At 38.8% G+C, this 144,179-nt stretch overlaps 1 protein-coding gene and 2 long non-coding RNA genes across 10 annotated transcripts; 1 reads left to right on the top strand and 2 right to left on the bottom strand.

Moving 5' to 3' along the window:
- Nucleotides 1–38,068: 38,068 nt before the first annotated feature.
- LOC129784759 (uncharacterized) lies at nucleotides 38,069–44,352 on the bottom strand. The gene is made up of 2 exons (XR_008747833.1): nucleotides 44,299–44,352; nucleotides 38,069–43,342 (listed from the first exon to the last, which is right to left on the bottom strand). It is a non-coding gene; the product is annotated as an uncharacterized LOC129784759 (long non-coding RNA).
- On the top strand, nucleotides 43,882–137,117 carry LGR5 (leucine rich repeat containing G protein-coupled receptor 5). Of its 3 annotated transcripts, XM_055808527.1 has the most exons (18): nucleotides 43,883–44,300; nucleotides 82,379–82,450; nucleotides 95,851–95,922; nucleotides 97,515–97,586; nucleotides 108,356–108,571; nucleotides 111,328–111,399; nucleotides 114,002–114,070; nucleotides 117,348–117,419; nucleotides 118,202–118,273; nucleotides 118,382–118,450; nucleotides 118,595–118,666; nucleotides 121,563–121,628; nucleotides 121,840–121,911; nucleotides 122,547–122,618; nucleotides 125,132–125,257; nucleotides 130,080–130,225; nucleotides 131,226–131,309; nucleotides 133,128–137,117. In XM_055808527.1, the coding sequence occupies exons 1-18, from the start codon at nucleotides 44,080–44,082 to the stop codon at nucleotides 134,216–134,218; spliced, it is 2,736 nt and encodes a 911-aa protein (XP_055664502.1). In that variant the 5' UTR covers nucleotides 43,883–44,079; the 3' UTR covers nucleotides 134,219–137,117. The 3 variants fall into 3 exon arrangements, with proteins under 3 accessions (XP_055664504.1, XP_055664503.1, XP_055664502.1); XM_055808529.1 differs by lacking the exon at nucleotides 108,356–108,571 and having other exon boundaries at nucleotides 43,882–44,300; XM_055808528.1 differs by lacking the exon at nucleotides 117,348–117,419 and having other exon boundaries at nucleotides 43,882–44,300.
- LOC129784758 (uncharacterized) lies at nucleotides 125,268–143,151 on the bottom strand. 6 transcript variants are annotated; one of them, XR_008747828.1, is made up of 6 exons: nucleotides 142,728–143,151; nucleotides 140,856–140,983; nucleotides 140,663–140,762; nucleotides 137,165–137,234; nucleotides 129,439–129,681; nucleotides 125,268–127,563 (listed from the first exon to the last, which is right to left on the bottom strand). It is a non-coding gene; the product is annotated as an uncharacterized LOC129784758 (long non-coding RNA). The 6 variants fall into 6 exon arrangements; XR_008747832.1 differs by having other exon boundaries at nucleotides 129,471–129,681; XR_008747830.1 differs by lacking the exon at nucleotides 125,268–127,563 and having other exon boundaries at nucleotides 127,580–129,681; nucleotides 140,549–140,762.
- Nucleotides 143,152–144,179: the final 1,028 nt, after the last annotated feature.

Raw genomic sequence — 144,179 nt, 5'->3', positions numbered from 1 at the left:
CCATGGATGTTGTAGTCTTTTCCTCATGATCCTGCTCTAGATTTCCCTTGACCAGACAAAGGTAACAATGCTAAATTGAGACAAACAACATTATACTAAACACGTTATGACTAACAGTTACGATGCTAAGAAGCAGTGACATTTTCAGGAGAAGGTTAACTGAGTATTGGAACACCTACCTTCAGGAGTGCCCAAAGCAATCTACAGAATGGAACTGGGAAGGAACCTGTGCCAGAAACCTCATAAACACCATGATACAATGGTGAGATGTCTACACTGGATAAAGAATGCATCCTATCAGGAAAGGAGGATGAGCTTTGCCACATAGGTATACAGATACCGTATTTTTATCATGGCTGGAAGTCCCAAGGAAGTAAGTGGAAATTTCCAGCCAATAAGAAATGTTCCAGGCTCCTTTTCCCAAAGAAAACTCCAGAATTATTTGGTAATGGGTAAATGTTATTAAAATATTCATTCTTAGTATTATTTTCTTTCCCCTAGTAAAGTAAAAATTATAATAACTTGGTGAAAAACCATAGCTGTGAATTGCTAGTTATTGCTGGCATCATACCCAAGTAGCACAACATTTTTCCTGCCTGCTGTGCAGTATAGCTGGCAAGTTCCTGCAAATTAATGACCTACTCAGAAACAGATATTTGGACAATATTTTGTGAAGGCTGGAACAGTCTTTATTGCTAATATTGAGGGATAAGCAGCTACGCAGAATCAAGAGAACTACAGGAAAGACTATGCAAGTGTAAGAATCAATCCTCTCCATCTTTCCTCATCCCCAACACAGAAGAGTTGGTCATTGACTCCTGATTTCTAATGTGAGCTGCTAAATTTCAGTCTAAAGCTAGTGCTCTAGTAAAATGAAACACACTTAAAACCAAACTTCTGGTGAAAGGGGGTGAAAAAGAAGTTTAAAGCGTCTTTTTTATTTTGTTTGCCTGCCTTTTTGCCTTTTTCTCCTAATATATCCCGAACCTTCACACACACACACACACACATGCACACACACACCAGATTCTGAGAGTAGCAAATGCTACTCAAGAAGGCATCGAGAATTTCTTCTTCTGGCAGAACCATGTTCAGGGACGCATGCTGATTATAGCACACTACATGAATATTGCACAACAGTATTAACCTGTCTGTCATTGTGTTGTGTGAATAGAATAACTGTACTCTCTCAGTTAAAGCACTCCCCACAGGAACTGCAGTGACATAGGAACTGAGCAGACAGCTCTCTCTAAAAAGAGACTGGCACAAAGAAGTTTCCTTTTTTTTCCAGAGAAATTATTACTATTTACATCACTGCATTGAACATTTACTAAAAAACTACTTTAGACAGTACTGATCATGGAAAAGGACTTCATCAGAAATTAAAGTATGCAGGTCTCATATTCTGTTAAAATCCTTCAGATTCAGCGTAATGGAGGGCCTATGCAAATCAGAATCTGTTTACTTATTATACCCTCCTACAGCTGCAAAGCTGTAAATTACTACATTGGTTACTAGGAAGAGAAGACCCAGGCCCAAAATTTAAATATAAGGGCATGTGGGAGGGTATGCACAATCTGAAATGTTTTCATATTTTCTGAAATCTAATGAGTTCAGATAATTACAGAATTGAGAAAAAAAAAATCAGTCTGTTTTGTATCAAGAAGACAATTGCATCAAGAAGACACACTTGGAGCCCAATGCTGAGTAATAAACCACCCGTGCAGTTTCCATTTTTGACTTCTTGCTTTTGGGGGATGTGTGAAATAAGCTGCAGATGACAGTCAAATGCACAGACTTTGGTAGCTTCTTTCCAATGAATGTATTTTCCTGGACATTTGCTGTTCTGAATTTTTACAGTGTGAAAGTAAAAAGAAACAGTTGTGCAGTTAAACTGAGGTTTCATTTAAAGGAATTGCATGATGGATTCATTACTGAGATGGCAAGTACAGCTCAATCTAGTCAATATGGAATTTCCTTTTTCCATTCTCTAGATATAACAGGACACAACAGGCAGTGAAATAGGCACTTAGTCACTGTTTTTTTACAAATCTTAATTCCTTTATTGCCCAATCTTGCAGTTGTGAACTTGCCAACATTTCTCTTGCCATAATTCCTGCAAAAGCAGGCCCTTAAATGTGAAACGTAATTAAGATGACCTTTAGCTGCCTTCCATAGTTCGCCATCCATAAGACTAGCAATCAAAAAAGAAGTATTAATAAAATAATGTGACATTTGTTTAAAGACACCATATAATAGGCTAACTACATGTGCTAACTATGGGACTGATTCACAACACCATTACATCATTTTATTCCCCACAAGAGTTACCACAGCAAGAAACTGCCATTAACAGAACGGGCTTTCCTATATCCAACACATGCCTTAAGCACTGCAGGAACTACATTTTGGGTACTTACTGAACGGTATTCAGAATTCAGGTCTAAGTTCCCAAGAAAACCTAGAGGCAATGAGATTTGCAGTAAGAGGCTTAACTCTGGCTGCATAGAGATAATTATACCAAACTGGATTCAGAGCCTTGGAGTTATATTTTTACTGACTGAGCATCTACTGTATAAAGTCAGATTCACACCCCTGTCCCCTAGGCATGGATATCTGTCTCACCTTTTCCCCACTCTGAAGAAACCCCACGTTTTTTATTTGGCCTTTTTCTGTATGTTGCTCTATGAGAGTTTCATGGATGACCAGTATGTCCTCTAACTTTATACTGTCCCCCAAGTGAGTTTTCATGCCTTTATATTTCAGACACATGCTTCTTCATTCACACCCTCTCTCCAGAGCTAAGACTACAGAGATTTTTGTCTTACAAAAGCCTACCTTATGTAACTATGCATTTAGATGATGTCCAAGTACTCTTACACAATAATACACAGTGATGATGAATAATAAGATGAAAGAGAAATATAAACACTTAGGTAAAGGCTGCAAAATGACTATACAGCAATTTTCTGTTCATTATTTTACACTCTTTTCTAGTACTGTCAAAACAGAATAAACCAAAGCCAACCATGACAAAAAGGCAGCTACTTTTTCCAAATAAAACCAGCAGAATTTGACTGGTAACATTCAAAGTTTGAGCAATATCAATGATATTGTACAAAATGAATCAATTTTTTAACCTGAAAAAACAGTCATCTCTTGAAGTAATTGAGCACTGAAGCACTGTGTGACTTGGTACTGGATCCACAATGAAATATAATTATAAAAACATTAGGGAATATAGACTTTCATTAGTGATGTCAGCGGTGTCTAGATCCTGACTTCCTAATTAAGCTTCCAGTCCAATTTCTTCGGTGGTGTTCCAAGCCTTTCCTCCTTGATCATTTGACTATCTTTTAAAACACTGTATCTCCTCGTATGATGAAACAAATAGGGAAAAGAAGCCTCACACAAAACCACAAACACTCATCTCTGGTTCTCCCAGACCGTTCCACCATTCATACCTCTTTATGCTGTACTGTAGCTCCTCAGGATCTGTCTTTGTGCTGGTCCACTTCATGGTCAGCTAAAATCTGTGCATTCAAATCTGTACAAGTACATAGCTTTCATTATTTATTCCTTTCACATCAATGATAATGATGAGTAAGAGTTTCATTGGGCTTGCAAAAGTATTGACACACTCTCAAAATTAAAGGCAGTATTCAATTGTTTATATACTTTCTAGACCATTCTTTTTGCTAACGGCAAGTTTTCATATGTCTGATTCTAAAGACAGATAGCATATACGAGGGTTCAGGTGTGTTTTGCACACCCAAATATATTCTGAAAAACAGAAGTATGATTTTTTTTTCCCTTTCAGTTGCCTGCAGCCTCATCTTCTCAATCTTTTGCCTTCATGCATTTTTTTATTAGTGCTGTAATTTAAATATAAAATGAGTTTATCATTCACCTAAGCTAATCAGATCTGACTCATATGAATGATATTTGGGATTATGCCCTGCATGAGGAGATTCACTACCTCCCTGAGGACATAATTTTACTGTTGAGCTTTACGACCAGGAAGACTAATCAGTCTTGTGATGCACACTTCAGGATTTCATTATTATGAGATTAAATTTTTTTCTCTGAGTGTTGAAAGAAACTGGAAGTACAACTCACTGTTTTATATCTATGTGATGGATAATTTCATATTTGTTTTTACTTATTCTACTTTACGGATGAGAACTGTGTTCTAAGCAAAGAAAGAAGAAAAATTTTAAAAGATTTTATGAAGTATATAAAGTGCTCCAGCCTTTTTAATTGCTTGTGTGATACATATGAGGCAAGAGCATAAGCTCACAAAGCTTCACAACGGTAGCTTCTTCAACAGTACGTGAAGTGTGACAGCCACTTGCCTGACTACTCTCTCAGGTGATCTAAGCTGAAAAATGCTTAAAAAATCCACTTCTTATAAAGATCCCTGAAGTCTGGAGATTCACTCTTGCAGCACTCGGATACAGTTGTGGAAAGAGGAAGCAAACAGTTTGTATTTTCTTCCCATGTCCTGTAGACTCTGAAAACAGACACAGGAGTTACAGGGTGGCTGGTCTCAGTTTATTTTCCTAACAAATTTATTTTCCTTTGTTATCATGTCACCAAACATCAGTGTCCTCTTCCTCCATCTTGCGCAGTGAAAAACATACTTACTGCATAAGGTCTTGTGGGTAAAGGGCCTGAACTGACAGTACACTTCCACATCCTAGGATTCTAATGGCTTTTAAGCATAGAAAGACCCCAGGACAGCAAAGTACTGAAGTTCATGCTGAATTTTAACCAAACGTCTGTTATCACTGCTTAGCACAGTACATAACTATGCACTGAAACCTTATATTGGACTGGTTCCTAGCAGATATGGTTTACATGCTTGAAGTGCAGTCTGCTTACATGCTTTGCTGAATCTCGTTTACTTATCTTTGGGAAAATAAAATACTATATCACTATACCACCCAAAGCATCACTGGCAAAGAAAAATAAGATACTCAACAGATGTGAGAAGGGCGGTATCTACTGATGGGACAGAATGAACAGAAAGACTGAAAGATTATTACTAATTCACTTGCATTAGCACAGCAAGTAGGAGCCCTAGCCGTGGACCGTGACTACAGAACACAGAGCAGAAAGAGTCTCTCATCCCAAAACCTTACTCCAAAAGGAAGAGAAAAGTGATAGAGATGACAAAAGGCTAGGAAAAATTTCAGGTGGTGTTAAGAAGTGAAACAAATAGATGTCTGCTAGGCAGTTATGGTTGCACCCCAGCAGTCTACCCACTGATACTTTTTTTGCAGACATAGCAAGAGCAAGTTTCAAAGAGAGGTGTGAAAGATAAAAAATGGACTGGTTTTGCAAGTTTTATAGGGAGCTTTTCCCAACTGTATCAGGCTGCATCACTTGACAAACTTTGATTAGAAACATTAACAACTGAAAAAGCACTTTGCTGTGAAATTATGTAGGATGGCCACCAGAGACTCTGGCTTCCTTTCCTTAACTATTAAAATGTTGATAGTCAGCACTATACAGAACTTAAATTCATTACAATCATAAGGGAAATCATCCGAGAGGAAGAAATAAGTTATAACATCCACTTACTGGGTAATTTTTGCTTTTTTCCTGAATATTTTGGTAACTTCCCTAATGTTTTCATCATTTGAACATTTTCATTTAAGCTTCCTTTGCTCTGTAGTCTCAAGTAAAAAGTCTGGAGTTCTACTTCTAATCAGCGAAGTAATCTAGCATTACTTTCCCCCCCCCCCCAGTATTTTTAAGTCAACATTAGGTTTCTTGTTTTATTTTAGATTATCCTGTAAATTATTAAATTTACAGAAGTTGTCTATAGAACTTTTACTCTTCATTATTCAAATAACTGAGTGGAAAAAACTTGTTTGCTACTGGGCCTGTTAATACAGGTTGAATTCAGTGGCAGAAAGCAAACAGCTAAAATTGACTTGTTCAAGATTTTAAATGAAGATTTTAAATGAGTAAAAAATTATCACTCTCTGTTAGTTCCAAGAATAATAAAAAAAGTTTTCTTCATACACATTTTTTAATTACAAACTGGAATCTTTTTTTTAAAAAAAAAAAACAAACATTTAAAAAACTGAAGACATGCCCCTGAATTATCTACGTTTGTTTTTTTTAAACACAGCTTGACACGTTTTTCTTTGATACATATGATTTACAAACACTGCATATCAACTCCGTGCTCTTTATTTAAAATGTTTTATAGTTTTATAGCTCATACTTACAAAGTTATGCCAGTAGAAGTGGCTTTCACAAAAGGGCTTAATCCTCCCTGGACTTGCATAGAAGTCAGTTAAAAACAGAAGAGCACAATGGTTCTTTCACCCTCCTCCCTCACATTTATGTATTTAAAGGCATTGAACATGCAAATGTTCCTCACTTGAAAAATGTTGCATTAAATTAGTTGACAGAAATTATGTGCAACAGGTCTTCTGTTTTGACCCTCAGTCAAATCTGCGCTTTGTAGTGTCAAGTCCAGCTGCTCTATTTGATATAGAGTGTGATTCGTGTGCTTGTAAACATGGCGTTTGAAAATACCAGGGCTTATTCTGAAACATTCAATTGGATTTTGCTTCAATAAGAAAGACAGAGAAAAAAACCCCAATAATATCAAGAGTAGGCACAAGAAGAACTGCACATGCAAAACTACATGTATAATTCAAAGGACAGATTCAAGCTCTTTTGAGCAGCAAAGCAGTTTAAATCTGGTAGAGGTTTGTTCACATAAAGGCAGCTAACTCAAAATATTCACTCCTAAGGATTATGGTAGAGGAAATGATTTGGGGCCAAGGGATCTTAGAGTGGGTGAGATTTTATCACTGTTAGTGCATACTATCCTCACTAAGAACAATAGAATTTAGCTAAATACAAAGAATGTCACTATGTTTTCTTAACAAAATGTGGTATTTTTGAAAGAAAAAATAAAAATAAAAGAGAAAACTTTGTATACCCAAGCAGTTCTGGAGATAGTAATCCTCATCCCAACCTCAACTTTTGAAGTGCATGGAAAGATGGAATACAGAAGCTGACAGGGAAGATTTACAAGCTCAAACAGGAAGGTGAATGAAGCAGTGCAAGAAAAGCAAGGCAATTTCCACTGACTGATCACCACAGTCTAATTAGAGCAACAGCATTATATCCAGTTCCCTCACCTAACAGTCACTGAGCCATAACGACATAAAAGAAACCACCGAGAGGGTAGGAAAGCAATGTGCAGTGGAAAGTTCCGTGAAATGTTCCTGCTGCAGATGGCTTACAAGGATGCTCAGAAATGAATGCTTCACGTGTATTTTGCCATAAATATATCCCTCGGGAGATTTGCATTAGAGTCAAGGATGTCTGTGTTGAATGGCTTTGGCAGTAATGAACTGCTTAGTAACTTTATATTTAACATGGAAAATTATTTCCAAAGTACGTTTTGGACACCAGCTCAAAAGTATAGCCAGTTTTTGAATTGTCTAACTAATACATAACTCTCACAGTGCATAATGCCAGCAAAACTGTTATTCTGAAGTTAAGTCTTTGTTGTGGCTGTTTCCCATTTTAATTGCATGGGAAGGCTGGGTTGTTTTTTCCAGGATCCATTGCTTGGACTAGGAGATAATGAGTCCCTCAATCATGTATTACATTTCTATAACTGAAGGGCCTAACCCATTTCATGTCTTATAGCTCCAGTTTGGTATCCAGAAGAACACCGTATTTTATTTCTGTTACATTGTCGATGTCATTCATGGTGATAGGAAGTGACGTATTTAGGGAGAAATGTATGAACCATGGACATGCTGAACCATGGACGCAGACGATACAGTGGCATTTGGTTGACAGTAAGCTGGTTGGTTAGATGTGCCTCCTTGTCTGGCATGAAACATAAGCCCTTCATTTCTGACTTCCATGTGACAGTCTTTTTTCTCCAGATGCTCTTTTAATGGTTGTTTCCCCCTTTCTTTTGTAACCTATGGTGTGTTTTGTTTAAGTTGATGCCGCTTGCCTAGGAAAAATGTTAGGCACAGATCATGCAGATCTGCTGTATATGGCATCAGTTGCAGGGAGTGCTATTCAGCTGCAGCCTTACTGTTTACCTTCTTCATATACCCAGGAGGAGCTGGGGCAGTGGGAAACATCTGGGCAGAGAAAATCACTTTGTTTCCTCTGCCAGCAAGGAGATCTGTAAACTCCCAATGGCTCTACCACTGCTATCTATCTCAGCTTGCTTCCGCTCCCCTTTGGAGCAGCAAACAGCAAAGGTGTCTACATTTCTCAGGTACTCTGGGCACTGTGGCAAAAGGTATTCCAAGCCAATGCTCACCTTGTTACACTGTTAAGTACATTTTGCCTTCCTCTCATTTTCCATTTCATCTGTCTCCAGAGCCTTTCATTTGTAATTATGTTTTGGCCACTGGTTTAAGTGCGCCTGCCTATATAGAGCTAGCTTACAGCTACAGTTTATAAAGAAGTGGAGTTCAGATAGCAGCAGCTTGATATGTCTTCAAGTTGCAGTTCCATACAGTAAAACAGCTTTTACAATGGTGTTAAGTATACAGGATTTAATTTTGAAGGCAAGGTTTCTATTTCTACATGGTGTATGTTTCTTGCTATTCTAGCCTTAAGTTCAGTTCATAGTAACTTACTGTTCCTTTTTTCAATTCACATAGAACTAACTTACAGTAATTATTTGTTAAGGACCTACTAAATAATTTCATTATTCATAGTGCTAGAAATTTACTAATAAACAAGATCAAATTATCTTAATCTTGGTGCTTTATAATGGGGGTAACTGTATGAAGACTTACAGACACCGGTGCTGGTTTTTTTAATGATGTATGCATAAAATACATAAATACATAGCTATATATGTCCTCCAGAGATATATATACATGTACATATACATATACATATACATATATATATATATATGTATACAAAAGAAAGTCATAGATATAGATATATAGTTAATTGGTACATAAACATTTTCTTATTGAAATGATATATCTAAACCCCCCGCCCAAAAAAAAGTGTCTGTAAACAGGGATCCTCACTTCATCACTGGTAGGGTCAACTTCTAACAAAGCCAAGAAAATTCCCCCTATATTTAAGGTGGTATTTTATTTATCACATATATTTGTAGACAACCTCCTGCTTGTTACAGGAATAACAGATAAAAGTAGTTTAAAAAACCCACACCTATACAGGCTGGTCTTTATTGCTTGGTAAAGAAACAAGTTATTTAGTATGACTAAACACAAGGACAGAGATAATTAGGAATGAAGACAGCAAGTCAAATTCAGAACAATGAGGATACTATCCTAAACCACAGCATCACTGGAAAACTTGTCAAAATCATAATTATTAACTACTATATGTTTTCTATATGGTATAGACAGAGAATATAATCCTTGAACAGAGAGATGTGTCTCAGGAATAGTAAATTCTTAGTAATATGGTATTAATGAGGTTATTGCTGAAACACACTGCTGCCTGCACTTTTAAAGGGATTTTGATGGCAGGGACTCAGAAAGAATAGCTAGGGGTCTGGGAATCATTCTTTTGTAGCCAGAGAGGTGACAAAAGCTCTATTCCTTTAGTTAATTAAGGAAGTGACTGGATCATGTTCTACAAGTACCCATGTGGGGAAGACATTTTTGATAAATTGATTTTCAGCGCAGCAGAGGAAGGCATAGTAAGACCCAAAGTTCATACTTAAAATGAGTGGTGTTTTCTAGCCATCTAATAATCAGGCCTCTCATAATTTCTGGTTTCAGCTGACGAGTCCTCAGCTCACAAGATTTTGTATTTTCTCTATTGTATCTTTCTGCAATGATTTGCAATTCTTACTGCTGATTCTCATGTTTGGTTCCCCAGTCCTCAAGGCAGTGCAGCTCTTTTCATCAGCTATCCTGAGCCTTTTCTCAGTTACCTGTTTCCCAATACTGTACTATCAGGAAGTTTCAATCCCACTTCTTTTAAGACTACCAGTGAAAAGATTTCTCCTAATACACCTTCTTAAGGATCAGTCATAACTACCTACCCCCCCAGCCTAATGGTTCTTTTTTCAATATTGCCCTAAATCATCTACCATGGTCATCTTACTGTTGCACTCTTAAATTCCACTTTCTCCAAGCAAGTAAGTAGTTTTCTTTTCAACAGCATAATGAGTGCATTGTAGAAGGACAGGCAGAATATATCCCTTTCATTTCCTTTCTCTAGAGAATTAAGTCATCCTATTGAAAAGAAAAGAAAAGAGGGAAGATCAAGTTAGTTTAGCGTATCCTGCTTTGGTAAGCCGATATTCCACTTCCCTTTATCTATAGCTTTAATGGTCTTTCCCTTCAAAACCTATTTTAAAACTAGATGTATTAATGAGCCAGACTCACAAGTCTGCAGTTGCATACAGTAGTTTCCTCTCCTTACACAAATATATGCAAAACGCTTGTCTTCAGTTCTAGTACTATCACTAACTCAGTAGGATTGATTTCAAATAATTACTATTAGACCTGTATTTCAGTGCAAATCTGAAAGAGGACAGCCACTGTTGAGTCTGTTACCCTTTCAGTAAAATCACTTGTAATATTTTTTTACCTGTTATAGTTATTTCCATTATGTCATTCCCAGTTATACTTTACTTTTGTAGCTAGTATTAGTCAACTTACTATGAAAAAAGCAGAGCAAATAATTTTTTCTTTTTGTGTCAATAGCTATAGTTTCTTTAACCTCTTTACCATTCAGCTACTTATTTTAGGTCTTTAGCTTCTGTCTTCATCCCTAGGTAGCTCTATCCTTGTGTTTAATGCATCAACACAGTGATTAATTGTTGCAGAGTAATCACCATCTTAACCTATACTTTGTCAGCTGCTTCCCTGTGGCCATCTATGCCCGTCAAATGCAAGGCAACAGACTGCTTCCAGTGAGGTTTGAGATAATGTCTTTTTTCATGATTGAGGTTTGCTTACAGGTAATGTCTGTACATCAGCTTACATGTGGTCACTTGTAAAGCTGTTACTATTCATCACAGGCATGTACCTGTACTTGTAACTCAGTAAAGTCTGGCCTTTTGAAATTTTAAGTCCATTTACAGGTCTGAATCTCTGCATCCTCTAACTGAACTTCCAATTGCCCAGTCCAAGGTTACTTTCTACAATGTCTTCCTTAAATAAAGACTGCTTCAACTACTTATAAGCTTATAAGCCTTTCTAGTGCCCTCCAGTCATGTCAGAAATTGTTGGTGAAGAAATGCGTGTGCCATAACAGCATAGAGATTTAACTCTGACTTCAGAATGGTGTTTCCTAAAATACAGCTGCAAAATAAAAGCCTGTCATAATGGCATATTCCACTTTTTTTTTTTTTCTCTAGTATAAGCAATGAACCAGATTATTTCAGTAAGCAATTATATTTTTCTGCATGTAAGAGTGGGGGAAAATGAGATTCCTTGCACTTTTGTTTAAAATTGTGGGAAATATGAAAAAAGAAAATCAGGCTTCTGGGGAGATGTTTGACTTAAATTCAGTTTTCTAAATGTTTTGACACCAGCAGTGTCCAGGAAGTATCACATTGCACGGAATAAAGCACAGCCCATACACCAGCGTAGAAGCTGCCTCCTTACAGCAATTATTCTCTTTTGTCACCTTTGCATGCTTATGCATGAAGTCTGTGGAAACCAAAACTCATAAGTTGTGAACTAAAATTCCTGCCTCTTAATGTGATCCTATAATGGGATGTCTCCCTGCCTTTCATTTAAGTGAAGCGATTTCAGCCCAAAAGCTGATCGAACTTTGTCCACTTTTTAACTGTGGAAGGTGAAACACATATTTTAGGCTGTAACTTTTAAGCATAACCTTGATACTGACTCCTGTTTTTTCCAGAACTAAAAGAGCTTTCAAGAAAATGAACTATAAAATTTTATTACTTTCCTCTCAGTTATTGGCTAATACTCTCCCCAGGCATATGTTTTCTTGTATTTTGACAGAACTACCTACCTGAGTGAAACCATGGCCCTTTTGACGTCAAAGGTAAAACTCAATTTCATGACTGGATTTTACCCTCTGGGATATATTTTCAAAGTACACATTTCAACAGTATAAAATGTCCTGTAAGCCCCATGCCAACACCACCAGTACCACACATAGTAGGACATTTTTTCATTGGCATGAACAATCCTGGCACCTCCCTTCCTGTGGTTTTGCTTTTTCTGTACATAGGCATTTAGATTTAATTTTTGGGAGAAAATGTTATTTATACATATATCTACATAACATTTCCATCACTGCTGGTACAATATAAATAACACTGTTAAGAAATAACAATAAATTTATGCTCATTTGGGGTTTTACATCGCTTTTATGTTAACCCTAAACAATTTTGTATTGATTTTACATTTATTAAATGCTTTTCTATTTTAAAGTCCATGGCAGTGTGGGGCCTCTATTATAGCAGAGCGGTTCTTGATCCTCATCGTAATGGGTATATTTTCAATAGTGGTAACCTTTCTGGCACTCTCACCAGATTACTCATGATACACTTACTACAGTGCAGTGAGTAATACACATTTAGAAACTGTTTTTCTCCATTCTATTTCATATCACTCTGAAAACCACCAGACAATACATTGTATTGTTTCTATAATGTCAATTTTTCTTGATAATACATTGTTTCTTTACCCCGTTAGGTTGAAGGATTCCTTCTGATGGGAATCCACTCCCGATTTGACTTAGAGACCTGTACTCACCGGAAATTCTCATTTGCTTGGTTCTCCAGGATGTCAGAGAACATAAACCTTCCCCAATACATTAAAGATGCAGTAGCACAAGGAATAATCAAAAGTATATGTTTTCAGAGAGGAAATTCAGAGAGGAAAATTTACAGGCTTTAACACAAAGATCACATAAAAATAGCCCCAGAGATTTAGGGATGATGGACCAATGCTCTTTCTCCAGCCTTTTTTGATAGAATCCTTCTACTTAGCAACAGCTATACCTATTTTATGAAAAAGTGCTTTTATTCTATCAGAATGATTATATTTTCATAAATAGAAGTTGAATCACACATAACTATGCTTCTTTAACAAAATCAGCATTTGAAAATTATTCTAAAATAACCGTCTCTGGTAGAAGACCTCTGCAAAACTACAAGTGAGTAACAGGCACAAGAACTTTTGGCATAGACAGAGCATACTTACAGGAACAGAGTTGAAAGGGCTACTTGGCTTTTGAGAAAACTTGTCCCTTGCAAGCGTATATAATCCTCACCAGAACTGAATAATAGAAAAGTTTATTTAATATATAATCCATGGTTCATAGGTTTGAAAATGTTTTCTTTTATCACAATCACCTTGTCTGAGCATGAATATATGAAAAAGTTTACATGAAAAACGTAAAAACTGAAACTGAAGATCAAAATTATCCAGCCCTTTATAACAAACAAACAAACAAAAATTATACATGGGATTTAAACAGATGTCTTCCATGTACAGGCTGCTCATATTTTCCTGCTCACTGTAGTGTTTCTGTATACAGTTATACTGCATGACATACAATTTTAAAATGCCAGAGAACTGTCATACACTACACTTGTTTTCATTGGGTGAACAACCTGTGCCAGAGCTCCTTGATCAAACACATGCAAGAGTCACACAAAATTCTATTAAATAGAACAGAAAAAACTGCTATCAACACTCACACTTATTGTAAATATTATTTTCCTACTCAACTGATCTGCTTCCTCTCTGATTATTAGGTTTGTATCTACTGACTTTATTGACATAATAACCTTTGCTTAACTTTATTTCTATAAGCCCCATAGAACCATCACTAAAAAGTGCTTATGTTTAGATTTACTCCTATTTGTGGAAAACTGCAGAGCTGTTTGCTAATTCTAAATAGCCTTTTTTTTTTTTCACCCTACTGAAGAAAACAGAATTTCATGGAAACCACCAAGAGACCAACTCACCATCCCCAAACCTTTATAACTGGTGAGAAAATGTAGTCAGGAAAAATCTCATTTTCATTATTTGCTCTCACAGGGTATTTGCAGCCTTGGCACTTTACACAACACATTTTTTTTCTCTGTAAACTGAGCTTTTTTACCTTTTGAATTGTTGCGAGTCAGCAAACATGGCACATAGTGATATCAGTTTTATTCAGTTTTCAGATTAAAAGTAAGCTTTAACTGTTCTTGAAAATCCCTTCTCAATTCTATGGTTCACAAAGCACAAACTGCCCCACCATGTGAGCTGTGCCTTCAGGTACACCTGACTGACTCCAGTTTTCTGGCCTATCTTCACAGCTCAAAGAGAATTATAGAAGATAAGTTCTGAAGCAGTCGAGTGGCTACAGGGTACTAAAAGCGACATTAAATAAATGAACTATTGTTAGCTATCAGTTTGACTCTCTGCCAACCAGTTAAATGAATCACTTTGAAAAATTAAACAAAAAGAGGTTTAATTTGACATGACTGTTGTTTGACTTTCCGCTTTATTGTTTTAGTAGGAACCCAATGCCGATGCCATGCCATGCCAGCCAGAGAATAAGCACCACATATCTGTCCACTGCCAACCCATAACTAAGGCATTAAACCCCTTCATTTTTCACTTCCATCATTTGCTATTAGGAGTGAGTAATGTGGACCCGTAAGTCTACAATAAAGCTCCTGGATATTTCACAATTAAAATTTCTCTATCCTTTTAAAATGTTTAGCTGTTTTTATTTTCTCTTTATGTAATAAATAAGCCTGGAGGGATACCAAATACAGATAGCTAAACAACTTCAGTTCTTCTAGCAGTTTATATGTGCCCTTCAATCTCTTGGAAAAGGCAAAGGGCAGGGGAGGCAGGATTGTTGCAGTAAAATGATTTATGCAGTGAGTTTGGCTTGGTTGTATAAAAAGTTAATATTGGTATAAATCATCAGTTTGGCAAGTAAAGTTAGCAAGAGGCCTGCTGCCTGACCATTTACAGTTTTTTGTTTCTTCTCTTCAATAGGTTTCTTCTCCTTATTGCTACTTACAGTAAACACTCTGGGCCAAATTTTCCACCCTGTTACAGCATGCGACCGCACTGGCATTCATTCGGTAACACTGGTGTAACCCGGGCAGAAGAATTTGCTCTTCACATTTATAGGCTGACTTTCATCTAAGGATATCAAAGAACAAGCCTGACCAAAATCAAGTTCCAAGATCTAAACACTCCCAAACTTTGGGAAAGTACAGAGCCAGCCTTTGCAGCCAGATCCTTTTCTGATCCTTATTTAAGGCACTTCTGCCTTGAACTGAGAGGTGCAAATTAGTTACAACACTCCCCACACAGGGAACATTGTGAGTTATTAAAACCTGTGGTTTGTTTCAAAATCAATTTCTCATTTAGAGACGTAATTGTGGTTCTAGTGAGCATAAGCCCAAAACCAGTTCTGAATATTTTATTTTCTGCTTAGTGCTAACTCAATTGCATCAATAGTTTTGCCTCACAGAAAAAAAAAACTATCTAAGGAACTCGAAAGCTTAGTTCAAGTTGGCTGCAGGAAGTATTAAACAAAATGAACCTTTACTATGATACACGATATTCCATGTCTTCTGATCACAACAGCAGAACACCATTTCAGTTTCTTAAGTCAATCAATCAATTCAGTCAATGCAATATACTTCATGCAGTATTCAGAAACTGAAAAGTGAAAAATACAAAATTTTCATCACTACGGAAATGAGAAATAAATCATTATTTTAAAAGAACCTGCAGTAGGGGTCATTTGTATGGATGACAATTGGCTTCTGCTACAAGAGTTGCTCTAGGCATGCCCTTGCTTGCTTATGGACGCTGCCAGGTACTGAACTCACCTGGGTGAAGGGCCGGGCTGTGGCAAAGACACCACAGCCTGCTTCAGCGTGCGGTGGTGGGAACAACGGGCACAGGTCTTCTTCCCTCCCCGCAGAGGAAGCAAGGTCATGAAGCTCCCTATGACTTTGTCAATGAGCAGACACTAAAAGAACGACTTGGTAGAAGTAAATCCTAAACTTAATTAATTGCCTTCAATTTTTTCTCATTGATTTCTAAAAACTATCAGGGCAGGAAGGAGGAGGAAGAATAATTAAATAGAAAGTACACAGCCAGGAAATTGAAACGCTCCAGCCTTGGCATGGGACAACACCCTCTCTCTACACAGAACTCTGTGGAGCAGATTTAGATGAGAGCGAAACAATGTTTCCAAAAGCTCTAAGCCTGCCCATGTTGTCCTAAAATATGACCAGAATGCTAATGTAGCCGAGTCAAGCTCTGTTTCATGGACCTCCCACTGAGTTCATGCTTCATGCACTCCACAAAAAGAAAAGTTTTGCATGTTAGGCTAAAATTAACTCTTCCTTTTCTCCCCTCAGAATGGAGAGGCACTACACATGGCACTGTGGGCCAGGGAATCTGATTCCCTCAACTGCTGTCAACACCACTGGGCAGACTGTGAGGAGCAGTGCAACTACCAACAGCAGATTCTCTGCCATCAGTGCTGCACGTTGGGTAGTCCTTCCAGCAAAAGGATTGTCAGTCACAGGATTTCTGTCTGCCCAGATCAACCCCGTGAGCTGCTGAAAAGCTGTGTCAGAGCTGACTTCTCTGGCACATGGTTTTATGGATATCCATCTGATGAATCCTCTTGACAGACTGACCTCAACATTTAAGTGAGTTTTAATTTGGGGTTAGAAATGAATGGATGGTAAACAGTGTAAAAATCAGACATGCTCCTCTCTCAAAATGAGGGACTAAACCCAAGCCACCTATCTATCTGCAGTCTTTTCTATGCCTCAAATATCTGTTCCCTTACCACTCATATTTTACAGGCTGAAATTATTCACTCAATATTTAACAGCAGACAACATCTACTTCTTTATTTTCTGTGGGCAAGAGTTTTATAAAGTGAATCTGAGCTGTAAGCTCTTAAACCTCAAATCAACTACTTTCATGTTTTCTAGTGTTTAGCATCAGAGAGCAACCAAAAAAGTCAATAATAGCTGTTTAATGCTTTAATGATCTTGACAGACTAACTGTAAGTTCTGTTTTGAAAGGAGAGAGAGATTTACAGGAAAATTTAAAAGCAGGAATATTATTTGCAAATTACTGAATGTACCACTTTTTCCATTTTAATGTATACCAATATAATTTTGAATAGTAGAAATATGATTACTTGAAGTTTCCCCTGAGAAAATATAGAACTATTGTATTCACTTTTTAGAACATTCCTTCTAACAAAAGAAATATGTTTACACAGCTTCTAGGTCAACATTCTTCAGAAGAAAGTCCCTGTGTATTTTTGTAACAATTGCCTTTTCTTTCCCTTTCATTCCTGCTACAAATCTCAGATTAGTATGTGCTAAAAGTGGGGATTTTGTGGGGTTTGAGATTAGATTTATTAGCTTTGCAAAATCTAATTAACATGCACAGAAACACGTATGTTACAGTCTACTAACTTATACCTTATTTCACAAAAGTAATAACAAGACCTTAACAAAATCACACCGAAGAAATCAAAAAACCCCAAACCCTTTGTTTAGAGTATCTGAGCCCTGAGAGCAGGGAGAGAAGAAAGTTACATTTGAGATCTGTACACACCATCATGAACCTATACATTTTGTTTACTCAAAGGTGAAAAAAAGACAACACACACCATAGTATGGAGTCTGACGAAGACTAAAGAGTATCATCTTTTCCACAGGGGCTCCATGCAAAAGCACACTTGAACAAAGGCACTAGCATTCGCTAAAGATTTTGTGCTGTATCCAGAAAGGATGCAGGCATTTAAAGCAGGACTGAAGCTGGAACTGAGACCCTTAGATCAAAATTGGGATCCAAATACAACCCACCAGTTGTTGCCCAATCTTGAAGTTGCTTAAATTCACTCAGTATATATGAGTCAGTGCTTTCTCTGCCATTGCCAGCCTAGATATGGTCAGGATCAAGAAAAAAACGTGTTCCACTAGCTTAAAATTTCTGAGTAACTGAACAGACATTCAGGGAGACATTTAACACATATTCATGGAATTGGACTTTCTAGGTGCAGCAGTTGTGAGCCATCAAGTTTATTTTTTTTTTAATAGCCAGAGGTGGGAGCACCCGATTTTACAGATCTAATAGCATTTACCCATGAAGTGAGAAATGCAAATTTAACAGCTTAAGGACAAATTTTGAGAGGACTCAGATTCTACCTCTGATGGCTAATATGGAGGCTTATAATGCAAAAAAGATCAGTTGTAATGCAGCAGTTTACAGCAGAGAGTATTTTTCTGAATGGGAGCAATACAGGCCGCTTGTTAACCAGATGGGGTATTCTAGGTTCTGGTGCTTGCTCCTGAGGCTGGAATAGAGACAACAATCAAGTCATCACTATGAGGTATGTGTCCTAAACAGAAGGTACAGAAACAGGTTTCTTCTTGGCCTTTTTGGATCAATGAATTTTGAATGCTTTTCTGGATGGTGTCCCAACTTCAATAGTATGGGCAGGGTGTAATTTAAAGGCATCTTTTGGGAAGTAAGAAATGTGCATTTCCTGCCCTTGGTTATATGAGACTCATGAATCTTAGTAAGTGCCCCTGCCACATCACATGACATCTCAATTTGGAACAACATGCAGGTCTGCACCATCACCACCACAGCACCCTGGGAGAATGAAACTGAAGTACGCAGCCTGAACTTGGAGCCTCAATGTGTTATGGCCAAGTCCCTGTTGTGATCTTCAAGAGACCAAGGCTGTGATGCTCACTTCAGAGTCCACTTTCCTGCATCCAGATTTGCCCCTCAAGCCAATAGCAGTGATCCCAGCTCTTTCAAGTCCTCAGATTGTTAGTCCTCAAGTTGTCAGTCTATTAAGAGAAGCAGAAGGCTGTTGCACTATCAGCAGATGTGTAATCAAAGTAACACACTGAACTTTGAGAGTCTCCCACAAAAAGTATTCTAGACCAGGCATCCAAAGGTAGAAGGATACATCTTTTGCAGCTGTAAGTCAAACTGACTCCTTCAGGAGAGAATCAAGATTCATAAGATGTCCTTCTGGCCCTGTGTGGAAAGTCCCCTGCACAGGCCTTTTGCAGTTGTTCTTGGTTCATCCTCTCCCCCCATGCTCAGCACAGCTAACACTACCACTCTCCTCAGGATGTGGGATCCAGTCTAGGGGCATATTGCCAATTTTTTAAACAGCCTTCAGTAGGGCTGGTCCTTAGGCTCTGAACTGGACAAATTGCTCAACTCTTATGAGAGTAGAAGTGTGTTCAAAGACACTTTTTAAATAACAGTCTGTGAATAAATTCTATGCTTTTCTTTTAGGCTCAGCTTGGTAGTACTGACAGTACTCTGGGAGGCTTCTTATACAAAAAGCATTGCAAACCTTGCCACTTCAGGTCAGTTAGTCAGGAATCTATCTGACACTTAAACTAAGGGAGCCATGTCCTCACAGGGTGTTTAACTGAAATCTATTTAAACTTTTAAGTTAAACCAATGCAACTTGCTTCTGCAGGCAAACTCAGGGCATGCTGCCCTGTATTTATTCTGCATATGCAGATCCTCCAAACAGAGTACAGGGTGTAAGTTCACAGGTTTCAGAATAGTCCGTTCCATATAATCCTGAATTAACTTGCAAAAAAAAGGCCAGCTTGTGTTTGTTAATGCCATTCCGGCTATAAGTTTAGTACACGTTGTTCCCTCTAATACCCTCATTGTTCCACATTCTTACTCCACTTGAGCACTGTGCTCACTTTTGGTGCAACGTTTATATCTCACCTATCATGCAAAACTCCTCATGCCATCACTAGCAGACCTACCAGGAGATCTAGAGACATTATAGCCCTTATACAGACCTCTAAAAAAAAGGCTTCTTCATTTATTGCTCTTTCCATAGCAAAACCTTTTCACTCAAAGCCAGTACAAGCCAGAGAGCATGAGCAAAGCTGACTATCTTTATTTGTTATAGCTGCTAAAAACCAAAGAGTAGGGTTGCTGTATGAGGAGGGAAGTGAACTGAGGTAGATACAGCAAAGATTGCCTGTCCTCTTGTACGTGTCACTAGTCAGTTATGCTTCCAAGACCTGAAACCCAAATTTTAAGAAAGATGAATATTTAAAAATTAAAAATCTGCTCACTTTTTAACTGAAACTTAACTCGTGTTTCATGTGTGGAATTAGGAGACCTTCACAAAACCTCTTGTCTGGCCTTGGATGATTCTGAGGTATTTTTGTTGGGCCCCAACCTCTATAAACTAGCCACTACTAACAACTTCCTTCTGTGAGAGGCTCTGTTTCAAGCTACAGCAAAACTCAAAGGTTAAGTCCAAAATAAACAGTTCCTGTAAAAGTAAATTGATAAATAGCTCCCCTGTAATCATATAATTAGTGGTACAATGTGTTAACCACTTTTGTGAAAGCAATTTAAATGCCCACTATTCACATTGTTAAAAATACCATTGACCCAGTTGCTTAAAAACAATTGATGAAATGAATGTTGGGCTTTGTTGTGGTTATTAATGTTGGGGCAGATCTTGCTGTGTACGAAATTTGGAGGTTGGGGCAGGGTAGCAAGGATCCACATGTGGCCTACTCACTTATCCCCAGTCATCGAATCCACTAGCCAAACTTCCAATATACTCTTTTCAGTGGAGCCCAGTGACAGAACAAGGGGCAACAGGCACAAACGGCCACACAGAAAGTTCCATCTGAATATGAGGAAAAACTTCTTTACTTTGAGGGTGATGGAGCACTGGAACAGGCTGCCCAGAGACGCTGTGGAGTCTCCTTCCCTGGAGACATTCGAAACCCACCTGGACATGATCCTGTGCAACCTGCCCTAGGGGAGCCTGCTTTAGCAGGGGGTTGGACTAGATCTCCAGAAGCCACTTCCAACCCCAACCATTCTGTGATTCTGTGATACCAAGCATCTGTAGCTATTAGGAAAAATTGTACCTCAACAAATTCAAAACATTTGATATCTAAAGCTTTAGTAATACAATCATACTTCACAGAACATGAACACCCAAGTCCAGTGATTTGGTCCTTGAAGGCTTTCACATCAGAGAACCCTGAAAAAAACCACAGAGTCTATCTCTTATGTTTGCAAACCAAGCAAAACTCAAGGTGACAACAGGGAGTTTAAGGTAATTTTCCACCTCTCCTTGGGAAACAGAGATCAAGATGATTAGGGTTAAGTATGATTAGGTCTAAATTAATATTGGAAATCAGTCAACAGAAACAAATACCCTCATTTTAACCTTACCCAAGATTGTCACCAAGACTGCAAAAATTCTGCAGTCCACAAAATGTTTTATCTTTGTAAAAGGTCTAGTCCTTATGTGTGAAAACAGTTTTCCACTTGCCTTATGTAAAGCTAGTTATTATAGAATAACATTTCTCAATACGTAGAACATTCATTAAAATATGGACATACTTTGGTGGGCAACTCTCCTAAACAGAGGCTGAGCTGCCATTATTAAAAATCAAAGCTCTAACTCTTGTGCTTGTGAAAGGTGCCCACAAACAATGGAGCAATTGGTTCAGAAGGGTCTACCTGCAACTTATACTCTTAGACATGCATGAAATCCACTGATTACAAGAGGTGCTAATGCCAATACTGCTCACTATTCACTACTGATGCATGTACAAAGCACTTCAGTAGGAATCCTTAACCCAGTGTTTCTGAGAGTAAGCAATAAAAATGGCATGTAATAAGGATAAACTAGAATATACATATGCTAAGGTGTTTGACTTTAAAAGCTCGTGGAAAAGCAATGGGTTTGATTGATTTCATTTTGAAAGTGAGCTCAGCTTCTAAAAGACTGAGAAGTACTGTTACAGGAAGTTGTAATATTTTACAGTAACAGCAGATATCCAAACAGCAACTAACCACTGCACACAAAATGCCTGACTTGCTAGTAACAGCTGTGCAGCCCATGCCTGTTTTTCTAAATTTTCAATTTTCAATTCTTTGCCTCATGGTCTTAGAGGAAGATTCTTTACCAACAAACAAATAAACCTACCTATATATTATCTTCCACTCAAATGTCATTTAACAATAGTTTGACCCAGATGAGCTGCTCCCAAGTTTTTATATCAGCACATCTAGTTTCAGGAACATAACCCCACTTCTGGCTGATGACCTCCTCATGAATGTTACAGCCCCCCTGCCTGTGAAACACTAACCTTGATTGTTAGTCACTAACTGTGATTCCACAGGAGAATAAGCAGAAATGTCAGCACCTTCACAAATAAATGTATAGTCAATATACTTTTCACTATGAGTTCTCAGTATGAATACAGACACAATCACATACACAGGTATACAAATGTCCATTCAGGCAAGCCATTAGCTAACGAAGATATTTTTCCTACACCCTGGACAAAGAAAAAGGAAAAAAGAGAAGCTTATATTGTTACAGATATTTCTGTTTTTAAATACTCCAGAAAAGCTTTGAAACTCCAGTAATGGGCCAGTTCCTAGATGGACTATACAAATAATTGTGCAAAGAATCATATCCAGGGCAACAGTGTCAGAGTTTGATGTCTACATAAAGCAGTATTCTGGCACACATGGCTCCTATGATAGACTTGGAAGCAGACAAACTTTTTTTTGAGGAAATAGCAAGCCAAAGCTATTAAATAATAGACATGGTGTTGAAGCCAGTCATTCAGTCCCCACTGATTCAAATGTTCTTCCATACTAACAGGGCTTGGAACACAAGTCATACGGAAGAATGTCTTTTAGCATCAGTGATGAAAATAATGAAAATTTAGACTGGAGCTGTAAAAGCAAGTGGAAAATCTTGATGTAGGATCAGTGTTGCCAACTACTGTTTGTTGTGGAAAATACCTAGAAAGCGACTTTGTCTATAAAATGGATAATGTATATACTTTTACCAGGAGGACATGATAGAAAAAAAATAGCTCTAGATCAACAGGAAACACTGAGAAGGCTGGAATTTGGACTTTAGGAATTCAGCCTTTTGATGAATTCCATTCTACAATTACTCTTGTTCAGAACACCTCCTTTTCTACAAGTCCTTACTATTAAAAAGAACAATCACTTCAAAAGACCATCACCTGTTTGCCGGGTGCTAGCTCCCCTCACGGACTGTATAGTGCAAACACAGTGATTTCTGCCCAGCCTAGAGAAACGCAGCTTAGCACAGACCTAGGAAGAGATGCTAAAGGCAAAACCATCAAGCAGGTAATATTTCTGTTCATTTGCTTTCCGCTCCTTTTCTCACTTTGAGCGTGTATTTCCTTTTAGAAAATGGAATCAGGATGTACTCGATGTTCATATTTTTGTACTTTTAACAGAAAACAAAAGTTAAATCCTTCCATGACAGCTGCAAAGAACAGAGTAGAAGAAAACTTCAGCATGTTGGGAGAGGCATGGGGGGAAGGGGAGGCAATAGAGTTTCATTGCGTTGTTCCGGACACGCAGGAAGAAAGACAAGATGCAAGGGATGTGGTTTATTTTGGCTGCAGCTTTATTAACTCAACTCCTCTGGGAACAACCATCAATAACTTGTACAGTACAGGCCGTCATTCTTTTCATAATCATTCCCACCTGCTGGAGAGCTGCAGTTGGCCTCCTTTCTCCCATCACTCCTCCCATCCCTGCTCCCCCCTCCACAGCTGGTCACCAGCTCACTACTGACCACCGTATCCCCTAAAAAAGGGTAAAGGGGCTGGAAGAGGCAATTGTCTCCTCGCTGTTACAAACTTTAACAATTCCTACACCCCCTCAGCTTCTTACCTTTCTCTAAGTCCTGCTCCAGTTCATTTATCAGACATTCAGATCTTCATGGAGCAAATACCTGTATTGCACATCTGCCTTAGGGAGGGCAGAGCAATTAGCTCAGCTGAGCTTCTCCATCCCTCTGCCCTTTTTCCCAGAGAGTTAACAGTTCACATTTGCTGCTACACATAAAACTGTTATCAAACTCTGTGTATACAGACTCAGCAAAGTGCCTCAAATAGAAATAAATGCCATTTATCCAGAATGCTGATTATCATGATGTTTAAGATTGCTATAACAATGTTTACTTAGATCATTATTTGAAAATAACCATTTTAAATAGCAAAGGAAGTGGGTTTTTACACTGGTCAGAGAAAGTGAGAAGCAGAGAGGAATCTAATTTCCATGGGGTTTATATATGCATCAGATGATCTGCTGACCTCACTTTCTCAACTTTGTTTTTCAGCTCTAAGAATGGGCATGCATGATAGCAGCAAAGAGCGAGCGTTGAGGGCCTGGAATGAGAGGGACAATGTGTTTCATGAGAGCTGTGACAGTATGGAAGTGGGGATGCACCTACTGACTATCTGCACATACAACCAACCCCTTGGGTTGCTCACACATGGAATTTATATGAAATGTGTGCCTGCATGTATACCTGCTTCCCATCTTCCCCGGCAGGAAGATGGGCCTTACGTGTGCAAATCACGTGTGGAGGAACGAAGTATGAACAAATACAGCAAGAATTACAGTCCTATCAAAAGTCTGTCATTTAAGAAAATAGCAAATACACAATCAAAAGCATGCACAGAAAAAGTTTTACAATATAATGCCAGCCATTTATCAGGTAAGAGGCACAGAAGTGCTGTGGAAAATTCCATCTGGTATTCCAACGGTATGACCACTGCACCTTAAAAAGTGATCAGTTTATTTTTATACTTCTGGTCCTCTAACATTTATTTGTTTTGGCAATGTATCTACATTTTCTAAGAATTATCAGTGAACATAGGAAAGGCTTTCTAGGATCTTCAGTGCAACAAATGTGTTTGGAAATACTTAAATTTCTTAAGCCATTAAAAAGCAGTTGTATGCAGTAGCTATGCTAACATTGTCGTGTCATTTCAGGTAATTACCGCCCTTCTATAAACAACAGCTAATGCAGATCCAGTGACCCTTCCCCCTTCTAAACTGATTCTCTTTTCTCTCTTCTTATTGCTTCAGTAAACAAATTAAAATAATTAAAAACTATACCAGTTGCAGATGCAGTGGTGTAAGACCAGAAATGGGTCCATTCCCATAGACTTCAGAGAAAATGGGTCATTGGTATTCATGATGCTGGCTCCAGGAATACAAAATTAGGAGGACTTTGCGTTTCTGTTTTGGTATTTATTTTTTTTTTCGCACCCAATTAATAAGTAAAGTCAATTGCATAAAGGAAAAATGCATGTATCAAAATGGAACACATTTTCATCTGGCTTTCATATTTTTTAAATGAATTCCCTTGAAAATGAAGTATATAATTGAAACAGAAATTATATATTTATTGCTCATAAAAATCTATCATGTGCAAGATGTTGAATGTTGAACTACTTAGAGAAATTTACTCCTTTGCAGTTTTCACAAGAAGTTCCATTATGGGAACTGATGGATCTTTTCTGGAATCAGGGATATTTGTCTCCATTCCCAAATGCAGAAGAATAGAAATATGGTATTCTATCATTTTGCTGCACTTGGTCCAGGTCCATTCAATTTTTTTCCTAATGTTTTGGAAACATACAGACATGAAAACCAATGTCTGCCTGGCCCAGCAGGAGACAGTAAAATACTTCACAAACACCAGATGGGATTTTAACAATGTTTGTAAAATATAAAATGCTTGAAGCGTTCTCTGCAAACTTAAAACTGAACGTTTCATCTCATTATAAGTCTTTTTTTCACCTAGTGAATTCCTTTACATTTTGTGTTAGAAGACTGACACTAACAGACCTCTGACATTTAAAAAAAAAAACAGAAAAACACCTCTTTGGAAACTAATATTGATACATATGATAAAACACTCGTGTGATGTCACCAGTGTAAATCCTATGTGATCGTCATAAAGTGACTGCATGGTGTCTCAATGCTGGGAAAAAACATAATGACATTTTTTGCTTCATTCTTCTATTAAATAACTAAGGCATTCGTGGGTTTTAAGATATTGTATTATGTTTATGTTTCTAACCATCGGATAACACTTTAAAAGTAAAAAAGCAGACTGCCTATCCATCATCACATTGAAAGAACTAATGAGTCCCTACTCCTCCAGGATTAGGAATGCTGTTGAATGGAAAATTTTAAGAAATCTACATTTGCCACAAGATACAAAATGATTTAAACTGAAATTGTTTGGGGAAGATGAGCCAGCTGCACTGAATTTCTTATAAAAAAAAGGGAAACATTTCAAAAGTATTAAGAAGAGTTATTTAGATGGTTTTCTGACTAATTCTCTCTTTAATCAGTTTTCCTTTCAAAACTTTACTTTCAAAATGTAAGGCAGTAGCAGCTGAAATAATACGCCTTAAAAATGGAATTATACATTTATAAAAAATAGAAAAGAATAATTCATGTCAAACCCATAGTCAAATTCACAACCATTCTGAAACTTCAACGTATTGCCCTGGCAAGGGATGGACAGAATCATCAAAATCTTGAAAGCTTTCCCAGGAAGAAAAGTAATTTTAAACTCTGAAAAAATGAAGTTAATTTACATGCAATAAAATATAATGGTCTAGAAGGAAAACCTGTCTATGTACAATCAGCCTTGTAGCCTACTTGTTCTGTTAAATCCAAGCAGTATCTGAATTAACTGAATATTTTGAAGTGTATTGTACAGAACTGTTCTTATTTCCCTACGAAACATTTCTGCTTATAGCATACCTGCACTTTCCCAAACAAAGGATACACAACTCGCACACAGTGTGATAATTTTCTGCCGCCATCAGACAAAGCAGTTACTCCGAGGTTAGATCTGTAGCTGGCATTAGTAGGCATAGGTGTGTGCTTGCCTGATCCAGGAGCCCTGGCCTCCCTGACTTGGTAAGCTGCAAAGTCAAAGTTTATGGTTTCCTTTTGACAGCAACCTCTTGTGTTCCCAGCAGCCTCTTCTGGGCATGCACGCAGCTGGAGCTGCCACCATCTTAGGGCAAGTGACAGCCAGTGACACCAGAGCGCCTGGAGCTCCTTCTCGCTTCCTGGCAGAATACCGTGGTGCCAACGGGACAGTGGCACTGGCATTGCCCTAGAAGGTGGGTGGTCAGGGCCTCACTACTGAGTGCAAATACGAGCTTGGCTTTGGATGGGGGGCAGTATTCCAAACCCCTGCAACCCAGCAGAACTCAGGTGGGAGAAGAGGGGCCTCTCACCTGCCCGGGGGCACTTCTGCATGGGCCTGGGGACAGCTTCAAGGCCAATCAGGATCACACTTGAAAGAATTTTAGGCAGCACCAGATGTAGGTAATGGTGGAAAACAGCTTTTTTGGCTGCTGCTTCTTCAGGAATTAGGTAACTCAGTTCAATGCAGTTTCAGCAATCTTCAACTTCAGCTTAGGGAGCTAAGTGGTAGTAATGCAAAATAGCTTGGTTTAGAAAGATTTAATTCCAGAAATGCCTATTAGCATCTGAAGGTACTTAGTAGAGTCTAGATATTTTTGCATCAGGTTTACCAGATTCTCTCAGTTGCGACTTGTATTTAACTTTAAAGAGGTGTCAAAGGAATTGTGGCCCCCTAGAATATGCCCCTTTTAGTTGTGACTCTTGGATGACTTTATGCACAGAAGTGCAGGGTGTCAACTGAAGTAAAGCCACAAATGAGTTATGCATGGCCATCTTTAAATCAGAACAGTATTAAGTGCCTTTAATTTTCCCTGTCCCTTTGCATTGTAGGCCAGGTTTTCACAGGGTGAAGCCTGATAGCCATATATTTTATGAGCCTAAATTTTTCACCAGCAAGTGCTGCAATTGCATCCTCAAGCACAGCCTTATTTTGAGAAAAAAGACAGTGATATTTGGTATGACTGAGGAACTGGTGAGGACCTACTGAATTCAGTGTAAACTATTCCACCAGCTTCAGTGGGATTCATGTTAACAGTAGAATTATAATTTTACTAAGAAATGAAAGATTTCTTTAGCTAATTGCATACAAGAAATAGCAAAAGGATGGAGTCAGGTATGACCTCTGGCTTGCTTTGTGAAAATCCCACATCAAAGGTCATCCAAGGAAGATTTCAGGAGAGCCAGTGGTGGTATAATATTTTTGTTATGCTTTCTGTAAAGTTGCTTGTTCTATTAATTTAGTAGCAGATATTACCATATCTACTGAAATGCTATGAATTATTAATTAATGATTTTTAGTCTCTTCTCCTGTGGTGTATTATTGCACTTCCTGAGGGTTTCATGTGAATTATAGTTTGTGCTCTTGAGTTAAATATTTTTAAAACAGTAACACTGTCAGGATAAAGAAAAGCCAAAATAAATTCTACTCATGAAAATTTTATTTTGGTTAAGTAATGTATATGCATTGCCTACACATTTGGCTGCATCCATTTACAGACAAAATCTGCCTTCATAGAAATTTATGTGCAGAAACAAGGGACAAACTTTAAAAGCTGAAACACTTCAGTAGAGATCTTTTTACAAGAGTACTATAATTTGAGTTACTGAGTTCCACATGTGGCACCCCCTTGAAAACTACAGTAATTGTGAGTGTACAGTCACAGAAGAACTGGGTCCTATATATTCCTTAGTGAGAAAGATATAAAAAGTCAGTGTCCTGAGGGAATTCACAGATTTAAACCTATCTCACTATGCAGTTGTATACTAAAATACTCCTCTATAAAAGGGTGGTCTTTCAGTACTTTTATTTTCCAGTGATGTCATAGATTTTGTATCAATTTTACTCAGTTTACAAGTTAAAATACGCTTGTTCTTCCTCCTGTAAATGCCAACCCTCCAAACTAGGCCTGAAATGTAAAAGTCAGGATAGGTTCTCTCAATTTTATGCTCACCAGCATCACCAGTAAAAGATGCTCCACAGCTGGAGCTCCATTAGAAATGCTATTGTGCAAGACTGACAATAAACCAAACCACTCTCGCTGAATTTGCTGGCTCTCCAGAAAGAGAAAAGCAGCTATAACATACCGGCAAGGGCTCTGCCACCTTTGCAAGAGCTGCAAGCACTGTGTGCTCCAGCTCCCGTCTGCCTGCTGCTCATACACAAGTGTTGAAGGACAGGCTGCAGGCTGCTTCCTAAGGCCCGACTGGTGGTACATCAGTTTGTATTTCGGCCTGCACTGGCTCGCTTTCTGTTTGATTTTACGCTTCAGGGTTTCTTACCCTGAAGGCTTGAGTGCCTTCATGAACTCTGAAGGAGCCCATAACTATAGCCCATGAGTCCTGTATCTCTCCAGGTTACAGGAGAACTGCCATCTAGGGACTCCACTCATCGCTAGACTCACCACAGTAAGCTGGCAAAGGTCAGCACACAGTGGAAGCAAACAATAGAAGGATAAATGTGCCATTTTGAGTGGGCACCCTGCCTTTATTCACAGTAATTGTCCTTAGAGTCACCTACAAGGTGAGGAGTTGTCTCTGAATTCCAGTGGGAAATAGGAAGGTGAATCTCCCTTCATCTCCTTTGAAAATAGTAACCTGCATGTCAGGTTTGATGCTGCAAGAAAAAAGTCTGATGGAGAGAATTTTTTTTCCAATTTCTTTTTGGCCATGGAATAAAACTGTCAGTAATTTGTGCTGGTGCGCGTGTGTCCAGATGCTGCTATTCAAGTAACACATCCTACCCAAGCTCCATGTTATGGCTCCATCCGTGTCTAGTGCCTTCGGCTGCACTAGGTTCTCATTCCTGTCTTCCTCTTCTCATCCAAGGGGAAGTATATGAGGTTGAATGAGTCCTGAATTATACTGCTTTTAATGGACCCAAATGCTAACAGCCTTTTCTGCGTTTCAAAATTTACATCTGGAAACAATAATAGAGCCACTTTGCCTATAAGTAACTTTATCCATGCTACTTACAACTTCACATTTTCTTTGTATTTCTATTTTAATAATTTGACAAAGAGATCTCTCAGATGCTGGCTAATTCTCCTTGTCTTGGCTAAAGGGTGCAGTGCACCCTTTCAGCCTCCAAATGTGATCTTTCTGTCTTTTCTGGAAAAAAAAGAATTTTCCTTTGAAGTTACTGAGGCAAGCCAGCGGTGCTGGTTCACCCGCCTGCTCCATAAAACCTATTATACATAAACTGGAACACCTACTTGATGACTGCAAAGGCACAAGCTACAGGCTGGGATTCAGTACATTTCAGTAAACATTCTCCCATGTTATTATTACAGAAGACAAACATAATGTGTAGAAGAAATTATTTTAAAAGAATTTGTGCTTGTACAACAAATACACCTAATATAAAATGAAGATATAAAAAAAATAGATTTCATAGACTATAGACTGTATTTTAATGAACAATGCATGCTTCTCCTAGGATTTTTTAGGCAGCATATGGAAGATTTTTTTTCTTTTGCATTTTGTGATAGGATCAAATAGGCTAGAACTCAGACCGAAATGAGAGTAGGGTAATCATACTCATATTTTTACATCTTGAAAATTCACACATCCATATCAACAGCATAATCTGTTCGCCAATATATTGAAAATGTGCTAGAAAATAAAAAGCCTAATAAACCTAATGGCTAAAGCCATGCCCTTTTTTGGTTTCAGAAAGCAATTTCTGTTTAGCAATGGCCTTGATTCTTCAAGTGCATCTGTGCTGTGCAGTACCATCTCATGCAGCCACTTGGCTATTCACACGACTTGGGCTAGATCAGCTTTGCCTTTGTCCTGGAAGATGTATCCACTGTCTCAAAGCCAGGTCAGCTATATCAATACTCATATATAAAGGCATGTAAAAAACCCTGCTTTGTGTCATGATATAGCTCTTGTGAGTCAAAATTTCCGCTGACTTAAATTAAAATTAGCAAAATAGAGTAAGAACTGAAAGATTAGTCCCTACAGCTATAGAGTTAAGATAACCGTGGAAGGGAGTGAGTCCCTGAACTTATATTCAGCTCAATGTGAGCTGGTGCCTCTACCATGCATAACTACATCCTAGCTCAACTAACAGACTTTTTTTTTTTTCTCTTGTGGCAGAAAAAACAAGTCTTGAAACCTCACCCCTCAAAGCCCAGTATTCTCCATCATGTGTTTCAAAGCCAGGTATAAAGGACAGAGAAGTTCTTAATGTAGGAATGCTTGCAAAGCAGGTTTTTTGCTCCATTCATTTGCATGCATAGAGTTTAGAGTGGTAAACAGTGTCTACTGAGAGTCCCTTAACAGGGAATGTAAGTGAATTGTGCACAGCCATCTAATAAATGTTATTATATGGGGTGCTCCTAAAGTAATCACATAAAAGCAGCTATTTTTAAAAATCACCAGTTTATTGACTCTGTATATGTATCATACAAAGTCTAACTCTATCTGCATTCTGTTGTCCTGGCAACCTCTGTGTGACTGCTGAAACACTGAAGAGACAGATTGTTCACAAACCTGAAGGACTATTTTCCTGTTTCTGTGTATTACTACTGTCAAGCTCATTTAAGTATCAAAAGAATAAAAAAGTTACAGATGTGTTATTATAACTGAAATTATGTTAAGTAAATGTACAACTTGCTACAAAGCCAATCTAAGCTCTATTGTGACAAATATTACAACAGCACCTGGAAAGAATGGCAATATCAGCTACACACCTTCCTTCACTCTTCTGACAGGCTCAGTCAGGGGCACATGCCAGTATTACAATTAATCCCTTGGACTACACCATTGATTCAGCATTTTCAGCAAGTATCACCGAACCAAACCTGTAAAACACACACTGGCTTCAAAGCCAGTTTTGCCAAAGACACTGTCAATGCCAGTTCCTCCTGGTAAAATAGAGGGGCAACCTATAAAAAGAATCACAAGGCTTCTCCAGGTTATGTCTGTAGCTTCTGACTATGATTTTTTTCTATTTCTTGAAAAACTGCCTAGTAAATCAAGGGTATTTTGACCAGGGAGGACTAACTGTGAATACAGTGTCCTCATCAGGACTATCATCATAGAATTACCAGAGTGCTTTTTAACCTTCCTCCTTATATCAACTTACATTGTAGCTGGGGTCATCACTGCTAACATATGATTTATGTGGTCACCCTGTTTTTTAAAATTTCAGATTGTTCTTTCAGAATTGCCCTTTGTATATTGGGCTGTAGTAATGCCAGAAAAAAAGTCCATCCTGAAATATGTCTCATAATAATTCTGGTATCATGTTTGTAAAGGCAGTTTTCCAGAAGATTATTAGAAAAAGCATAGTCCCTTTTTTCTGATAGCTACCTTTAACTGAAATCACAACACAGGCCTCAAACAAATCTTTCATCTGGCACGTTCATGGCAGGGTGATGGGAATCTGTTGCAGCAAATCCATCTCACCACTTTTTCACATACCATTCAAACTGATCGGATAAAAAGCAAACTCCATGTCCATCCATGGCCTAAAGAGCTGAGAAAATCAGACTGGAGACCGGAGTGAGGGAAGGAAGTATTCACAAAGGCTATGTTTAACCTTCAAAGACCAGACTTGCTAGGCTACTTTAATTGTTGATAGAAGGAGATAAGCTCTACTGGGGGAAAAAGTCAAGAACGCCTAGATTGTGGCTTATACTCCGAATCATCTTCTAAAACAGCTTCTGTCTCTCGTGCATATTGTATGTTTCCCTATTTTCCTCTGGCATTTAAACTTCTCTTTCATATGACACATGTTCTGCCGTTCAGGACTTTGGGGAAGGACGGAGAGTTCACATTCATCCACTCTCTCTCCCGTGAATGGTTGTGCCAAACAGCTCTGTGGTAGCTGTTGGTCACAACACAGAGAGGGTGTTAAAAGCATTCCTTACTTTCATATAGCCGGTGCGGCCTTCCCTCATTGTACAGGCATGTCAGAGGTGATCACGTGAGCCCTCAATCTAAGAGATGATGTCCAGGATTCCTTTTGAAATCATTTGTATGTGGGTTTCCACAGCTTTATTAATAGCTATCGGTACAGGGGACATTCAGTCATTTTCCTCACTTCCTGAGGAGCTCCCTAATCTGCAGCCTTGTACTTTGCACCTGTATCACAACACTTCTCCTGCAAAGGCCTGGCGGTATGCCAAGGGTGAAACTGCAGAAGGTGGATCCAGGTCCCTTTCTTTATACAGGTAGAATGCCATTTTTTACCTTGGAATATAAAAGGCCTTTCAAGATGAACATGGGGTTAAAGGCTATATTATACAAACTCTTTTTCACAACTTTAACCTTTCTCTCACATTTAGGACAGAAACAGAACAATGTACGCTGGAAGGACTTACAGAGGTTATCTGGTTCAACCTCCAGCTCAAGGACCAACTCCAGATCAGGTTGCTCAAGACCTTATCCAGTTGAGATCTGACAAGAAACCAAAGTATCTTGAAATAAATCATGCCCCAGGCTCCAGAGATAGCCAAGAAGAATTGAGACATGGAATATGAAGTATACTGGAATAGTGAAATGTCTAGATAACAAGACTTATGAGGAGTGGCTGAGGCAACTGGGGTTGTTTAGCCTGAAGGAGACTCAGGGGGGACCTTATCACTTATCTGTGACTACCTGAAAGGAGACTGTAGGCAGGTGGAGGTCGTTCTCTTCTCCCAGGTAACAAGCAACTGGACAAGAGGAAATGGCCTCAAGATATGCCAGGGGAGGTTTAGATAGGATATTAGGAAAAATTTCTTCACTGAAAGAGTGGTCAAGCATTGGAACAGGCTGCCCAAGGAAGTGGTAGAATCATCACCCCTGGAGGTATTTAAAAACGTGTAGATGCAGGGCTTAGTGACATGGTTTAGTGGTGGACTTGGCAGTCCTGGCTCTAACGGTTGGAACTGATGATCTCAAAGGTCTTTTCTAAGCTAAATGATTCTGTGACTCCATGATTCTATAGTAGTTTTCTGTTGAGTTTTACACAGGATCTAGGATTGGTTAGACTGCACCCTTGCTTTTCCACTCCCTCTATCTCTTTTCGTACCTGAAATCACAGAAAGCAAAACTTGTTCCTGCCTAGTATTTTCTTTTCTGGTCTGTCTGATGCCCTTTCATGATAAAACTATGAGTACTTCAGAGTGCCTGGACATTTCAAATGCAAGTTTTATATTGCTGCTCTATTTTCAAGGCTCGATTAAAACTATTTTAATAGCCACTTGGTTACATTTTTGCCTCAAAGTGTAATTGTTTGAAACAAGCTACAACTCATGTCTTCTCAGTTGCCTGGAGCGCCTGCTGACCGTGCCGGAGCAGGCTCCGAGAGCGGCAGCAGCCAGCAGAGGGAGCCCCCGCTTTTAGCTTGGTCCTCTCTTCTGGCCAGTGAGCGAAGGCAGGAAGGCAACACCACGCGTACAGTTTCCACGCAGATAAACTCAAGCGTTGATGAGAGACGGTAGCCAAGTTACTTTTTAATTCAAGCATACGCATTTATCTCTTGGATGTGCGTGCGTTTGGCAAAACAACAAATAAAATCTATACCTTCCAGTAATAGGCAGTAAAAAACCATCCTTGGTGTGAATATACAAATGCACGGGAATCCATTCAACTTCTTGACAGATCAACTTGTAGATACGCTTGGAATCTTTTAATTAACCCTTGGCCTCATATGCCTCTTTGTATGTCACTGCTTTTTCAAAAGTCAAAATGTCTTCACCTACTGCTTCATCTTCAGTTCAATCACAGCTTTAGACTCCAACCTTGCAAACAAATATACGTACTTTGTCCATATGAAGAGTCCCAAAGAAGCTGCGCAATGTACGGGAAATAAATTTATTATATATCTGTCACTCTTCCAAAGAGTAGTTTGCCCTTTTAATGTCTTATTGAAATTTAATTGTTTGGGTTGTTCTGGGTTGTTGTGTTTTTTTCTTAACAGCTCTGTTACAACTCATGTTAATAACTCTTGTGAAAACATTAATAAAAGGTAGCATATTTTTCATGTGTTATGGATATGTTTTTACAGAAATGTCTGTAAACAGTTGCAATTCATCTGAATACAATTCTAAACTTGTTAGGTTTTACTCTGGTGAGGTACTGAGATAGAAATAAAAAGAATAACTTTGTATGCCAAACGCAATGGAACCAACAAAAAAGCCTCTATTATTTGGACAGACCGCAATAAATAAAAGCTGTACTTGAGAAACATCTATGTACCTGTTAATAAGTTTTCTTTGCATCTATCAACCCACAGCAATTGTAAGAGATGAAGCTTAGTCTTACCAGATTACTCTGAACTTCTACACCTCAAAATAATTTAATGATAAAAGTCACTTAATGTTGAAATTAATGTTGTCTCTCAGATACATATTCTTAAGAAATATAAAGTATGAGCTCTTACTGTATGGAGGAAGGTTCTCTTAAAAAACGCAGCATAAAAAACTTTGCTGATATACTGCTGGACAACTGTAAAGCTGGAGGAAATTCTAAATGTTAAAGCTCCAAAGTAAAATATACCATAAATAATCTTTGATCACCACTGCAAATCTGAATTTAGGATTTCAAAATAGCTTACTTAGTCTAACTTTTCAAACCGTTTTTAAGTTGTTCTCAATTTGTAATTAAGTTGTGCAAAGTCAGAACAGCAAAAACTACTAGTGTCTCAAAATTAGCAGTTACAGTTTGAATATGTAAATAAATAGGAATACCACATTCTGAAGATTTCTGGGCACAAATGAGCATTACTAAAGAGTAGTATCTGATTTGACTGAAATTCACCTGTGAATAATATACTCCTGCCCTAAAAAAAGTTGAATACAATGCTACTGTATACACACATACATATACATATCATAATGCATTACCTGACAAATCCTAAAACACTGTATGGAAGGGGCAGATTTTGCTCTCTGTTACAAATGGGTCAAGCTGCAAGCTGTTGAGAGGACAGAATTCTAAAGCAGAATAAGAGGACAGCTGAATTCTGCATCGGCACCCACGAGCAACGCAGCATCCCTTATGAGTTGTCTTCTCTCCCCAAATCATTGCAATTCTATTAAGCTCCCATGTTCAAAGAAATACTCTGTAAAATCATCAGACCAACAGACCTGACACATTTAACTTCTTTCCATAATAATGTTTTCTAAAATTCTGCATTAATCATTATTATTCTTAATATTAAGGGCATTAAGTGTGTATTTGTTCCACAGATGAAGTTGTGTTCCCTGAAAAGGAAAACCTATAATGGCAATTAAAGTGAAAAAAGTAAAAATACACTGGTTTTGACTTGGTTCTTTTAAATCCACTCCAAATGGTCAAACTCAGAAGTAATTATTTTTCAACACAATGTATTGCTTTCTCCTTTTGTCATTTTCTTTCATTTGTATTTTTTAAATTCCATCTGTTTTTACCATAGAAATATTTCAGAGAAAAATTAAACTTGACCAAACACTGCTTTCTATACTACTGCTGCTTCGGACCCATTCCAAGTGGCATTAGACTAAAATGATTAGCACTGATTTACTTTCAATCTTCTGTTCTACCTGTCTCATGGGCTCATATATTGAGCCAAATGCAGACCAAAAAATGTTCGTAAACAGAATATACTAAGCCTGGCCTTTTCATATTAGTCCTTGTTTGCCAGAGTTTCCTCTTTCCTGCATATAACTTCTCAAGGCTATGCTGTACTGTAGCAGCAACTCTAATCATAATCAATGCAAGGATACTTTTGCACAGCAACCTTGATTTAACTATCCACAAATACATAAAATAATTAACATGGGTGCTTTGAACCACTTTCTAGAGGAGTCTATTACTCTTAATCAGCTTCAGAGAGATGCCTGAGAGATTAAATTTGGGTGGTATGAACACTCTCCCCTCATCTCCTACTGTCTCCATTAACTACTAAACAAAAGTTGCCAAACCCTCAGAGGCCTGAGTTATTAACAGAAATAGATATATTGGCTTCCATGACCAGGTCTATGAACTACGAATTTGAACTTCAGACGCACTTTAAAAAGAAATTCCTGCAGCAACCATGCATTTGGAAATTTCAAGGTTAATGAGAGCAGCTGGAGGGATATTCAAACCATCCAGGATGGGCAACTCTATTAGCCTTATAAGAATCTTTGAGGTTCCCTGTGTGATCTCCATGGGCAGAGATAAGAATACTCACAGCTTGAAGCCAGAGGCCAGCAAGTGCCTTCCGCAGGTACCTCTGTCTTCAGTGATGGAAGATGAAGCTACAAGATGCAACACCCTGCTCTCCGCTTTTGTAAAGATGTTATGTGTCATGGGTCTATGCTGACACTCTGTTAAGGCGAGGTTTATAAATATAAAACTATTTCAAATAAGTTGCTTGCCTCAAAGGCAAACAAATCCTAAAATAAATGTTCCTGCCCTCAAGCCAGCTAACCAGCCTTGCCAAGGAACAGAAGAGCAATGCAATGCATGTTACAAATATGTTAATGTTCTGTAAGTCCCCAGTTCTGACATTCAGCCCACAAATGTATCTCTGTATCTTTCAGAAACGTTTAGTGCAAATATATAGCAACTCACAGAGTATTAACACTATGAGGGGCAGTGTTTGTAGAAGAAAGGGCATATAAACTTCAGAGTTGTGTATTTCAGCTGGCTTAGTTTATTGCAGGTACCAAGGCTTCTTGCCTTTTCTCCTGCAAATTTTTTGTGTGCCACCTTCCCTCCTCTTCGCTGTAAAAAAAACTCCCTGTCATTCCCCTGCTCAAAACTTCCTATTTGTGTCCCTGTTCTCTTTGTTCAAATACAAGGGCTCCTCCAATCAGCTGCTCTCATCCTCCTATAAACGTCTGTGCTGCAGTCATTCTTCCTTTGCTCCATGCTCCCCTGCATAAGGCTGCATAAGCTCCTTGGCAGCTGTAAGCGCACAGTTCCACTTTTCATCCCTGCTGGTTGCTCTGTCCAAATTCTTGAACAGTTCCCTTCTTCCACCTACAGCAGGGGCCCTGCGTGATTGCCAGCCACGCAGAAGAAACAGCATGTCTTGTACACCCATATAAGCATTCTACATGACCTGTGCCACTGGCAGGCTCTGGCGGAGGCTTTGTGCATGTGTTGAAGGTCACAAACCTGTATTTTGCTCCTTCCCTCCCTTTGTGTCATTTTGCATTACTGCAGAAGGGACTGTATCAACTCAAGAGAGTCAACAGAGGTGGGTAACATGTCCTGCCAGTTTATCACCATGGTACAAAGTGAGGATGAAGCACATGAGTCACAAAAACGTAAGACACTTCAGCATCTATTCTGGTTAAGTATGTACTAAAAAGCTTTATTGATTAATTTTGCCCGAGGAAAGATGCAAATAGTTTTCAGAAACTTGTAGAAAAATGGAGTCCGATAAGGTATTTCCTGCTTGATTTTTCCGAAGTCCTAGTCAGGAACAGGAAAAGCACTGCTATCAAGATGATAGAGATGTTTGAAATCTTTTGGTCTTCCTAACGGAAGATTCTTGACTTCCCTCTCTGCAAAGAAATCTGCTCTGTCTGTGCTTACACCTCAGAGGCCAAATACACAGACAGAAATAAAAATACAGACCCCTCCCCCCTTCTAGAGAGGAATTTACAGGAAAACAAGGTATTACACCATATTTAAAGCCTTTTGACAATTTGTTACAATTCTGTGCTTCTTAGATACATTTATTTTGCATGGCAGCTCATCCCAAAGTGACTGAAACTATTACAACCACTACAAAAAAAGAAAAAAAAATCCATTATTGTGACCTCCTTCAGACAACTACAAAACAATGCAATCACTCACTATACAGTATCATGTAAATACACTTCAAAAACCACAGGAACCCCAGGGTGTTTGCCACACAGACACAGTGAGAGAAGGAAGGATGAAAGGATTGGACAGAATTTCTACACAAACTGCTAAATTAAGAAATTATTCTATGCTTGCACGTGGTATGTATCAACTCTTGTCTTTTACCCAGAGAAGAATGCAGATCACCACAGCACATAGAGGACACAGAAACAGATCATGTGCCTCCACGCGCACACATATTCAAAGGTTTTATGTTTTACAAGTGTTAAGGAAAAAAAACCCACCTGCAGCCCTCTATGAACTGGAGTTCACTTCCTCACAGATGTGGAGGTATTGACTTTCCACAGGACTCCTGAACTTTGTTGCATTAAATGAACAATATTTTGGAGACCTTCTTCAAAGTCCCACTGACAAGCGCCACAGAATGTAGCACTCTCTGGACTTATCACTGTGCTATAATGCACAATAATGCATTTTTAAATGTTCAGCTCTGACACGTGCTATATATGGAAGAAGTAGCTATTGATTACTTTTGTGAGGTGAGAAAGTAGAGTCCCAAGAATACGCAATTCAGGAAACAGTGAAAGGGTTCATCCAACACAACATATCCTTCCAAAATTCACATCCTTCTTTCAGTCCTTCTGAGAAACAATTGAGCTCACTTGCCATTTGGGTTCAAACCTACTATGTGGCTTTCTGTGCATGTAAAATCAGGACAAATCAGTTCAGAGACCTGTTGCAATGATTTATTGATCAGCAGAAGGCACAGTTAAGACTACAATATAAATACCCGACTAAAGGAATGCTACAGGTGATTTGACCTGCCTTGCTGCCACACTCCCATGTGGTACAGTTCTTAAGAACCTGTATCGTAGCTGTACAAGTAAGAAAAACTTTGAATGTGCAGTTAGATACAGCTTGAGAAAAAAGACTGATGAGCCAAAATGAGAGCTCTTGTCTGTTTTCAAATATTAGTCTTTCTGATAAAAAGTATTATTCATCATCTAATGCCTTACCGTTCTTCATGTACCTTTAGACCTAGCTTACGCGTTCTCTTCTTTCTTCTTTTGGCTTTACGTGAGACCTACAAGGATAAGGCAACAAACCAGTAAATGTTAAAGAGTTAAAAAGCATCATTTAAAGTATTGTTTAAAGTGCTCAATTCTTATGTTGGTGAAATACCCATTTAATGCTTTTGCAGCCTGGCTGTAATTCCCTGTCACATCCACCTCAACTCAAAATAATAGAAGGTTCTCTTCACATAGTTTATTTCCACATCTTCACTTTAACACATGGATTTTATTTCCTAAACAGGGAATTGCTGTAATGCTCAGCTTTCATTCCCTCCAAACAAACATTCAGTAAATCTGCATCCTACGTATTTACATTTTTTCCTTGTTTCTTCTCCTGAATGCCTAGCTATTAAAACGTGCCTGGGCAATCCTGACTTTTCCACTAATGTTGCAAGCTTTCCTATCAGATATTTTCAGACTAAAAATAATGTTCATACCAGCATTTGCTTCAAAATTACATGGATAAGTCAACTGTCACTGTATGAATTGTGATAGTAATAAGGTTCTTCTATTTTTGTCCCTTCTTCCCATCAGCAACTTGACTACTGAATAATATTTCAGGTGAACCCAAGTAAATCTTACCTGTCAAATGTTTCATCTTGGTCACAATCAGCATACCAACTACAGAACTGTTGAGGGAAGAGTGCAGCTAGGTGGCACTGTGCCAAACAAAAGAACCAATATAAAAAGACAATTTCTAAAGATGCATGATATGGCGTGCATGAAAACCTGAACAAAAACAAGTTGATGACACATAATCCATAATATTATTGCGACTGACAAGCTGTAGCCATGTGGTAAATTGAGCAAGGGTAATTAAAACTCCTGTATTTCTTTCTGGTTCTAGAAGTGACTCTACCCTAATCATCCTACATTTCAGGTACCAGCATTTATCACTATGTAAAACAGAAATGGTGCTTGCCTTGGTCTGAAGAACATTGCATGGCTTAATACAGTGATGTACATACACATTAGGTTAAGATCCTCAGTGAAACATGATAGATACATGAAGCAAATGAATGTCAACATATATTGATAGGTAAATATGGCATCAAATGAACACAGTATATAAATACCCTTCTGCTGTATGTATAATAACCCTATATAGTGATAAATCTTAAAGATGTGCACCATGCTGTAGGGCTAACCAGAATGAAAGGACAAATCAAGTGTCATGCAAAAAGGAAAGGATCCTTCTGCACAGATCAGTGGGCAGCTGCAGTACCACTCTACAGTAGCACAGCCTAAAGGCTACTCTTTCAATATATGACTCCAACACATTCAATGAAGAATTTCTTCTCCCAATGGGCAGAAAAAGAAATTCCACCCTGCACAAGAGCTTTATTTTCTCTGCAGCCTAACCGCATGGTTGTAGTGCCTTCTAGGAACTTACCCTTCATCCATAGCCAGAAAAGGGAAAAACAAGCTACAGTCAACTGTAAACTACCTTGTCCTTTGTTGCTATGCTTTTTACTTCAGTGCTGTATTGGACTTGCCTTAATATTTAAGCTGGTGCAGGATCTGTTAATGTTTCTGCTTCAAACTCCATTTCGGCTGGGACAACCGATCAATTCAGCATAAATTTCCATTGTTAAATCCTGTAGCCACACTCTTTTTTAAAATCAGTTCATCCAGTTTAAGCTTACAAAACAGAAATAGCAGTGAATATTTTGGATACCTGATTTTCTTTTTACAGTCCATTATTTTAAAATCAGATTTCACATAACGTCTAAAATCTGTCATGCCATAAGTAATGAACTAAAAGATGCATGTTAAATATATATCTGCTGTGCATTCTTGACATGAATTGGTACGCTTTTGTGTGCTAACAATATATAATGCAACATATCATTTTGTTTTTTCATACACAACATTCCATAAAGATATCTTTTATACTGATAAAATTTAAGCTGGAGGGTTGTCACAGTATATTTCACATTCAGAAGACAGGGTTTTTTGCCTGAGTATCCAGAAGTCAGGAAGAGATTAGAGAGCTCTCTGCTGAGATCCCTAAGGGGTTTGTTTGCTACCTTGACAAAAGCTGAAGACCACGGATGGCTGTACCATGGATGTCACTTCAAGCGACCAGGACATTATGCTGAGCTGTCAGAACCTGCAGGAAATCTTACAGTTACAGTAGCCTTTTGGAACAGTAACAGCACCTCCTAGAGATGTTACCAAACTGACAAATGTTTTTCCTTTTCTCTTTATGCAGAACCAGAGATCTATGAGAAACATGAAATGGAAATAATTGTACAGCCTAATTTAAATGTACAAAGATAGGAATTATCCATATCCATTCCTACCAAATCCTTTTAATCCTCAAGCTACTCTTCTTTCACAAAATCTTTAAGTAAAATGGAAGTACATTACACATTTCAAAGAAAGTTGCTAGCTGAACAACTGCACTTATGCAAAATAAACATTCAAAGGAGGATTTTTACAGTTAAACCCTCACTACTAATTAATCTATGTCTAACTTCAGATAACTTGCACAAGCTGATAAATTCTCAACACAAAATGAACAAACAGTATACACTTTGCTTTCTAGAACAAACAAATTAACGTGTGCAATAGTCCCAGGTTATATAAATACTGTTTCAATACAGTTATGAAAAATATTTGCTTATTTGTTAACTACAACTATTCTGACTTTTGGCAGCACACAATAAGGACTCCATCTTGCAGTACAGATGTCCAACAGAAACTATTTCACCCTAAAAGAAAGTGAAGTATTCACAATTTATCAAACCATTAGCATGTACGTATTCAGCACAGAATGAAACTTCTTAAAAACCATGAAATTCAGTGACGAAAGTATTGCTGTTTTGCAGTGATACTAGACACGAGTAAGTAACAGTCAAAGTTTTTCGGGAACAGATCTCCTTGACAGGTATCACGGTACATAATGAAAACTCCACTTCCTGCAGAATTTTTCTCCTCAGGCATTTCTTCTGGACAATCTATGCTTTCAACCATTGTTTTTATTAGCTTAGGATAAGGCGATGCTTGGGGAAAAGCTTCCCAGCAGCCCCACAGGCCTAGATATACAAAACATTCTGGCCTGTCTAACCAGCCAGACAGCAGATTCCTTTTTTATTATTTTAAATAAAGCACTTGAGCTCCAGTACAAGATCCTTCTGCAGCTCAGATTACATCAAATGATGGTCCAGAGGTGGGAATAGGGATTATAAACTGGGTAGAATATAAAAGCATGCATTTTGTCAGCCTTTTCATTAGGCTCTCATTTCAAACTTAATTGTAAATTCAAAGAGAGTGTAGCAGAAAACCTTTAACTAATGCTCTCCAATGCATACCGAGTAGCCTGACCAACAATTTAGTCACCAGTCTAAACAGGAATTGGGGCTGGGAGCGGGTTATTAAACCAGCAGCTACTCTCAAGTCTGGAGCTTGCGGTCCACTTTGTTCACACTGAAAACTGGAGGGAAAACAAAAAGGTTTTAAGAAATCGGCGTCCTCACCTTTCCCTCATCATTGGCTTTGGCATACTCGGCCACAGAAGAGCAATGCGAAGGCCAGTTTTTGCATGATAAGGAGCGGAAACCTCTGACAAGACGTGGGGCGCTGGGCGAGGGACAGCTCAAGAGCTTTCAACACCAGGCGTGCTGCAAAGGCAGTTTCCCTTGGCAGCCGGGCTCCTTCCCCTCAGCAAGCCTGCGATTTAACCAAGTGGGATCCAGGGAAGCGAGTGGATCCCCATCTCCAAATGGTTCACTCTGCAGCCGGGCAGCTGCTAGCTGACGGGCGGGTTTCCTGGCGGGAATTAAGGCCTGGGTTAGAGCTCCCTTCCCGCCCGAAGGTGCACCCAAGCCTCTGCCCCAGCACCCCAGAGACACTCCGCTAACCCCACCGGCTCAGCACCGTCCCCCCTTCTCCGCCCCAACCGACGCGCTGATTTCAAATGGAATGGCGGGGGTGGTGGTAGGGGGCGTCCCGCCCGTCACGCCCGTCCCGCAGCCTTCCAGAAACGTCCACTGCGCGGCCCCCTGCCCTGAGGGGAGATCACCGCCCTGAGGCGAGACCAGAGGCGCAGCAGCCGCGGGCCGGCGGGCGGCGGGGAGGCGGAGGCGGGGGGGAGGGGGGAGCCCCCCCGCCTCCGCCTCCCCTCCGCCCGCCGGGCCCGCGGCCGCCCCCGCCCGCCCGCTCCTACGGCGGCGCGGGCAGGGCCCGCCGCGCTACGGCGGGCAAGGCTGGGGCGGCGTCAGCGGGCGCGCGGTGCCGGCTCCAGGGCTTTAAAGCAGCGTGTAAGCTGAGATGCTACCACAGACAGCGGCGCGGCGGCGGCGGCCGCAGCAGCTCCCCGAGCCCAGACGGGCGCCCGCCTTTCGCCCCCGCCGCGCCGCGGGGCATGAGAGCGGCCGCCCCGCAGCTCTAGGTATCCCCCGGGCCCCATGGCGACGTGCCGCGCTGCCCGCGCCCCCCTCCTCCTCCTCCTCCTCCTCCTCGTCTGCCTGCCGGGGCTGCGGCGGGGGGCGCGGGGCGGCGGGCAGCGCCCGCGGGGCTGCCCGGCGCCGTGCCGCTGCGAGCAGGAGGGCGTGCTCGTCCGCGCCGACTGCTCCGACCTGGGGCTCACGGCCGTGCCCACCAACCTCAGCGTCTTCACTTCCTACCTGTAAGTGTGGGCAGCCGGCGCGGGCGGGCCGGGGAGGGGGCACCGGCGGCCGCCCCTGCGCCGGCAGCGGCGGGGCGGCCCCGCGGGAGGGCCCGGGCCGGCCCCCGGCGGTGACTGGAGGAGCGCGGGGTCGGTGCGCTGCCGCGCCGCTGCCTGGAGGCAACACCCGACTTCAAATAAGATTCTAATCGGTTTTTAATCAGCGGGCGGGTTGTAAAGCGTTTATGGGTATCTCGCTATCTCGGTGCCCGGTCCGGCGCCTGGAGGATCGCTGTGTGATGTGCCGTTTAGAGGGTAATTAAAAGCGATTGCAACAGCAGAAACTCGATTCGATCTGCAGGGACGTTATCTTCACCTTTGCTTCCCGGGACAGGGCTTTGAACTGCGGTTGCTGCCAATTTAATCTTTAACAGATCTCCCCTCGGGTTGAGGAAAGGCAATAAATAAAGCGAGCTCCCGGGAGGCGGGCGGCGCTCGGAGCACGGTGGGGAGCCCCGCGCTGCCGCCGCGGCGGGCAGGTGCCTGTGGCCGAGCCGGGCCCGGGCCGGCGCCCCCCGCCCTCTGCCTCCGAGTACCGGGCATCGCCGCCGGGCCGGGCTGCGGCGCGGGGAGCTCCGCTGCGTCTGGGCGCGCCGCATTACGTGCACCGTGTAGGGACAGTGACGGCGTGAGCGGAGTTCTGTATTAGGAAACACCCAGAATCGTGTGGAAACTTTTTCTTTGTTTCCTTCTCTTTGGCAGAAGGGTCATCGTTTAGCCTCTCTTGGGTTTGTGTGTTGAAAGTCTTGGTGCAGTACAAGTGTTATTTTAGTGCCCTCCTTGCTGATTTTATACACTTCTTTATGGTTGCATGTCCAGTAGCTTGTTAATTTCATGCTTATCTTCCATATTCAGCGTACGGTGCATCTGTTTCTGAATGTGCTTGTCCGTCTGTCTACTTTGACATGCCGTTGACACGCTTGCTGCTATGGTTACTGTAAAGATGCTTTCACGGTACTGTGTGTCTGGGGTACTGAAGTGATAATTCTGAACTCACTTATCTGTTAATACCATACTTCAAAGAACATAAAACATATGTTGTATCTGAGAAAGCAGATGAAACTAACCTAGAAATGGCCTCAGAGAAGTACAATGTGACAGGGTAGGCAAAGTAGAAATGAAGTGTAACCAATAAAATCTTAACTACTAACTATAGTAGTTAAGTTAGGAGAAAGTTTAGTTTAGTGAAAGTAGCATTGGTTTAGAAAGAGGATGTGCAGCTGACTTCTGAATATTATACATGTAAATACTGTTCTGAAATTACCTTAATAAGATCAGTTTTAGCTTATTTTGTCATAAACATTTCAAAGTCAAAGCTATTAGTAGTGTTACGAGGCAGGAGTCAGCATTACTGAATGACCGCTTACAGTACAGCAAAACTTCAGCTATACATAATGAAGAAAACAATATGACACATTTGAGGTCTGCCACTGGTTTCAAAAGTAGCAGGTCAGGATTTGGGGTATACACAAGACGTAATGTTTTCTGGTGCCTTGGAAAGTAATAAGCAGAGAGATAGTTAATGAAGGTATAAAGGCATACATAAGCTGTACATAGCCTGTGCCAAGAAGTAGATGCCCTAAATTCTTGGTTGCTTGCAGGAATGCTAAAAACCAAAAAAAAACCCCAAAAAAACCCCGTAAATATGCATGATGATGTCAAAAATACCGCTGCTGTGGTCTTCTGCCATTGAAAAGATACATACTTCCAGTAACCTGCTTCTCGGTAGGACTGTGATCTGGTCTGCACTTTTGTTTTTAAATCCTCTTGTCCTTCAGCAGGGGAATGTCTTTCTCCAGTCAAGAATTCCGTGTTGTTCAGTAGTTTATACCCTGAAGTAAAAAAACACCACTGGGACAGGCATACCCAGTCCGCGCACAGGCAGTATAACAGTGTAAAATACTGGTTCATACACATAGGTAGCTACACTGACCCTTTTTCTAAATTTACCATGCTGTTATCCTTGGATTGATTAGTTATTGCCTAATTATGCAGACTTGTAGCTCCTGCCTGCCTTCCAATAAAGAACTGTCAAGTCTTATTGTCTGTAGATGGCTAAGCAGTGGCAAATTTTAAAACACGCCTGCCTGTTACGGAGATGTTTACCTCCTTGAGCTTGGTAGTGGGCAACAAGATGCTCCTTAATTATTTTTTTCTGTTCTTTTCCCCAGAAAAACAGAAATGTCTTTTTGTGCTGCGACAATTTTTACTTCAGATCAAAGCAGGAGATTAAAACTGTGTACTCACATTAACTCTCTTTCCAGCGAAACCTCCATCTACTCTAGTTGAATCTGTTCTTGTACAGTAGACATATCTGATAAAAACTTTTTGAGTCCAAACGTAACACAAGGTAGTACCACAGACCATTTTTTATCTAATTTTCTGTCATTTTTATCTTACCTGGACACGCATAGGAAAAAAAACCCAAAAGGTAAAGGTTTTCTTGGTATGCACTGGAAATTGTGTGAAAAGTTGAAATGTCGAGGCCATTAAGATTTGTTTTATGTTGGGACAAGTGTGTACAGAGCATGATATATTATGGTGACTGAATTTTGCATGGTTTTAATGATGGTGCTCTTGCAGCAGAGCTAAATGTAGTCTACAGATGGACCTGCTACACAATTCTTCATTCTTATTTATATTCCCAGGCAGGATATCTTGCCTCCCATCAAAAAAATCTTTTTATTTATGATTATGTGTCTGCTGCCGTAAACTGTTAGACTTCTTAAGGACAGACAAGGAAAATTCAGGAGTTTCTTTCTGTTCCTTTTTCCTCATTTACTTTTAGGCTAAATAATGTACTCAATGTATTTAATGCAATTTCTGTTGAACAAATGAGAATTCCATGTGCTGATGAAGGGCAGCACTGAGTCTCTGTTTCAAATTAAGAACATGTCATTTCCCTATCAGTACACAGTGAAAAGAAGAAGCCAGGATCTACAGGTCTTTTGCACATGGGACCCTCATTAATTCTCAAACCAAGCCTGTGAGTTGGTGAAATATTGTTACCATTTACTGTGATGTGGAAAACTGAGGCAAAGAAAGGCTTACTCAGTTAAAGTTTATGACAAAGCTGGTAATTAAAGACAGAATGCCTTATCCAAACTCCTTTCTTTAACCACAGGCCCACCTTACTTCTCCTAAATAATTATTCATTAAAGAGAATGTAAAATCTGGCAACTCCTGTTCAAGAATATTTGCTATAATGTGTATAAAACGAAATCTGTTTTCATGTCTCATGTGATGCCAGTATCAAAGATAGCTCTTAAAGATTTTGAGGGTCTCTGTTACACGCCTGGATAGCACCGAAGAGTAAATTTGTTGTAAGTGCCAGGGCTGTCTAGTAGTTCAGATGTTGTGTTCTATGTGATGAAAAACTCTCAGTTGTAAACTGAGTAGAATATGAAAACATTCTGCTTAATATTCCACTTAAAATAATGTTACTAGCTTAGATTGACATAGACATGCATGCATATATTGCAGCATATAGTATGTTGCCTTTTAAATTGTAGTTTACTTAGTTATTTGGGCTATGTGTTCACATTTAAGAAGTTTAATTTTGCATACACTATAAATATGCATAGTAATATTTGGGAAGATCTGATTCATATATTTTTTCAATTAGTTCTATGAAGAATTAAAAATTATTTTTCTTAATCTACAATAACATTTACAGTATTACCGTAAAATCTATGAAGAAAAAATCAGTGCATATAAGGTTCCAAACATAATGGTCTTGGAATAAATTTTCTTCTGCTTCATTCATTGCCATAATATTGTATCGGGTGATAAATACTCTGTAGAGCACACTCAAAACTCTATAGGGTATCTGAAAATGTTTAAGACTACTAAACACACACAAAAAAGAGACAAATAATTTGGGAGAAAAAAATATTTACTTTTTGAAGGCTAAGAAGTATATCTCCAAAAATTAATTACACTTCTGAAATAAGACATATAGTTGTTTCTGTGTCAGAAGTACCCAAAACCGCTAAGACCAACCCTTTGAGGTAAATTTCCACTGTTTTATTTGTTCTGATCTCACAGTGCGAACTCAAGTCTTGTCTGCATCCTCATCTAAGGTATCTTGGGAAAGACCATGGTTTTTCAAAGAGATCAAACAGCAAAGTACCTTCTTATGAAGAAGTAAACTTTATGAAGTCTCTTACAACTTCCAGATCCCTTGACAAGATTTAGGTGTTAGGTAGTTAGTAAAATATCTGCTTCTTCTTTAAAAGTACTTCTTTACATAGCTACAAACTTTATAAACCATTTTTGCCTTTCTAGTTGAAAAAAAAATTGATTGCTGTGTGGTTTCTGTTAATAATCTTGTCTTGTCCCAGTTGAGGATGAAGGTGAATCCAGGTTCTGGATTTAGAATTTAGTATCAAATCCCCCTTTTGGAAAGAAAACTGAGTATTTCCTCTCTACTCATGACAATGGTAGGTATACAAAGATAAAATGTACACCTATATAAATCAGAGGTACATAAAAACTGAAGAAGTAACAAACTATGTAAAGTTCATGTTTACCAGTTTTCAAGGGATTTGCTTTAAATTTCAAATCATAACTTGTCAACTGAAAGTCAGTTTCCTTGTGAAAAAATTGTATTAACAATTTTTTTAAAAGGAGAATGTCACTCTTCCCGCTTGAGAATACAGTGCTAAAAGTAACTCTTTACACTGCTTCCTAAAGAGCCTTGTGCTGCTTATAAGGGGGGGAAAGACACACACACTACCTCTGTCCTTTGTAGCATTTGCTCAGTGGAAACGCTGCATAAATTGACAGGGAAAAGGAAGCCGTCTTTAAGCTGGTAGAATATAAGGAGTTGGCAGGGTGAAGGCACCTTCAGTTTGGTTTCATATATGGAGTGCATAGGACAATTGGCAGGGCAGAGGGAGCCTGACTCCAGCTGAGAACGCGTGCACTGGGCTGACCTTCCCAGTCAGCATGCCAGCAGAGATTAGACTTTCCTCAAGTGTTCCCTTGTTAACCCAGTCTTTTGTCCGATGTCATTTCAGATGCTTAAAATTGTTACCTAATTTTGCAGCAGTCCAGATCACTTTCTTTTATTCTGTTTATTGGCTGAGATAATATTTCATCTACATGCACGGCTTTCTTAATTCCCTGTTGGTTATTTAAATGGTCTGGATTGGTACCATTTATGGTACTTTTCCCTGACTTCCTTCCTTGAACTGTCCAGCAGACCTGATCCTTTTCCCAGTAAAAATCATAGTAAATAAGGTGTGGTTCCTTTGGCTCCAAGTAAACTGGCTGAGGGCAGAACATGATGTCTTTTTGGCGTACCAAAACAGCTTTAGGCATCAGTTAGAAGAAAATGCCCTAACATCTTTAAAAAGAATGAGATGTGATCAAAGCATTCTTAGTCCTCAGAGATTTAGCAGTTCATGTGGCAAATCCTTTTGCTACATGCTCTCTACTGTTTGCTGAGAAGACTTGAGAAGCTTCTGTACAATTTTACTGATCAGATGTGATAAATCTAATGCCTAGAAAATTATAAAATAAATAAATGTAGCTGGGGAGGTGTGTGGCCTGAAATTATGTTACTGTTCCTTGTTGGAGTACTGCCCTCTTCTCTCTCTTGGAATCAAGGTTGAAATGAAAAGTCCACAAAACTAAGACAATAAACAGCTTTGACTATATATGACATTGACTTATGGTACCCCTGGTTTTAGTCCCAAGAAGCATTTTTTTTTTTTTCTAAAAGCCTGTGGACAGCAGCTTGGAATTTTTGAATTACAGACCTTGGAATGAGTACTACAGCAGCAGCACCCAAATAGAAAAAACATCCTGGAATGTCTTTGCCATGGAGATGAAAAAGACCTCCATAATCTGCTGCTCAGAGAGATGTCATCACTCAAGCTGAGAGAACACAAGCCAGCTAGTATTATACTAGGTACCAGCAATACCTGGAACTCCAACCAGGCATGAAATGGGATAGCAGTGCAGATCTCCAGAAACGAGTACAGTATGTCCCCAGCCTGATACAGCCTTTGCTCAGACAATGCATTCTGTGTCACCTTCCAGTTTTATTATTTTGCTATGTTTTACTAATTTTTAGCTATGAGCTTTGGGTTTTGGGGGTGGCAGCCACAGCACTAAGGTCCATCCAAAAAGGATAACTTGTATTTTCATTGCTAGATACTGCTGCAAAAAACAATTACCTGAAGTGTAGTGTTATCCAACAATGACAGTTACAATAATCAGCCGCTCCCAAATTAACATTTTATTGGTAACAAATGGGTTCTTTGGGCTCAGTTGTGTGATTTGGCTCCAGTCCTGCAAGTACTTACCCAGATAGTAAACTTTAGTGTCAGGGGTGTTCCACTGAAATCACACGTGCAAATGTTTGTCTGATCATGGCTTTGAATAATTCTAAAACAATTGGCCTCTTCCCCACACATCAAATTGTTTGTGTGGAATAGTTTCTCTAAGATGTTCTGCTACATTGTCTCATTACACAGCCTAAAGCATTATGTATATAATAAATAGCTTAAAAGCCTTTCTTTCAAAAATTTTCAAAATCTTACATGAAATTAATATTTAGTTTAATCTGGAATGCACTGACTTTCAACAGTATTAAGTTCTATAACTGCAATTAAGTAATTTTAAGGACTTTTTTGATAAAAAATGCTAAAACTTTTTGGATTACAGCATAAAGTATAGTCTTTTGGCATGTGAGGTATGGTATTGTGCGTTTGTAGATGTGTGTGTAAGGATAGGCTTTGGACAAATAAAAAAAGTATCTGTCAGCCTAAAGCAGTACAAACTATAGCTCTCACCACACAAAATCTCTCCCCTCTTTTGCAGACACTTGAATAAATGCTTTTTTTTTCATTGAGTTTAACTATGTTTACTGAGGTTACCAAACTTAAGCATTAAGTACTTAAGTAATGCAGAAGTATTTGCTGGATTGGGACTTAATTTGTGTAATGGTTGTGTATAAAATTAACCCTTTAAGTCTTACAGGGTTTTTTTTGTGCTTGCATCATAACTTTTTCCATGAAAAGTAAATAATTTGATGCTGATATTTATGAAGGGAAGGTAGGAGGCAGAAAATTAAAGCTGCTGTTCAGTACTACTACTTCTCTATTTTCTTCAGGTTTTTGCTGTTAGCTCCTCTACCAAACACTTCAGTCTGCCTTGCCTGAGGATGGAATAGTTACATCACTGGTATTACACAGAAATAAAACTTTCCTAGCCCTTGTTTTTGCAGCAGTAGGCATCTTATGATGCCAGTTATACCGTGTCTTCTGAATCCTGTGATAATATAAATGCTAGTCTGAGTGAATGAGAGAACAGATGTGAGATGATGTCAGCATTCAGGGAACAGTAACAGCACTGATTTGTCATTCACTGAGTTTGTAAATGAGTCTCTGTATACCCTGAGGGGAGAAGTAGGTCATAGCTGGCAAAGGAAGAGAGTAAGATAAGGCAGAGCTCCCTCTCACCCCTCACTGAAAGTTACCTGTTCTGAACTACCTTGATGAGTAACGTGCCTTTGGGCTTGATCAGTTTGGCATGGAGGCTGCCTCAGAAATTAAATCTTTTTCCTGTTGGTCTCACACGTGATGAGGTTGCAGTTATGTTTTATGGTGGAGAGCAGACCAAGTTGTCCAGTGTCCAGAAATGAGATTCGGCCTTATGAAGGCATAGAAACTAAAGTTTCTTGTGTTTCTTGAACACCTTGGTTCACAGACATTGCCATTTTGGAAGCATGAGAAAAGGGCAGGAACTACTTCTGGGAACAGGGAATATGATCAGGTAGTTGTAGGTGGGATTCAGGTAGAGAGATCTTTGAGTTCTGCTCATGGGTACAGGTGATGAAGTATTTCACACATTTAAGCAAATCGTGTAACTTTCCTGTAGTCTTGCCCTATATATGTGATGGCTGGAACAACGACCTGCGTCTGAGTTTGACTCATTTGGTAATAGCTGATAAATGCTGGAGATCTGTAGATTAAAAACACTTAATGAGGTGCTAATTTGAGTATGACATGGCAAAATAAGGTGAAATCCCAAAGGATTTTCTTCCCTTCATAAGGGTGTATGCCTACCTTTCAGTTTTGCTCATGGCTGTCTTATGTGGGCTGAACTCTGTGATATATAAGATTCTTATTGGAACAAGTGAAATTTATGCAGGTGTCTGAATGCAGTATTTGACCTGCTGACAAGAAAATACAGGATCCATATGCTTGGTGCAATATGGAAGTACTGCCAGCACTCATGCTGAAGTTGTGCAAAGACAAGGATTTGGAAGAGGGCCAAAAGAAGTGCAGGTTCAACCCTGCGACCTGACAAGGGTCTCAGGGAGTAAATTCCAGTCCTACAGTTTCCCTACATAAAACCTCACTATATTGACTCTAATCTGCAACAGGCACACACAATTACAGGAAGATTAGCAGAGAAGCAAAAAGTACATTGTGAGGAGGCGGCAGGTAGCTTGGGAATCCAGCTGTATTGGTGCTGTAGAGTAGTGAAATGTGGCTCTCATCAGGCAGCTCAACCAATTTTAAACACTCAGAAGTGGCAGTAATGCAAATCACCATTTACTTTTGTGCCGTGTGTCTGCAGTAAGACTTTGTAGGGTACGATTACCTTGGCATAGTTATTATCAGAAACGTTTGTTACTAACTGGCTCTAGTGGAGGTAACACCTAAGTATATAGTTGTGACAGGGTAAAGAGTAAGGGTTTGCAGTACTGCCGCTGTGCGCATTTAAAAATTGAGTGTGGAGCACTATGGAAGAATTATTTGTGGCAGAGTAAGGGCTTTATGTGGTGTTATTTAGGCCTAGCACTGAAAAGGAACAATGTGAAAGCTCATGACCTGAGAATAGCATCTGGGAAGTTTTGTAAGTTCCTCAACATATGGAGTCTTCACGTTGCCTCTTACTTGTTGCCTGTACACGTGCAGAATAGTGTGAACTGCCGAGTACCAGAACTTTACTTCTTTCTGGCCAAGAGAGGAGATGTGAAAAGAAAGGGCAGGACAAGCACCTTGGAACATCCTGCCTGTCTGAAGCCCAGAGACAGTGCGGAACATAGCTGAACATATTCTTGAAATCTTGAAGTACATGTTTTTAGAATAAAACAAATGCTTACCGAATACTGATAAGGTGAAAACCTTTCATCTGGAATAGAAAAAAAACATTATGTGGAAACAGATATATGTGGAAGAATATTGTAGCAGACATATTTAATAGGTTGTTTGGATGGAATATTTAAATCATTACAATGAATGGAAAAATAAGACCCAGTGCCAGGTTCATCTCTGTCTGTCATGCCATGTGTGTAATTTAATAGACATGCCAAGAAAGACTTCAGGTAGTTTTTGCTCTGCTTATACTAATGGAGCTAGCTTGATTGTGTGGAATTGGTACTGCTAAAATAAATTTAATTTGAAAAATTTGAAGATCCTGGAAAAGCATTAACTAATGTAATTAAAATGAAGTATTCACTTCAGTTTTAATATGCCAGCTCTTGACAGAAAAGCTTCTAATATGTCATTACTGTGCATGGTGCCTGTCTTTCTGAAATGAAGTCAATATTTTTTTAGAAAAAAAAAAAAAATGTTAGGTATACAGTCCAGTGATCATTATTGCCTTGTTTGTGTCAGGATGTAGACTCTAGCAAGAGAATTGTGTTGTATCATGTCAGGGAGTTGTGGTCAACTGTACAGGCTTTCCAACAGTTTGAGGAAGGAGAGATGTTCTTTTGTCTTTCAGGTTTTTTGTTGTTGTCATTGATAGCATTCAGTGAAAAGAGGTTGGTTTTTTGGTTGGTTTTTTTTTTGGAAGATGCTTACACAGCGCTGTGATACGTTCATTCCAAAGAACCATCACATCAAATAGAGTTATCAAAATCACATTTCTGTACATATCGGTGCCTCAGCTGTTCTGCCTTTGATGGCTGCCTCCAGTCAATCTGTGAAGAATCCCTTAAACCTGAAGCCAGATGTGGTCTGTTTTCTACATTTATCATCAATCATGGATACAGCATCTTGCAGTCATATAGCTCTGTGTTCCTGCCTGTCTTACCATAGAGCAGTGCTGTAAGAGCATCAGATTTCACAAGGGATCTGTCATGTCCAGATTCACTGGATGGTATTATTTACAGTGTTGTATCTTTGTGTGGGCAGTATATAGGGAAATGCTGCATGCTGATCATGGTGCTAGTTTAATCTCCTCTGATAAGGGTTTTTGAAAACTAATTAAGATCCAATTTGATTCCCTATGAAACTAGAACTGAGACTCCTTTTAATCATATAGATTGAGCTTCTAATATGTCACCAGTTAATTTTATTGTAGAGGTGTCTGTTGGGTCGTGGTGAGTCTACTATAAGGGAAGTTACTCTTTATTCCCCATCTTTATCACTGTATGTTGAATACACAGATTTGTTTTTCATATTTGGTGAATAAATAATTACCTAAGTACACAATTATAGTAATTAGTTGTAAATGACATTCATTAGTGGTTTTGATTATCTCAGCATGAAGAGCTTCTGTTAAATTGTTCACAGCTTTTACAAGGCAGCATTAAGGTGGTTGCTGTGATGTACTGACCAAGATTAGACCAAATAAATAATGACTCTGTGTATCATCATGTAACAATATGAATTTGGTAAATGGATGGATGTCCTAGCCACAGGAGAATTATAACAGAAAGACATAAAGGGAGAGAAAAATACACCTTAGCAGCAAAGCATTATGCCTGTATTCTTTCTGTCAGTAGTATCACTACTACGTTGAAGATAAATTAAATACATGTCTAGCTGTAACAGAATGAAACAAAAATCAGACGTGAAATAAGCCTTCTGTTTGTTCTCCATGTGTGAAAAGGCATTGTTTATCAGAAGCAATTGCAGCGATTAAAACATTTGGTAATCTAACATTTATTAGCAGGTTCAGACGTTAATCTGAGTGTTCTTCTGTGCTATCAAGACTGTTCACAATGAAGTGCCTTGGACCAGTACTAGTCAGTGTGACTGTAGAAGATGGGTATAAAGAGTTGATAAAGCAACTAGTGTATTTGTATGCTGTTTAACTCATGGAGCAGCTCTTGGCTTGTTAGGCAAACTGTGGTCTTCAAACAGTATGACAAGCAAATGCCTGAGTCAGTCCACTTGGGTGCAATTAGAGCAGGCCTGTTGCTACTGCCGTGACCTTGGGTGCGCTTCGGGAACGCACGGATCAAGACTATATAAGCCGACCTGAAATAAACAGCCCAAGGCTGCACCAGGTAGGAAGAATGACACAGAACAAAGGGAGCTCAAAGTTTTTCTTTATGTGCTACGGCACTGTTGTTGACGAAGATAAAATATGAAATAGAATTTCTCAATAGTTAAAGTATGAGAACAAGGCTTTGAAGATGATTCTACAGTGCTACTTCAGAGCATATAATTGTTAAGTATTGTAGTGATGTCATATATATGTTTTTCACTTCTAGTAAAAAAAGACAGGTTTTGAATATTTTGTCTTGTGTCAGGGCAAGTGTAAAGGAATAACTGTGCACAGAGATTGATCTCAGTGCACAGGGTTTTAAATGTGGAGAAAGAAACACCAATAACATTCAGGCATGTCTTTCCTTCTGTGCCATCATTCATCAGAATAGATAATGCAGCTTATGTGAAATCAAGAGTTTTATTTCCTATTAATATTTTTTTATTTCTGTCATATTCGTAATAATCATGTTGACAGGTTTGTCTCCAACTGCCAAATTTAGTAAAAATACATAATTAAATGTTCTCATAGGCAAAATGATGGTTAGGTTTACTGCTGGCATGAGATCATAAACTAATTTTAAAATTGTTGTAAAGCATTCAGAGAACAGATTACATTAACATAATATATTGAGTATTAACATATTAACACCTGACACAGTATTGGTGGATAAAAATTCCAACTAGACAAATGAAAGTACAGATTAGACTATGTAATATCTTCAAACATATGACATGAAACAAACTTGCGGTTTTCTCTAAATAAATAAATAACATTTAAGCATCCTGCTGTAGAGAAAGATGTTTGAGATGTCACAGTATAAGTATATACATAAGGCTCAGTGATACTAAAATGAAAGAAAAGTTGATTTTAATACCAGTTCTGTACCTCGTGCTACTCTTTTAGTATTTCACAAAGCACATGATGCAGTTGATTTTGAAAGATACTAATTAAGCAGAATTCAGCAAGGAGTAGAGTTTATGCTGCTTCTAAAGTCCAGGGGTGGGTTGGGGTACCTTTTGTCATTTTAAAATATTTTATTTTATAGATTACTTAGGACAGCAACACTGCTCACAAAGAAAGTAGCAGAGAGTTTTAAGCCTGCTTAGAAAAGCAGTCAACTCATAGATGTCCTGGGAACTGCTCCACTAGTCAGAACTGTCATGCAGAGAATGTGAAATGTCTTTCTCTGACTCCTGAGGGTTTGCTGTATAACATTGCCTTGTCCTAGGGAGGGCTACTTAGAGGCAAGTGAGCCCCATTTGGACTGATCCACAGCTGGGTCAGTGAAGCACTGTTCCCCAGTTCTGTTAAAAATGGTGGAGATCTGTCAGAACTACCCATTTATTTCAGTAGTTGAAATCATTGGCTTTTCTGGGATCTTAAAAACCTTACATCTGTGTTCTTAAACTTTCACGTGTAGAAGACCTGACAATGTAACTACAAGCTTTGCTAGTTGTAGGTCAAGGTAAAATGATTTGGTTTATTATACATATTATGTTTTCTGGAGACATAAATATATGCAGGCTAATGCAAATGTGTGCATCTTCAGGTTAATGATTTCAGCTGCAGTGCTGTACAGTGCAGAGCCTCCATATACTCATTAAGGCTTACCTTTAAAGTGTGAAATATACTAAGATGTAAAAATAAATGTATTTTTTCTCAGTATCTGAATTTTTCATAATGTCAAAGTGGAAATACTCTTGAAGTTCTGTTATACATTAGATTTTTCCTAGGTATCCTATCTTCAAGGGAGTTTGGCAGTTACATACTTTTGGATACAGCTGCAGATCTAGCTGTTTTGTATTTGGAAGGAAAGACAGATCATGGTGTGACTGGTGTGACATCAGGAAAACAACAGGGGGAACTATCACCTCCGTGTCATCTACTTAGTGCCTGGTCCCTTCCTAGTAAGCTTGTGTTTGCTGTCTGCATCTCTAAGTGCCTATACAGCTTTTAAGACCTCTATCCTTACCATATTTAACCTATTAAAGTAGGAAAGAGATGCCTTACACTGGAAAACAAAGCTTTTTGAAGCTTCTCAGCTTACTATTCCAGATCTGGGAACAAGTTTTTCATAAGATTTTTCTGGCTATTGAGTCTGAATTACATCTCTCACATTTTAAGACATTAACTGATAAAATGAAGCAGATTATTTCCTTTCTGAGTTGCAATTAGTAGAATACATACAGATATTGTGTGAGCCTGCATACTTATTTTTTACATTATTTTTTATGTGCTGTATCATGTAAATGGGCCTGGCAGCCACTTTTAAAATCTGCAAACCTATATAACTGTACTGATGAACAGCAAGAGAATGACTGGAAGTGTACAGGCATTACGGAATAAGACAGCTGTCTGAATTCAATCCTCAGATCACTGACTAGACTTCTGTTGTGTTCCTAGGTCCATCCTCTTTGTGGAAGTGGTTATTCTCAAATAAATCTGAAAAGTGAGTGGTCTTGTTATCACTGAACTGTGTAAGCTCTGATGAAATACAATCAAATTATTATAGAGTCTACAAATTATAAAGCAATTAAAATGGGCAAAATCAGAGTTGAATTATTAGGCAACCTGTATTCTGAAGGGCAAAGTAAGAGATTGCAAAATGGGTGAGACCAAGGTGATTATATCTCATTCTAACAGCAACCGCACCTAGGTGCTTTGGAAGATATTTAACTGCTACCTTATAAATGAAAACAAATCCCTGTTCCATGCTATTTTAATATACTTGTAAAAATTCTTACTCCTGAGAGCACACTGATCTTTCCTAAATGCTGTCAAAATACCTATTTCAGCTGTCTCAAGGCAACGGTTTTTACAGGTACAGATAGAGTGCTTTTTAATAAAGCTATCAATATTTAATATTTAGTACAGGAATCTCTTTATTATGAAGAGGATTGTTTCTCATTTTGATGAAGAGATATATCTATAGTCTAACAATTGTATTCATCTTCTTTCTAAACAAAACAATCTTAATCTTTTTTTATTGTTGTTTTATGCTCTTACGGTAAGTTTTAAAAAAATCCTTTAAACTAGAGTTCTCAAATCATGGATGTTCAGTCAATACGAAATTTCTTTTTTTCCCCCCAATTCTTTGCTTACTAAAATAAAAAAAAATACAGAGTAATCAAAAATCAGTGCCACTGCAGAAGCCAACTTTGAGAGCCAATTTTGTTCTTTGCTCTAATTACTGTGCCTGAAAGGACAACAGAATGAGGATGTAGTGGGCATGCTGGGTTTGATCCAAAATTGTATTTGAGGGTAGGTCATGAAATCTTATAACATTGGTGGCTTAGTGAAAAAGATGAGAAGGGGGGCAGGAAAAGCTTGATTTATATGGTTTATTTTCTGATACATTTTATCTATATGCTCTCTCTTCTGGTCCTATCGGAACAGAATCTCCTCATACAAAAGCATAGGAAACCAAAATGGACTTTTTCTCCAAGCTGTGAAAGGTAACAGATTTAGGACTTGCTAGATCTATAAGGAAAAACAATTTAGGAGAGGTAGACCACCAAAAGTGATCTTTCAAGGTGCCAGCACATGTGCTGACTCCAGGCGCTCCCAGCTGAAGCACAATTGCTGATTTCACTTAGCAGGGCAGGGCACTGGGAAAAGAACTTGCTTTCTGCAGCTGAATTCTTTGAGTAGGAGCTGCTTGTCTTTGCTAGTTAAGTTTCTGAATTCACAGAATTGGAAGAAGATAGTGCACAGAATTTTCTGGCAGATCGGAGTTGGAATAAGAAGCTCAGAAAAAATGTGCTTCCATATTAAGAGTCCCACTGCAACAGAGACAGTTTTAGATGTTAGGGCTGGCTTTCCCCCCCTCGAAGTCAGTGTTCCCACCCTCCTGCTCTAGGCTTCCTCTCTTTTTGGCTGTGCTGACTCAGCTGTTTGTTGGGCTGTGCTCCTAAGCAGATCTGTGAAATAATCCAGTTTAAAAAGAAACACATTTCTGGTCTTTGAAAAATACGTATCCTGTTTCACTGATCGGTTTTAGAATGTAGCCACATAAACAGCCAAACCAGCACAGCTGAGGGGACAGGGACAACTTGACTGGGAGTTCAGTGAGCAGCTGAAAGGGAGTGGAAAACTTTTCAAGTATCCTTGTACCATTGCAGTTTCCAATGCAAAAATGAACATACAGAAAACCACAGGGATGGAATTTTCTTATCTTTGATTTAGTTGTAGTCATATGCTCATTAGCAAAAGTCCTTTGCCTTGATTAATTGGGTGTAGTCAATAAACAGCTTTTTGTAAAAAATCTATTGAAGATACTTATAATAAGCACAATATAAATTCTTTAGACTATTCCTGATGAGTCTGAAACTCAGCAAAACTGAGCAGGTATTCTCATAGAACTTGAGTTCCTTTACTGTGGTTCAATTTATTAGTCAACCGAAAGAAACTTTTTCACCTAGACATAGCTTTCTAAAAACAATCACACAGAGCAGTCCTTGAATTTGTGAGTCAAATACAAAGTTTATGCACCAAATAATTTAAAATAATGACTGGGTAAAAATCTTTCCCAAAACTGGAGAAAAATACCCCCTCCACTCCCTGTCAAAACACCCACATGTGAAGTGTTTTGTCTGCTTAATGTAAACTTCACCCAAGGCGTATGTTCTTAGCCTGTAGACCACACAAGACCATGTTTAAGAGAGTGAAAGAAGACTCGTCAGATACAAGCTTACAGTTGAAAATGCCACCTTACTCTTCAATAGCTATGAAATATATCATCCAGAGCACAGCTTCAACAAATTATTAGCAACAAGACTCTAATAATTATTATTGACCCTATGAAGAGCAGGAGAGCTTTTATGTATATACTTGACATCTTTCCACAAGAATAATTTCATTCCTTTAGACACCATGGCACTATTATGATGCAATAACAGAAAAAAAGCATTGTAAGAAGTGATTGCAGTAGCCAATTTCAAATATATTTGCTGGTTTTACCTTATTCCGTATGCGGAAAGGGATTAGTCTCTTCTGTCTCCCAGCTGCCATTGATTGCTTTGAAAATCAAGCCACTCCGAATACCAAACCAATGCTGAACAAGTAAAACAGATAAAAATACTGCAGTCATGTTTAATAGGTTTATTATCTCATATATCACTTTATCCAAGAAATCCAAAGGCTAGACATGTTTGTGTTTTTAAAAAACCGTAAGCGTTCTCAAATTCAGGGATGGAAGAAATGGTACACTTGGAGCACTAAAGAAAATACACCTTTCTAACTATGAATCATCTCATTGTGTGTCTGTTAACAGTAGCCAAAGACTGCACTTTACATGAGACATACAATATGACATTGGTCAGAACTTTGTTTTGTTACTGAGATTTGTATTTTAACATTTTCAAGCCAGTTCAATATTTCTTGATTACCAAATAACAAATCCCCAAAATGTTTTATAATCACATTCCATACATATAGCATTAAAAGGATTTATATTAAACTTACAGCAAGAGAAACAGAATTTCATTTTAAAACATTGCTTCTCCTACACAGTATTTAAAACAAAAACTGTTTTATATACTTCTGTAAAAAGTGTTTCTTAAAATTTACTTTTATTTGTTTTACAGTTTAGAAAACTCTGCAGGTAGCCTTAAGAGCCTGTTCAATTCATTATCATTAAATCAACAACCAGAGCTTCTTTCTGCCATTCCCTGGCAGGATTAATGGATTTTGGCATGATTTGTGCATTTAACAGTGAAAGCTCTTGCTGGGTAAGCTAGCAAGCTTGACTAATTCTCAGTTGTGCTAACTTAATAAACCTATTTTAAGGTTTTAACTTTGACTAAAGATTATAGGTAATGACTTCATGCTACTACTTTGAATACATGATACTCTAATATGATTATGATTCATAAGTGTAAATAAAATATTGAATATATGTTGTGTGGTACATGTGTGAAAATATGTATGTAATGGGTATTTTACAACATCTGTAAATGTCATTTTTGTGGTTTAAAATGAGATTCTGCAAAACAATTGATGTATTAATATTAAAACCCCCGCATGTATTTAAATGATTGACATATTAAATGATACACAGAATCGCAACAGGAACAGATCATTTTTATTTCGAAACAACTTAAATCAGAAAAGTGAACAGTTATGATTTGATGTGATTTAAAGCTGGCTTGCTCAGCAAAGCCATTTTAACCTGTAAAGCATTCCAGTTACTATCAGGTTTTTTACCTTTCCAGACAACCCTAGAATCAGTATTCAGAAAAGCCTAAAGGAAGGAGAAAAGAGAGGAAAAAATATTTTCGGCCTGTCTGACAAGACTACATAAAAAGCTGGTGATCAAAGGGTCTTAAATACATGTTACTGGTGTGACAAACAACATTTTTGTCCCTTTATTAGATTTATTTTTCTTCTGAAAACTGCAGTGGCTAGTGTATAGTTTGTGAAAGAAAGCTGGCAGGGTTGTATTCTTTGATTCCTAATTAACACCTTCAGCCTCAAAAGAGAAGGAACAGAAATACCATAAAATGTTGCAGCTGCATTGTTATTCCGCTTGGTTGGTTTGTTAAAAGTCGGCTGGGCATTGGCAGCTGCAATAAAGGAAAAGCTCAATGGATGTTTTGTATTGTGCCCACTGAAGTGAAAGAAGGCAACCATTTTATTTTCAAATAGGCAGCTGCATAGTGATGTTTAAATGGAGCTAAATGTGAGATTTACTGTTAATTTATAGTAATTGGTTATAAATAAAGTAGCAGTATAGCTTGGCTTTCATCTGTTAAAGCCATAGAACACAAATTGAAGGGCAATGAGTTATGAAGGGTAAAAAGCAAATAGTAAAATACTGGAGCGATAGAAAATGCTGCTCGTAGCAGTTAGAAGGAGTAATGGTATTCAGTTTTGCAATGTAATGCAGCAGCCACCTTGGAAGCAACTAGCCTTTAGATCTGCTTTGAGAAGTAAAGGTAGACATTGCTTTGTCCCACTATAGTGAAAACCAAAATTTTAATGTTCAGATCAGAACCAAATGCAGCTCTGCCTGGAGAGCATAGGTTTGTATTTTGGGTAGTGGAATAAAGGAGGCATTTAACTCTGGTCAGATAAATCTCACTCACATTCAAAAAATGCAATTAGGGAAATATGTAAATCTAGATGTTTCATCACATGCTAGCTAAGGGGTTACCAGTTCTTTCCTTGCACAATGACTGAACTAAAGGACTTCAGTGTCTGTGTAAGAACCATTGTCCCAGCCCCAGAGCCCGTTGGAAACAGAGTCCAGACTGGCCGTGGGAAATACCTACATATTTGACACAGGCCCCATTTCTGAGAGAAAAGGGGGTGGAATAGAAAGTATGGAGATTTTACTGTTGCATTCTAATCAGCCATGATCTGCCTAATTTGCTTTGATCAGGAAGATAAACTAATTTTCCTATAGGCTGGATAAAAGTAATTAGCAATCCAATGCTTTCATGTTTTTGAAAAGGGTGAAGAAAAGAAGAGCAGAAATTGTAATGGTGGGAGCAAAACACCCCTTTTCGGCTCATCTGAAAGCATTGTTAGTTGAAAATAGGATGGTGCCATAGGAGAGAGGCCCCGATTAAGGTGGTTTTATGGGCTGGGATGTCATTGTACACCATGATCTATGATACTACGCAGCTAAACATTTCTGAAGATTAATTTCTTCACATGAGTTTTAGTATATTTAGGTTCCATTCTTTTTTATGGAAAAAACATGTCCCGTATGAACAGTGTCTGCTGTTCTCTGAGGTCCTGTTTGATTTCACAAGGTATTTTGGTATCTTTCTCCACATCGCATTAGAATAATTCCATGGTTAATTACAGTCTGGATCTGCTGCTAGCATAAGGCTTTAAGATCAGGGTTTCTAAGGCCACACAGTGAAATCAAAAATGCCAGACAAAGCCAAATTACTGGATATCCCCGTTTCCTGATTCTGTTAGGTAATAACTGTGCAGTTCTGTGGGTCTGGGCTGTGACTGTTAGCCTGATGCACGTGCCAAGGTGTGCTATGCCTCAGCTAAGTTTTCTGGGAGCTGTTACTCCTTGGCTTTGGCCATTCCATTTAACTATAAATCAAGATGCCTTGAAAGATACAAAGTTTCACTGTAAAACCCTTGATATACAGACATAATGAAAACGTCAGGACACAGAACTGCCACCTTTACCCAGGCAGACAGTACTCAGCCTTACTCAAGTCCATAGGCTGCAGAATCCCCCATTTTTAATCCTTGTCTTTAAAATGAAGATTGCTTTGGAAATATTTATTGGCCATCTTAACTAGTATTAAACTAAGAAGTTTTCAAATAATATGTGTCCCTGTAATTTTTTATGTTTGCTGCCGATCAGCAGTCTGGTGCTCTGTGAGTAACGTGCCTATTATCATAAGGGAACAGATCTCTAAATTGTCCATCACACATGAAGAAATTACTGGGCTGCATTGTTTAGCTTTTAGCTATCTCACTTTCACAGGCTTGACTTACAAGGATATAGAAGATATTTCAGTGGTGGTGTAGGGGCATTAAGGGCCTAAATTAACCATTCCTTGCAGAGGCCAGACAGAACTTCCATGAGCATTAGCACCTCACAATTGTACATACTTCTGTGCTATGCAGTACTAACACAGAGAAGAATCATGTAACCTTAGGCTGTACTAAATGAAGGTTAACATCTTCCCCAGTTTTCCCCATCTTTTGCATGAATTGTGTAGTTCAGCAGACAGTTACAGCTACAGTCAGCCTGCTTAATAATTCTGCCTGCATAGTGCTTTGTATTTTGAAAATTATATTTAAAAAGTCAGATAAACATAAGGACTCTATTTTATCATTTGTGTTGTGGTTGTATTGTAGTCCACAGCCATAACTGGGATTGTGCATTGACTGTGTTAGGAACAGTTAAAATACAGAGGCAGGCTCTGTAAAAGCTTTTGCAGGAAAAGAACAGCTATTTCTGATGAATGGGAAAAACATTTTATGGTGTGGATAGAGAAACAGGGGCATATGTTCTATCTCAAAGACGCTCCTATTAAAAAAAAATATCCTTTAAAGACTGAGTTTGGAAAATTAATTTCCCCTGCCAGCAAGATGCATTGAGTAGTATTTGGGGGACACCACCACCCCCCCGCCATGTTCCTGTATGATAGCACCCTTAAACTGAAGTATATAACAGATTTTTCAGTTGTGTATGTCCTAAAATATGTTGGCATTGTGAACATCTGCAATGTTTGTATTCCAGCCCACATGATGTCAGCTGCAAAAGCTATGTTAGTTTGAATGTGAGAACATGGTCACAAAAATAAAAATTGATGGAAGAGTTATAAAGAAAAGTAGAAGCATTCATTGTAAAACCACTGAGAGCTGCAGTTAGCCTGGGAATACTGATTTGTTTTGCCTAAGAAGGCAGCACCACCTCATAGATAAAGCATTGATTTCAGATTCAGTCCTGTATTTTCTTCCATTTCCTTATTGCATTGCTTAGTGTCACAGCAAAATTAGTTCATCTCCCACTTTACGGTCTCCTCAACTCCTCAACAGTAGTTAACTCTTTATGTTGTTGTTTGAAAAGTAGTGTATAATGGAATATTGCTGTACAAAATGTGCAGGAGGGAAAAGCCAGCAAGCACACAATCACTTCAGCCCAGAATATTATCCCTCTACACCTTGCCAAGACATATCCTTCTTGGGTATGGATGGGCAGAAGTTGCTCCCCTGGCACTCTCAAGAGCAGAGACAGTGATTCTGTCTCAGACCTTTGAATTGCATCACATTTTCTGTAGGATGTGAGCTAGAGTGCAGTTCCTACAGCTGTTATTCACAAACCTGAGGAAGGACAGGGGATTGCTTTTGTCCCTCTTCAAATTGCACGGAAATTCATTTACTAAATCCTTAGAGCTTCTCAGAATGAAAACCATGAGGAATTCAGAGTAGCCATGACTTACAGGAGGAAAACACTGACCCCAGTTATGAAAGTTGTCCTTCTTCCATAGCATTCTGTTCACTATAAACCCAAGGGTTTTAAAGATGACATTGTCATGGTAATATGGAAATAGATGACTTTCAACATAGTACAGAAAAATAGTTCTACAAGGAGTACTTCACACTTTTGTGGTATCACTCATTTCTAGTCCCAAAGGATTCAACACACATATGAAGTCACATCTATGTAGAGCTTTTTAGGAAGACGTGTGTGAGCTCTACCCATGTTCTGAGCCATCTGGAAACCATCAGCAAAGCACTGAGCCTGACCTTACCTGATCACTAACGTTACCAAAAAGGATGTTTTTTATCTAGAGACACCTAAAAATCTGCATGGGAGAGAAACCTGCTCCATCTCATTGAACCTAGAAAAGTCTGACTACAAGATAGAAATTCGTGTGAAGCTGTGCTCCCTACGCTCTACTTTCATGAACACATCCTGAGTTACAGAGAAGAAGTATTTCAAAAGTGTTTGAAGTGTTATTACAGCCTAAAGTGCATTCACTTTCATTAGGTTTTTAGTAATTTTTAGTAAACCATACTTACTAAGTAATCTGTATTTTTAGGAAGACTTACCCATTCATATTTTATAAAAGAAAGCCCAACAATCAAGTTGCAATGCTTAACATATACTGGCAAAAGTAAAGACAGCTTCTTACTTTCCCACATAAAGAAAACTAGTTTCTTTCATTAAAATAAAAGCTTGAGTAAGCAACCAGGCATTACAGTATGCTTTGCATGTCAGAAAACTTAAATTGTATTGCTGTGGAGAAGGAATCAAGGAAGCATATTTCATCATCTCATTCCTTGCACCACCACTAGTACAAATATTGTGCATACATTTTATCTTGTGATTTAGTTGCTCCTGGAGTCTGAACTACTATTCAGCTCCAGACTCACATGCTGATCTAAAATGCAGCTGTATAGAGTAAGCAATGTCTCACTCTCCCAACAGTCAGTGTAGTCCTAAGTCATTGGAGAGCATTGACCAAAAAGTCACCTATCTGAAGATTATATAAATCTTTCTAGATTTATCTGCCTACACTAGGAGCCCAGAAGCCTGTTTCACATGCAGACAGCTAACTTAGTGGTGTTAGGAGCTGAATCACAGCATCAGAGGTCAATGCAATCACCTAAGCATAGGCATCTATCTAGTGCACCCAACTTGCCTTAGGGTGTCCTAGCTGGCGTTCAGTTGTCCCTTCAAAAGGCAGCAGGTCATGTCATAGGTCATAGTAAATACATTTGCCAGGCCCACATGGATGTCTCTGGTAACCAAGGATGTTTCAAATGACTCTAGATGCCTATGTTAAGGAAGCTAAATTGAGTCTCCATTCTTTAATGCAGCTGGAACTTCATTTAGATGCTCACACATACCAGCCTTATGCCGCTTAAGGTGCTGCGAGTTATCTGATGTGTCTCCAGGGGGTACATTTGATACAGCCTCTACAGAAAGTGCATCCCCTACTGTGTGGAGAGTTTTGGTTGGAAGCCAGGCAGGATACTCTCAGTTGTCTCAAGAAGTGGCCCACAGATAAAAAAAATCTGGCCTAGTTTACTTTTAATCAGCCAAGAACCATGGCATATTTCCCCTAGAAATCTTTAAGACACATGAAGAATTGCAGTATTATTAACACAGTAACTTGTAGTGGGGGAAAGGGGCAGAGTTGGAGTAGAAAAACTCTTCTGTTTAAACTTCTGTGATAGGCTTCATATTAGTTTTACAGTGAGTTGGGCTGAGCGTGAATGATCTGTTATGCCATGTCCAAGCTGCGGAGAGTTTTCATATTTAAATTATGAGGTCTCTTCCATTGATAGTAAAAAATGGGTAGGACATGACCGCATAGGTGGACAATAAGGCAAATGAAAGAAGCAGATGCAAGGTGTGGCCTTCAGCCATAGTTCATGTGATTTCACATATATAAATCCTTAACTAAGTTTATCCCTTTCAACAGTACTAGAGGGAAGGGTAATCTTTGTGTATCCTTGTGAGGATTGGGCATTCTTGATGTTCACAGGAAGTTGTCCAGTATGGTGGAAAGGTTCATTTGTTCAAACAATGTGATCTGTCTGGATTGGGGAAATTTGACAGGGGTCTTTTTTTAATATATTTTTAATAGTATTAAAAAATTTGCCTAGCATTGCATCACTGGCACCTCCAAATTTGCCTAGAGTCTCCAGTATGTGATCTTGTTCTGTTTTTCTTCTTTTCTATGATGCATAAACATTTTAACCTGATATAATAATATTATTAATAATAATAATGGAATGCCTTGTGTCCTTCTAAATAGCTTATACCTTAGCTTTGATACAATAACTTACTCGATGCAAAATGCAGAGAACACAAACATTATTAGGATATAAGAACAGCCTAAAAGAAGAGTTTGTGTGTTTAAGGGGCAGAGGTTCTGAGGCTTTAAAGTCTATCCATTTGCTTTATTTGGAGAAAGGTAAAATAATACAGTGTTGGCCTAAAATACAAACACAAGGTAGTATGTAGCATATTATAAATTATTAAGCCCTCTAAGTGTGTAAAGTTTTTATAAAGTAAAATCGTTGAATAATGATTTTTATAAAATTCTTGCCTTTCAATATAAAACAAACGAAAAGTCTCCTGACATCTGATTGAAGGAAACTTTAGACTGTTTCATTAGATAAAGCAATCAGGTTGTGCTTTAATCAGTTTCATTGTTGCATTAGAAGAAACATACCTTCCACTCTTAAAATAGTAATGTAATTGTAAAGTTGTCAGTCTGGGGTTCCTTTTTGAACTGATTACACTTGATAAAAATAACAAGCCATGACAAATAGCAAGGCTAGGTTTCAGTAATTCACTGAAGAATGTCTCTACCAAGTCTTTGTGGCAAAATGTCTTGTTTGCAGGACAAATGCAGAGTTGAAATAACAACCCATGAATACCACTGGTGAAATGGCTATGTACACAAGGTGAATGCTAAAGTTTTCCCTTCTGAATGGACCTTTTAATCCAGGCATTATCTAGGCTCTGAAAAAGTCTTCAGTGGCCTTACGTACAGATTAATGGGAAAAGCTGAGACTCAGAGTTGGGCTATTTGCAGAAACAGTTTTCAAGATTTACTGATGGTTGACAAATGCCATTTAAGCTTTCAAAGCCATCAATATGCTATTGAAAGGGATTTAGAGGGAAATCCTCCCACTATAGAAGACGAGGACTTTGAAGGATCTCGGTGGAAGCCCTTGGTCTCCCCACCCCTTCAAACCTTTCACTGGCTTCCTTCAGCATATAGAGCCCTGAAACGCGTGGCTATGGGAAAGGGGGGGGAGGTCCCTTTCAAAGGCGTTTGTCTATAACTGAATGTGCCAATCTGCTTTTGTTCGGGCATGAGAACTGAATAGAAGTGTTTCCAGAAAAAGTCTCTTGTGCTCATGGTCAGCTTTTCAATAGGCTTTCTGCTAATAGATTTTTAATATCAGAGCTGGAAATGGTGAAATACAAGTTTGAAAATTTTATTGAATTGAAAAATTGCCCAGAAAAGACTCTCTGCCCTGTAGCATTTCTTAACGATGCTACCGGTTCCTTCTTTAATACTGGCTTTTAAAGGAAAGTAACCTCATACATTACACATGTGACAAGACAAATCACCTGAGCTTTGAGTTTAATTATTTAAAATAATGCCCTGTCTTTTTTCCACAGACATTTTAAATCCTGTTTCTATGTTCTTTCTTTTCTCTGGTTATTTAAAAGCTCATTTTCAAGTCGCATGCCTTTATTTAAAAATGTCCATTATGGGATTAGGTTAGAAAAAAAGACACCTTAGATGATCATGTTTTTGTTAAAGGGGTTTTAATTCAAGATCAGGATGACTTGAAGTCCTGTTTTTTTCCTGTGCTGTGCTGAATCTGCAGGATTTAAGATGAGAATTCTGAAGGGCTTAATAAAAGTGCACAAATTAAAAAGTGGCAGAACCCACTGGATGGTTCTGGAGATGTGATCTCTCTGGAATCTCCGGTGGATCATGCAAGGATATACTGGGGCTTTATTCAGGAAGTTCCCAACAGGTTTGTGTTTTTCAGGCAGAATGAATGCCAACAAACCCCTCTTTGCCGTCCTTTTAATAGCAACAGTATTAATGCATGTAGAGCCATGTGGTGCTGTCTTCTCCAGTCTGCCACAGGTATGTGAAAGTTGAGATCCAAATGCCAACACCATGACTGAGAGGGGCATCCTTCAACTCTGTAATCCTAACATCACTCCCCACATTGGACAGGAGAACGAAGCTAGCATGTGAGCTGAGGTAGTCTCTTTATACCTTGCGTGTGGTGTGAAGAACACTAGTCTGCATCCCACCAACTTCAACCCCCCCCTGAAGGGAAAGCAAGGCTGACTGGATTCTGCAGAGTGTGGAAAATAGGATAACACCTCTCAGCAGAAGATCTGCTTCTGCTTAGTGAGTGCCTTGACTATCTCTGTCCTCTATTTCATTTCCACCTGCACCATTTTCAAGCTGGCATCTGTTTTGTCACCATTTTGGGGAGGAGTTTAACAGTAGCAATATGTGGCAGGTGCTGTCTTGTGCACTCTTGTGCAAGGTGAGACTAGTGGTCATCAGCAGTTGCTGTCATGTAGGAGGTGGGTGTTGCTGTGTTCATTTGTGCGTCTTGTTCATCTCAAGACAAATTAAGCCTGTAAGAGAGATTGCCTAAGCCTTTTAGTTCCAAAATGTTGATTCATCTTTGCCTAGAAAAGAACAATCACCATCCAGATTATTGTGAGTAGTCCTTCTGGTTTCCTGATGGAGCTGACTGGAAAGCTGAACTTCATATGAAAGAAAAAATGAGCAAAGGCTATGGAAAAGAGAGGGCAAGAAAAGAAAAATGAGGAGAATCAGCACACTGCTTTGGAAGCAGGATACCAGGAGTGAAAAGTTAAATACCTGAATAATTGGAGCATGCATGACAACCAAACAGAAAAGAAAGAAAGGCTGTAACAGTGAGCAATACAGAAGTAAAAGAAACTGAAATAAACCACTTCCTTAGATTTTTGAACCTACTCACTTGAAAAAAAAGGTATAAGGATGATTCTGTCGGCAGAAAATATCACACTTTCCTCTCTCAGTGACCCAAACTAACGGCATCCCACCTTTAACTCAACAGATTTTAGAAACGATGAAAGGGCTGGAAAAAATATGTAGAAATCTTTCCAGTGAACCCAGCAGTACTACATTCACGACTCCAGGCAAAATGATGTGCTGTTACATGATTTCCAGAACTGTAAAATACTGCCTATTGGGTAGAACCTGGCATTAGGCACTCATAGGCCTGGGATGACGTCCTCCTCCCGTGGGAGTCAATGGGAGTTTTCCTACCGGCATCAGTGGAGCCAGGTGTTTACCCCCAGGCACTGTTCTAGTGCTGACATTGACTTGCTGTGTTACAAGTTTTAAGACATGTAAATAATAGGGCAGCTGATTCTTTCCAGCATTTTTATAGCATTTGGAATAGCTAAAGAAAAGAGATCTTGGAAAATTCATTTCATGTGCAAAAAAAAGCAGAGCAGACAGGTGTAATATAGGAGATGCACTTCATCATAGGAGATCTACATATGCACACAGGTGCAATACATTTGGCAGCAACAGTTTACATTTGTTAAAGGCTTGTTTTAGTTTGTTTTAGCTACTGATGTTTTGTAATGTTGTTCAGTATTTTCTCCAGGAAGACCCAAAACTGATGTTTGAAACCTGAAACTGAGACACATCAGTGAATTTGAACAGCACCAGTTAATTGCTTGCCCTGAAGAGATTTTCAGTAACAATCACAAGAAGTGTTGGGTCACTGGCCTCAAAATGAGGTTGCCAAACAGTGGACTATGTAAACACTGTGAATAAAAGGAAGGAAACAGGGATCATTTATTCTGCATCAGAGTCTGCTGCCTCTACTCATACAAATATTAGCTTATCCTCTGAACAGTCCAGCTGATCTCAGTAGAAATAGTCCTGAAGTATTCTGCTTCCATGTATTAATTGTACAGCTCTGATCCCAGTAATTTAAGTATTGGAAAGGGAAATATTTTATACTTTTATACTAGAAGGAGCATAGCCCCTTTCACTGAAGATCATGTTGCTATAACCACATGAAAAATACATGCCAGCCCGATCTGACACATGAGGTCTTTGCCGAAGATTTCTCCATGGTGGGGTAAGTTATCTCAATCCTGCTGCTTGACCTGAACTGTTTAAAGCTTGCTCAGGTGTTTCAGTAGTCTGCCTATCTGAAGGACAGCTATTTAGCTACAAGCAAACAAAATGTGTGGAGACCAGGTACATGTGATGTCAGTATAAGATTTAAGGATGTGGTGTTTATGTATATTGAGACTATTTCATAGCAGCCCACATGAAGATATCTCATGATGAAAGAATTTTGAAAACTTAAGCAAAATAGAATTTACCTGATGGAGAAATACAGTGTTTTTAAATGCATTATCTTTGTACGAATCAGGCTATACATATTTTCTGGTGCTTACTGTTGCAGAAGTTTGGGCGTTCAATCTGTCAGTGAAAAATCTGACAGCTTTGTCATTTCTCTGAGCTCTGTAGGAGGTGTTGGAAGAGGCTGTCAGCCAGCCAAGAGCTGGCAGATCTGGAGGCCCATTGTATTTCAGCAAACAGGCTTTGTCAGGCATAAAGGGAAGATGTGTGTATAAAAATAATCTACAACTTTGTATATCTGAAGAAGATTTACAGTATTTGCATCCTAGGTATAGGATCACCCTGCACTACTCTAAGCCAATGCTGCCAACTGGAAAAAAACAGTTCTGCTTCACCTTCCTTGTTTGTTTCACCTCTATACTTCGGTTTGTGGTGGCACAAACAGCAACAGCTCAGGGAACTGAATTGGATTAAAACCATTTTTTTTTCCTGCTGGATTTGTTTTAATCCAGATCAGTTGCCAACTGTGGTTCAACAGCATCCTCAAAAGGAATGGGCAGTGCTGGGGTGGGGAGGAGATCAGGAGCAATTCTTTTGGTAGCAACACTGGACAAAACTAAGTGTGCTGGTAATATGACATCAGTTGGGCTGTCCATGCAATAAAGAGAAGATTCTGTAAAAAATCATTTCAGATAAGCAACAACACAAAGTTGATCAAAGTATTAATCCAGAGTAGAGCTCTAGTAGATGTGATACAGCATCATTTTCTCTGCTGATACTCTTCAATTACTCTTCAACAACACAAGGTACAACTAAACTACAATAAAAGCTGAAGTGACACTGCTGTGTTAAAACAAGTCCAGTCATCTGTGAGTGTTGATCTGCTTGAGGGTGGGAAGGCTCTACAGAGGGATCTGGACAGGCTGGATCAGTGGGCTGAGGCCAACTGTATGAGGTTCGACAAGGCAAAGTGTCAGGTCCTGCACCTGGGTCACAACAACCCCATGCAATTCTACAGGCTTGGGGAAGAGTGGCTGGAAAGCTGCCCGGTGGGAAAGGACCCAGGGGTGTTGATCGACGGTCAGCTGAATATGAGCTGGCAGTGTGCCCAGGTGGCCAAGAAAGCCAACAGCATCCTGGCTTGTATCACAAACAGTGTGGCCAGCAGGACAAGGGCAGTGATTGTATACCTCCACTCAACACTGGTGAGGCTGCACCTTGAATCCTGTGTTCAGTTTTGGGCCCCTCAACACAAGGAAGACACGGAGGTGCTGGAGCGTGTCCAGAGACGGGCAACGAGGCTGGTGAAGGGTCTGGAGCACAAGTCCTATGAGGAGCAGCTGAGGGAGCTGGCGTTGTTTAGCGTGAAGAGGAGGAGGTTCAGGGGAGACCTTATCGCTCTCTAGAACTACCTGAAAGGCTTTAGCCAGGTGCGTGTTGGTCTCTTCTCCCAAGTAAGAACTGATAGGATAAGAGGAAGTGGCCTCAAGTTGTGTCAAGGGAGGTTTGGATTGAATATTAGGAAAAATTTCTTCACCAAATGGGTTGTCAAGCATTGGGACAGGCTGCCCAGGGAAGTGGTTGAGTCACCATCCCTGGAGGTATTTGAAAGAGATGTAGGTGTGTCGCACAGGGACATGGTTTAGTGGTGGACCTGGCAGTATTAGATTAACAGTTGGATCTGAAGATCTTAAAGGTCTTTTCCAACCTAGATGATTCTGTGAGTCTATGAATCAGCACCAATGCATAGCAAAATGGGAACCTATAGAATAAAAGTAGTGAAGAAGCTAACCAGAACTTTACTGAAAACTGTTCTGAGATAAAAAGATCAGTCGGGATTGAAGAGGTGGACTCTTGTCTTTGCTGAACCGTTTTTGCCATTTCCTTTACCAAGCCAGAATTTCCTGTACTCTAGAGTATGTGTATTTTGCAGTGAACCAATTTGGGAATACTGGGTTTATATATATGACAACTGCTACATTACATCACACAAAGCAGCACTGTGCAGAGATCCTGCACTGGGAAATTAGTACAGTTGTAGCAGCATACGTAGCGTACGTGAGATAATTAGCCTTTCTGAGGGCACCTAACATGGTAATGTAACTTCCAGCTCTGGACCCAGCGCACTCATCTGTACCTTGGGGACCTTCGCACTGTGCATTGTAGGATATATGTTTCCTGCTCTAAATGCAGGTCTCTTACGCACAGATTTCCAGATACTCAGACTTACACCATCAATGTGTTTGTAGCAGATGCTCTCAAAGCTGTTTGCTTTTTAATTCTTCAGATCCATGCTGTGGAATCGAGTTGAGGCAATTTAAGACCAGCAGAATAAATAACTCACAGTGTATCTTGTTACAAATGAAATCAAGCTGATTCATTTCCACCCTTAGCAGCCTCACTGAAGTAATATTGGATATTTTTGTGAGGATGAGTTTTAAAATTGGTTTGTGTAACAATCTGTGCTGTGCATAACTTCCCATTGGGTATTCAGCCCAGTTGGCTGTGTGACCCATAATACTTGATTTAGGAAAGTTGTATTTCATGACTTCAGGGTTGTATTTTGAGTCTTTGTCTACACTCAGATATATTTTGAATTAATTTCTGCTGTAATCAAAATTAGTATGCTAACAAGCAAACTATACTGTGCTTTTCATAGATATTCTCCTCTCATATAAATAACCATAATTTAGGAACAGCTTCATTGAGTTCAGAGGGATGAAATTGTAGACTTGGAATTAGAAGGAAATTGGACTCCCAGTTTCTAAAATGGATGAATGTGTCCATTAATTCAGAAAGAAAGATGTTTTCCTATGTTTTTGTCATTTTTGTAACAAATAGTTGCAAAAATAAGCAACTTCTAGAGCTGCAGAAAATATTCTGAAACTAAGAGAGACCAAGGGCTTTTTTTCCTAGACTTGATCACTTCTAATAAATATCTTTTCTCAATTAACCATACTGTTCTTTGTCAAAAATAAGGTAAACAGTACCTGATAAACAAACAGGTAATGATGAAGAGCAGAACAAATATTTTAGTAGTTGTCTTAATAAATTACAGTGAAAACTGATATCTTTTCTTGTTGTGGGGTGGGGGTTTTTTTGGTATTTGAACAAGATGAATCAGATATGCAGTACTCCTATATTCTATTTGAATTAGTGCAGCAGAAACAAGTAATAACTCACAAAGTGAAATAATACTAATACAATCTGTGGGCATGGGAGGAAGAGGAATTCCATTCAGTCCTCTTTTTAATTGCTCCTGCTGGCTTCTGTACTATAAAATATTCCTTTACTTATTTAAGCTTTAAAATATGGGAGTTAAGTACAGTAAATGATTGACATGTTGGAATGTTTTTGTAACTTACCCTGGTAATTATTACTTAGCAAACTGAGTCTTCAGTGCCAAATGAACAGCCATGAATCAGCTTTGAAAGTAAATGGAGAATTTCATCTAGGGAGCATTGTGAATTTGAGATACGAAAAAAGCAGAGAGCCAGAATCTTTGTACCTAAAATGAAATGTCAGGTACTTGTCAGATTAATTCAGCACTGTGTGTGCTTGATCTGATCTTTGATCTTTACTTTCTCTTTGACCCTAATTGTTTGCTCTGGCCTGCTCCCTCTGCTGGAGTCTTGGATAAACTGAATGGCAAAATTGTTTCTTGAAAAGATTAATCATGCACGTACTGTTTGCTTTACAAATGTTCTGCAGTCTAGATTTAAGTAAGTCTTTGATGGCAGTTTATATGACAGAATTGCCTACTATGTTCAAGAGTAATGCATTCTGTTTAAAATGACTGTTACAGAGCATCTGCAGTAATAGGCTGTATTTTGGTGGCTGGTGACATTAGAGGAACCACCCACTGACAGGTGTTGGGAGTGCAGAATTTTGGCTAAAGCATTTTGTTAAGTTGTGTTGAATCCAGACATGGCCTATCAGCCTGGTTTGCTGGGATCTGATGTTTAATATTCACCCAACAGGTTATGGGCCAGTATGCGACAGCAGCAACGAGGTGTAGACATAGCCCTCCTGACCTTGATGAATTACCCCTGAGGCTTTCCTAAGTTCAAGGTGCTTGATCCTTCCCACAGATACCTATTTGGAATTGCAGTGGTTATATCTTCTGAAAGCAAAACGCAGTGCTGGAACAAGCATCTCACTGGTGTGCCAAGGAAGGAAAGGACAGTGCAAGGGGGACAGTGGGAATACTGTCCATTTACTGGAATAAAGCTCTTTGTGAGGTGCACAAGCACACATACTGTCTTACTGCAGGGTCTTTTCTCATTAACTACAAAATGTCATTTGCTTTTTGCAGGGCATGTTTTAATACAAAGGTGTTTGGTCTCTGGAAACTATGAACTTCAATGTCAAGTAACAGAAATTTTCTGTAAAAAATAAGTAACAAGCAGTCCTTTTTAAGCCTTGCATCACTTCTGTGTTAATTTTAAAAGCATAGAATGGGATTAGTTGCTGGTAATTGGCTATTACAAATAATATGACCAAGGATAATGTTTTTTAAAATATTTAATTTTAGAACTTCAGAATCAACATGCAGAAGGGCAGAAATATCCATGCTGTTGCCACTGGTTATTTATTGTGAATACCCTGATAAGAGAGATTACCTATTCCATGTAATGTCTGTGATAAGAGAGATTACCTATTCCATGTAATGTCTGTTATAACTCTTTCCCTTTACTGCTTCTTCCAGCAAAGCTACCACTTTTTTCCATAAGATTTTTCCAAACATAAAGATACGGTGCTTCAAATGTGAATTATACTAGCATCCTTCAAAGAACAACAAATTAAGTTTGAAGGTAGTTGTGAGAAGAAATGCTGATTTAATTGTCAGGAAGTGCTTACAATGCTTATTTATGTATGCTTATACTCTGCCCCGTGCTGCCCTGCATGGGTGTATTAAACATGCAAATACATGTCTACCGATTTTCATGTTGATTTGGGAAGATAATGTAATCTAGGACCATTAAAATGAAAATATGGTCATTGTCTTCTGAGCCTATTGACAGCTCATGCATCACCATTTGGAAAACCGGTGTAAATGCCATGAGGCAGACAATATGATCTAATGAAAAGGGCACTGGACAAATAATTCATCGGTGTTTGATTCCTCCATGGCATACAACCTACTGTTTGGCTGTGAGCATGTCACTTCACCATTAGGTGTCTTAGTTTCCCTTCTGTAAAATGATGGTAATTCTTATTCTGTTTATTTATTAAAACCCTTGAATGAAACCATGTGATAGGAATTTAATTGTAAGAAATAGGATCTACTACTACTACTACTACAGTGTTGGCAAATAGATTTATCTCCTTTAAGTAGCTATAGCAGATTAAGTTATTTTTAATATCCATAATGAAACATTTTCATTAGTAGATGGCATGCGCTTAATAGCTAGCATATTCTTCCATCATATAGTGGACTTAGTAAAGTATTCTGCCAACAGCAGAAGCAAGAGTGCTGTGTTAAAAAGATAGGCACAGCAAGGGAAGAGCAGTAGTAATTCTCACCCCTTTTCGTTCTTTTATATTATTACATGTAAGATAATGTCAAACTGTAGATGGATTAAAGAAATGGTCTTAGTTTAGGAGCTGTTAGCAGCTGGTAAAGAACTCAGGGCGTGCATTTAGTCTATTGTCAGTATTTTTATGTGAGTCCTTTCTCTTTCAAAGACTTCCATAAAAATAATCATTAATACATCTTGTTGGACTAAGGCAGGCCTAGGAGATTCATAATAATAATCCTAATAATAAGTCTTAATAATTTTATAAAAACCAAACAGGTTGCAACTTTTGGAAAAAAGATAGGCTACAAAATTAATTGTCTTTGGTATTGGATGATTCTATCAGCCCTGCAATGGGTAGACAAGTTTGTACCATTCAGTATGATAGAAGTTTAGCCTAGTAGTAGATTAACAGGTTGCTGAAAGCCAATAGAAGCCTTGCATATATCCCAAAACATATTTTTATTCTCTTTCAAAGGACATGAATGTAATATGGAAAACTGATCTTACAAGACGAATAGTCAGTGAAACATCTCATGTAATAACCACTAATAACAGGTTGATAACTTAGCCTCCAGATTCATCTATTATATGTTAAGAACTAGTTCACTCTAACTTGTTTTACTGGCTTTCGGGAATTCATTGTGAACAACTCACTTTCAAGGTGGTAACTCGATATCTTTTCAGCATTTATATGCATGGACAACAAAACAGGGGTGAAAAAAAGACCTGTTGTATTTGCCTTCTTGGAGTGTGTTTTGCAAATGCTCAAAATTTGCCCATACAGTAACCAAGAAAAAAACAGATAGATGCATGGTGCAGTTCACAATATTTTCTGTTCTTCAAAGATTCCGTCACAGATAGGATTCCTTCTGCAAGGCACCAGAGACACAGCGTGGTGATTGATTGGCACAGAGTATAATTAAAATAACATTATAGTGAGCTGTGTTGCCAATGCAGTCATTGAAGCAAAACTTCTTATCTTTTGGAAAGCTGGAAGTTTTGTTCGCTGTTATGTTGCTTTTGTAGTCGGCAGTTGGAAACAGGCTGCAGGAATGCTGGTGGGAGAACAGACGATGTGTTCATCTGACTGTTCAAAATAATGTATCGCTTTTCCAATACAGTACATCAGCTCATGGTGCAGGTAGTTTTTATAAATGTAGATCTGGTACTATTGCTGTTCACATTAGGAGCATTTTAAAACTCAGAATATACTCTTAGAATGCCACTTCTACTGACATGGGTGGGGGTTGCACATGTTTTGGTGGTGAATTACAGGAGTAGTTCTGTTATACTAACTTATTTGAAGATTTTCAGTATTCTAATAATTTTAAGTTTTTCATCACTGTAGCTTGTGACAGTCTACCAGGTTTGACAAGAAACGTTTGCAGTTTCAGCTAATTTGGTTCTGCATATATGTGCACTGGCATAGAAAGGAAATTGGGGAATGGATCTGATTTAATATCAGAACCATTCTGCTGAGGATAGTTAAAGATATGGTACTTTGATTTTAATGTTTTTCACCATTACGCTACAAATCCTGATGTGCAAGCCATTTTCATCCCCTTCTCTTTTCTAGAGAGAGCAGATTGCAGATTTTGACAGGCTAGCACTGAAAGGAGAAATCAGAAAACCTCTTTGATGAACCTTTTGGAAAAAACCCATTGCAGGTGCAGGACATAAGACATACCCTATCACAATTGTTACTGTTTTTCATAGTAATAATATGTAAGCCTACCGTTTACCTACTAGCTCTCTCTGGCTGTTAGCTGTGCTTGATCTAGCTAATGGCCATAAATCTCATACTAGCTATGTCTTCTTGGCAGTATGGTCCAAAGGCTGGCAAGTTTGTTGATAACCTCCTTTATTTCTCTCTGGAGCACCGTGAGGGATTTCTGCTTCGCAGCCCAAACTTTACAGTATTACTGACATGAGATCCAGTGACTGATTGCATTGCATTAACTCTTTTTGCTTGTTTCACATCTCCAACATGCCCCCAGAAGTAGCTCTTGGTCATGGGACTTCTCTCGTAAGTCCCTTACTTAATTCAGTGAACAAAAATCGGATTAAATGCATCTGTGGTGATTCTGACCCAGAAGATTATCTAAAAAATGTAAGCACCGATGAACTACCGCTTTGCCAATCTAACCAATGTGAGGTTTTTAGACAGAAATAATGTCACCTATTTAACCAGCTGGTACAGTGGGAAGAAGTAGAGGTTTTGGATTTTTGTGCCTGAAAGTTTCTGGGTTTCCAGATGTATCAGCTAGCCTAATCAAAGATATTAACACTCCCTTCATTAGTCTCTCTTATATCCTTAAACCCTTATAGCTATAGCAATAACACATCACCAACACAGACTGGAATGGTCTGTGTGTTAGTTACTAGTGTGTTAAAAACTAGTTACGAACAATGTTATTGTTGAAATTTGGAAATAATTACTGTTACTTCCACCATCCGTAGTGGTATTGGAAATAATTTCTGTTACTTCCACCATCCCTGGTGGTATTTAAAAGATGCGTAGGCATGGTATTTAGGGACACGGTTTAGTGGTGGACTTGGTAGTGTTAGGTTAATGATTGGACTTGATCTTAAGGGTCTTTTCCAACCTAAATATTTCTATGATTCTACAAAATATGCATAGGTAATGTTTAGTAGTTCTGTTGACAAAAACATCTTTGTACTTTATGTGGCAAGAAAAGAATAATCTGGGAAAAAAAGAACCTGTCTAACAGAATTAGATTAGACTGTTAAATTTTTAAAAAGCTAACAATTGCTGCAATGTAGACTGGGGAGGTTCTCCTCCATCATGTGATGTAGGCACATACTTTACTACAGGTGGAGTTCAAAATGGAGACTAGGACATTGGAGTTCAATGTCGGTAAATCCACCTCTGGAGTTGAAAGATGTTTTTAAGAGAAGTGCAGGTATTGTTGATTTTCTCATTGTGTTTCAAAGCATGTAATGAAAGCCACCTTACATTATTCTGATCCTCTTAAGATGTTAGGGTCTGGTCTGTAGATTGCTTGTGACTGGTGTCATCATGGGGTCCTGTGGGTGATACAAGCAGACAGGTACTGCTGACTACTAATAGAAATTAATATGCTAGAAAAACAGGCTTCAGGTTTCCCTGAGCACTGTTTAGTGCTGGTTTTGCAGAATGTGTCTATCTGAAGATGAATCACTCCCATGTTCCACCAAGGCTGGCTTTTGAAGTCTAAAATGTGATACGTTGTGTTTACAAAAACCCATTAAGACACGTATTGAAAATCTCACGATCAAAATGATAATTGTTAAAATACTGGACTTACCTTGATAGTCAGTAGCATATGATTCACTACCTGGATGAGTTTTTCTTTTGCCAAATAAATCCATGTTTTTGTTCCTTTGCCAGAATAAATTCTTTGAGTCTTTATCAAAGTGAAAGGGTAATAACCTGCTAAACAGTATGAAAGAATTAGGTGATAAAGTATTACAGTAAAGAATGAATTTAATAAGTACACGGTTCTCAAATTATACCTTGATTTTGAAGTGAATGCAGAGACCTTAGCCAACAATTATTTGATAATTGTTGTAAAGTATTAACACATTTCCTTTATTTCAAAATCTCTATGTGAAGTACATTTTTAAATTATCCATTTTAAAATTCAGCAAAAGGTCAAACATCAAAATTAACTATGCTGACTAAAAGCATATATTCTGTAATGTGAAACAGACTGTGAGTAATAAGAACTAGATGGAATAGGAATAGGACGTCTACCCACCAAAGTACAGATAACTTATTTACCTTGTAAGCTCTCAACAGCTGGAAGAAATAAAGTTATGTAAATACTACCCAATGTAGCTGGAAACTATAAGCGCTGCTACAAACATATATATGTTTAAATAGTGCCCATTATTAAATTATCATGTAACATTTGCATAAAATACGTGCCTCTGATATTTTTATTTTAACAGTTAAAGGAGTTTTGGTAGGTGTGTAAGTCGCATCTTCCACACAGGATTGTATTATGCAGTCTTTTTACAGTTCTTATACTTAATGCAAAACAATTATAATGATACTGTAGGGCATGGGGAAGACAATGGAAAACAATGAAAAAGCATGTTAAGAATAAAATGGTATTATATGAAATTTAGTCTAAAACATAGCTTGAATGAACTGTGACAGAGCTGATATGGCTGCTTGTTTCCTGTGCCAGGAACTACCGTGGAACCCCATCAGGAAGTGTGCTACAGAGCAGGATCACATTACACCCTTGTTTTATGGTTCATTTCACTTATATAATGCAATTTGAGTACCTGCAAAAAAAGAGCACTCTAAAAAGGGGATGTTTATTATCTGAAAATATGTCATTTCTTTGACTCAAGTAAGTTGGATTTTGGGGACACCTGATGTGCCTAATGTAAGGCAAGGCAAATCAGTATGACCGTGCAGCAGGTTGTACAGCAAACGCAAAATGTATCCATATTTGTGAAATGTAAAGAATGATGCAGATAGATAGTTTATATCTGTATGCTTTTGCCTGTCTGCTTTAGTAAACCAAGTGTGCTACGGTGCTACAACAAAAGTCATTGTAGTTTTCTTTTACTACTCCAAGTAAATTTGTACAGTAGAGTGGTTTATTAAAATTATGTGAACTGAAAGGTTTGTTTAGTGTTCCACCTGATTTATAGAGCCTGATAAAACATTCCCAAATCTTTGGAAATTAAGAACATGCTACAGCCTGTATTTGGGTTGACAAAGCTGTGTTCATACAAAATAATGTTTAACATGCTAACTGGATAACAATTCATCAATTCTGGCAGAGGAACTATTTTTTGTTAATGTGGTACTTAAAAATGTGTGGAATGAACAGCTGGACACCACAGTTGTGGCATGCCATATTAAGTCTCTGTCTGTTTTCCCCTACAGTGATCTCAGTATGAACAACATTACTAAGCTGCCCTCAAACCCTGTGCACAATCTCCGCTTCCTGGAAGAGCTGTAAGTATCATTGTATCCTTGATGGGCATAGTCAGTACTAGACACATTCCTGTGCTTGTCTCTCATACGTACTGTGGGAACCAGATAAAACAGTGGAGGAAGGCTGTCAGCCTGACACTTTTGGCACATGCGGAAACACTTAGTTGAAAAAAAAAAAAAAAACCACCACAATTGCTTGTGATTCTGGAAATGAACTTGTAAAAAGAGTTACCGTGAGGCTACAACTTCTCTAAGCAGAGACAGAGCCAAACAAATTAAAATTTTTAAACAAGGGCTGTTTAAAAGAGCTGGATTGCTTTTTGGAAATAGTTAAGCAGCAGGATATTAAAAGTTTGAATACTGGCGCATGTTTATTAAAATCCAAGTAAAGCTATAATCAAAACCAAAACCTGCAGCCTTTTTCTGCCTGTGTCAAGGACAATTGAGTCCACATCTCATAGTATCAAGGCTTCTTGTCCTAATCACTTTTAATTACTGTTTCCTTACTGTTACATTTAGCGTCCCTGAAGGCTGACTGTAAAATGCAGAATCCTGCAAAAAGCTTAGTTGCGCTATCTAGTACGTTTACTGACAGGAAAAAGTACATTGCAACAACTAGCTAATCAAGCACAACATCAAAAGAGGAATGCTGTTTTGACGTGATGGTGACTAACCAAAAGTGAAAAGTATTGTGCATTCATGAGACCTGGATTTGGCAGTGACCCTAATTATAATGGCCCAGGCTTAAAAGAAAATTTAGGTTCCTGAGGAATGACGGAGACTCTATAACTGATGCACCGTAGATCTTGTGGGAAAAAGGTGGCACTGGCATTTGCATGAGTACCTCTACAAGCTGATTAAAAGAATTGTCTCGTTATCCAGCCTTTTCTGAAATGTGGTTTATAAGTTTTTAAAAGTGAAAGCCTCCTTTTTAAATAGTACTTCCAGCTGCTAACACACCATAAAACCCATATAAGACACACAAAGTCATGGTGCTGCTGTTCTTGCAAAGACAACAATCTTTTTAAGCTGTGACGTGTACAGTCCTCTGCAGTTTAGGTGGGTATTGCCCTGACAGCTTTTGGTGTTCTTGCTAACACTCATTTGAATTTTGCCACTTGGTCTTTCCAGCTGGCATCTATGAAAAAGAAAAAGAAATTAAAACCATTTTGTAATGCTAACTTCGAACAATGCCCTATTTGCAAGCACGTTTTCCTGTCCTGCCTTATTTTTATTACTGGCAGCATTCGTATTTAGAAGGTATTATTTCTTTAAATTCTCCCTCTTCCTTTACATACATCTTTTATTTGGTTATCATTATCTATTTTGCTGTTGGTGCAACTTTCAAATAACATATAGATATGGACATAACAAGGAGAGATGTCACACACCAAGTGGTAACCGTACGTATCATGTGCGTGTGAAGTGAATCACGCTGCGAAGTCCCTGCTTGTGGATTTTTGCGTCATGTTCATGTTTGCTTGTCCAGTCTCCTGTCAACTATAATGACCCTACTGAAAACTTGCAACCCAATGATTTCTCTCCAGCCATTAATGAAAAGAAGAAAAACAAAAGTTTGGGCTTTTCCTGGAAGGAAATTCTAATACATTCAGCCAAGTTATCTTCACTCTTTCATTTTACAGTCCAAAGTTAGATGACCCAAATAGTAATACTTAGGTCATGGCAGCAATCTACTTCATCTTCCTGATCAAGACTTTTGAAAGTGTTCTTACCTTATTCTTGTGTTGGGCCTACTTTTTCCACCAGAAGTATTAAACTGTTATCCTTACAACCCTCTGTTCCAAATTAAGTAAATCCAGTCCTTCGTTGCTGATAGTACCAGAAGATTATTTCTTTCTTTACTTTGTTTCATTTTACGTATACACTAGTCAGATCCTCCATTTGGTTCACAGAAGCCAATCATTTCCATTTCTTATTAATTGTGATACTGTTTTTTGAAACTCTTGCAGTTTGTATTCACTCTTCAAATAAGCATAGAAGCCTTTGAAGAGATGAGGCAACTGATTACCTCTTCTTAATGCAGATTCAAACCCATTGTGCTGAGAGATTCTTCAGTGTTCAGAGGCATGTAATACAATTCAGTCCAGTATTACACTGAAAAAAATATAGACAATGAAAGGGGAATTGGGTATTCAATTTTAAAGTAGGGGGTAGCAGCCATTGTAGTTCCCATGTTTCCCTATGTTCATTTCTGAGCAGTGATTGTACATATGAAAATTGTTTTGCCCATCCAGGCATTGCCACATGATTTTTATTGCCAGCTTATCTGGGAATTCTTTGTTTTGTTTATGTGGCTCAGTTAAATGGGAGTATTGCAAAATATAAGTTGGCCTATAAGGCAGACATTGTAAAAATAAGAATTTATGACAACTTTATACCAAAGCAATGTTTCCAAGAAGTAAAAGTACATCTTAGAAATGTCTGTCTGCTCTTTGAAATACAACAGCAGGAGCTTAAAATGAGTTTTTTATGTTTTTTTAGTGTTGAAAAAAAGCGTTACTAATCCCTTTATTAGAAGGCTGGTTCAAAAATCTGATAAAAGCTAACGACTGATCCACTGAGTTTTAGCTTGGATGTTATGTCCTAGATGCATGGTTTGGCAATACTGATAACTCAATACCCAAAAGCACTGAGATTTTTTTAAGACAGTTAAACCGATTGTTTTGACTCCAAAGCTGAGTCTGTTCAGCCAGTTCTGACCTTCTAGGCTGAATCTGACCCACTCTTCCAGCCAAGGTTAGACACCTCTGCAGGAAGAATTCTGGCAGTCCTAGTGATCATGCCTGGTATTTATCCTTAACCAAAGAGTTTGATCACCGAAGTACAACATATTGAAACTATGCTGTATTTTTGAGGTGTATGGACCTTTAAAAATTGTGGGCAATATTGTGGTACTTTGAAAACTGAACTGTTCTAGCTCCTAAAAAGTTTAGTTTTGAGCAAGATTTTATTATTGTTTGGGGTTTTTTTTGTGAAAATGATGGGCCTTTCAGGCCTGATTTTCTCTTAAAGTGCATGTGATAGAACTCCCACCAAGAAAGAAATATGCTTTGGCTGCTTGATTATCAGCAAGTTGCTCTGCATGAACTTGTACAACACCATTAAGTTAAATTCTTCATTATAAATTCAAAATAACTGCAGATATTTATCAGTCTGACTGAGTCCAAGACTCAATCTTATGCAGAGTATTTCTAGACACATGTCATTCTACAATGTGTAAAATGCCCATATTAATAAAGCAGTAAGTTAGAGTAATGCATGAAAACAAGGGTTTTTTAAAAGTGTAAAAAATTACCTATGATGGGTTTCTTAAGAGTTTAAGAGGCAACTCCATCTGAGTGTAGACATAGCATTTTGTCATTAGTAACACTTCAAAGCAGTACCTGAATCTGTTTTATCTTATAAATTAACGTCTCTATGAAGAGTGAGGAAGAAAGCCAATAATAATTTAACTATTTGAATCAGACCTAAGTACAAATATCTCCAGCTAGATATATCTCCATACATACATACATATGCATATGCATATGCCTAAATATGTGAACCCACACCCACACATGCACATATATGAGGCTTTTATTTTAATTTTAAACACTGGAACATTCCACAGATAAGCAAAACTCCAAGTGATTTGTAGTACATCACTATTTTTACTTAAAATAGGGGTTTTATTAAAACAGCAACAAAGGACTGATTTATTACAATTATTTTACCTACAGAGTAAGACAGTTCCAAATAAGTTCCATTTCACAAAATCAAGCAACGAATCTACCTTAAACTAATTGCAGCCTTCATACAGGTGCAAGAAAGTTTAGTCACACCTGTGATACTTCTTAAAATAACCTTGAAGGGAATTAAATATATTTACAAAGTTTTTGAGATTGATCACGGTGTTAATACAGTGGTTACTCAGGCAAAAGTGCCTTTAAAAATGCATTTATTGCAATACTGAAGTGCAGAATTACAGATACGATAAAAACCAGACGTATTATGTGAATCTCACCATGATTTATGTGGAAATCCCTTTACACTGCAGAAGTGGTCAGGAGGCCTCTGTATACATGAAAATTTAGTCCTAAATTACCAGGCACAATCCGTTACCATCTGTTCCTATATATTGTTTTCCCTTTACTTCTCTCTCTGTTTGTTCTTCCTTCCTGCAAAGAGGTTTTCAAAACCGTTAATGGGAGTTAGGTGTTCTTTTCCCCACTGACTTTGAGTGGTGGGACTGAGCTCTCCGGTCATTTACATGTTTGAAAACTGAGAGCATTAGCTCCTGGGGTCTTTCACGGTCTTTTATTTTTGTGCTGGTGCAGGCACATTGTGGCCAGCACTGAAGACTGATTCTGTACATTTTTACTATTATGTAAGCTAGTAGAAAACATGAAAGTGCTGCAGCCATAGTGCAAAGCATTAGAGAAAGTGAGGGAATCTTGTAATTTACTTCAGCAATCTTTGGACAGGATGCTTAAATACTAAAATCATTCCCAAACATTAATCTGCATAGATTTTAAAACCTCCAGGGCAAAAAAGTAAAAATACCTGCAACTGACATGAACAACAGTAGTAAAAATAGAGTATCATCTAGTGGTCTTCAACTGTCCACACATGCTTCCTTTAGAGGTCACTTAAATACTGGTTTACAGTTCTTGCACAGCAGGTTTAGTGGAGCTGTTCCTGGTGGTAATTTCGTTGTGCCACCTCTGTCAACTAAAGTTTCAGCAGTAACTTTCATTGCTAAATGACTTACGATCCCATAGGTAATTTCAGAGCCGCACACAACCTAACACTTAAGTTGTGAATTTTATTTATTCACATAAATGGTGAATTTGGTCTCTTCATTTCATACATGCATACATGTAGAGACTTACCTATTCAGACTATGCCACCGTGTTGGATATGTGGTGTTTGTCAGTGAGAGGTACCAGCCAGGCAAGTGGCCCATGGCAGCTTGTAAATTCTGTTGCCGTAATACAGTCTTGTTGATAACTCAGGGCTGTGGCTCCCCAGTTTTGCTTTAATACAGCAAGGGAGGCACTCAAAGTCCTGACAGAGGCCAGTGCACTGGGTCAGCTTGAAATTACCCATACATTGGTAAAAACAGTGAGATGTTTATCTAGTTAATCAGTCGGAAGCAATTACAGTAGTTTTCTTCCCTACTTTATGCGTATATGGTTAGTTTGATTTACTAGAAAAGAACAAACACAGAAAATTCCGACTGTACAAGACAAAAACTTGTAAGCTCTACATTCACAAAACAAGGGCCCTGGTGTTCTAGAACTGTCACTGCCTTTGTTGCTGTCCCTTTGATGCCACCAAAGCAAGCAACAACAAAGAACTCTCCCATGTGGATGTGTCAGCCTGACACCCTCCAAACTGCCTTTTTTGCTCTCTTATCAAGAATGACAAGATGAGGGGGGAAAAAAAAAAAAAAAAAAAAAAAAGAGAAACAACAGAGCAAATGCCTTACTAAATCAGAGCTGCTTGCATTGCTTGTTGAATAGCTTGTGCTGACAGACAGTTACTCTGGAAATGTTACGGCAAATTGCACAGAGCAGCCTTGACACTGGAACTACTGTACATCTGTGGTGTAAAGGGGCAGAAGGGGAGAAGATGGAGAAAGAAGATAAAAGAGAAATGAGAAGAGTAAAGATACACATGCAAGCGGAAACAAATGTTCTAGGTTGATATCCAAGAAACCTTGTCAGTGCTGCTGCATTGGTCTTACTGAGCATGGGTTGAAGTTTATTTTTGGCTTGTAGCTTGTAAATGCTTTCTGGAACTCGTAATTTATTATCCAGCAGTATTAGTTAGGAACTAGTTTAGAATATCAAAAGGAGTCATAGAAAGAGTTTTTTGTGTTTTGCTATCAATACAGATAATGACATTATACTTAATTAAACCAAGGTGAAACAATGTTTTATTAAACGTCCTATATATCTGTAGATCCTGAGGCCGGATTTTAATTTAAGTCTTAAACACCCTGCGTGCAGTGCAGTAGCAAGCACACAGAAATAATTTCTTTTTTTGTCAGTAGAAGTTCAGCTTGTTTGTAGATTGCTTGATTTCAGTGCATTGAATACTTCTGATACTTCCACGGTTCAGTTTTCCACTTCCTTAGGATTATGGGTAATGAGTTAAGCCAGTATCACATTTATATCTAATAGGTTCGCAAGCTCAATAAAACCAACTTCTCTCTAAGTTGTTTTTTTGAGTTTCCAAACAGAAGTAGCAATAATTTTTCCAGTAATTCTTTGGTGTTGCTTCATTGTACCACTCAGAAAATGGTAGTAACCTCGAAAATTTGATCTACACAATTTATGTCCCTTGCTTATCACCCAGGAATGACAAAACAGCTAATACATTTTTCATTATTGACAGTTTGATCATGTTGTGTTGTACTGCTGTAGACTTCTGCCATTTTCTGTTATTAATGATGATTATTATTAGTTCTTACTCTTTCTGGTGATACTGGCACTACTGGGAGAAAACCAAAACCAGCATCAGAAGTGTAAATGACACTTGGAAGACCCCAGCCTAGGAAATGTGATGTATATGGTCCACCATTTTTTGCTTCATCTTGCTGTAACATTTAAACACTGAGAAAGGAATTTTAACAAATTACAGGTTGTTCTGGGATTAGTGATTTGGTTAGAACATTCCTCAAACACAGAAGTAAATTTATGTCTCTTATTGGTTGTATCCTTGGGATCCGCTGCTGGGAATCAGTATGACATTTCCTGGCTGATGTTGGAGTACCTCCCAACAGTTGGCTTTCCTACAGTCAGAAGGTCAGTGCCTGGCTACCTCTTCAGCAGAAGGACTCTGTTGGAGCCCTGTAGAAGGGTGCTGCCTTCTGCAGTGCTGAGAGCAAAACAGCTTGTTCTCAGCGCTGGCTGTGGACGGCTTTATGAAAGGTGAGATCAGTTGTCTTTAGCAGTTATTGGATCACACTCATGCCGGCTGCAGAAAGAGTCCCTACCTTTTATAAGTGGAGGAAGAAATACTACATTTTAGACTATACCCTTAACTGACAAAAATCTATGATCTGTTTTATCAAAGCCGGTTCAAGATCAAATACACACTGATTTCATTCCAACTGCTTGAGGTCAGTTGGAGTTATTCCAGTTTGCACCCTATGAGAATTTGGCACATGCATTTTAAAAGGCAATTAGGCCCTAAAGCAAGAGCAGACTGTGTTATGTTTGAATTTCCAACTAAACTGTAAGTAGCAATAAATATAATATACAGCCCAATTACGACTTGCACGCTCTCCTCCCCTTTTTTAAAGAAAGGAGAATATCTTTACATTTTCTTCTTTGATCTCTCTGAGCATCAGATTTTTTAATATATCATTTGACCCACATTTATTTTTATATTACTATAATGATTACAGTTTTAATTAACATGACAGTTTGAAATATAAAAAGATAATTGAAATACAGAGTAACACTTAAATTGCTAGTCTAACAAAGTAATATCTCAAAAACATTTTGAAATACGCATGTTGATATCATCCATTAATTAATTAACACAGTAATTAATCATCCATTAATGCATACATTTCTATTGCATTGGCCCCAAAATAATCACTAATAAATATCAAATCAAACCCTTATATCAAAATTTTAGTTGACTTTGAGTAAGTGCTTGAAGAATATCCATATTATCAAAGTATTTTTCATGTAAGAAGCAAGAGCATGTTGTGTTACTGATCTATAAATGTATATGGAAGCTGAAAAAAATTATGGTCATAGGGATATATGAGTTCTATATTGGCTATATTTTTATATATTTGGGCTAAATATATGTGTAGTTGTGTGCTTGTGTATCTTTGGTTAAGTTTGACAAGAAACAAAATTGCAACAAAAGATTAGAGATCAGTAATTCTTGAACAGAGGCAATTTTTTATATCCAGAACAAGTTGGTTTAGAAAAATATTTGGAAATTTATGTTTTCCTGTTAAACTTCCCTGTTGCTCCTCTACAAACAGCCATTTCCTTTATTAGAAAAAAGATAATAGTTTTAGGATTGGTACTAGTGCTACTGGTACAACTCCTCAGAAAAGAGTAAATTACTGGCAAATACGATACCCGGGTAGGCTGCAAATGAGAGTCCTATTTCTACTTGTGTCAGCACAAATGCTTCCACAGACATCAATGAGACTAAGATTTCACCAGGGATCTTTATCAGTTATTCAGAACAATTATGGCAGTTGGAGAGGTGAATCAGACTTCTAAGACAGAAGTTTCAAATTACAAAAGATGATTTCTTATCTGTACCCAAGGTATAAAAGACACAGTCCATTATTACATGAATTTTAATGGAATTTTCTGCATGACATCCTAGTAGTTTAGCATCAAATTCAGGAAGATTAGTGCCACATAGCAGCAGAACTGTCCCAGCTGTTGGGGTTTTTCACTGTCCCAGGCCTTCTGTACTTTCAGTTTCTTTTCACAAAAGCAAAGTTTTTTTCACCAGTCTCTAGGTTTTTCTGTACATTTCCTTTTTCTGTTTCCTTTCTGGAGAGCTTGTTAGTTGTAGCATGTAATGTAGCAAATATGGAATGAAACATCTGTTTTCCAAGAAAACCGGCAAACATAAAGCTGACTGAATTTTTGTGACATTATTGATGTTAGCCTACTCATCTTTAAACATACCTATAGATATATGTAAGCAAATTCATGATAGCGTTCTCCTAGCATGTGTGGTCTTTACTCTCATTCCTTAAATAAAATCAGCAAACCAGTTAGTGAACAGGGAAGTAAAATGCAGAGTCAAAGGGACATTAAGGCAAAATAGTAATTAATGGAATTATTTTTGTAGAAATCACTCAGTATCTTTGCACAGATTAAGGATGATTTAAGATTGCACTCACAATTACATTCTGTATAGATACATGTGGACTGATTAAATATAATGCAACACAAATGATGGAATGCTGTATAACCTAATCTGTATTAAGGGGCATGTGCTGGCACTAGTCTAGAAACATTGAGTCGGTCTGGTATTGATATTATAGTTTATTGGCATGATACTAAGTCTGATATATTTATCACGAATTTGAGTGTAATGAACTTCTACCTAACTGTATCTGTTCTGAAATAGAATTACAACAGATTTCACTGGATTTTCACTTCTTAATAGCGGAGTTTGACTACTTTCACACTGCTTATTCCTGTCATATGTTGAGCCACACCAAGATCAGCCCATCTATTCTCCTACACTTCAGCACCTTGCAAGATATGATCAGTATGTTGTTCCAGAAATTTCCACTGTGCTAATTCTGTTAGAACACAGCATGAATATTAATTAATGCAAACGTATGCTTTTTCCCAAGGAGACTGTTGCCTTCCTTTCATGTCCTTCCTATAGCTTTGATACTACTAGATTTTGAAATACACTTTACAGGTGCTTATTCAGCATTTGCTCAACTAGATCTTACTCGGGCAAAGAAGAAACACAGTCACAACCCCTATCGTACTGCAGACAATGAGGAGTAGCTGGGTTAGATTTGACACGGGTTCTTTCCACAGTCAGTGGAGAGTTGCTTTCTTTTATTAAATGCCACAGCTTGTTAACTGCAGAGAGAAGACTTTTTAGTGTTTCAAGTTCACCCGGCCATCCCAGCAGGTAATGAGGAGACACTTGGTACCAGGCAAGGCTTGTCCTGGTGCAGAAAACATCCGCACACAAAGCAGTTTTGAGCTGGCAAAGAAAAAACATTGTACTAGAAACGTAAAGGAAAAGTTGACTGTGCTCAGTCACAACTTCGTGTTTATTTGCTTCTTGCTGAGGAATGAAGTTTTTCTTTTCAGACACAAGCAACAATTGCAAGAAAAAAAGTTTCTGATCATTTTGAGAGCCTTCTGTGAGCGTCTCATTATTTGTATTGTCTTTGGGAATGTTCTCCTGACCTGGTCACCACCATTTCTCAAAACTCTTGACACTGCAGAAGAGGTCAGAATACACCAAAAGGGTAAACAGATGGGGAACATTCAAGGGAGAGCATAGACATGTCTTCTCTCAGATACGACCGTAGACCATGAACTTGACCTGCAGCACTGCAGCTATTCAAGGCAGTGCGCAGAGATTGCTAGCTGGGCTGGACTGCGTTGAAAGATATTTTATAAATAACTGCTGTTTGAAAGGATGGAGGCAACATACTTTCTTTTCAGCTCATTTATTTTACATCTTTTAGAAGGAAACATGCAGTAGTATAAAAACTTAACCTATGCTTAAGTCAAAAGTATCCCAGTATCCTGACTCCAACAGTGGCAGGAAGCCGGTACTGAGGGAAGCATGTGGTAACACTTCACCATAAACTTTTCCAGCCTCCATGAATTTGCAAGATTATATGAAGCAGCATAAGTAAAATCTAGTTCTAGAATAATGTACCTCAAAAAATATGGTCCAAAGTCAGTAACACTGTGTCCTCTTGATTACTTTTTTCATTAAAGAGAGGTGATACATTTGAGCCTGAATGTGCCTAATGAGATATTTCTAAAATAATGTCAGAAATGCTGGAATTCAAAGAAATAACTTAAAAATTGAAAGTCAAAGTTGTTCAAACAATAGAAGCCAGCCATTTGGTTATGTAAGTGCTATAAACAAGCTAGTCCATTCCTGCTTTCAGAAATGATTAACTAAATACTGAACTGTAGAGACAGATAGTATGTCCATCCTCGTCTGTTCAGGGAAAGCAACATTTACCCATCCTGACTAAAATCACTTCCCAAAGTCCATCCAAGGTTCAGTAAAATAACTGGGCAGCTTTCCTCAAATAATTTAGAGTAATGGAAAACAAAATCCCTGAAGTGGAGAAGAGTAAGCCCTGATAGATACTTGATAGGTACTGTAGTGTCAACAAGGGGATTCATTTTCCCCTATGCCAAGACTGAGAATAGAAACACAGTAATAGCAGGAAAAACCTGCAAGGAAGGCATTAAAAATGGTCAGGAACAAATAAGCCAAACTTAATGAGCTTTGCAGCATGCCTTAAAGAACTGTTGTGCTAACTTTCATCCAAGAATATTGAAACAATTAGATGATCCAAATGAATCATTTTTGCTGATTTTTACCAAATACCATAATGCTGGGGAATTCCAAAGGGCTGAGAAGATGCTACTGTTGTGCCAGTGGTCAGAAGTGGTCTCATGGAGCGTGTTGGGAAAAGATAGGTGGTTTGCCTGAAGTTAGTTCCACAGAAAATCATGAAAAAGGTGTCATGTGGAAGAATTTAATATGGTACCTGAAGGTCAGACAACATCATTACATAGAAAATAGTTCTTGCCAGATGTCTGTCTACCTTTTCTGTCATTGTCAGTTTGCTTGGTGAGAGAACTACATGGATGTACGTGTATTTTGGCATTTGTGATACATTTGATGTAGCCCTCTACTGAAATACGTAGCACTATACATGATGAGCAAGATCTTCTGCTCCATAAGGAGAGGAGTATCATATAATATAGTATTAACCACCATCTGCAAAATTGGTGCAAGCTCTTTCCAAACTGAAAAATAGTCAAACCAGAACTTCAAGAGCGACCTGAGGTTTGAAAAACTCGTGAGAAGTAAATGCAGAAGCTATGTCTACCAAAAAGAAGATTAACATGGTTTCATCTGTCTAAGGTGTTGTACAAGACATTTTTAATAATTGAGAATTTCACACATCTGAAAAAAAAAATAGGCTTACCCTGTGACTGCCTCACCTTGGAGCAAGAGTGAGCCAGGTTTGACTCACTCATCTGCCTGCAGGAATTTGGGTGCATATGCCTGATTCTCAGATGTCTGGACATCAGACTCCAGTGTATTTCAGAGTGAGAGACTAGCTCGGCAGCTCCGTCTGAAGCTGAGCGCCTCTGCAGAGCACATTTAAATTCGTCGAATGGAAAGAGGATGAGCCACTTGCTCGGAGTTACAGGTCACCTCATTCAGCAGGTGTGTGTGTGTACAGGGAGGAGCCTTTTCCACAAATTGAAAATGTCTGAAAAGTCTTTGGAGCTGGGATCTAGAATAATGTTTTCTTTCTTTACGGCCCAATTTTTATTTTTACTTTTTGTATGAAAGAGGTGTCTAAAGAGAAGGTGTGCACAGGACCCTGTAGGTAGCCTGGGGCAGCTAAACTCCTTAGGAAGACAGTGTTTAAGGGTCAGTCAGTGCTGGATCTTTGGGACTGCAGTCATAAGCACTTGGCCTTTTCCATGAACAGTATTGGCAACTGGTGCTAACTTCAGTGCTGTAGATTCCTCTCTGGCAGCTTGACACCTAAGGCATTTTCCGGATCTAGTCCTGTGGTCTTTCCTAAGGGGCCAGAGGCCAAATGAAATGTCAACTCTGTTATCACATCAGCTGGTCTATCACAACTGTCTACAGTTTTGGTGTGCAGTATCTTAGCTGATGAGAAATACCAATTCCCCCTGGCTTAATGTGGTCTGCAAAGAGGGTTACATCTTATCAACCCGCATTTGTTGCCAGCTAAGAGGAGACACTGGGGCTCTAGCGTCACAGAGTAACTTGGCTGCGAATCTGACCGCTACCAGTCCATTTTCCATCTAGGGTACATTCATGCTGAACTGAGATGTCAAGAGGCTAGATGCAAGATGCTCTGGAGTTGCACTGATGGAGAACATGGAAATACCATTATTTCACATCAAATACATGGCCTCTTTCCTAAACACAAACCTGACAGAATGCAGTCTTTTTCTCTCGAGAGCCGCATGCTTTACCAGAGGTATTTGTTGTACTTACCTAGGTTTGTAAAATACTTTCAGGCATTCTGAGAAGGAAGGTGCAATAGAATTAGGGGGGAAAGCCTCATATATTTTAGCAAATACCCATTATGCCAGCCTATTACACAGGGAAAACTATGATTCCACCAGTACAGCAATTTTATGTATAGTTATTTTAAAGTAGACTGTGGTCATTAATATGTGGATGTATTTTGATAGTGCAAATGAGTTAAATATTCACAGATATCACACATGGACAATTCTGAAAGTGCATGCCTTTAAATCCAGTGATGCTAATTGTTGTCAGTATATCTGTATTTTAGTTGCTGATGATTAATCCTTAAAAAGAACAATATGAAGAATTCAATGTGCATTCTAAACCATAAGGTCAATTTGCAATGAAATCACATTTTGCCTCTGCAGTGCAGTCCAGCTGTCAGTAAATCAACTGTACAGTTAAGGACTTCTCTTTTTTTTTTTTTTTTTCTTTTTTTTTTAGTTTTTTCTTTCTTTTAAAAGTGTATTAATGACAAAACAAGGCTATTAAACTACTGCCTCTGGCATCAGTCGCTCAAATGTAACTGTGTTGCACTTTTTAACAACCAAATTAATTCCACATGAAGAGAAAAAGTATTCACTCTTTTTCTTTTCCTTTTTCAAACTTTACAGACGTCTTGCAGGAAATGGCTTGACATACATTCCTAAGGGAGCGTTTGCTGGCCTTTTCAGTCTTAAAGTGCTGTAAGTAAACTGTGTGTTGTTTGATATATTTCTGATTTCCTAAATGCTCCAGGGAAGTAATTAACCAGTGAAGTTTTGATCAAGTAAATTACATATTTTGATCAGCTCATTTTGAACAATTCAATTGAAGATACATATGAACATCATTAAATCTTTGTTTTTTCGTATAGAAAGTACCCTAAACACAAAGGTTGGAAAACATTAATGCCATTCTAAAAACAACTTGCTCATCAAGTAGATGTCTCTGTACAATATCAAAGGTAAAAATTGGTTCAGTTAATAGTTTCTTTGTCTCAAAAGTTCTGATTTCAAGTCTAAAAAACTTAGTGAACTTTTCGTGATCACACAAAACTGGGGCAGATTACCTTTTTCTTTTCTTGAGAGCCAGAGGGAAAAAACATTATTGTAGAACACCATGTAATTTAAAATTGAGTTCATATTTTATATCTTGTTCTTTGTGATGTAATTACTATAAGATAAATTATAAAAAATATGACAAAACCTTGTATTATTTGGAGTAGTAAAACAGTACATATAGTTAATAAAATTATTAGCAGGCCACATCTCACGGTATTTATACTAGAGGGTGTCTTTGCCTATGTAAAGTTCACAGAAGCTGCATTACTGGCAAGAACGCCAACCTCCTAGGCAGCATCAAACCAAGCCAGATGCTACTGTAAGAGTATACAAAGCTCTACTGAAAAAATACGTAAGTGGGAAAGAAGTATGAAGAGCTTCCCACTCCATCTACTCTTAAGTTGGCCAGCTGTAGCTCATGTTGGCCTAAGGAGATTTAGGCCTGCCAAAAATGATTTACAGTGTCCCATCAAGTATGCCTTATTTTGAAGGCAGCATGTACTGCTTCAGTTTTGTCCGCAGAGAATCCTTTTATATATGCAGGAGTTGGTCCAAACGAGGATATGAGGCAGTATGAATGAAACCATATTCAAAGGGAGGAAAAGATTCTTTTGGAATCAAAAGTGATTTTTGAGTGTTTGCAAGCTAAATGATGTGATATTTCAGAAAAGATATTTGTCAGGTCATTGCTATCAACTATCCGTTTGAGAAAACTGATTTCATTGGGAAAAATTCAGCAGTTTTTACATAGAAAAATTTATTCAAACCAAATCATAAACTCCTTATACAGGTAAAAATTCTGTTTGCCATAGTAGCATTTTGCTGAGTAAGGATTTGAAAAGTCAGTCCTTCTCAGCTTTATCAGAATAAGAAAGTGAAGCACTTCAGAAGGAAAACAAAATCAGTACACGAGGATGACAATTTCAGAATCACTGGAGGCAATTAGGGGCTCAAGCCCTATTGAGAGCAAATCGGATTTATTCTTTTGACTTCCTCAGCTGCTTTGAAAATCCTGCTCAAAGCTGATGTGTAGCTGTTCACAAAGCTAATATGCTGTAAGTATTTGTTTACTTTGAAGAGAACTGGCATTTGACAGGGGTGGAGTATTTGTGTACTTTCCTTTGTAATCTCGAAGTAGAACCAGTACAAAGGAGGTAAGCTTGGAAGAAAATTTACAATAGAAGGAAATTATCTTTATTGAGTTGATTCTGGGTTTTGTGCTACCCAAAATGTAGGATGCTGCAGAATAACCAGCTACGCCAGGTTCCTACTGAAGCACTCCAGAACTTGCGCAGCCTGCAGTCTCTGTAAGTATACTTGATAAAACAACTTGTAACCTTGCATGAACAATAATGTATGATTACCTATTAATTACCTGTTAATATCATTTAATAATGTGCTGAATCAACATTTTCTTTTAACTCTCTTTGAGCTGCTTTCCAAGAGAATTGTACTCTCAATTAAACATCAAAAGTGACTGATTTCATTCCAGTAGTTTCATGACACCAGCAGCTTCTTTGCAGTGTTATAAACTGGTTCACCGTCTGAGAAGACACTCCTTGCCCTGCAATGCTTTCTGTCTGTCAAGAAGAATATAGTCCCTTGAGCACTGGTCTTTCCCATGGTTTCTTGTTAAGATTCTTTACCAGGGAAAAGAAAGAATCCCAAATGACTCCCTTGGTTTTTTTCATTTGGTGTAATTTTTTTCTGTTTAAGCAGTATGGAAAACACTATTAACTCATGAAACAAAGTGTACTAGGGGATGCTTAATTATATTCTGTGCTTCAGGCAGGTCTCCGTATTTATAGTTCTTGACTGTGCTGTGCTGACTCAGTCCCCAAGCCTCAGTTTTAACAGAACTCCTGCCAGAACTGCTAGACCAGGAGTGAGGATTGGCTGCTTTGTGGTACGAATAAATTATTTTGATGTGCTTCTGCCCCATACATAAGGATGGTTGTACGAGGTTGCGCTGAAAGCTGACCTAGCCCAGTATACAGTCTTCAACAGCAGATGCCAAAGGAAAACTAGAAGGCAAAGAATATAATAATATTGCTTTGGTAAACTGTCACAGCTGCTGGAGGTTTGCACTCAGGGACTCACTGAGCCTATTGCGGCTTCTTTGAATTTAATACCTCTTAAGGAGTGGTGTTCTATGAGTTTGTATAACTGCTTTTTGACGCAGTGTAAAACTCAGAATTTTTTGTGCCAGCGTATCTGCTGATCAGCTAGCCCTGTGTAGCATGGTGAAGTACCTCCTGTTATTTACTTGGAACTTCTCATCGCATTTGATGTCCCATAAGTGCAGCATCAGAAGAAAGTGGAAACAGTAGTTCCGTATTGTTGAACACCAGATTTATAACCTCTGTTGCACCTCCATTAGTCATGTTTATCAGACGTAGGCTGTTAGGACTGTTTCTCATGTGGGAGCTATTCCTTTCCTCTGGTCATCCTTGTCACTCTTACCGAACTTCTTTTCAGTTCCCATATATTTGATTTGAGATGAGTCGAGGAGGGGGCAGACCTGCACAACATGTTTAAAGCATTGGCACACCATGGATTTATAGAGGGGAAATATGGAAGCTTTTTTGTTCGCTTTCCTACTAACTCCCCAAACTTTGTTTTGCTTAATATTTTTAACCTGTACTCAACACTGAGCTGTTATTTTCATGCTTATTACAACTGTGGGATCTCTTTCTAGCATGTTAGTAGCTACTCAAGAGTTTGGCATGTAAAGTTTAAATTGCCTTTTCCCTAAGTGCCTCACTTGACACCTGACTGTACTTACATTTATCTGCCATGTTCTTGTTCAGTCAATTATCATGAGTTCCTTCTGCTGCACATGCTGTTCAGAGTTTGCAACCACAAGGCCACTCTTGCTGTCTCAATGCAGCATGCAGTAAATAGAGTATGTTTCTGAATTATCCGTAGAATTCCATTCTAACCTGATACAAAAAAAATGACTAAATTTTCTAAAGGATCTACTGATTTTGAATGTGCAGCATAAAATATCTAGATGATTGAAGATAGGCAGGCAGGTTGTTTGGACAGAGAAAAATGTCAGCTGACTCTCTGTGCTTTAGTTGGCCATCTTTTTCACAGAATTACTTTGAAATAAAACTATTTTCCTAACAAGTTCCAAGATCCAAATTTGGAAGTTCAAATAGCTGTCACAAAAAATGTTGCTGTAGTGTGCACTGATCACCAGCGTCACTGGTAAAAGTCTTAACAATGGCAGGAATCGAGTGATCACCTATACCAAGATGTCCAAGTTAAGATGTATTGGTTGAGAAATGCACTGTGTTGAATATACTCTTCTTTTTTGTATATCAAGAAGTTCCACCAGAAGGTTAACATCTTTTGCATATATTTAATTCAGCCAAAATCTGAAGAACAGAATTAATGTAATGAATTGATTTTCAGCAAAATTATGTCATCTGTGTATAACTTACCACTACACAGACACACATTACATTGTATTAGCTCCCAGGTTTTATGTCCATCTTGAACAACATTTACCTCCTTAATATACAAAGCATTCATTAAGGTTTCTAAAGGTGAAACAGCCCTAAGAATTAATTATCTTTTAATTGTTATTTGGTCAGTACCTTTTTTCTTTATTGACCAGACACAGACTGAAATATCTTAGCCATATGCTTTTGAGGTTACGGTTCTTTCCTTTGATCTTTGAAAAAGCCATGAGAAAATGTTGGTCTAGTGACTATATTAGATTTTCTTTCTGCTAAACAAACAAAAAAAATCTTGCTGAGATCACATCACTCTATACACATGCTGGACCAAAACACGATAAGCCAAGCAAACAAGAGTTCCTTTGTTGCTCTGAAAGAGACTGTTGAATTTTCAGCACAGTTTCTAAACAAAATGACAGTCTCACTCAGTCTTTGTTGCAAACATTTTTTTCCTTGGGTGAAGAAGTTGAAGAAGTAAACTAAACATAGTTTGTGCAGTCTATGTAAAGGACTGATATTTTGTGACAGAATTAAAACAGAGGGAGGAGTGGTCAGTGGAAACCTTTAGACAGCTGTGTAGCAGACCCAAGATGGAATGATAGGAGTTGTACAGAAAAGCTACTATCACCTGAAAGACGATCACCAGCAAGAGAGACTTCTTTAGGAAAAGAAAACTATTATTCTTTTGTTTGCTTAAACGGGGTTGTGCCTGTCAGATAAAGTGGTGCACAGATTCAATTTCTTCTTTCATATACTCTAGGAATTTTCTGTTCACAAGGTGGTTCTTGCATTGGCTTCTGATTTACAATAGGAATTATTTCTTGAAACCTTTGAAATAGCAGGAGTCTTTTCAAGAGTGTAATTAAGAGGTTAAAAGCCTTCACAAAGGCAATTCCTGTAAGACAGCAACTTCTTGTATTTATTATGTTTAACTATGCAGGTGGCAAAATTTCTGAAAGCCTCATTAACCCTTTGCTTTAGGTTAGTATAGATGCAAAAAACTGAAAACTGGTGACAGGACTCAAATCTCTGCCTTTTGTGGTTTTACTCAAGAAAGGCAGTCATGTAAAGGGGCAAGTCATAGTAACTGCCTTAACCAATGTGAAGACGATTACGTTAAAATCATTTTTATATAAATATACATATATAACTCTGTGTGTGTGTGTGTGTACATGCACAATACACAGGTGCATATATATGCACGCACAAGTTTTCCATGTTTACTTGGAATGCAAATTCATCACAAATTTTTGCACAAAAAGGTATTTCTGGATTATATGCTGTCCTTATTATCTAGTTCCAGGCTGACTATAGGTATCAGTATTAATAGATACATTAATCTATGTTAAATGACCTGTGGTACATTGAACAAGAACTGATGCATTGCAGGAAAAAGCAACAATTTCTTACACTTTCTTATCCAAGTTGTAATATTGCTGGCATGCAGAATGGCTTGACAAATTTGAGTGATAAATATTCATAAATTTCTTAAGGTTTGACCTACTTCTAGAATAGACCAGTCTTCTTTAAACTTTATCCAAGAAATACTATAAAATGAGAAATAGGCACAAAAAAATTAACCAAAAAAACCTAGAATTCATGAATTTCATATTCAACCGCAAAAATCTATGAGAAAACCCTTATACTGCTGCCTCAAAACAAATAACAATATGTTTATTTCTGCCACTGAAGAAAAAAAAAAGGTTAAACACTATTAAAATCTTCTCCCATTTATAAAAGTCTTTGTAGTTCAATAGGCAACAACAGTGACCAGGTACTTTGATCAATAAGTAAGTTCAGCTGTAAGAGCTTGGACAGTGATTGCACAGGACCCCAGTTCCCTTTGTGGCAGGAGGATTTAAGGAAGTAACCAGAACATGTTGATTTTGAGATGTGGTTTTGATCTCCAAGTTCAGCAGAAAGATATCTTCAACAAATTATCTCGATTACTAGTCCTAACAATTCAAATGGCATTTAGTTCTGTTAAGACAAGAAGAGAAAAATAAGTTCACAGGTACTATGATTGAAAGGGAGGAACACACAATCACTGAGGTGTCACAACTTAAATCTTGGCAGCAGGGTCTGAAAGCCACTTGAATGCTGTCTTCCCTGTTACTCAGCTTGAGCAAATGTATTTCTTTAGAACTGACTATAAGCGGATGGTCTCTGGATTTTGTGTTTCCCACAGCATCAATACCTCCATTCTGCTTTTAAACCAAGGAGCCTTTTAATATACCTGTATAGTCAAAAAAACTTTTACATATGTATATTGATTTGTTTCTCAAGTATCCTTATTAACAGCTTGTTTTCTGTCCCAGCTATTTTCATTTAATGTATGTATTTGTTTAAATAGGTGTCTTTTTTTCTCTAGCAATTTCTAATTACATCCCTTATGTACCAGAATTGGCATATAATTTAACTATTTTTGAATAAGAAGGGATTGGAAAAACAGTCAATGACATAACAATACATACCAATAAATTTATTTTTTCCCTGAACACATTAACACAGATTTTTTATTACTAGCAAGCAGTAAGTTGCAGATCTCCATTTGTGAATGTTGCTAAATATAGAAGGAAAGCATAATTGGTGTTGCTGATGGAAAAGCAAAGCTTCTGCTATTCTTTTACTGGGACTATTGTAATACAACCCTTTGCAGTGAATACTACAGATGAAACTTCACTACCTGTTTATTTCTTGTTTAGACATCATTGTTAATGAGCAGCTTTTACTGCTGCATTGTCAGACACAGAAACAGTAAAAATCAAGAACAGATCGGGTACTATCTCATTGCCCATGCCAAACCAGTCATCAAGACCATTTAAAAGCAAGCATTATTTACTGTATCACCTGCTTTCATTCCTGTAAAATTTAACAGGACTTGTACTTTAATAGTGGGAAATGGGGCAGAATACAGCATAGCCCATCTTCCAAAGCACTGGCAGCAGTTGACAGAGGGAAAAAAACCCTGTATTTTCTCCCTGGACAACCTGCAAAATTGGAATTTACTGAAGCAACTTAATTTGACTTTACAAGTAACAAGTATCAATGAAGTTTGTTTAAGATTTCCTAATAATTTCTAATTCACTTAAATTTTATTTTTAATATATTTTAGTAATACTGGAGCACCTAGTAGTGACACTGAGTTTTACCTGAAAGATTATCTAGAAATCATCTTGGATGTTTTTAATAATTTCCTGGCTGGAACAGGTCAGCAAATGGATATTTCATCTTCTCCCTACTTCTCCAAATATTTGACATTTCAAGAGAAGTTTCCATTCTTAATCTTTAGATTCTGAATCCAAACATAGAGTTCAAGACTTTGAAGGCACAGAGTCCTGAAAAGCTTCCAGTTCAGGCAGTTTGCCTTTTTTTTCAGAAATGTTAACTTCAAACAATATTTTTCCGTTTTCATGCTTGTGTTAATATTTCTGATTTTCAGTTAAATGACAAAACAACTGATGAAATCACACCCTCCCAAGAGAACTGTTTTCATGAAAAGACAGGAGCTTTAGCTGTGGTTTTCCACATCACACCCCATGATAATGAAGCCTGCAGAAGGCATTACCCTTCTTAGGAAACCCAGTACCTCAACAGGTGCCCACAAACTCTGTGAGGAGGCATTTCCCACAGCTTAAATCAAGGTTGTGTGTACCCATGCAGGTGTCTGTACACATATGCAAAGATGTCTCAAAACTCACCATTGCAGTCTCCTCATTTTATTGCACATCTTAACCACCCAAGCTACTAGAGTCCTGGGGTGCACTAGGTAGAAGAGTGACTGAAAGATGGAGCACTACTACAACGTCATACCACCCCTCTCAGTCACAGACACGTTTCTAGCTTGATAAGCAGCTGGGAGAAGGATAGAGATATAAGGTTTCTTAAAATCCGTGTGCAACTATTTTTTTGGGGTGCAGTCCCTGGCTCAGCCAGCCGTAAGGCCAGCTGCTTTCACAGGGTGGTGTAAATAGGCTGAGCTAGAGCAGCAATTCCAGGCCACTAGCTACTAGGCATTTGACTCTTTTGTCTTCTGAGTAATCTCAAAACAGGGGGTTTTTTTATCACATTTGTAAGGGGCAAACAAATTTCTCAACCTCAGAACTGCTAGCCAAAAATCATCCTGCATGGCTGAAGCCCACCAGGACGTACACCACACGTGGGAAGAGGACAAGAAGCCACTGTTCGAGTGTTCAGCAGTACAGGGGCTCACAGTAGATTTCCAAGAAGCTCCTCCTGGGCACCATACAGTGACAGACTGTGGCTGCAGCCAGCCTAGCGAAGCAAACAGTGCTTCAGAGTGCTCCCAGGCACTGATCATGACTGTCTGTCCTCCTGCGCTGTTAACAGGGTCCTTGGCACACTTTTGACCCGTGCCAACTAACATTTGCCTGAACTGTTCCCGAGAGCCATCTGGCAGTTTGCACGCCCCTGGGACTGTCCCCAATAGGCGCTTTACGTACAGCCACCTCTCTTGGGAGGCTAGGAGAGGTCACTAGCGTCACACAGGCCACTCCAAGCCAGTTGGCTGCAGGATCTGGAAGCGTTCCCAGCCACACCAGATGCGCTGTGGAGTCCTGATCTGAGTCTGCAGCCAGATTCCTGGGATAACCCAACAACTCCTGCTGGCCCTGACTTTTTCCCACCCAGCACCAGAGCCAATCTTTCTATAAACGTAGCACTGCCAACGGCTGTTTCACTGGACACGGCGTGCTGGCATCCTGGCCCACCATCTCGAATGCAGGTTTGCCAAAACACCTGAGCAGCAGGTTTGGATATGAAGAGAAGCACTAAGGATTGAAACTCCCAAAGCTGCAGAGATGTCCTCATGTAGGACTGAGCAGTGGGACGGAAACAAAAGCTGCTAAACTGTGCCTTGTAACTTTTCTGGTTTGGTCTTGCTGTTGCCGCACAGGGTGCTTTGTATCAGTCCTGTAGAAGACCATACAAGGGCAGAATTGAAAGTGAGCTCTGGGAACTGCTGTGCCGATGTGTTGTAATCAAGCTTTTACAATAATCCTAGCATTTTCCCCTGTGGACTGAAGGGGATATCCTGCATAAAGGGCCATGTTTGAAAAACATGGCTCGCAATAGCCAGCTATATTTTCATTGCATCCACTTCTCAGAGCCAGCTTCTATGTCACTTGCCATTACTTAAATGAGGCTTTAGTCAAACTCCTGTGAAAAAAAACATGATAGGGTCCATGTCACCACGTGCTAGCAGAGGTGGTGGGGCTGCAGGTGACTCCCTGCTGCCCATTATATCGTCCCCAGACAGGCTCTGTCCCCAACTCCTGCCCGTCATTACCCCATATCTTGTGGCAAGGCTTGGCTGTGGCTCCCTGCGTAACAGAGCCGGGTCAGAAGAGGAACACGATAGGAGCGGGAGGAGTGCGCCCCGTCTTTAATCCACCATGCTTCCGATCAGTCCTCATGTGCTCTCACTTCTCTGCCTCCCCTGCCTGTTATGTGTAGCCCCTTTTCATTTGGTTTTACCTCTTCTATTTTAAACTTAAATGTCAAGAAACATTTTGTCCTTGACTTCTTTGTCTGTGGTCATCCCCTTTGGTCCCTTCATTGTATTCAGGCCCTCATCCATTGCAAGAAGAGTCATGTAATAGCTATTTATTTCAGAGGAAAGGATGACCTGGGAGAAATCTCCTTCCCAATACCATCCCTAACATTTGATTTAAAGATGAATGAATGAGCAAGGCATTACAACAAGATATTTAGGAATTCCTTGATCACAAGGTACATCCAGGTTGTAGCCGGACTTGTTCCTGAGACAAGACTCAGAAAAAGGAAAAAAATACATGCTCCCTTAGAAACCTACCGGTGGCATAAAACTAAGTATCCAGTCATATTTAATTGATCAAAAAGTGCAACTCAAATGTTTTTCAAACATCTAGCTTCACTCATTTTAGAGTACCAATAAATTAGTCCTGTTTACAATTCTGTATGAATAATATCTTTTCATAATCTATGCACATGGTCATACCATTCACAGTATGTCACAGGAAACGCCAGTGGGATACAGTCCACATAGCTCAAGCATTTGCTTTGAAAGGTTTAGACATTTTAAGTGAGCTTATGGTGAATTTCATACTGGCTGTTTTATTTACATGCTGCCTATCAGAAAAGATCAAGCATTTCTGCTTCCCTAAACTAGCGCTCTCTGGAATACAATAGCAGCTTTCAAACTCACCACATGTTATCTATATACTTTCAATTATAAATAGGGTCATGTTCATGAGCTAATGGGTTTAGTTCTGGAAGTGCCAAAACTTTGATCAACACATGTAAAACAATTGGCCACAACCAGCAATTTGATCAATGCTTTATACATCCGCTTGCATTACCTGCAGTATGGCAGGAAACATAACTGCTGCTGAAGCCTTTTTAATATCTGCAAGAGGGAAGACGGTACTTGGAAATTTGAAAAAGATTAGATAACAGAAGAGCACTTTAGACAGTCATTCTTATGAGCACTTGGAGGATACATAGTCCAGTTATAGGACCTGCAGCACAAGTTGTAGCTTCTTGATTTCTTCCAAGCTTTAATTAAACAATAATTCAACTGCCTAGAATTTCATTTATGTTACGGCAGTTCTGTTTTTCTTTCTATGTTTTGTATTCTGTTTACATAGCCAGTGGTGGGTTTATATTTGGAAACTTCAGCTATAAAGAAAATCAGTTCCTTGATTTGCTACCAAATATTGGTAAGGTAAAAATCCTGGTCTCTTTGATGACAGCAGAAATAGTGCCGTTTCAGCCACAGGATCGCACACAAACAACCGGCTGTTGGCTTCGCTGTGCAGCCAGGCATCCTGTGAGTAACTCCTGGGGAATCAACAGGGACATCAGAGCTGCTCAGGCAGGCTTCCTATTCAACAAGATGTTAAATGTAATACAGTAACACAGTTTGAATAAAGCCTCCATTCTTTAATCAATGTAACTGTCAAACTAAGGCAACTGTAACTTCTTAGTTTACATACCAGCATCACCCAGGGAAGAAATTTACTTCTGACTGAACACAAAGAAACCTCATCTACTCATTCAAATTATACCTTATTTGAAAACACAGGCGTAGCATGGTTGTTGCCCGGGGAATGGGGGAGGTACAGCATGAGTATTTCTAAACATTTCCAGCCTCACCCATTTGTTGACAGACCCTTGAGTTATTTTGGAAGCTCTGTCTCTGCTGCCTGCCATGTCAGTTATTATATTGAAAATTTAATTGTACAAGGGCTTTGACACTGAACTTTATAAATTTGTTCCAACTGACCTTGTCTCAGTTATTTGCCAGCCTGGCACAGAGCCTTAGCAGTCATTATTTGTTCTTGTGCAGTAGGTAGGAGCAGCATGGAGCAGAAGATAGAATGGACCTGACATTTTACATGACTGCAAATGAGAAAGCAGCTTTAAATAAAGGGATTAGTATACCCGCCAAAAGAGTATGGCATTTCTCTCAAACAGACCAAATTTAGGTTGTACAGAATTACTGCTTTGTACCCTGGGTGTGGCTGTTTGTTTGTTCTGTAGTGTTTTCAAACATCTATTTAAATTTATTTCTGTTTCACCGTTCACTTAATTACTCCTCTGTACAGACATCTTCAAGAAAAGTTTCAGAACGTGGCTTTCGTTTTCTGAACAAGGCGCAAGTCAGTACAATGCATTAAAAGCAAGAAAAGTGTATCAGGGTACAGATAACCACCTGGATGCTTCACAAAGTTTCCAAAATCTACTTCTAAATAGACTTCTAAATCTTTCCTTGAAAGCATCACAATGGGAAAGCAAAACAGCAAAAGCAAAAGCCAGTGAATATATGACATAATATTTCTATCACCACATCTGCAAAAGATTCAGTAGATTTAATCCTTATTCACACAAGTGTGAGTGCAAGATATCACCTGCAGATTCTGAAGAGGTATGATGTGCAGTCGGGCTCCCTCTGTTGGCTCTGCAGCAACTGAAGTGTATTTAATAACTTCTTTTTCAAAATAAATACATTGCATTAGCAACGCTAATCTCTATTTAAAAATACATTTTGCTCCCCTACTAAAAATTGTCAACTCTAGTGCTCATTAGAATCACTAGAATAAACAATATTTAAGAAAAAGTAAAATGGGAACAAAGACTCGGAAGTGAGTTTTATTTGTGGCTTTTACAATAGGTGTCTAATGTAGAGAAACACAAATCATCTTGCAGCTCAGTGATTTATAGGTTCTGAAAGAGAATGTGGATGAGTTTCTTGTGCTTTTTTATTCCATACTTTCAAATAATTGGAAAAGGAAATCAAATTCATACCTGGTCTGTAGAGAGGCTCTGCTCAAAAATTATCAGTGTGTGCTCCCACTGAGCTGATGGCTCCAAAGGAGAGCTGTCCATGGAGAAACAGCTGACAAGGAGACTTGTAAACATGATTTGAGGTCTCAGGGGTGAGGCTGCAAGCAAGATGGAAATGTAGAATCTCTGGGAAATTAAAAATGAATGTGGCAACCCATGTCCATGCCTTGGAGTTGTATTCTTGGTGATAACTTCTGATGGCCATTGTGTTAAGTCCACTGTTCTTTTCTCAGAGTCAATTTCTCTATTTCTTTTTCTCCTAGACGTCTGGATGCCAACCACATCAACTATGTGCCCCCGAACTGCTTCAATGGCTTGGTCTCCCTTAGACACCTGTGGCTAGATGATAATTCTTTGACAGAAATTCCCGTCCAAGCTTTTAGAAGTTTACCAGCACTTCAGGCAATGACATTGGCACTGAATAAAATTCATTACATACCAGACTATGCTTTTGGAAACCTCTCTAGTTTGGTAGTTCTGTAAGTCTTATTGATTGCTTTTTTAGACACAATCTCAGCTTCTTTGCAGGGCTTTGACCTCTTTGTGATAAATTACTTGAAGATGCAATGTTTAGTTTAAATGTTGCTTGAGACAACCTTTAATAATTAAATATTTCCCTATTCCCTCCCCAGCTGGCAAATGACAGGTAAATAGGTATATAGATGGGTTAATTAAACGTCTCTTTTATCTTACAGTCTTAATATTAAATTGATACCTTGGGGCTAGGAATCTGCACTTTTCCTTCTCCATCTGCACTAGGCTTAGTGATACTCCTTTACCAAAAGTTCCGTTTCATTTGTTGCAGAAAATGTTCTTTTTTAAGCTTTCTGGACTGTATATGTACTACAAACTAAAGTTTTAAAAAAAATCATCTTGGAGAAACAGATTTTTTACATCTTTTACATCTTCCTACAGTTAAACTAGCATTTTCTAGTTTTGATCTAGCACTTGTTTTGATCCAGCTTAAAAGTTTCCATCTCCAATAAAGAGCTATGTAAGGGAATTAAAAAATCACCTTATCTGGTCAGCAAAACAAACAGGAAGGCATGAATTGTGTGCCCTGTAAGACTCTAAGGCTGAATGAGGGAAGATTAGAAATAGGAAATGAACTGAAGCCTTTCTGGATGACTTGGAAAGAATGCTGTCCAGCAGAAAAAGTATGCATTTCCCTTCATAGAAAGTATATGTAGGTTTGCGTTTTTATGTTTGCATAGCAGTTCAACAAAATGAAACTTGCATAGTTCACACCAAAATCTGGAAGGTACACAGTTTCAGCTTTTTATCTTCTGGGAATGTACCAAGTAGAAAAAATTCTAGACTGGCTGGAGAAACTGAGGTGGAGAAGTTATTTCAGGATAACTTTGAAAAATGCTAGCATTATTAAAGAGAAAATAACATATTCAAGCTTTACAAGCTGTCTGAAACCACAGTCTGTAAAACAGTGTATTTTAGCATATTCTAGCACCAGTCTAAGCATTGAACCTGACATACGCCAGGGTTCTTTATTGGCAGTTATAATCACCATCTCTGCCTAGTGCTTGATGTATTCATATAAGCATATAGGGCATCAAAAATGGGGGTAACAGCTGCTTTGTGTGGCAAAGCCTTTGTCTTCTGTTTACATGAAGTATCAAACCCATTCAAGGTAAAGAGTAGATGGATTTGTCATTTGACTGAGCTTCTAGACTTATCTCATCCATGCTAAAGACAAAACACTGTCTTGAATGTTGCTCTCTAGATCCCAGCCAGTAATACAGTGATAAGAGGACAGTTAAGAAATGCAGAAGAAAATAATTTCTTTTCAAGCCCTGATTGCTTCTGCTCAGTTAAATTTTCTTATTTTAGATCTGGCTTGCTTATTTCTAATCTCCTGGGCTTCATATTGATTAATAATTGAATCATTCCTCATGATCGACAACATCTGATATTTTTGGCCCATCAAAATCTTTATGTGTAGCTCTGTGTTCTTTTGTTTGCTATTTTATACAGTCTGGCAAATTTTCAACCCAGTGCAAAAATGCATGGCAAATCGGAGCAGGTTTGAAGCTTTATCATTAGACATCCAAACATAATTGGAGTTCAGAGGTGTGCTGTTCATGCTAACTAAAGCAATTAAGTCAGTGTAGTAAAAAAAAAAAAAAAAAGGTTGATTAAGTTTCTTCCTTGGAAAGGAAAACCCCACAGAACATTTGCATTTTGCCGTTAGAATCCCTGCCTTCTATGGGCAGGTAGACTCAGTTTCTGTAGGTTCTGCAGAACATGCAGAGACCCTCCCTCTGATCTTTAACGCTATTTTCAGAGCAGAATAAAGCATTGAAAGGAAAGTGCCTGGCAGCCCCTCTTTCACAGCCCTTCTTTTCTTTTAAGGTGCTACTCCTGTAGTTTCCCTCCACTATAAGGGTAGAGTGTCAAGAATAAAGTAAAAGGAAAACTGCTGGGAAAAAAGGGCATCCTTTAAAAAAAAACCCTGAATTGGCTCCAAGTTGTATCTTCTCACATTAACTCACGGACTAGGTTTTTTCCATGTTGGTTTAAAAGACTTAGAAATAGGCAGTACTCTGAGCCTTTGTGCAGGGGGCTGGTTTAAATATATAACAAAATTACTTTCATTTGCGAAACGTTTGAGAAAGTAGTTGATTTTTATCATTTCAAAGGAAGTCAAGTTACAGCACTTACAAGATTGGTTAGTTTACTCATCTCAGTGAAGCTGACTTTTTTGTCCTATGGCTTTGTGTCTTCTTTCATTCTGCAAGCCTAATGCCCATTTCTTGTCTGCTGTATTAACCATCTCCTCACCTGTGCCTGTTCTGTGCCATACCCTCTAATGCCCTCAGAATATACATCTTCCAAATATACACCTCACACCCCACACACAGTTTTTAAGACAACATGTTAAATAACCACCACTGAGAAGACATCTACAGTTACCCAGTGTTCAATATACAAACCCAACCTGGAGCTCCAGGACATACCGTTTTTAAACAATCTAGGTGGTTGTAAAACAAATTCCTTCTACGAAACCAAATGGAAGCCTGCATGGGTGGGGAGATACCAGGAGAAAGACATGGAGGGTGGTAGAGGTGCCTCCTAAACATGCTTTTGCAAAAGCATGACTTGCATATAATCAGTGCATGCCTGAAAATAAGTTCCTTTTGATTTAACCATCAAAATGTTTTGCTTAAGTCCACTGTGTGCAGTGTGCTTTCCTGACTGTGTGCTTAATGTTCCCCTGCAGACATCTCCATAACAATAGAATCTACTCCCTGGGAAAGAAATGCTTTGATGGGCTCCACAGCCTAGAGACTTTGTGAGTTGACCTCTTATTTGTTTCCTTTTTTTTAGAGTGTTTTCATTAATATTCTGACAGAATAAAAATAGCCTAAAAGCCAAATGTGTCTTTTGGCTTGCCTAATCACTACAGGATCTAAGTAATGGTTTACAATGACTCTATGTAGCAAATCCCATTTTTTACTAGAAATTAGTTTGCCTTTTTAATAAGCATTGTCCATTGATAAGTTGTTTGAAGGACAGTTGAAAACTGTACTAAGCATTGAAAAAGAAATGGCTATTCATAAACAGTTATATTTTCCTAGTTTAGTACTATTTGTTTGTCTTGTTTAATCAATAAAGCTAATAGCTGCATTGGGAAATTGTTGCAATGAAGAGCTTTAACATTAAGAAACTATCTCATCACAGAGGAGAGTTATAAAATTAGATTGTTTGGGTTTTTTTTTATCCCTGGAAAAAGCAAAAGTACCAGGTAGCCAGATTATGCATGTGTTTTACAAGGGGGAGGAAGAGGAATGTTTCAGTTTTTGTCTTTAAAGAGGTCTGATAAAGAATAGCACTGGCAAAGATTGACATTTCCTCAAGTATTCACCATAGTTCTGTTCAGACCCATTCAAATTTTCTTGAATTTTCCAACAAAAAATAATTCTACAGAACACCAAACAGGAACACAGTGCTGATGGTTAGTGCAAACTATTTCGCTAGGGTTAGTCAAATAAAGGTGTCTGCTAGAGTAGCCCACAGACCCCAAAAATGCTACAGGGATAATAAAACCTTGTATGTCCTTCCCCCTGGCACCTGCCACAGTCAGCTGCATCATCTTCAGAGATTTCTGATATTTTACCCAACCAGGAGAGAGGCTAAAAGGCCTGTTGAGAGGAACAAATAGACAAAGTTTGAAACGTTAAGAATGCTCATCTAAAGGTGACTATTTGTTTTACTCATCCACAGAACTATGTACTGCCCACTTTCATGTTTCATTAAGATCAGAAAGCAAGAAGTTTTGGGCTTTTTTTTTTTTTTTTTTTTGTCACTAGTTTTGATTACATTGATCCCTTGCCACTGAATTACAATTTTACAATTTTGACTTTTAGCCGGCTGTGAGTTGAGAGGAAGTCCCTTAGTGTAGCTCCGGAAAGGGGGACGGGAAAGGGAGAAGGAAAATGTAATTGTTTTGGTTTGTTTTTTTAAGTGAGATTCACATGGCACTTGGTCAAAAATGGGGAAAAACAGAACAATGGAATAAGTAATTGCAAACCCAGTCCCAGCCACCTGGCATGAGACAGATGAAAACATAAAGGACAGTCAGGAAGCTGGGGATAAGTGTAGGTGCAGGCACTTCACTGCAATAAGAGAATGCAGCACTTGCCTCAAGCGCAGTAATTCCATACTGTATAGACCAGTTTCCAGATAGTTTCAAGATAATCTAAAGAGATCTTGGTATAAGCATTGGACGCCAGCTTTAAGATCATTTGTTTGCATCAATGCATAGGTCTGGAAATCACATATCACTGGAGGGCAAAACCAAACTGTACATGCCTGTAATCTCTTTCTGTCAATGAGCAGGAGAGAGAGATTTACAAGCAGGAAGGAAAGCCTTGTTGAGTTCAGACAGCAGTTTCCTGCCTGCATTACTTCAGCCTGATACTATTTCAATTTCAATCTATTGTAAACTGTGATTTGTGTTTTGACTGTTCAGAAGGGCTTTTGCTCAAGTTTTTCAGACTATTCTTCACAAAGCAGCACCAGAGAGCATCACACTAAACTGGCATACCTCAATTTTAATTTCAGCGTCTCCTGAGTGCGAAAGGATGTACATGTCATGCTGAGGGCAGAAGCAAATTATAGTCCATTTCAGCCTACCAGAATAAAGTCTAATTACCCGCAGCACAAGCAGTTCTTAAAGCAGAGGTCACTACCCTAGCTAAACTACTGTTTTTACAATTTGTGTGGTTAGAAACATTCTCCATATGAATACTGATGAATCTTAAAATAACAATACATTTAACAGTAATTTAATGAACTTACTGTATGTTTTCACACATGTTTTAGCCCAAGGAAGATTTCTGCCAATCATTTTTACCTTCCAAACCCCAGTATCTCTTATTTTTACCACTTCTCTATTGGGAAAAATCTCTTCAGAGATTTTTTCATCAGCAAAAAGGAAAAAAGAAAGACTAATACAGCTAGACAGTGAGTCAGAGGCGAATGAAGCCTTTATAGTGAGATGTATTTGCCATGTAAAATGCAGCTCGCCATACCAAGTTGTTGAATATTCTGTGTGATTTTTTTTTCCCATTAATACTTTCAAAGAAATGAAAAGGATGGGCAATTTACAAAACAGCAAATCCCTTAGTAGTATCTGAATCCACTTAAGTTTTCTTTATTGCAGAATAGCTAAGATATCACTAAAAATAGGATGCTGATAAAAAATAGGAATGACAATGTGCCCTAAATAGAGTTTGTTGGAAAACATCCATACACTTTTGAGGATTTCCTGGCTTTGGGCTGTATGTATTTATTCAACACATGGAAGATGATATTTCATTACAAATTCCAACAATTCTGTGTTATCCATTATGCAGTGAATAACCTAAATAATGCAATCTATTTTCACACAGAGATTTAAATTACAACAGTCTGGACGAGTTCCCCACCGCTATCAGGACACTAACCAACCTGAAAGAACTGTAAGTACAGAGCTGATATTAGGAAGGAGGATGTTTTGTCTAGTCTGTGATTATTTTTTTTAAGGCTGGTGATTTTATCAGTAATCCTTAAAAACTAATATCCTAGGAAGAACTAATAAACATGCCGACATGCATAAAAGATAATTTTCAACATTCAGTTTAGAGCATTCAAGTTCTGACAACATTTGCTTTTATACTGCATTGTTCAGTGTTTTTTTTTCCAGGAACTTCATCCTTGGAATACAGTAAATAATAAACACAGTTAATTTAAGTCCCAAACACAGCAGTTGGATTTTGCAAACAATCCAGACTGTCACAGTTTCTAGTCTTAAGAAGAAGAAGGCATGGCACCCTTTATTAGTCCAACAGGTTTCTATGTCTTTACCTCCTTCCCTCCCTCCCCCCTATTAAACTATAGCAGTTTCTTTTCAATATAAATAGTCCTTTGTATGCTATAAATACAGCACTTCTGGATGCACAGACCAATGAAAAGAGCTAAGTTTCAGTTATAAAAAAATGAATGAAATTATATTCACACATCATACACACAGTGTACACATCAATGCATATGTTCAGAATTATTTCCATTTGAATAACTTACCGTGTTCCTGGTTCCATCAGCATTTTTTTTTTTTAATAGGTAATTATATACTATTTGGACATAGTTGTACTCCTGCTACGTCACAAACTGATCTTAAAGATGCTTTAAGTAGCTACCTAGGATTTTTTCCAAAGCAGGGATCCCCAGGTAGTGTGGACTCCAGCTCAGCACCTGCAGTGTTGGCAGACTGTGGCTCTGGAGGAGGGAGTGGGGCTATGAATTTCCTAGCCCATCCGTTCTCAGTTGCAATTTTGTCATCTTTTGGCTAAAATAGTTGGTATGAAATCTAGTGGCCTCAAAGGATTGCCTTTTTGCTGACCTCTGGAGTCAGTAGCCAAACATGGTTAACCCAGGTTTGCAGTGAATGCACCTTGCCCAGTCCAGCAAAGTGCCTGATGTGCTTCAGATTACTTACTGGCCCCCACAGGGCTTCACCTCTATGTATCAGTTATTGTTTTAGATAAGCTCCTGGGTGCAAGAAATCTTTGGAGTGTGAAATTGCAACCTGACATCCCAAATCCAGCACGGACCATGAGACTATGTGCTTCAGTGCTTGCTTTGGGCTCTGGAGGCTGACCTCATAAGTACAAGAGGTTGTGCACGCCCTGCTGTTCCCATCCAAGTGGGAGCCCAGGAGCCCAGGCCCACAGGGATTTATCTCACTGCAGGACCACCATAGTAAGGGTGTTTCTGGATGAGACCTCATTTCTCTCTCAGAATTTGTGCCTGGGCTGAAAACACAGACTGACTTTTTGTCTACAGCTTGGAAGCATCCATGACAGCAAGTCAGAGCTGGAGATCTGCTGGCAAGTGACCGGCGAGTCAGAGACATATCTGTTTGATGCTACAGGGACACCATTGTCCCAGATGCTCTGTACTATAAGGTCTCAGCTGTAGGAGTAGTTATCTCTCCAAAGTAAGTGGGTATAGCTGCTACTCAAAATCAATGCTTACGTAATGTTTTCCAGACTAGATTTTGAAGATACCTGTAGAAGCATTTTTCCCAGTGTGGGCTTAATAAATAAAGTCTTTTTACCCAGGGGTGCAGATAGATTTTACTGCTCTTTGGCTTGGTATGTGAACTGGCAGGCTGTAAAGTGCCTTCAGTTCAGATGGGTTTGTATCACTTGGGTAGAGTGCCCCAGGACACGGGCTGCAGCCATGAGCATGCTCTCTTCTGACCAGCTCAGAAGTGCTTCAGGCTCTCTGTGCATAATGCACTGGAGTCAGCTCTTCATCAGAGTGATGATGGGGCTGCTCCCTCACGCTAACTCAAGTCAACATGGTGATGAGGTGTAGAGGAATGAAGCTGGGTTAATTAGCATTGATAATATACAGCTGTGGGCTGGCTTCAGGGGCGGTGGGTTGGCCGATGTAGATAAGATGCAGCTGTGGCTGGTTAAGATGTTGGGCAGGCGATGAAGAGAGAGCAGCCAAGGAAGAAGTGAAGAGAGAGGAAGAAGCAGAGAGAAGAGTGAGCATGCGTGCCCTGGATGAGGCAAAGGCAGCAGAGGGACTGTATGAAGAGTACACTGGTATGAGATGGTAAAAGACCTTATTGCAGCTGGATGGTTGGGAGAGTGCTGCAACAATGAGGGGCCAGATACTGCCCTGGGAAGCAGTCATGCCTTTTTCTTAGCTTTTTCTGCCATGCAAGGAAACCCATTCCATACAGCCACCAAACCAGTCTGTTTACTGGTTCTAGATTAAATGGGATCCTCATATTGTTTAGAGTCTGTGTCTGCATGTGATGCAGTTTTTATTGCATACAAAAGAAGTAGGGATTTAGAGCCTTGCTCTGTAGCTCATCAGCAGTAGCACAATGCCTAAACAAGTAAAACCAATAATGTGGGACCTGTTCAAGTAAGGGCCAAGTGTGCTTGCATCAGTGAACAATTTGAGGCTTTCTAAGTGCATAAATTTAAGCTGGGAAGCCTTTTTCATACCCGACTGAACTAATGGGAGTTTCCCACACAAATCATCATTGTTCTTTTGAAATCTTAGTTGTTGCTTTTGTTTTTCACAATGGAGAATTACTCATATAAATAAAGTGCAGTAATTAATGATGAGACAGAGATTTGGCCTTCTATCCGGCCAGCACAACTACATTGAATAGTTCGTTCATGTCCACATTTGAAACATTTTAACAAAAAGGTGGTTATGGGAAACTTAACATATTACAATATAATGTATAAAATCATTTACTTGATAAATTTGTGCAATCCATTATTATCCCAGCAAAAGAAATAGTTATAGTTTAACAAATACGGGGGGAAATATAGATACTAGCTTATTTTATTTAATTATTAATATTGAAATATTAATGTTATTAGTTCTTATATGTGTGTGTATTTACATTCTATCTATATACATACTCACATAGATTTGTAGATACATGACATACAGCTAAGAAGCAGTTTCCTGCTGAGGGCTGAATTTTAAAATGCCGTTTTGCAGTTTACTTCATCTGAATGGTTTTCTTCATTTAGAAAAGTGGAGAATACCAGCTTTTTCATTGCTTTTCTTTCACTTTTTTCAATTCTGCCTTATTCCAGTAAACCAGGACATACATACAGACACTTTTATCACAAACAAAAAAAATTACTGTGCATTGGGAATACAGATTATGCCTTCACTTTCTTTTTCTTAATGTGTAAACCGTTTTTCCTTTTGTAGGGGATTTCATAGCAATAACATCAAGTCAATACCTGAGCGTGCATTTGTGGGTAATCCATCACTTATTACAATGTAAGTGATAAGAGTCTTTTCAATGACTCTTCTTATTAGAGAATGTGAAACTAAGTATCATATTTGTGGCTAATTGTCAAATAGCTCTGCTTGTAAGCACATCATTATACAAGCAAACAGGCTTATGTCTTGCCAGCTTCATGGGAAGAATGGCAGTTTGCATGCTCTATTTAAGCTAAGTGAGGAGTGGTCTCTGGCTTTGACCTTTTATTTGAACTATTTCTTCTAGTCTCCTAGCATTACTGGCGATGTAGAAGCTAGCAAAAAATTACTCTTGATGGATTCCAGTCTGAGTTCCTATGGTCATACATGAGGATGCATTCAATGGGCAAACCTCAAAATAAGATATTGTAAAATAAATGTAAGAAAAATAGTGACTCATCTATGAGCAAAAGCAGCATGACTTTAACAGTGCAAGGGAATCTGTTCTGACTTTTTCACCTGCTAACCGTAAATTTGTCTTAGATCATAACAAAGTTCTTCATATTTGGATTTCTGTCTTTGCAAACCTGGGAGGAAGAGGGAATAATTTGTTGACTGGCTTCTGGCTTTACAATCAAGAGAACAGTTACTACTTGCGTATTTAAAATGTGAAATGTGATTGATGGATATATATTGGTGGGTGAGAAAATCCCTGAGGTATACCTCTGCTATAACCAGAGGTGCATAGCCTGTGATTCATCATAGAGAGTTTACTCATTTGCTTATTGTATAATCATGTAATATATTTAGAATTGTCTAAAATATTTTTCATAAAATGTCTTTTTATCCTCTTTTTGCAGACATTTTTATGATAACCCTATCCAGCTTGTTGGAAAATCTGCTTTTCAACACTTACCAGAACTCAGAACTCTGTATGTGTTTATTTTCTTTATCTAATTGTCTTTATACATTGCAATATTAAGAGTTTTCCCACACTTCCCTCACAACAATTGTATTGAAATGGTGCTTTTAAATTCTAGGACTTTAAACGGTGCTTCACAGATAACAGAGTTTCCTGATCTGACAGGGACCACAAGTCTGGAGAGTTTGTAAGTGCTAGAGAAGTATTTTTGCTTATTTTTTTTTGGATGCTGTCTTATTCTAAGGAATATATAATGTCCTAAAAAAATATACTTGTTTTGCAATCTTTAAAAATTTATCTTTTTTTTTCTTTCAATAAATACTTTAAACAGGACACTCACAGGAGCACAGATCACCTCTCTCCCCAAATCAGCTTGTGACCAGTTACCTAATCTCCAAGTGCTGTACGTTTCAGTAAGATCATTAACTTTACACTAATGCACGAGATTAATGGACAAATGAAATCATTATGATTTCAAAATTACCCAATTACTGCTATTTCTGTATATCGTGTTACTTCTTAGAAATTCATCTCGGGGAGTGTGCTGCCATGTTACTCAAAATGTTCACAACCCACTTATCAGTCAGTATTTCCCATATGTTGCTGAAAAAGATAATTACTTTGCATATTTTTAGGAAAGGGTAAAAGAGTTCTTGTTCAAAAATTGTTTTTTTTTTCAAAAAACAGCAGAACTGCCTGATTTTCATTCATTCTGTCTCTCCTGCAGTAGTCTGGGTTTTTTTTCCTTACTGAGGCAGATAATGCAGTGAAGCGAATGGAAATTATAATTGGGTAGGGAGTGCAGTTTTGTGTCCTTATGCTCCTCTTGTAGTTTCTTTTCCAACCAGACATAAGTAGCTGACTGAAATTTTAATAGACTATTCCTTAGCATAGTTGGGGAATAGTTTTAAATATTCAATACTGTTTTAGCTTGGAAATTTCCTTGGAGTTTGCTTAATCACTAACGAAAGTAATCATTGTGTCTGCTTCTTTGAGAATGAGCCAACAGCACTTTCCTCTATGTATTACATCACTAGGAATGTATTTGGTATTAGTTCTCTGGCCAACATTGAAATAGCATTAATTATAACACATTATTTGAATACCAGCGTGGATGTCATGAACACTTCCATAAAAAATCAAGTTTTAGTTGACTTGATATAATTCTTTCCAGAATGATAAAAGACTGAAAGTGTGTTGCCAGAAGAAAGTCTGCACACAGACTTGTTTTAATATGTCCTGTATTATTAAAAAACAATAAATAATATCAAAACAGAAGGCAAATAAATACTATAGTAATTAATAAATTTTACAGTTCAGAGTAGACTAGGACTGTCCATCGGAAATTCACTTTTTTTTTTAGTACCACCCTGTATTATTAGAGCTGATATTTAAAAGGTTGAGGAGCCAGTTTAACAGCAATTTCATGTACTTGGTTGCTCTTTCCCCATGCCCATCAGATTGGAATGAGCCTGCCAAACCCATATTTCAGTTTGCACGTGAGTTTTGCTGGTGCCATGAAGCATGACAGTGCACTGAACTCCACAAGTTTCTTGGACACTGCCATCTTGAAGGGGCTTCCTGGCTCAAATGCATGCACAAACACTGCTTTGAAAGACAATTTGTGCATCCTACCTAGCCACCAGTACTTCCAAATGTGAATGAGTATGCACAGAGGCTTCCTGGGTGTCTGCACTCCTGCAGTGAAGGTGTATGTGAGAATGCAGGCCCAGCAGTCCTCAAGAGGCTGCCCTCAGCACAGCTGGGTATGCAGCTCAGCAGGGGAACTAAAACCACTTGCTCTCTGGTGCTGCCAAGAGCCTCATGTATTAACAGAGTGGGAAAAAAGTCCTTAAACAAGTAAAATATTTCCTGGAGCTCTTAACAGAAACCAAGGGGAGAAGGGTTTGGGGTTTGTTTTCTTTTTCCTGTGTGTGACAAGGTAGTGTCAGTATGTACAAAATATAAGCTGATAACATACTTTTAAGAAGACCTAAGTCACAAATCTGTGCGTGACAGAATAGCCACAGTCCCCCAGACATACCAAACATTTTCTACCTTGGCCCTAAAGCCTGCAGCTCACTTGAATTCTCCTGTCATGCCTGATTTGGACCACAGAGTACCTGTGAAAAGTAAAAAACAGAGGCCATAATCTTTCCTGCTATAACAAAATATATACATATGTTGATGATAGACTTTGTCCGTATTAAAAGCAGAGTAGTATACCTTAAAAACACACACGGCCATTACTTGCACCGCTTCCACAGATCAAATATATAATAGTCTAAATGGCTCTGTTGGAACAGTAACAGTGAAAATATATTTTTACCAAGGAATTAAACAGGTGAAGATGAACCAGTTTTAAAGAATTTGAAACAGGAGTGAAAAGAGATTACTCTTTTCATGATAATATTGGATAACTGTGGAACAGGACATTTATCCTAATTACAGGCATAGGTTATTTTTTCTGTATTCTTTTACTAGCAAATTTCCCATTCAGTTTTCCCTGAGCAACATAGGATAAGACTGTTGGGTGGTGGGGGTGGGTGTTTGGTTCATTTTTTTTTTTCCCTTCCCTTTTTTTTGCAAATTGCCTGGGTTTGGTTTTGATTAGTTATATTATACTATAAATCAGTCCAGATGTTTCAGTTATTCTGTAATTTGTTGAGTTTTGGCTCAAGTCTTTTTAAGTTTTTTTTCCCCGATGTAGTGATTGATTTCAAAGCCAGTTCCAATATTTTTTTAACCATTTCCCTCGGTTATAACAGCCTAAGGATCAGAGGCAATAGTACCTAATTAAAAGTGTATAATGGAAAGCTGATTACAGTCCATTGTGATTGTTACCAGAGAAATACAGGGTCTTCTCTGAAAAAAATATAGATATATGTATTTTGTAGATTATTTTAAATGGTTTAGATATTTGTCAGAATTTAAACATGATGAATATGAAGTCTGTGATGTAAATCCAATACTCCTTATAAGCAGATAGCCAATATCATTACTGTAAAACACTCAGCAGAAGCCTACACTTCAGGCAGGAAGTCTTCAGACAATGCAAGGGATTTGCAAAAGTAGGATATGGAGTTAATACATCTTGTCTTTTTTCCTCTTCTGGTCTCCTCAGTTAGAAATCAAAATCTGACATCTGGGAGATGATAAATGAGTTTGCACATTTCTATTCTTCTGTGAATGTGGATAAAACAAAGTTATTTTAAATTGAGCATGAAGGTAGAAAATGAAAGATCCTTTTCTTTTAATGTTACTTTGATGATAATTTTTACTTTTCTTGTGTATTACAGGGATCTGTCTTATAACCTGCTGGAAGATTTACCCTGTTTTACTGCATGTAAAAAACTCCAAAAAATGTAAGCATCAAACTACCCTAAAAAGCCTAAAAAGAAGCATCTATATACAAATGTGGTTGAGCATCATTAGCTTGGTTATTGCTGGCTGGTTTGACATATCCCAAGTATATACCCTTAACACTGTATTGAAGTAGATCATAGACAATCTAAAACACCCCAAAGTGTCCTCCAGGTGTTTTTGAAACTGAGGAGATTCTTATTGCTATTTCAGTGACTTGCATCACAATGAAATTGGTGAAATCAAAGCAGACACGTTTCGGCAGCTGGCTGCTCTTCGATCTCTGTGAGTACAGCCCTAATAGCCATTCACCCAGGTTCCAAAAAACATGTGCTATGTACTGTTTGCTCGCTATATACCCCAAAACAACCTTGTTCCTGTTTTTCCTCACTTTGATCTTTCATCCATTAGGTTATAACTGTGAAAGGAAAACAAACATTGTGAAGTTTAGCATCTGCAGCAGTTAATTCAAAGATGCAAACTTATAGCTATAAAAGCTGTTACTTCTAAATGTTTCTGATGGAGGTGGAGAAAGATACTGAGCCAGAGCTGATACCTGTTGGCAGGTTCACATAATAATTAGCCTTAGGGAACACGAAATCTTTTTACAGAGAACAGTTTCTTAAGAAATAGAGTCCAGTCATGTGCAGGCTTCTAGTTTTCACACAGACAGATGTGCTAGCAGAGTAAATTTTTCAAGTAGATGTTTTCAGAAAGTTTGTCTGTTTAATAACTAACACCATTAACTAACATAATTTTAAAATGGAAAAAAGATTTTGCACTATGAGAGATGCAGAAGCATATTGCAAATATTTGCATGTAATTAATACCTTTTTTATATTTAGGCCTCCTAATCAAGTGTATGAAAACTTCCATATTCACTCAGTGGGTATGTAATTTTCCACTCACTTTTCTTGTAGGGATTTAGCTTGGAACAAAATTAAAATTATTCACCCCAATGCCTTCTCCTCTTTACCATCTCTGATCAAACTGTAAGTATTCGTATATCTTTTACATTCCAGTTTTCACATTTTTCTTGCAAGAGCATACAGAAATTTAATAACTTGCTGTCCCAGCAGAAACTGAGGATTTCTGTATTCTGGTCTGTTGAATCCATATCTAAATGCCTGCTTTCTTGTACTTCACCAATTCCCGTAGGTATTATGGCAAAACTACATATAACACTATGTAATCAGAGTCATTTGAGGTCCATGAAGAGTATCAGTGCATCTGCCTTTCTTCATTCAATTTGTTAGTAGTTTAGTCGCTTGTAGCAGTGGGGAGTATTTCCTGTTAGCTGTGTTTCAGGACTAAGGAACTGGATTAAAAAATAAATAAGAAGCATTTTCCAGTATGCATCTTTATTTCGTCACTCCTCATTTGACAAAATAGTCTTTCTTCTTTTGTACGTTCAGCCAGAGTAGTTAACGATCAAAACATCAGCAGCCAATTTTTCAGGCCTTGTTCACAAACACTTCTCAGTCCTTACTTTTTCCTACTTCCCACTGTCATTTTAATGCCTCTTCAAGGTTGTCATGGTTTAACCCTGGCTGGTGACTAAGCCCCACACAGCTGCTCACTCATTACCCCTACAGTGGGATGGGGGAGAGAATTGGAAGAGTAAAGGTGAGAAAACTCTTGGGCTGAGATAAAGACAGTTTAATAGGTAAAGCAAAAGCCCCACACACAAGCAAAACAAAGCAAGGGATTAATTCACTACTTCCCATTGGCAGGCAAGTGTTCAGCCATCCCCAGGCAAGCCGGGCTCCATCACGGGTGATGGTTATTTGGGAAGACAAATGCCATAGCGCCAAATGTCCCCCCCTTCCTTCCTTTCCTCCAGCCTATATACTCAGCATGATGTCCCATGGTATGGAATATCCCTTTGGCCAGTTCAGGTCAGCTGTCCTGGCTGTGTCCCCTCCCAGTTGCCTGTGCCTCTCAAGCCCTCTCGCTAGCAGGGCTTGAGGAACTGAAAAGTCCTTGAATTCATACAAACGTTACCCAGCAGCAACCAAAACCATCCGTGTGTTATCAACATTGTCCTCGTACCAAATCCAAAACACAGCATGGCACCAGCTACTAAGAAGAAAATTAAATTTATCCCAGCTGAAACCAGAACAGAGGTGAATCCCTGAGGCATTGGTTGTTTGGGGAAAACATGGAAAAAAAATGCCTCTGGAGTCGTCCTGCTGTATGGCTGTCACAGATACCTTGCTGCGCATTTGCTCACAAATAGTCCAGTAGCTGCTGGGAAACCTAAATTTGGAAAGGGATATTCATTTCTTTCCATGTGCAAAGCCCTCTGAATGGTGCACTGAAAAATGTCCATAAAGACAGTGTTGTCCATGACATCCCTTTTGGGGCCACCCTCAGAACTTTCCTATTTTGTGAGGTAAGCAATAAGTTGTACATTTGGTCACTAGCACAGAACAGTCAGAGAGGGTTAAAGAGAAAAGCTCTTTAACACACGCACCGTAACACAGCGTTCCCTGAAACGCTAGTCTCTAATCACAGTCAGTGGTCATTTTTACCATTGCGGTAGAACCAGAATTTCACCTTTGGTAGTTAATTGTGTTGGGAGCAAGAGGACACACGCTAAACCAGACAGAAGACCAGTCCATCAACATACTTTATCTTATGTCTAGCCCTTAGATTTCAGCAGATAGTCCAAGAGACAGGAACTTTGCTGTTCAGCCTTGGGCATAAAAGCATTTCAGCAGCATTAGACTCCCTTCTTCCTCCTTACTGACTGTTGACCTTATTTTTATTTTATATATATATACACACACACTTAAGTATTTCAGTGTAGACAATTGTGAAGAGGACTGAAAATGTTCATAGAATAAATGGAAGAGAGAGTGAGAAACAGAGAACAGAATACCTCTGGACTTCCTGCCTGATTACTTTACCACATCTCCTTGATCGCTGTCTCTTTTTTCATTCGCCTGTTTTACCTTCACCAAATTATGTATTTGCATCCATCTGCGCTGTCTTCCCTCAGCTCCTCAGACAAAGCTCAGCTTAGAACTGTCACCTGAACCTGCTCCAGCCCAGACCTGTCCTACCCTGTAACACATCTTCCCCATACACCTGATCTGCTCCCTGTGGAGCTTTCATGGCAGCCATGCCATCCAGCATCCCACTGGATCTCTTAAACCGTGGGAGGCTGTTCTGGTGCTGGCTCTCTTTAATTCGAAAAATCTAATTAACAGATTTTAAATTCACTTGCTAGTCTCAGAACTGGCACTGTGAATGCTTGGAGTCCAAATCTGACAACAGACTTAGCTAACCGCTCGATATTACTGTTAGCTTTCTGCTAGGCACATAGGTGCAGACTCCTGAGTGGTGCTGCAGCTTTACTCTGCTGACTGGGGCCTCTGTTCAATGCAGTCATTTTTGATTGAGTTAGAAAAGTCTAACCTGTTTTTCCAACATGACGCTTCTAGTGCTGAAGGAAAAAAAATTAAAACCTGTAAGCTGATTTTTATTTGCTGTTATGCAGGGATGTGTCATCCAACCTTTTGTCCTCTTTTCCTGTGACGGGGCTACATGGTTTAACTCATTTAAAATTAACAGGAAATCATGCCCTACAAAGTTTGATATCATCTGAAAATTTTCCAGAACTCAAGTGAGTATATCATTAAAACTAATAAGTCACATTTGTGTTCATGTGCAATGGAAGGTGTGTCAGTGTGTAACGCATGTTACTTCGTATTGTCAGTCTTTGATGTGTGCTATTAAAACTGAAGCAAATATGACAAAAATGATAACTTTTTTATTATGCTTACTTTTACCTGAAGGAACTATGAAGAGTTTTGACATATTAACTCCAGTACTTTCTTAATACGAGCCACATCTGCTTCCTAGTGATATGTTTCAAAAGCTGTTAAAACAATATTGCTAGAAGCTTAGTGATATGTCCTTCTTCTACTGGATTGTGCTTACAGAACTTCCATTATTTTTAATGGAACACAGCAAATACCAAGGGAAGAATATACTCCTGAAGTTCCAAAACATTTGACCTCTTTTGTTTGAACATGTTTTTTCTGTAATCTTTTGATTAAGATTCAGATAATACTTTGCCATTATTACTAAAACATTTTGATGCTGGTAATTTTCTGCTGGATGCTCTGTGATAAAGGAAGGAAATGTTCTCTAGAGATCATTTGCAGCTCTGCCAGTCACTAGATGACTATAGAGAAATCACAGTAAAGACAGTTTTGCCTCTGACTTCAGGGTACTTGGGAGTGTCCCCTAACTCTGCCTTGATTTTTATATTTTAATTAGAGGATGCCAAGTGCAACATGTTTTTTGTGTATGTTTTACTGTAAAAGGTTTGAAATCATAGAATTCAAAACAATTAAACTGTGCACGTAATTTCAGAATCATAGACTGGTTGGGGTTGGAAGGGACCTCTGGAGCTCATCTTGTCCAGCCACCCCTGGTAAAGCAGGTTCATCTGGAGCAGTTGCCCGGGACTGTGTCCAGACAGCTTTTGAATATCTCCAAGGGTGGAGGTTCCATCTTTATGTCTTTACTAGATTTGCTCTTTGCACTGGAAAAGTCCCATGAGTCTTAGCCAGGAGACAACTCAAGAAGATGTTACCACTAATGAAAAGGGGTGGAGTGTTTGGAGTTATCAGTAAGGGAGTCATCAGCAGAAGTGCAGTGTTGATTAAACCTCTGTGTACAGTACTGGAGAGATCCACACTAGAACACTTCTATGATGGCAGGTTGATATAAACTGAGACAAGAGCTGCAAAAAGTGGTTCCAAGGTTACAAAACAATGCCTTAAAAGTCTTAAACCATGTATTTTTAGTTTGTCACAGAACAGATTGGGCAGTGACTTCATCACAGTGTATGTACTTTATAACATGAACATTCAAAGTTCTAGAGGCCTCACACCTCTCTTACACTAGAGACCTTCAGATTGCTCTCAGAAGCAAGTACCATAAGAAATCATGAATGGCTAAGACTGAGCTTCTGCCATAATTTTTCTTCTCTTACTGACTGCCCACATTTTGAGGCAGGTGACAATTCTAAAATACCTGAAGGTTCTTTAAAAGAATGTGAACACAAGAAAATAGATTACTTCAACATAGTAAATATATAGTGATGTATATACCATGGCCAAAGGCATGAGAGGTGCTGCAGTAGTCCTAGAATAAGCCACTATTCAACTGAATTACGTAAGATTAGATTTTTTAATTCTCTTTTCAAAATTACACTTTATATGACGTTTCCACCAGTAAAATTATGTACATTGCTGAAATGCAACTACAGTGTAGTTAGTCTGGGTAAGTAGTTAGCAAGGATGTGTCAGACAGTAGCTTAAGTCTTAAAAAAAGGTGTAAAAAGCATGATTAATTTATCTAGAGTTGATTACATCTGTAAGAACCAGTTATAGCCAGTCAGGAGAGAATGGGGTAAAATTCTGACCTGGAGTCTATAGGGCTTTGACCGTAAATCAAAATGAGGCCAGGACTTTACACAGGATCACCGCACAGGCAACGCATGAAGCCCCAAACTTGAACAGAGATCTAAAACAAAAGGAAATTTCACCCTTTGTAACTGTTGGAACTGGACTGGGTTACAACATTAAACAAATTCCTGTGTAAAAGCTTCCTGCTCATCTAAAGGGGTCATTGCTGTTCAATACATAGACACATCAAAGAGCCGAGCATCCTCTGCCCCACCTTCAGCAATGGCATGAGAATGCTCTACAGAGCTGAGCTGAGCCTGCTATGGCAAGCTTTGGGGCAGTAAAGTCAGGCTGCCAGCCACTCCTTCCTCCTTTATCTGATGCTTTGATTCAGCGCTGTAAAGAACTCCGTGATTTGCTCGTATTTTCTTCATAACTGTCCCTTCCCATTCACCATCAGCCCCACACCTTTGTGAGGTGGAAAATGAGCTTGTGATCTCTGCTGCTTAATCTAAAAACAGAAAAAAAAAGAGGCATTACTTGCTGCAGGAAGAAAATTCTCAAGGCTACAGATATCATCAGTAAGATAAGCAGAATATAAAAATAAATTCAGCCAGTGTTTCTAAAAGAGTTTAATTTGACAAAGTCCAAATCTAATCACCCACATCAAATAAGCATCATTCGTAAAAAGGACTGCTTCCAGCACTATATAGCTGACAGTTGTGCTTGGGGGTTTTTTGTGGTTTTTTGTTGTTGTTGCTGTTAAATGTATCTTTTGCAAGAAAGAAATTCCTCTGTCACCAAGAAACGCTGATAGTATTTTTTCTGCATTGCAAAGAATGTTTTGTCCTCTGTGTTCTGGGTCCCAGTCATTCTGTGCAGTTACACTTCGCACACAGATTCAGAAGCATTCACCAGTTTGAGACCTGTATGTATTACTTAGTAACTCAAGGGAAAGAAACTCAAAGTGTTCAGTTTAAGAAAGGGTGCTAGAAAGATCTAGAGAGAGGTTAAGAAATGGGAGTCTTCCTCTTTAAAGATAATTTAAAAGTGGGGTTTTAGGGGTTGGCTATTTCCTTGAAGTAGTGGACCAGTACAATGTGAGAGGTCCTCACTTCCAGCGTATGACAGACCAGCAGGCTGGTCGGAGTGCAGCGGCGTCTGGACATCTGTCATTATTAAGCACAGAGGGCTGCTGGAATAACCAGGGAATACATCTCCGTTAGTCCCCTGAGCCTAAAAAAGCCCCAGCTGTGTGAATGTCTTCCAAAAGGTCTGAAGCCACAAGTGGCAGGGATCACCTTCCAGAACTGTCAGTGTATCTTCTCATAATTTTTTGGTGTTTATGGGGATTTTTTTTCAGAAAAGGGGCATTTCTAGTTGGGGATTGAGATTGTTAGTCTAGTAGCCTGTGGGTTTAATGATAATAATATATTTAAAATCGCTTCTGGGAAATAAGTTCAAAATGTTTAATCAAGACAATTCCTTATTTTCAAAGATGGCATACACAGAAATTAGTTAGAAATTAAATATTTAAATCTGCTGGCATGAGGTTGCTTGATAGTTAGATCTTGGTTTATCTTGAACTTTTATTGGACTGAGTACCTTAAAAATACCTTACGTAGCTTTTTGTATTGGGTACAGTATCTGTACCTTTTGTATTTCTGTTGGGAATTAGCAACAATATTGTAAGTATATAGAATCTAAATACCCCAGAATGCACTAATTTAAAAATCACTTTAGAGCTTGGGGTTCTGTTTGTTTCCCTTTGTACCAAGCTTTTGACTGGCACGCAAGTTTTAAGTCCTGTTGGCACTGGGCTCGATTCAGACTGATTTCTTTGAGGATTTTTCAGGGGGTTAGACGTTGCTTGCAATGCTCATTATGTTAATTTATGTGATTAACCTGTTGAAAGTATGTGATAGGAGGACCTAGTTCTGGTTTATTCCTTTTAAGTCAGAATAACTTCTAACCATTTCTTTATCTTTTAATTTTTTCATTTATTGGGCTTTTGGAATTAAGGTGAGTTGTTAGGTTTTACTGTGTACTATTGGTGAACTCTGCAAATTAAGTATCTCTGCTTCCAAAGCATAAAATATTTTTTAAGGAATAGAAGCAGTACTCTACAGAACTTGGATATATGTAGTTCTTTGCTACCCCAGCATTTGCACATCTCCAAAGGAATTAAGTTCAGAATATACTAGAAATGAGCAATTTTCTGACAACAGAAACCCTCAAAATCATTGAAACTCACTGACCTATACTCAGCTATGTGTTAGGAATAACAATGATCTTAAAAGAGTTAGGAATGAGCATCCAGTGTCCTGCAATGACCATGCTCATTTCTAAGACAATTAATAAAGTAAAATATTTTCCTCAGTGATACCTGTTTTCACACACAGTGCCCGATTCATTCACCTTGTGGTTTAGAACACTGCTTTCTTGATCCATGCATGAGAGACAATCTCTTTTTTGCCGTCTTACTGTGAGAACAGTTGGATGTGGAAAGATGTGGATAAAGTTTGAATTCCAAAAGATCTCATCCTCCCAAAACTGCAGAAATTCCATTTGGGAAGTTATGTTTTGGTATTGCCTGTTAGGAAGGTGGATGCAGTTGTGATCTTTGGATCTGCTTTTTTAAGAGAAAACATTAAGAAAGTAACATAGAGAAACTGTTGAGTTACACTGTAAAATCATTCAAAATCATATAACAGAAATACAGCTCTAAGAGTAACATTCGCTCATCAGCAAGGCACATGTCTCCTACCTTCATATCTCCCATGAAAATGCATAAGAAGACTTCATTGTGCCTTTACTAAAATTAGCCTAGAAATCACCTGCATTTGTGATGCGGAATTTTATTTCTGAGTCCTCATTTTGTATTACGATGACTGATTTTTACCCCTAGGTATTTCAGTCGTGGTTATTTCACCAAGTTCCTTTGTGCTAGCAGTGGAGGAGTAGTACAATCCAGTAACTCTGGTGCTAAACTAGTATCATGGCACGCTTCCTTTTTTTCTTCTACAGGGTCATGGAAATGCCTTATGCTTATCAGTGCTGTGCCTTTGGAGTTTGTGAGAGCCACTACAAAATTTCCAGCCAATGGAACAAAGATGAGAATAGCAGCATTGACGATTTTCACAGAAAGGATGCTGGGTTGTTACAAATTCACGGTAATTGTCATCATTGGCTTTTAAATATACCTGAAGGCTGTGAGCAGCCCGTGATGTTAAACAACTCCAATACTCTTTTACAGTCACAGAGGCAGCCTTTCCCTCTCTCTTGCCTGATAATATGTTATTCAAGCATTCTTATACTTAGCAAACTCATTTTTTCAAGTCTGCCTTTTCTTCAGAAATCTCACTTGTTCATCTCTCCATCTAAATAATAACTATAATAATGTGGGAAGTGAAATCTTCCCTTTATGTGAGAGACCGGGAAGTGGTGCTGGTATGTAACCCCATCCAAGAGCAGGCCAGCAAAGATCTAGTTTCTCGGCAGTCTTGGAAACAGCAATGCACCCTTGGCTCTCCTGCTGCCCACATGCTTCAGGATGAGTCGTGGAGCTTACATGGCTACTTTGGCATAGCTGTTGATATTTTTCTTCCCAGCACTTCCTGGGTACCAGAGAGGGCATCTGCTCTCCAGGACAGATGACTACTATATTTTTCTTCCCCTTCAGCACAAGGTCTGTTAATTGACCTGTTACGTAGGTACACTTATACATGTTATACCATCCTGCTGCTTTCTGTGCCATCTCTGCTCCTGCGAACTAAGTCTCAGTTCAGGGCTAGCCCCAGCAAAAATAGAGCCAAGAATATGTGGTAAGGTGTTGACGTGAGGAACACAGAAAAACTTGGGTTAATTCTTAGTAGCCTGGTGCAACAGCAGAATTCATATTTTGAACTCCTTCCTAGGCAGTTGTCACACTGCAAATTAGGTAATAGAGACCGTATCTGTAAGTGATTATTTTCAGAGAAGTGATGTAACCTTTTAAATAATCCTGAGTACAGTATTTCAAAACCAGGTAGGCATGCATCTGCTTCTGCTTGCAGTTTGGCAGGCAAAGGGACAAGACCAGGCCTTAAATACCACAGATATTTTTGCAATTTGTACTAAAAGAAGTTTTCCTGAAAATTACAAAATCAAATCTGGGTATTTTCTCTCCCACAGATGAGCGTGACTTTGAAGATTTTTTTCTTGACTTTGAAGAAGATTTGAAAGCTCATCATTCAGTGCAATGCTCACCTTCTCCAGGTATGAAACTGCCAGACAGATAGGAGTCCAAGCACAGTATTACCAGATATTCTAGATGCAGCGCAAACTCTGAATCTGATACTAGGATTGTAACATGATGTTTTGCAATAAATTGATGAGATTAATACAGATACTTGGCACAGTAACATAACATTTTGCATTGCAGTCCAGAACACTATGCAGCTACTAAATCCATATAGGAACATAACAAAAGTTTTACCCAGTCCTGAAGCAGATCCTCACTCTGGGCCCCTTTTCACAGGAACTGATCCCCTTAAGGGAATGAGAGAGCAAAGACTGTTCTACCAAGACACAGATGATAAAGGGGAGCAGAATCTGCTCAGTCTTTTGCAAACCTGAAGTAATTCATGTGAACTTCACTGAGTTATTCTATAACTGAGATTCCTGAACAACACACAGTTTAGTTCAGTGTCTAGGAAATACCAAGCACTACTGTACTGGCGTACACAGTCCATCACAAAGGACCCCCAGCACTGTCATTTTTCTTACGGAATGGTGCATCCCTGGCTTCACAGTGTGGCAGAAAGGAAAAAAAAATGCATTGATTGAATTGCAAAGCTACAAGTCACCAATTCCACTGAAACTTTCCTTTAAGGCAAGGAAAGAAACATGTCTTTGAAAGGTCACTTCTAGCTTTAACAGCCATGGTCTTAAGTTTTACTTGCTTGATTCAGCAAACATTTTCTCTAGCCAGTCTTTCATTGTGAAACATGAACAAAAAACCCCAAGTGACAACTCGTAAGTCAGCATTCATTCCAAGCCAAGATCCTTGTTTGTAATAGCAAATAATAACAAAATTTTTAAAGCTATGTAAAGAGGAATAGAAAAGGCAGGAAGCCAAAGAATTTAGAATTATTTGACCATCACATATTCTCCTATGGCCTAAATATAACTACCGAGTTCACAAAAACATTGCTGTCTCCAAGGCAGGTTATCACCAGACCCAAGAGAAAATTTAGCTTCCATGCTGATCTTTCTAATGGTATCTTAGAAAAACATGCAAACTGACACAATAGAAGCCTACTTGATGGCAACAGCTGCAGTCATATGGAGTGCATCTCAGCTGAGGACTTTGTGTCTTCATGGAGAAGCACAGACCACTGTGACGGACTTGCTTTGAAGGAGTATAGCTGGCTCATACCAAGATAAATAATGTTTCTCAGACTGCAGAGCATTCAGCTTCAATGGCACAATATATGCACCTCAATTCTATGAGAATACACAGCAGGCTTCTATCATAATGACCTGACTTTAGCCACAAGTCACCAGAAGACCCTCCAAAAAGGCAGCACTTCCTAATGCAAAGGCAGCCTCAATTTTCTTGGACTGTGTAATGACGTGTTAAAAGGCGGCCAGAGTGCATCTGTCCGTATCCATTACGTCACACTTCACCAGGACTCATTAGCAGCTTGTCCTAGTTTAGTGAGAGGTGGTTTTTTTCAGCTTTTTTTTTTTTTACACACCAACAAACATCTCAGAATTTCTGGAAACTACAGAAAGTTCACATTGCACTTGTACTGCTAGGCACAAAAAGAAACCCATAGACTGTTCGAGTTGAGGAGCAAAGACTCATGTGCACCAGTAATGCAACATGCAGCATGCATTTAGCAGCATGTTGTCAACGTCTCAGATTACTCCAAAGGAAAAGCAAATTTCCAGCTCCCCTTTTGGACTGAAATTCACTGCTTGGCTGTGCTGAGAACCTGCAAGACACATGAAATTTAACGTCTTAGAAAGCACAAAATTACTTTTCAGTTTACATGGGTTTCCCTTGCCCTTTCTATTTTGTCATTTCAGGTCCCTTCAAACCATGTGACCATCTGTTTGGTAGCTGGCTGATCAGAATTGGAGTGTGGACCATAGTGGGTTTGACCTTCATTTGCAATGCACTGGTGTCTGCTACAGTTTTCAGATCTCCATTGTGTATGTCCTCCATAAAACTTTTGATTGGTTTAATAGCTATTGTAAATGCCTTGATGGGTCTGGCCAGCGGAGTGCTGGCTAGCGTGGATGCATCAACTTTTGGGAGCTTTGCTCAGTACGGAGCACGGTGGGAAAGTGGAATTGGTTGCCAAATAACTGGCCTTCTCTCCATTTTTGCTTCAGAGGCTTCCATTTTCCTTCTTACCTTAGCTGCACTTGAACGTGCATTCTCTGTGAAGCACGCTACAAAGTTTGAAACAAAATCCTCCATTGCTAGTGTAAAATTTTCCATTTTCTTTTGCTTTATGTTGGCACTAATCATTGCAGCGATACCACTCCTCACTAGAAGTGAGTATGGGGTTTCTCCTCTTTGTTTGCCACTACCGTTTGGAGAGCCCACTGCTATGGGCTACATGGTAGCGCTGGTATTGCTGAACTCCCTTTGTTTTCTGGTAATGACTATTGCTTACACAAAGCTCTACTGTAGTTTAGAAAAGGGAGAACTAGACAGCATTTGGGATTGCTCTATGGTCAAACATATAGCCTTGCTACTTTTCACTAACTGCATTCTTTATTGCCCTGTGGCCTTCTTATCTTTTTCCTCCTTACTAAACCTCACTTTTATCAGCCCAGAAGTGATTAAGTCAATACTGCTAGTGATTGTCCCACTGCCTGCATGTCTAAACCCACTCCTTTATATACTTTTCAATCCACACTTTAAGGAGGACTTGGGAAGTCTGCGAAAGCAAACTTTGTTATGGAGGAGATCAAAACATGCTAGCCTGATCTCTGTGAATTCAGAAGACATAGAAAAACAATCTTGTGACTCAACACAAGCATTGGTAACCTTCACAAGTGCCAGCATATCATATGATATGCCTACCAGCAATTCACTAATGCCATCGTCGTACCAAATGACAGAAAGCTGCAATCTTTCATCAGTTGCGTTTGTTCCATGTCGCTAGTTTTCAGTGGCAGTAAAGAAAATACCTGTTTACAAAGTTTTTAATCCTGAAAGCAAGTATTGATGTGTGCATATAAGCTAGAGAGTGCCTCTGAATTATTGTTACACACGTCAGAAAACAGACAATGACAAAACTTGCAGCAGGCTGAAAATCCAATACATGAGCCTTCTCAGCCTACTTTGGAAATGCTGGGATGAAGAAACTGAAAGCTTCTGCATTTTGTCCAGTTGTATCAGCTGCTCTCTTTTAAAGTAGAACTACTCAGAAAGGGCATCAGTTGGTGAAGAGCAAAAATAGCATATTAAATTGGTAAGACTTTTTTTCAAAGCATCACCTGATACAGTTTGTTTTCAGGGACTGGTGGGTTTATTCCTGTTTATTGTAATTTGGTTTTAATAATAGGTTTTCAGTGCCATGGTTGTTTTTATAAGCATCTCTGTATGGCCTGCATTCAGCAAGGTGTCTAAATGGAAGAGTAGTCCTGTTCAAGTCCTAAAGGTTTCTGCAGAATAGATTTTGATGAAGTTCCATGTTTGATAAAACTGATTTAATAGTTTAACTGACATTTGGTTTGGTTTTTAGAAGCCGTCTGACTTGATAAAGCATTTTTAATTGTCAGCTAAACCTACAGAATTAACATGATGTGAAAGAAGTTAATTAAGATCCTGTTAAGTGCTTGAAATGTAATTGTAAATGGCAAGCTATTGTCATGTGGATATTTTTGCAGTGAGGTTCTGCACAGTTTAGTCCTGAATTGCTACTATGCCAGTAGAATTACTCCCAGAATTACTGCTGATAAAATTATCAGATGACTTATAGAATTTGTGGGTGGAAAATACTATACAGAAAGTCATCAATAAAAAAAAGACTGGCATGCTTAGGGCAATTAAAGGACACTAAAGGCACTCACATAGAAACATTCACTTAAGGTAATTTGTCTAGGAACAAAAAAATGTTGTCCTGTTCATGGCATGATCTCTGTCCTGCGAAACAGTGATTCTAGAAACCTTCTAGTTCATGGTCACTAGCCAGTTGAAGATTTAGAGGCCATTGTGTCCTTTTGGCCAAGGACAGCCAATATCCTTAGCCAAGGCAATATCAAGGAGTGAAGAGACTGTATGATCTGTGTTCTTAGCACTGATGCAAGCACTACTGGGATATTTCAAACAGTTCTTGCATTCACATGCTGTAAAGAAGGTTGTGAAATTGAAAAGGATATGAATATCATAAACTTAAAACAGCTTAAGAAAGAAGTGATTTGATCACAGTTTACAAGCAGCTACTTTGAGAAACAGAAGTTTGAGAGCAGAGGACTACTCATTCAAAAGAAGAATCTGGTAAAATAGATCGGAATTAGACATTAGGGATATGCAGCATAGAAATAAAGGTGTGAATTGTTGGCAGTGACGGTCATCAGCTAGTGGAACTCTGTCATCAAAAATCTCTAAATTCAAGCTGGATATATTGCCAAAAAATGTATTGGAGCAGCTATTGGAATTCAGGGCCTTCTAATGGCTTTGGTTTAGATTAGATTAGCGCAGAGTTCCTGTCTGGCTTTAAATCTGTTAATACTTTGCTGAATCAATGCAGGTATGTTTACACATCAGAAGCATCCCAGTTAGAGAGAAGAGATTTCAGGTCTTTGTCAAGTCAAAATATCTCAGACAACACAGCCACCTTCACTTCCCTGGAATATCAGTCTTTGACCTCAACCAAGCCATCAGGGGATATTCCAGTATCCTTTTCTCAGGCCTGGCACCTTCTGCTCAAGTAAGCTGATCATTTAAGACATGAAAGTGCACAAGTTTCCTTTTTTTTGTTGTTAAAAATAGCTCCCCGAGGAGTAACATTTAATAGCCTAGTCCTCACTGCTCAGTTAATGGCCATTCAACCTCCAGGTGAATGAGACTAATTTTTTAACATTACCAAGATTAGGCTAGCCCAGTAATTAAGGTAATCAGTTACAGATGATCTCTGTTGTTCATCTGTTACTGTATATAAAACTTCCTGGGACTCAGGATGGATTTTCACAATGAAGAATTTGTTGCCAACGATAGATACGCCTTGATTTTCTTGTCCATTCACACTGGCGTATTTTTAGATTTGCAGTTACAGATGGCATCAGTTGACTTTGGCTGACGTGTTCATCCTTCAGGAAAAGAAAATGAACCGGTGCCGAAGTTATGTATGATAAAGTCAGCTGAGTGCTTATCTTAATCCTTTATCTCCTGTGGCTTTTTAAGCAGTGCAGCGTACAGCTGTAGAACAATGCCTGAAACCACTTTGGATTAAACAGACGATCAGTCAACCATTGCACAATAGCTATTACCATGTTTACTTAGCTTTAATTTAACTGGGGTCCATCTGTGCTGCACTGCTTATGTCAGTGAAATTCCTTTCAGCTCGCTATATTTAAGAAGTTTGTAAAGTGATTTGAGAAGCAAAAGAATGTTATAATTCTAAAGACTAGTTAAAGAAAGCCTCTTTTATCAGAACTGTTTTAGCTTGCAGAAAGTCCTAAAGGCTTTGTGTCTTATTTTTGTAAGCATGTTTGAAATATTTTGATCGGATATTGTAAACTTGAAATTGTTAAAATCATTTAATAGATTTTTAAAGTAAAATGTGTAAATATAGAACTGTATTTATTATTACAGTGAAATGCAACCACAGTAAAGGACATGAGATTAAGCCCTGTACAGTTTCATATTGATATTTACTATATTTTCTGCTCATATATATTACTAAATTCATTATCTGTAAATAATATAATGTAAATGTGTAGTGATTGTAAATAGGTGACATGCTTTCTTTTCTATCAGTGTTCAAAACATACGTAAGTTGTAATAAAATGTGACTACACAGTAAAGAGCATTTAATCAGGACCTAACACCTCACAAAATGGCGTGCATCCTCAATTACTCCTTCCAAAGTTATTGTAATACTTACACTAACTTCCCTAGTTTTCCAGAATTCTCGGTGAAGTATAAATTACAGGTTGCATGCTCCGTTAGGTGTCCTGGGAGAAAAAAAAAAAAAAAGAAAGCATAGTGTTTAATTTCAAGACAGACTAAGTTTTTCACCAAAACTTTGCTCACAGACCCTTATCAACAGATACTGCTCCCTGTGCACGCTGTCCATATCTCAGTGACGGCCGCTCACCATTGCCACCTGCGAGACTGGCACCTCCGACTGTGTGATACGGGCATGCACCAGGCCAGACGACGAGCACGCATGCATGAACAGCAGGTCTCAGACCGCACTGAACCACGTAAGGGATGAGGTTCTGCTGCACTAGGCTGCTGCTTCTGGTGAGGCAGCAAATTCTCCCACATGCTTCCCTATTTTCTCCCCTATCCCTTATGTGGCAGGTGAAGCAGGACGGGGGATTACCAAGCAGCTGGAAAAGTTCATCTGATACATGGAGAGAGGCAGTAGCACATCATGTATGAAATCCATAGGATGCAGATGCTAAGGGCCAGTGAAAGGGGGGCCCTAAAGCATAGGACTTGGCAAGAGTCAGGTTGCTCAGGCTGCGCTGGAAGTTACGGCTCAGTTGAACTAAAGACAAGCAGCAGCTAAGCACAGTCATGTCATCATCTAGGCATCGAGGAAAGGCAAGACAATGGATGCATTCCGTTAGGAGGGACAGCAGCACAGGGCAGTTACATGTGCTTCGTTTGTCAGAGACTGTAAGTCATCTCTGTGAAGTATTTGAGGGAAAGAGGTAAAACACCAATGACGTAAAAACTCTTGAGAAAGCAATTGTTTGGTCAGGAATTCGTTCCATATGGTAAGTAACAAATTAGAAAGATTTTGAAAAAGTAAGTAAAATGATCCTAGATGTAAATTGATCTTTGCAGGGAGTGTGTAGGTTCTCAGCGTAGATGAGGAGGTTAGAGAGGATGGGGTCACTTCAGCCAGAAGGGCCCGCAGAGAAGTAATTTTATTGGGCGAGTTTCAGAATAGCCTTACTGAGGTGGGACAGAACCAGCAGTGAATGGGGATGAGAAAGGCATTAATTATCTTTAGGAGTAAAAAACCAGAAGCATGACAAAGACAGCACAGGGGAGTTCATAAGCCAGGGAGGAGAGAAGGCTTCAAGAGAGGATACAATAGGCAGTTTTATGGGATATTGAGAAGGGTGGTGAAGTTTTGTGAAGGATGAAGAGCTCAAAATGGATAGAAAAGGATGGAAGCAGTGTGATGGCTGAGAAGATTTAAATGGTAAAAAAAACAGGCAGTAAAGATGCTTTCACATGCCCTTACTTGTACCAAACAGCATAAGCAGTATTAGAGCTGGGGGCCATAAAGGAGAAGAATGAAATTGTGTTATCTGAGAAGGGGAATACTGTGGCTTGAACACGGAAGGGGAAAAGAATTAACTACGAAGAATGAATGGGCTGTTGGAGAAAGCCTCACTGCGGAAAGGACTTGGTACGTGGAAGAAAGATTTTTATTAATTTATGTACCAAATAGTGAGCAGTAGTGCTTGTGGTCACAACTTGGATGTTCTGGGCAATGTACTATCGCACGTAAGTACAGGTGACTTCTTCCTTAAAGCACTCGTGCCACAGATATATATTGTTATCTGCAATAACACCTGTAGGAGAGTTTACTGCAGGCTCATGTGATGGGTTATTTAGGTGGAGCAGACGGAGCGAGCCACCAGCTCACTGCTCTGGTACGCTAGGTACATTACTGAGTTGTATCTGGGAACTTGTTCTCAGGGAAGTTGGAGATATGTGAATGGGCAGGGAAAAAGAGCTAGTCAGAGGTACAAGTGAAAGCCATAAAGAAGATGGGGTCACCTGTAAGAAAGGTGGATGGGGATAAAGGCCAAGCCTTAGCAGACACTAGCAGAGAAGCACAGAGAATGATGTTGCACATGAAATGCTGTATCAGCTGGGCCTGTGGCTTCAGACCTCATTCCCAGAACGGCAGAGAACATCCCTGGGTAACCTGGTGGTCATACTTGATCATGAATTGAGACCAACCACTTCCTTGCTGTTGCTGCTGCTCCGCGTTTGCTTTCTGCCTAAGTGGCCTACATATACTGGACAGCAAGAAAGCTGCTGCCACAGCACAAAGTATCAAACTATCTCCTATCCATGTGCTCTGTAATAGGAATTCCAGCTTTACAGTCTTGAGCACCACTTATTTCTTATGGCTGTTGTATGAAACACTGGTCTAATAATCTCATCGTCCGCCATTTCTCTGTCATCAGTTTAGGTTGCAGTATGGAAGTCAAGGTCTTGCTGAAAACCTCATTACTCAACCACTTATGAAAAGCTCAAGTAATGAAAAATGTTTGTAGCAAAACTAATGTTCTTTCTTCAGGAAAGCATTGGAAGACAAGAAAGTGGAGACAGAAGAGTAAGAACACGAGTATGGGAAAGCTAGTAACAGAAGACCTGAACTAGGATCACAGCAGCAGCAACAGTGTTAAAAAAACCTTTCCAGATCCACGAGGCACGGTAGTTTTGCAGATGCTCAGGTACTGCAGGAGAACATAGCTGTCAAACTCCAGCAGAGCTGCACTGCTTCCACCAGCAAAGTATAGACCAGCACCTCCACCAAACAAAATAAGTGCCTTGTGTTCTCTTTACGTAAAATGCCAACCAGGGGACAAATCTCTCCTTCCGCCACATTGTTATTGTAAAAAAATAATGTGGCTATTATTGTACCTTATCTAAACTGAGCCTAGGAAATTGATTCAACTCTTTATCTGTCTTTGCTTGAACAGAGTTCCAGAAATTTTAAAGAAAATTTCAAATTTACCCATGCTAATAAAGTAGAAGGAAATCCATGTGTTTTACCCAACACTTGCAAGCGTAATGGAAAGAAAAGGCAGCGCCAACATTAAGAACATCTTGTTCACATAATGAGAATCACAGACTTGTGCTCCAGTGACTCTGGAGACATAGGAAATATGAGTATTTTCCCCCCATAAAACAATTTGTTGTGGCATTGTCAAAATTATCTAAGGATCCGATCTCAGTCACAGGAAAAAACAAACATTAAGAATATTCCTCTTGAGAGCTGGCCCACAGCCAGGATTTCTAAAAAACTCAAGTCACAAAGAGTCCACTCAAAATCCCTATTTAATCTTTTTACAGGTGGCAACATTTTCCACTTGTCAAGCAAAAAATATGCTTCATTAACAAGGGAAAAAACTGCCCATTGTGAATTTCAAGACTTCCACTAAGTATTATGCATGCATATACTAAGAGTCTTCTCCAACTGGCCTTAAAATCTCAAAACCAATACTTCAAGGAAGTTTCAAACATCTCCTTTATCGTCTAGTGTCATTCTTGGTATGTAAGCACTTACGTTTTGACAGGTGTCTGCAGTTATTAATTTGGTTCCATGCATAACAACAGCTTCTCAGGACCATCTACAGATGTCACCGCATTTATTATCAGCATTTCCAGTTCATGAACTGACCTTTTCCTTCAAGAAGGAGCTCTCCTGGCCTTCTAAGAAAAAAGGTAGCCATAGTTCTACGTTTGCTCTTTTGTTTGGTGATGACGTGGCTATTTAATACCTGTTAAATTCAGTGTGATCGATCAGCAAGGTGGAAAGCTTATTTGTAGCACTAAGACAGACATTTCTTTAAAAACAGGGTTTATATACTTACCTCAAGTTTCACCTACAGCTGCTTGAAAATCGTAGGAAGCTTGAAGAAAACAATAAACATCAAATTTTCCACTGGACTTGTCTCCATTTTGCAAGCAAATTTAACACCAGCCCACACCTATCTCCAGTCTGTGGAATACAGAGAGGCTTAAGATGCTCCAGTTGCCAGAACAGTCATCACTTATGTTCACACTTGAAGATCTAAAATCCATCACACTAGGTCCTATGCCAAAATACAAGACAAATAGCAGGCCAAAGTTCGCAAGACCTACCCTGCAAGAAAGCATGTCATTTCACAACTTGCAGGAACAGTCTTTAATCTAGCACTTTTCATTCTGACCCAATTTGCTAACTTAATATTTTAAAAGGCAAAAATAGGACTACATTCATGAGAGTCCATTTAATGTCATGCAACTTCAGTATGAATTTCTTAAGGCCAGGAGCTAGTTCTCTGCACCATGGGCAGGATTTAGGAACTTCATTTACAGTATAGTCTTAACTTCAGCAACAATTAAAGTCAATCAGCGTTTCCTGTTGGAGAACAGGAATCCCCACGTGTCTGTGCAGAAACTCCTGTTTATATTTTTAAATGTCCTGATATGATGGAATACGCTGACTGTGTAAGCCCGGTGCGGAGGGGACATACTCAGGAAGTATACCTTTTTGGCACTATCCCGTTCCTTTGTGGCTCACTTCAAAATGCTGTCGCCTTGAAGGCAACTGGACAATTTCTCTGTTCAGCCACAGATTCACCCGACACCGTTGCCCTCCTGTTCATACAAAAGCTGCTGCTCTGGGTGACGCTGCTACTTCCCCACTGCCACCTCTACCTCCTCTGTCCCACTCCTCTCGTGCTGCTGGCTAAGTAATAGCCAAGATGTGCTTCTCACATATCGGTTTAGATTCCAGAAAGCTTTGCAGTTTTGGGGACATGCACTCTTACTTGCATTTATCCCGGTGAAGGGGAGTCTATATCAGCTCCTAGTTTCAAGAAACTTTCTTCCCAAACTGCGGAATAACGATATGAATTACTAGACCTATTGATGGTATAGGCTGTAGGTCTTGGTGTCCTGCACACTTGGAAATGGTACCATCATCAGTACAGAATAGGCTGATGCAGAGGCAGTGACAGGAGTTACCCAGTCATACGTTACAGTAATATACAACAACTGCAGTCACAGGGCAGTCGGCTGAAAATTTTTCACCTGCTTTTGTGGGCAAGTTTGCATTGCTACCTGCAAAGCCAGTCTAAAACCATTTCAGGGAGCCATGTACTCTGAGGACATGAAGACCTTTCTCATTGCATTCATTTTAAGAATTTTAATTTCCCCTGTGCACAGCATGACAGCTATTCAACTACATCTCTCTGCCACCCAGGTTTTGAAAAATAAGATATAAAGAAGATCAGTCATAATGTCTTAAATTTTCTCACTCTTCTAGCACAGATCATTACAGTTAAGAAAACCATCTTAATAGGAGAATGAAGCGAAGCCGGAAGGGATCCACGTGGATGCACAGCACAGGGTCAAATCCTGCAGAAACATGGAGTCCCCTGCATGGGTTAAACACCCCCATCTTGAAATAATCTGCAAACTGCATGAGGAGAGCAAAGTACCAGTCTGCGGTGGGGGGTGGGGGTGGGGGTGTGGGTGATGGAGCACAATGGAGATAAACTGATCTAACTGGCTGGTTATTTGGGAAATAACCCCAGTATGCAAAAATGATTACTTTGAAAGGGAGACAGGTTACCAGTCTAGGGACTACATCACATAATAGGGTAACTGCAAACTAATACATCATTCCTACCCTTTGTGAGGAGTTATTCCTCTGTTACTGAAGGAGTAACTAGGAAAGAGAGCCCTCCGATGCCTACCTTGTGAAGCCAAGCACTTCAAAAGCAGAGGGAGTCGGATGTCTCAGTTCTCGCTGAGCTGATCTGGAAATAACAGCAGTCTTGAAGATCTTATGAAGGAACAGAGACCTGACACCAAAACTTCCTTAGCCATGTGCGATGACCAGGCCCTTCTCTTGCTTTCACCGGAGCGTTTTCCGACAAATACATCAAGGGAACTATAGCTGCCAGGCCGTGCTGGTGTGCTATGAAGGGAATACCTGGAGGAAACTTTGAGCAATGATGCCTATGCCAAAAAAGCAATGGTGCGTCCTGTTGAGGAGGGAAGCAATGAGGTCTACATTAAACTGATCGGCTCCCAAAAGGGCCATGTGTGAATATGGGAGCAGATCTCAGGTATGATGCAGAAGTCCACGGCTTATCTACCTGAAAATTGGCAGACTTGAGTGACATGATACACAGCGTTATTATTATTATTATTATTATTATTGTTGTTATTATTATTATATATAGGCATCTGGCTGCAGGCCCCCAGCTTCCTGAACAAGAAGTTTCACGACTGAAAGGCCTGAGCCCTCCTTGCTCCAGGCTTAAAAGTACCGCAAGCAGAGCACTTAGCAATTTGCCCATCTTCAAGACAGCAGAGAGGTTCTATAGAGGCTGACAGGTGGAATTTGGAAGAGGCACAAGAAAAGACAACCTGTGAAGAAACTGGAGAAAGAACATTTTAAAAATCTCATTGTCACTAAGTGTCTCATTCCAAACAGCAGCAAAGGCAAACTGAAATGGCAGCGGAGGGCTGTGCAACACCCTTCACTGGTATTGCAGAAGGGGGGAGAAAGATCTCCAGTCTTAGATAAAGACATGTATGTGCACCCACAGTCTGAGACTATTTGCAGAGGATCAGTCAAAAAAGAGGATAAAGATTCTCACGCAGAAACAGAACTTTTCCATGAAAAAAAAAGAAACCATTAAAAAACCCACCTTTATACAAGGGTCAGCAGAAAACAAACAAAACAAATCATTGTGGTTTATTGGGTTCATCAAGGGTTAAATTCAGTGAACTGATAAGCTATTCAAAATTCAAATACTCTTTTTTTTCTAATCACTCCAGTTACACACGAATGAGTGATGCTAGCTTGTACAGAGCGGAAACTAAGTCAAAATAAATTACCAGTATTCATTATTTAGTTCTGTCCCTGTACACTGCTTTTCTACCTACAAGAACTGATAGGCTTTCCCTTGAAATACGTTCTCTCTCCCCATATTCTTGACACTCCTTTACACAACACTGCTGGTATACATAGGCATTTCCAGGTCTTTAAGCACTTTTTCCTCCTCAGAGGGTTTTAGAACAGTAAGAAATCCATTTTATGAGCCACAGGTGAACTGTTCTCTGTATTGATCTCTCTCTACGTTTATTATTATCTGTGTTAGGAGAGCACCTTAGAGCTTTGGTCGTGGACCAGCATC

The sequence above is a fragment of the Falco peregrinus genome, chromosome 6, assembly GCF_023634155.1.
Source record: "Falco peregrinus isolate bFalPer1 chromosome 6, bFalPer1.pri, whole genome shotgun sequence".
NCBI lineage: Eukaryota > Metazoa > Chordata > Aves > Falconiformes > Falconidae > Falco > Falco peregrinus.
Note: the sequence above shows the minus strand (reverse complement) of the source record. Positions and strands in the feature narration are given on the sequence as shown.

What these genes read in the sequence shown, in the direction of transcription:
- LGR5 (XM_055808527.1), top strand. Translation starts at nt 44,080, where the DNA reads ATGGCGACGTGCCGCGCTGCCCGCGCCCCCCTCCTCCTCCTCCTCCTC. An exon ending in CTCCACAGCCTAGAGACTTT is followed by an intron (nt 111,400 to 114,001) that starts GTGAGTTGACCT and finishes ATTTTCACACAG; the next exon opens with AGATTTAAATTACAACAGTC. An exon ending in TGTAAAAAACTCCAAAAAAT is followed by an intron (nt 121,629 to 121,839) that starts GTAAGCATCAAA and finishes TTGCTATTTCAG; the next exon opens with TGACTTGCATCACAATGAAA.